This window comes from Vulpes lagopus, chromosome 8, assembly GCF_018345385.1.
Source record: "Vulpes lagopus strain Blue_001 chromosome 8, ASM1834538v1, whole genome shotgun sequence".
Classification (NCBI taxonomy): Eukaryota; Metazoa; Chordata; class Mammalia; order Carnivora; family Canidae; genus Vulpes; species Vulpes lagopus.
The window spans coordinates 109,450,775-109,594,953 of NC_054831.1; the positions used below are offsets into that span (position 1 = coordinate 109,450,775).

General features: G+C 45.0%; 3 protein-coding genes and 1 pseudogene across 4 annotated transcripts; 1 reads left to right on the plus strand and 3 right to left on the minus strand.

Annotated features, from left to right (window-relative positions):
• Window positions 1-3,458: 3,458 nt before the first annotated feature.
• Window positions 3,459-70,267, minus strand: LPCAT2 (lysophosphatidylcholine acyltransferase 2). Of its 2 annotated transcripts, XM_041767613.1 has the most exons (14): window positions 69,950-70,267; window positions 58,192-58,331; window positions 55,313-55,530; window positions 53,668-53,780; window positions 51,613-51,673; window positions 50,665-50,723; window positions 49,349-49,383; window positions 46,044-46,098; window positions 36,085-36,167; window positions 33,406-33,531; window positions 31,893-32,046; window positions 13,411-13,509; window positions 8,746-8,881; window positions 3,459-5,347 (listed from the first exon to the last, which is right to left on the minus strand). In XM_041767613.1, the coding sequence occupies exons 1-14, from the start codon at window positions 70,118-70,120 to the stop codon at window positions 5,163-5,165; spliced, it is 1,635 nt and encodes a 544-aa protein (XP_041623547.1). In that variant the 5' UTR covers window positions 70,121-70,267; the 3' UTR covers window positions 3,459-5,162. The 2 variants fall into 2 exon arrangements, with proteins under 2 accessions (XP_041623547.1, XP_041623548.1); XM_041767614.1 differs by lacking the exons at window positions 46,044-46,098; window positions 49,349-49,383; window positions 50,665-50,723; ... (2 more) ...; window positions 55,313-55,530; window positions 58,192-58,331 and having other exon boundaries at window positions 69,950-70,266.
• Window positions 20,278-21,989, minus strand: CAPNS2 (calpain small subunit 2). Its single transcript, XM_041767615.1, has one exon. It carries the CDS (start codon window positions 21,646-21,648, stop codon window positions 20,890-20,892), a length of 759 nt encoding a protein of 252 aa, XP_041623549.1. The 5' UTR covers window positions 21,649-21,989; the 3' UTR covers window positions 20,278-20,889.
• A 2,111-nt stretch (window positions 70,268-72,378) lies between the features above and the next one.
• Window positions 72,379-97,553, minus strand: MMP2 (matrix metallopeptidase 2). Its single transcript, XM_041768001.1, has 13 exons — window positions 97,079-97,553; window positions 93,899-94,125; window positions 92,834-92,982; window positions 91,599-91,727; window positions 91,192-91,365; window positions 88,106-88,279; window positions 87,036-87,209; window positions 85,116-85,271; window positions 83,821-83,956; window positions 80,182-80,318; window positions 78,997-79,156; window positions 74,944-75,053; window positions 72,379-73,287 (listed from the first exon to the last, which is right to left on the minus strand). The coding sequence occupies exons 1-13, from the start codon at window positions 97,232-97,234 to the stop codon at window positions 73,184-73,186; spliced, it is 1,986 nt and encodes a 661-aa protein (XP_041623935.1). The 5' UTR covers window positions 97,235-97,553; the 3' UTR covers window positions 72,379-73,183.
• A 7,906-nt stretch (window positions 97,554-105,459) lies between these two features.
• LOC121498062 lies at window positions 105,460-106,244 on the plus strand (annotated as a pseudogene).
• The last annotated feature ends 37,935 nt before the right edge of the window (window positions 106,245-144,179 follow it).

The following is a 144,179-nucleotide window of genomic DNA, read 5'->3' on the forward strand; positions in this document are numbered from 1 at the left end:
GATCTTGCCATTGGTTTACAGTAACTTGCTTTATTCATAAGAGAAGGCATCTGGATTTTCAGCTGACCTATCCTGGGCCTCCTTTACATCTTTTCCCACTTCAACCACTGCTTCGAACTATTTTGAACTCTCTTCCATTTAAGAACTCAGTCAAGGAACACCTAGGTGGATCAGTGGTGGAGTGTTTGTTTGCCTTTGGCTCAGGGCATGATCCTTGGGTCCCAGGGTCTTGGGGTCTTAGGATCAAGTCCCACATTGGTCTCCCCTCAAGGAACCTGCTTGTCCCCTGCCTATGTCTATGCCTCTCTCTCTCATGAACAAATAAATACAATCTTGAAAAAAAAAAAAAAGAACTCAGTCAAAATTTGATATCTAGAACCCACATGTAGGAAAATATTTAGCAGACATTAATATATAAACTCTATAAAGATCAGGCAATGCAGGCAGCCCGGGTGGCACAGCGGTTTAGCACCACCTTTGGCCCGGGAGACCCGGGATCGAGTCCCACATCGGGCTCCCTGCATGAAGCCTGCTTCTCCCTCTGCCGGTGTCTCTGCCTCTCTCTCTGTGCCTCTCATGAATAAATGAATAAAATCTTAAAAAAAAAAAAAAAAAGATCAGGCAATGGCGATGCTATATGTAAATAATTAGAAGGGTGGCCTTTGTAGGCAGACAAAATTAGTATTCATTCGAAGCTCTGCCATTTAATGAATAGATTTAAGGGTAATTCTAAACTTTGTTCAGTAAAACCAGGGACACCAGTACTTATGTTTCTAAGTCTTTAAATGAATTGATACCTAAGTCTTTAAATGAATTGATATTTGTAAATTATTTATCATAATACCTAATACATGTAAGCACTCCAGATTGTGGCCATTGTTGCTTTGTTATTACTTATTATAATAATTTGTCTCTTATTTTTACAAAGGGGAAAATAAATATTTTTTTTTAAATATTTTTTAAAAGATGACATATACTTACCTTTTTGGGGGAGGAGGGACAGAGGGAGAGAAAGAGAGAATCTTTAGAGACTCCATACCCCGTGCAGAACCCAGCTTGGGATTCGATTCCACAACCTTGAGATCATGACTTGAACCAAAATCAAGAGTTGGCTTCTTAACTGAGCCACCCAAATGCTCCAGAATGTACTTACCTTTCTCTCTCTCTCTCTCTTTCTTCTTTTTTTTTCTTTCTTTCTTTCTTTCTTTCTTTCTTTCTTTCTTTCTTTCTTTCTTTCTTTCTTCTTTCTCTTCCTTCCTTCCTTCTTTCTTTTTCTTTCTCTTTCTCTCTCTCCCTTCCGCTTTCTCTCTCTTCCTTCCTTTTCTTCTTTTTCTTTCTTTCTCTTTTCTTTCTTTCTTTCTTTCTTTCTTTCTTTCTTTCTTTCTTTCTTTCTTTCTTTCTTCTCTTTCTTTCGATTTTATTTATTTGAGACAGAGCACAAGCAAGAGGAGTGGCATAGGGAGAGTGAGAAGCAGACTCAGGAGCTCGATGCAGGACTTGATCCCAGGACCCTGGAATCATGACCTAAGTTGAAGGCAGATGTTTAACCAACTGAGCTACCTAGGTACCCTTGTATTTACCTTTAAAAGACATGAACTTGTGACCTTCTACATGATGTTAAAATGACCATACTCTATATAATTTGGGATAACAGTATCAATTTTTTTTGGAATTCAGAAAGCATAAATAAATTCCTTGGCAAACTATTCCTAATGATGAACCATTATGGGGTATTGAGTTATTTGTAATATATCACAAAATGAAAGCCAAACTCACATGTTCAGTAAGAGAAGAATATTAAATATAGTGCCTATAGCTACCTGAAGGAATACTAGGGACACTGAAAAATTTACATTTACAGGATATTTTAATGGCCTTGTAAAAGGCTACATTCCAAGTTAAAAGAGCAGAATGTAAAGTAACATATACATTGTTATCTTGAGACCATAAGAGTATCTAGAAAAAAGGATGAAATAAAACATGTCAGAAAATTAGTAATTGTGGAATTGGGGTGATGGAAGCAACCATATTTTTTTCTGTCCTTTTTTTTAAAAAATATTTTCTAATGTACATAGATTCTTTTATAAGCATGAAAAGAAAATGATACGGTTCACATGTTAGAAAAAATAGCAAACTGGTGTCCCAGTGTAGGAGAGCCAGCTTGTCAGAGCACGCTGCTCCTCACACACGCTTGAGAAGTTTATCGATTATCTAGAAACAAGTGCTACATTGAACAGACTAAAAGGAACACAAACTCTATTACCTTATTTCCTCAAGTTTGTGAGGTGTATATTGAATATATATCAAGCACTTTGTGCAGGCCTTCACCTCTATCAGACCACAAGTAGTACGGATTTAACACTCTGGCATAACAGATTAACAACACCAAAAACCCTGAAGTGTATCCAAGAGAACAGAAAAGGGGGAGAAAAAGATCCTAAGTATGTCTGCTTTCCTAGGGAATGGTTTCTTACTGGTGACTTTTTATCCCATTAAGTGATTGCTATATACAAACAAATACTCAAGGAAGTCTTACAATTTTTTTAATGTTTTATTTTTAATGTCTTACAATTTTTTTTATATTTTATTTTATTGAGAGCACCTGAGCAGGGAGAGGGGCAGAGGGAGAGGGAGAACCTCAAGCAGACTGTTTCAAGCACAGAACCCAACTTGGGCCTTCAGATCATGACCTGAACCCCAAAAATCAAGAGTGGGAAGTTGACCCAACTTAGCCATGCTGGCGCCCCACCTTGCGTTTGCAATAGCGTGATTGGGACAGCTCCCAAGTCTGGGAATCTGGTATTTGTACTGCTGTGCCCCATGCCGACAGCAGCCTACATGACACAGTCCATTTTACGTATCTGTGATAGGTACCACCACTAGCAATCACAGCCAGCCTTCTAAAATTCTAGAAGCAGTGGCAGAGGAATATGAAATTCACATAATGCTAACAGTTTGGTACATAAGCATGCAGCACCTCATTATCCTGCAACAGGGCTGGATAAAATTTCTGATTGAAATTTTTCTGATTTATAGGACTTAGGACCTAGTATTTCTCATTTCAAAGAGTAACCTATTTTTTTTTTCAAATGATTATAGGAAATCACAGTGCATTTAACTCACTTAATGAAATTTAATTCCTAACTTCAAGTTCTCAGAGGAGAACAGCCTCTCTGAAGGAAATCTTTGTTACCATGGCCTAAAGAAGAGGCCTAGGCTGTAGGGATACTGATGATCATGACTGTGTTATCACACACACCCCACCAGACAAAAGTCAACTTCCATGAGAGTACTAACTATTGCAACTTTGGCTAAAATTTGAGTTTTTCATTAGAGCAACATCATGCCTGACATTTCAGAAAGCTTAAATGCAAACAAGAATGATTAATCGCAGTCATAAATATGCAAACACATTCAAACCACAATATTAAAAAGGTAATATTACCTTGGAGACAAAATGGTAAAACCAGAATTTTTTAATTGCCAAGAATTTCATATAGCAAGTTTGTTTATTCAGTAACATAATAAAATAGGAATATTACATTGGCAGAAGTGGACTTAAGGAGCATAAAATATTATTTGAAAATGGGAAAACAAGGGAATCAGTTTCAAGAGCCTCATAGAAAACTTTCAATTTACAATGCTACTTTTTCATAATTAATGGGAGTAATATGTGGCTTTTCTATGATAAAAAGCAATCATGGAACCTGAGTAGTACATACATATGCAGACACTATTATAGAGGTAACTTTTCTAATTACTTAGGCAGTTGTTTTCAGTTCATTCAATACTCTGTCTAAACAGCTTTAAGACACACAAAAAGCAAACGATCCTATACATTTAAGGATAAAACATTTTAGTAAGCAATTATCCAAATCCACTCATTAAATTAGAACACTCACAGCTTAACGTGTACAACTAGTTTGAAATGCTGACTCCCCTCTCGTGACACTTCCCACATTCACAAATGGCTTTAAAAAAATGAATTTGGGGGTAATTCAGAAACACAACCAAAACAAAGAGATTGATTTCAAAGACAAAATTCAGAAATGAACCGATTATTTTTGTACACTGTATTATATAAATTGGTTCTTTGTTCAAAATTTCAAACACAGTGACATTAACAACAAATATGTATGCTGTGTGACATCCAATAAAAATAGCACTTGAGGGAATTATTGCCTGACCTAATGGAAAGAATGTTAAATTGCTGCCTCACCTTAATAAGGTTTTTGAGTTCTCTAGCTTTCAATACTTTGGGACCTTTTGTGTTTTCCCTGTAGATATCTCAGGCAAGCTCTAAAATTTGAGACGACACTTAACAAAATAAAACTCCCATTTGAATGGTAAAATGTATTAATTCTAATACTATATAAATGGATCAAATGTGACCCATTTGGTGGGCAAGCCCTGCCTTCTGAACTATCCAACTCAAACTAGACTCTGTGGCAAGTGATTCGTTTTCTCATTATGAAGTCAAGTTTACCTGCAATAAGGCAATTCCTACTCAGCCTTTAGCCATAGCCTTGGTCTTTAACACAAAGTTCTAAACTGTAGATCACACAAAATGATACAGTTTCCTTAGTAGGTGGGTAAGGAAATCTGCAATAAAAAGAATTTGAGTTCTAAGAAGTCTCATTGAATTAATGGGAACTCCCCCTTCCAATTCACATTAGTGATCCAAGAAACTGAACTGGAAATGAAATAATGCATCTGTGAAGTCAGAGGCAAAGAATCCTGCAATGTTCTTATTTTCAGAATGGGAAAGTAACACTATTACTTCATTTCTTTAAAGGGAAGTAGATTGAAAAGTGTTTGCATTTTTTACAACTCTTTACAGTGTTGATTAATGCTCATCAGTAAACAAGTGAGACCATTTCATTCACCATTATTTGCAAATTAAACAGAAAAATCCATAAAGACATATTTATCACCGGGAAACCAATCATACAGCACACAATATAACATAATAGAAAGGGAATATTACTTAATAATATACATAGGTGAATAAAAGCATTTTGATAAGGCAATCTATCATTTTTATTTTTAAAAAGCTTTCCATTTTGAACATCATAATTACTCAGAAATCACTTGAAGAATGCTATCAATGAATCCCTTTACAGTTTCAAGGAAATGGCTTTTCTGACTGTGAATATTAGACTTCAGTCATCTTTTTTGTCTGAGGTACTCTCATCATGATTTTCGGGGCTGACTTTATTACTGGCAACCGAGGGAGTTGGCTGGACTTCTTTTGGTAATGAGAACACATGGCACGTCTGGAGGTCTAAGTAGGTTGTAAATATTTTAGCATATTCTGGGTGCTTTAGGGCAAAACTTTTAAATTCCTCTAAAAGAGGGGAAAAAACACAAACAAAATTCAATAAGTTAAGGCAAATCTTCTTTCAGCATAATACAGATTCATCTATGACTTTAATAATATAATTATTGCCAAATCCTATTACTTGACTCTTATAAACTGTCCAGGCACTTTGCAGGAGAGTTTTTCCATTATCTAGTAAAGCTGAGGATTCACATACTCCATGACCCATTAATTCTATCCTAGAGTATATATCCTAGAGAAATGAGTGCATGCTGTCTTCTGGAGGACATGCCTGAGAATGTTCACAGCAACATTGGTTATGACAGGTGAAAAATGGAAACCACTCAAGCTTGGTCAACAGCAGAAATAGAGACTTGTAGCATTTTCATGAGACATAATGGCTCCACAGCCATGAAGATGAAGGAACTGCTGTGTTGTAACACTGTGGACAAATCTTAAAGCCATAATGTTGAATGAAAACAGCCAGATACAAAACAACACATACTGTGGGAGTCCAGTATATAAAGCTCAAAAACTCAAGCAAACCTAACATATAATATTTAAAGATTTTGTAGTGACATACTAAAAAGGAAATCAAAGTAGAGATTCCTTTTAAAATCAGGTCAGCCATGCCCCACTTTAGGAGAGAGGGAGTGGCTGTTGCTGGGAATGAGCACACAGATGTTTCCAGAGTTCTTAAAGAGTTCTATTTCTTGACCCAAGCAGTAGTTATGCAAAGTGCTCACTTTATGAAACCTCGTTACACTTCACGTTTATGTTTCACTCAGTTTTCTATATTGCTATAATTTTTTTTGTAATACAAAGTGTTTAAAAATGCTATTACCTGTGACATTCTATTACTGGTTTTTAAAACCATTTTAACCCTTAATTCTGGTATACAAAGACACAGCCTTGAAAAGCTAAGCCCTGACTAATGATCAACAAAGGCAAGTAGAGTGTACAATATATAATAATCGCATTACAAGACCTCGGAGTAGCGGGCCTCTTTCTATCTTGGGTATTTTAGAATTAGGAATGGAGGTAGAGGTATAGAAGGCTAACTAAGTTAACCAGCGGAGTTTGAACATCAAGCCTCCAACAACCTAGAGTTTCTGAAATGTGTGGCTACCTTCCATTCTGAAATCCCTATATCCTCTTCTGTTTGGACAGAGAAAAACTTTATTGAGCTGACACAGCATAAGGAGCCTAGACTTTGAATTAGCTACCTATTTGGCTCTATAGCAAAAGGATTTTTAACTGCATGTTCTATTTCTATTATTTTTTTAAATCATCTGATAACCCAGAGTCTACTTCACAGCACGTTAGACCAACTAACAAGTCTTGAAGACAGAAATAGGTCTCAGTGATGAGGAAGCCACTGGACTGAGCCCGAATCATTCTTTGCAACTGCAACATTATTTTACATTAATGGACCATTATATGTTTCCGAATCAGGCAAGCTATTAACATGGTCTTTGGATATTTTTTCTTAACATCCAAAATAAAGGTTCACCTGCATGAGCCTGTCTCAGGATGGAGGCACATAAGTGACTTCTATGGAAAGTAAACATGAGAGCTGATTTACTGAAACCAAGGTCTGTCTTTCAAGACTTGTGCTTTGTTCAAAAGATCAAGGTCTCTGTCTTCTTTGGAGAGGTTAGTGGCATTAAGAAGTGATTCATTTAAAAAAAAAAAAAAAGTAATTCATTTCTAGAAGAAGTTATGTGAACTGGCTACTCTGTGGAATTAATTTGGCTAACAGAAAACTGAGAAGGAAAACAACTTAGATGGTCACATTCTGATACATTTCAATGGTTATTCTTTTATAAAAATCATACTTAAATACCTCCAAATATTCCTGCAAAAAAAGAAACTGACATAATATTGGGGGAGAGGGAGATATTCTGTGTATTCTAAAAAGAAAAAGATTGAACTCCAAAAAAGCAAAGCAGATTTCCCTTAAAAAATTGTTAAAATCGATGGGTAAAGTTATGACTACATAACGAATCATTTCTGGTATAACTTCCAATGAAATGGTTACTCTAAATAGTTGTTCCAAATTTGGCAGCTCAGAGCAATAAAGAGTCTTGTGAAAGGAAAATGGTCAGAGAATTAGTACACAAAGGGTTTATGACTCATATATTTTTATCTTAGTATGTACTTCCCATTTTCCCTCCCTTACTCCTTCCTCTCTTCCTTCCCTTCTTTCTTTCCTTCCTTCTTTCCTTCCTCCCTCCCTCCCTCCCTCCTTCCTTCCCTTCCTCCTTCCCTCCCTTCCATGAACTCAATAGAGTAAGTGCTGTAGGCCCTTAATTACCTAAAATGGAATAAAGGGCAGCAGAATGATAGTAATTAAAAACAGACAGTGAGAGAAGTATGTGATCTCATTCCCCTATCCCATGGAAGTTAATAGCTGAAACTCTCTGAACACCATAAGGAAAGAGGCATTCCAGAGGAAACCCCCTATAGCCTGTGTGGGTGTGGGGGGGGGGGGGGAAGGCTGGGGAAGATAAGCCAACCTGACCTCAATGACCATATCAAAGCTAAGGCAGGGAAGCAGTCACCTAGGCCTCTCCACCCAAGTGGGTTTTTCTCAACAACTGTACTGAGAAATATGTGGAAACTGGTGTACCATCCTTCAGACGCGGGGGGGGGGGGGGGGGGGTCTTGTTTTGATGTGTGGACTCAAGGCATACGGAGACAGCTTGGTCCCTGATGGATGGACCTGCTGCAGTCTTCTTCCACCATGATGGTCCCGACCTCACTGGGTGCCATCCACAGGGCAGGAGAAAATGAGCCTATGTGACCTCACTAGGTGCCATCCATAGGGCAGGAGAAAACGAGCCTATATGAAAGCTTGCCTAAGCTGCTAATGGTAAATGTGATAATGGATGGTTTAGCTGCTGTAGTTATTGTTGGTACTTTACCTGTATCCCTCTATCCTTCAGAGTTACAACCACTTTAGTTACCTTGCTCAGTTTTGCTTGGCCACAGTGATAGCAGAAAGGAAAAGACTCTTCCAGGAGGGGCAGCAGATGAGAAATAAGGTGAGGAGGGCAGAGATCCAGGCTCTAGAACCAGACTCTTGGTTTTTGAATCCTGGCTCTGACATTCTCTAGCTGATGTGACCTTAGGTAAGTTAAATTCCATGCATCTCAATAAATTAATCATTAAGAGTACTGATTAAATAGGCTTGCTGTAAAGATGTATTAAAAAGTGTTTAGAAGAGTGCTTAGCATACAAGTGCTCAGTAAGTTGCTCTTCTTATTTCACTACTACTATTATTCCTGTCATCATCATCATCACTCCTGTTATTTCTATTGTTAATGCAATTAGTAGAGGGAAATCACATTCCTGCCTGAGGGTCTGTCTGTGGTCGGATGCCCTCCTGGCAAACTAAAGCCGAAACCCAACTGCCTACTCACCATAGGACACAGAATCCCCTTGGGCTATCTCCTTAAAGAGACCAGAAACATCCAGGTCGGGCACCCCAAGGGCCGCCTGTAAAATGGTGGAAAACTCTTCCTCTGTTATGTAGCCATCCTCATCAACATCAAAGAGCTGAAAGAAAGAGTAGATAAATATAAGAATGCATGTGGGCAGAGCAATAGTGGTACAGAGTAATCTCAGAAAATAAACTCTTAAATAATTCACACATCTAGGGATCCCTGGGTGGCTCAGCGGTTGAGCGTCTGCCTTCAGCCCAGGGCGTGATCCCAGAGTCCCAGGATCGAGTCCCACATCGGGCTCCCTGCAGGAAACCTGCTTCTCCCTCTGTCTATGTCTCTGCCTCTCTCTGTGTCTCTCATGAATAAATAAAATCTTAAAAAACAAAATTCACACCTCTATTGTGCCAGGGGCTAGGGAGATGAATCTAAAGGAAGATTGGTCTCTACCACCCTTGAGACATGTGGCTTGGTCGTGGGAAGAGAGAAAATGAAAATGGGGGCTGCAATAAGGGTAAGTCCAAAGGACATGGGAGTCCTGTAGAGAGCAAGATGAATCCTATGAGAGAGGTCAGGGAAAGCTATACTGAGTTGACAGGTTGAGTTGGGTCTTCGAACACAAAGAACACACGAGGACTGGCAGTGATTGCCAGGGGCTCAGACCAGGAGACTGACAGACAAGCAGGAATCACGCCATGATGGCTATATGACGTCTCACCTGACCCTGTGGGATTATGGCTGTAGGGAATGTGGTGTGATTATATGTGAACTGAGAGTGTGGAGGATGGATTAGACTCAATGTTGGAAAGATTAGAAGTAGGAAAAGCAATGAAGAGTATGAGGTGGAGGAGCAGGGAGCATGGGAGCAGAATTTGGGAGGAAGCAAAGGCAGGGTGTGGCCAGCAATCGGGGCCTGTGGGGATGGCAAGGAGGAGTGGGGGTGGGCTGCGGTGCTTGGGCACCTGCGGAGAGTGGGGTCTGTTCCCCAGAGCAATAGACCAAAAGCTGAACCTGGAGAGGTGAGACTTGAGTCAGAGGTGCCAGGGGAAGATACGAGCCTGTAGCACCTCAGCTCAGGAGGGTGGTTGAGGCTCAAGCCATGACTTCGGGTAAGAGCTGCCAAGTCTGGGGGCACTGGAGCTTCTCTGCAGAGAATGCACAAAGTGATGAGATGCCCTGGGAATGGCATGAATTGAAGTGTGTGCAGAGAAGAGGAGCTGGCAGAGAAAGACTCAGAAGAAGGCATCAGAGAGAATGGGAAATGAGTGCACCTCTTTCTGGAAAGAGGGAGACACCCTGAGAGTGGTAAGGGCCCAGGGAGTCAAACACCACAGAGAGGGCAGGCAAGAAGCAAAGAGCATTGCTGGGCTTGGTAACCAGGAGATCTGGATGCCTTCGGGAAACACGGTTTGAGGGAATTGGAGGCCAGGTGGTCATGGGACACTGGGAATGAAGAGAGGTGTGTGGCAGAGGCAACCAGCACGGGCTCTTTGAGAAACTGTGGAATAACAGGAAGGAGGTAAATAGGGCATTGGCTAAGCACAAAAGGAAGTCGTCGCTAGGAAGGGAGACTCTGAACATGTTTATAGGCCGAAAGGAAAAGGAGGTAGGTGGGACGGGTTGAAAGTCAAGTGGCAAAACAGTGATAATTGTTTTTTTTGTTTTTGTTTGTTTTTTTTTATAATTGTTAGATAATGAATATCTCATCTTCAAAATCTTCTCCTGGGCCTGGCATTAAGGTTTTTAAATGGATGCTGGCGCTGATTCCTTGCAGGCACTGATCCAGAGTGTTTGAATCACTTTCCTTGTGTTAACTGATTACTGTGCCCTCACCGTGGTCTTAGGCAGGGTAGGTGCTGTCACTAGGTCTGTCTTCTGGATGACAAACCTGAAGCATGAGATAGTTAGGTTCTTTTCCCAGGGCCACACAACTGGTTGGTGGTAGAGCCGGCATCTAAATCCAGGCAGGTGACATCTAGAGCTCCTGCCTCTAAGGCGTCACTTCTGACCAAACACATGACCAAAACCAGAAAACCAGAGGCAGTAGATAAGGTATGATAATCATGAGCAGAACCACAAGCATAGTCTGACCAGGGTGGGAGGAGAACACTAGCCCTAAAGGTGGTTGATGTGTTGCCTCAGCTGAGGAAGCAGGGACTTTCCTATTTTTGATCACTTAGCCCCCAAGTGAAGGAGAAGACAGCCCCTGAGGAAAAAGTGGGTTAGCATTTGTTCATTTGCACAAACTGCAGCCCAGAGCTTTCTAGGGGCCTTGGACTTCTGGCAGTAACTGTGAGGAGATCCCATCATACCCCACTCCTCACAAGTGTGAAGCTTTCTTGAGAGGCCTTCCATTCCCACACAATCCTCAGCAATTCATTGGTCATATTCGGTGCTCGGTGGCTCTCACTTCTGTGGAAATTCCCTTCACCAGGCCCAGGCTGGGTGTTTCTACTTCCTCTCTATCTGGCCTTTGTCACAACTAACCCAGGCTGTACCCCTCACTAAAACACTCACTTTCCCTCAATTACTCATCTCTCCCGATAATCTCTATGCTACAGAGTACCCAGACCTCAGGTAAATCCCACACTCTGGACTCTGGTAGGAAGATTAACACCCCAGTTGCTTTTGGAGGAACAATATCTGTCCACTACATGGAATATGGTGAGACCCTGAGCCCATACATCCAGTCCTTCCAGCAAGTACATGGCTCACGACCATCTGGACACTCCCTGGAATGTGACTGTGGGCAGAGCTGGGGGTGCTCCCACTAATACAGAGCAGTCCCTGCAGTAGGGTCCTCTGGAGTCCCTGTCACCAAGTCTATTCTGGAGCCATCTCCCTGGCCTTATGGTAGATTTCTCGGCCATAGCATATGCCCGTTGCTCACAGGTGAAGAACTCTACCTCTGCCAGTCTCTATGACAATGAAATGAGCTCAAGGATGGGGAGTTCACTGTGAAGTGCTTCCCAGATAAAAGGAAGCAACAGGATTCTGTGCATATAAAAGGATACGACTAAATGAAAAATAAAAGTGTGCCAAAGTATTTCCAAAAACATCAAACACTCCTGAAAAAGAATGTGGAAAAATAAGCAATGTAAAGCATGACCCCTGTCTTACTGGAAAAAGAGCTAATTATAGTTTTAGGTTCTCCTTGCTTCCCTCTTCTACACCAGACCAAGGTCTAGGCTAGAGAAAAATCTCACGACGTCTTTAAAAACAATAATTACTGTGACAGAGGGCCAAATTTTCTATCAGGTCTTTCATCGGTAAACCTAAAGTGACCATTTGCTCAGCTAAACTTATAATTAGGTATACAATCCCAAAACAGAAACAGAAATATCTGGATTGGAATAAGTTAGCTATGTGTATAATTTTAGGTTTTATGATGAATAAGTAAGTCTGTAAAAGCCAAACGTTTTAAACTTGGAAAAAGTTCTGGCCCTTGCCGTAGGACCATCTGCTAAGCATCAACCACTTAGGTTCTTTACAGGCCTCACAGTTAACTCAGTTTAAGCCAATCTGAAATTAAAAAAAAAAAAAAAGGTAAGCCTGGGGACTTCTCTGTAAATGACAAAATGCATGAGCATTCCTAAGGCTTGCCCTGGTGGCCTCTAAAACGTGAGAAAGGACTCTTGGAGAAACAGTCTGTCTAGATGACACAGGAGAGAGGAAACCTGTCAGAATCACAGTGGGATATTTTCAGAAACCAGGAAAAGAGAAGAGTAGGAAACAGGAATGGAGATGGTCCTCCGTCGTCATGGTGGATGGAAGCAGGGAGACCGCCAAGTGGCTGAAGGGTGAGTCAGTATATATAGAGAGCTTGATACAAAGACAAGCATGGAAATCAAGTTTTTGGTTCACTTGAGAGTAGATGACACAACCTTAGAACTGGAAGCGAACGTCCTACTTATTACTAATTAGATGAGGCACCTTTTATCTCTGAAAAATGAAAAACATACTTTAAGAATGGTTTCTTTCCCTCCTCTTGGGCATGTGTGTGATAAATGGAGTCTAAGTCCTAACAGTTCAGACCTGCGCTGAGTCCTGCTGGGGATGGGGCTATGCGTGTTATTCACCGGCCAACCCTCCCTCCCCCACCGCCCTTTGCCCCTATGTTACTGTGAAAATATATGCAATACTACAGGGAAAACAGACCTGGTGGGAACTTGGGACACGTATCATGATGCTCACCAGCCACCACCACAACAAAACAAATTCCATCCGGAAAAGAGCACTTAAAATATCTCTGGCACACAGAGAAAATAAGGGTAGATGGGAACTTTCCAGATGGTGAATTAGGATGGCTGGTGACAGGTGGTGTTTATTTATAAACTGTACTTTGGGGCTTCAAATGGAGAGGCTGGATAGAAATCACTTTTAAGACTAATTTGTTAAATCACCCGCTCTTCAATCTTGATGCCGTTAGCAGGGCGGCTCCCCAAGACATCCCCTGTGCTCAAATGGGTGCTTATGTTTTCTTTATTCTCAGTAGCAATTGCCTTAATCGTATTACCCCCATGTACACGTTACAGCAGATCTATAAATCCATGTAACAGATTTCACTGATTTTCAGATAATACACTTAGAGTTGACACTTGTTCATGAGACTGACTAGGAGGCTGTCAGTAGGGCTGACAGTACCTTAAATGCCACCTGGATGATGTCCTCTGTATTGGCAGGGTTGCACAAGACAGCCAGGCCGATCACATACTCTCGGAAGTCAATACTGCCATCGTGGTTCTGTGGAAGGAGGGGAGAAATCAATTAGCAGGCCCATTAATTACTATTAATTACAGCCCCAAAGGTGAAATCCAGGTACGTCACACGACTGAACATCATCATGCACTGAGCCTATTTAGAAGAAAGTTGGCACTGAGAGGGAATAGCAAACAAAGGGCCTGCCTACCTATTCCCATTCAGGAGGAAGTAAAATATATTTGTTTAGTAATGAATACAAACATTTAATCAACAGAGGCCATTTGGTGGCTCTGTGGCACTCAGCATGGGTTCTTGAGCTCAGCCCCAGAGGAAGCCCTTCTGCGAGGCAGGATCTAGAATCTTGGTGGTGGCCCCGCCATGATGGCCAACACCAGCAGGTCACCAAAGGGGGATCAGGGTCACTAAACAACCCTGCACATGTAGACAAGGGAAGGGAAGGGAAAGGGCAAACTGAGGCAGTGATTGCAGATATTCTCTTTGTTGCGGGCTCCCTCTGTAATCAACCAGGAGCAAGGGAGCGAGCCTGAGCCATTTTAGTGGCGACCTGGTGATGGGAGGCCCCAGGAGATCCTGAACTTCTAAGCTTCTAACTAGTGTGATAGGAGTATCTATATACCTCCCTACATATGAACTACTCGCCTAGACAGGAACACTAAGGACGAAGTGGGGAAAAGGAAAGAGAACTGTCAACAAGCCCAATGATGATGATCTCAGGTGTTAGAAGCAATTTGGCAGTAAAATCTGCAAGTGATGAATCCCCACATAAAGTGTGAACTAGGACCAACAAAGCTAGCGTGGTACTTGACAGATGAACAAACAATGTTTGGCATCAATAAGAGTGGAACTTTTAACTGTGACTAAGTATCTACATTTCAACCATTAGGAGTTCCTTTAGAGCAAGGACTGTTCTCTTTGTGTGGCGGTGTATTTCCATTGCTCAGCACACTTAGGTAGGCACTAAAAATAAATACTACCTTTTTCTCCTTGACCTTTACCTATGACACTGGGTTCACTTTAAAACTAAGGCAAGTGTTCTTCACTGGGGTTTTGTCGATGAGCCTGGGGAAAGGGGAGCCCCCTGATAGGGGGTGTGTACATTTTTGTGTGCAGTTTTGGTGTGTACATTTTTCTAGGGAAGAAAATTGCAGCTTTGATCTGCTTCTCAAAGCAACCAAGACTCCAAAGATCAAGTGTCCCTTTTACCTTACTGTTTTATCTTACCACAGGGAACTAAAAAGAGGAATAACTTCACTTCTTAACTTCAGTTTCCCACCAGAGAAGGTAGAAACAAAGATATTTTAAGATTTCCCTTTAAGGAACAAGGGTTTGTGCCTAAGGCAGAACTCAGGTCATGTGACTTCCATTTTTGTTTGGTTACTTATAAAGGAGCTGTATTTCTACCATGTCCCCCTTTAAAAAAAAGCTTTATTTATTAGAGAGAGAGAGTCAACACAGAAATGGGGGGAGCAGAGGGAGAGGGAGAGAGCCTCAAGCACACACCACACTGAGTACAGAGCCCAACCCAGAGCTGGATCCTATGACCTGAGATCATGACCTGAGCCGAAATCAAGAGTTGGACACTTAACCCACTGAGGCACCCAGGTGCCCCTTTTCCTTTTCTTGAACCAAATTTTTTTTAAAGAAACTGATCTTTAAAAAAAAAAAAAGTATCATTTACATCCAATGAAAAGATCCATTTTAAGTGTATAGTTAATGTGTTTTGACAAATGTATGCACCAGGGTAACCACTGCCACAAATAATAGCTACAAGATTTTCATCACCCTAGAAATTTCAAAGACAGTGGAGTTTTAAGTAACATGATTTCCTTCTTATGCCACCACCATTCATTTCCTTACACATCACAGAAGGCTGTTGTTCATTAGCCTTAGAGGCTGAGCAGCTTATTGAACGATAGACCTATTGCTCACTTAGGTGCAATTGTTCCTCAATTGGCATTCTCTATGAAGCAACACAGAAGTCTTGAATGGAAGGTCTGAAGAACAGATAGAAGAATGAGCAGTAGACAATGAACCTACAATCATAGATTGTACAATTGGGAATATTCTTTTGAATTTATGTTGTCTCTTCATTGTGAGGCTCTAATTTTTATTTATACCACTGAACCCTATGTATAGCAGAGGTCAAGCATTATTACTCATTCTGTAGATGGAGAAAGGGAAATGTAAAGGACCTTTCATATTACCACTACTCACAAAACAAAGTAATATTCTGAACCTCTAATATTCACTAGCAGTCTTTTTTTTTTTTTTTTCTCTTCTTTTTTCACTAGCAGTCTTATCTCTGAATGGTTTTGGCTGACAAAAAGAAGCAGACCCTTGGTAATCAATCACACAAGAAATTATAGGTAAGTTTTCATCTTAGTAATGTGAAGGGGGTAAAAAAGCAGTATGGAAATTATTCTCAGATATTTTATTATTGGATCAATAAAATAATATATTGTTAAGTTTCCAAATTCAGAATAATAAAACTTTGAACTGGAAGGAATCTTTGAAGTTACCAATTCGACTAACTCATTTTGACTAAAGAGAGAGAGAGAGAACCCTATGACCCAGCAATTGCACTTGTAGGCATTTATCCAAAGGATAAAAATGTAGTGATCTGAAGGAGCACCTGCACCATAATGTTTATAGCAGCAATGTTCAGAATAGCCAAACTATGGAAAGCCTAGATGTCCATTGACAGATGATTGGATAAAGATATATATACAATGGGATATTACTCAGCATCAAAAAAAAAATAAATCTTGCTATTAGCAACAATGTGGATGCAACTAGAGGGTATTATGCTAAGTGAAATAAGTCAATCAGAGGAAGTCAAATACATAACTTTTACTCATATGTGGAATTTAAGGAACAAAACACATGGACAAAGGAGAAGGGAGGGGAAAAATAAAATAAGACGAAATCAGAGGGAAGACAAACCATAAGAGACTCTTAACTCTGGGAAACACACTGAGGGTTGCTCGAGGGGAGGGAGGTGGTGGGACGGGGTACTGGCAGACGGGCATTAAAGAGGGAATGTGATGTAACGAGCACTGGGTATTATATACAACCGATGAGTCACTAAACTCTATTTCTGAAACTAATAACACACTATATGTTAATTGATTTTAAATAAAAAAATGAGACATAAACTTTATTTGAGGTCATAAAACTTGCTATTAACATTAATTACAATGAAAATTTAAGTGATCAGACTTCAAATCATTCAAATTAAAGCAAGTAGCTTAATAAAATACATTCAAAAACAGATAATAAAGTATACAACAAAATGCACTCCTTTAATTTTTTAATTTCAAACCAGTTCCATGATAAAAACTGTACTTCAAATCTGTGGGGTTTTTTTTCTTTAAAAATCTATTGATCTTCTCAGGAAGAATTATAAACTTAAAAATCTAGACTTGAAAATATTTCAAGGCCACATTTCAAAGGAGGAGCCCAGCTTTCTGGAAGGAGACTCTAATCCCTCCATCATCTGTCCTAATCTGGAGGCCAGGACAGTCCCAAGGAGGAACTATAGATTTGTATTGGGTTACTGCAAAAGACAGGGTGACTGAACCTGCCTGACACTCTAGATGGTGGGATCTAGTGGTGGTTGGCAGGATCAGAAAAGTGTGGAAGTTAAGGCTGGGGGTCACTGGGACCTCCTGGGGCCCGAGCACCTTGTTGTCCCCACAGTCACACAACACTGGCTTGTCAGACCAGTGGGAAGTTCCAGATCACATGTTCAAATGTGGTCCATTTAAAATTCCAGAAGGAGGGGCACCTGGGTGGCTCAGTGGTTGAGCATCTGACTTTGGCTCAGGTCATGATCCTGGGGTCCTGGGATCTAGTCCTGCAGCAGGCTCCCCACAGGGAGCCTGCTTCTTCCTCTGCCTATGTCTCTGCCTCTCTCTGTGTCTCTCATGAATAAATTAAACAAAATCTTAAAAAAAAAGAAAAATTGTCTAAAAAATAAATAAAATAAAAATCCAGAAGGAAATGAATGATGGTGTTCTTGTGTCTGATTCTCAGGTATCCATTCCCTAAGGCTTTTCCTAGTCCAATTTATTGAACATTTTTATTCCTACTGAGTTAAATACATTTTACAACCTTTAAAATTGTAAGGATACTTTAAAACTTTAAATCTTAAAGTTTTAAGGATACTGTTCTGAATATCTTTTGAGATGGTAAACTCCCAAGGATGAGGACTATATTGTCTTTGATGTGTTATAATTTGTATCATCCCTGCAAATAAGGGATAATCAATGCCATCAAAACAATTTAGAAATGTTTATATAAAACCAGAACCTATTACGCAGCAGCCAAAGGGGAAAAGGCTTTGAGTCTTTGAAGATGCTTCATAAATCCAAAGGAGTACTATTATTAAAATACAGGAAATTCTCAGTTTTCCAGAGGAGACTGGGAAGAGGCATTCTGTTTACTCAAATATTCTTATTAAGAGCATGTTTCTACCCACATACACAATTGTATTACCAATTTTCTCAGAATTAAATTGCTTTAATCCACTTAACATTAAACACAGGCACTTTAAAGAAGTAATTCTGAAAGCACCTCAAGATTGATAGACATGTTAAATATCAGGGCCCTGCAGGTGCATCTGTGAATATTTTTTTAAGGCCCCATGATGGGTTAGTCATGCAATATTACTGACAAAATTGCTAACTTAAAAAAAAGTTTTTAAAAATAAATGCACTAATACTCAAAAGATATTTAAAAAGTGACCTTTAAGATGATGTACCCATTCTGCATATTTTTGAGGTCTGCTTTTCTTAGGTGTACAGCATGCATGCAGACATACAGAACTACATTCTTTTTTCCTGCAGTCACAGTTTATGGAATCCAGGGGCTTGTATTAACATAAAGATGTTTTTCAAAGTCATATGGGATGTTTTGAAATTTAAAAATGTAGATGGTACAATTTCAAATGCTTTATAAAATCATTGAGTATTATTTTCAGCTTATTACATCGATTGTATTGCTTAATGTTAGAACTAAAAAATCATGGGATGGAATAGGAATCATATAAAGTCTTAGCCTATAAGCAAGCTTCCATGTAGAAATGGCAAAATTAAGAAAATTACCATGTAAATATTCCCTCACACATTGAAAATGTCCCCTTAAAACATCAACTGTTAGATAAAAACTAAGAAATTCAATCATTCATTAGGCTAATGGTTCCACACAATGCCAAAGTTTTGAATACTTAAAAAAAGTCCAGAGTTTAGACTGGATTTTCTAGTGTCTACTCTAGTGACTGGGGTTACCTGTACAAGTTTTATACAAATCCAGAAGAGAACAGAAGAGAAATGTACGTAATTTCAGGATGTTTGCCCTGTACAGGCAGGAAGTGAATCCTAAGAGCAGATAATCCCTTGACCCTAGGAGCAAGAAAAATACTTAATATCACCTCCAGCATGAGGTAACCGTCTTAACTTTCATAAAATATTTAGAATTAACTGAGGAAAAAAGGGTAAGGCTCTGCTGCCCTTTCTACAACTGTCATATGGAAAGGTTAAATAATAAACTTAATATTCTGAGACCTTAAAAGGCATCTTGGCAGCTTTCCCCTTTCTTGGCTATATTCCTACACTCATGTCTGATGTATGAATGGGTTGATTCTAAAATAAGGATCCTGATATTAATGTGTGGTTGCTGGCAGTGATCTCATTCTGATAGGACCATACCTGGTCTAAGTAGCACACCAGAGCAAACTTAAATTTACAAGTCCCTAGAGGAAGGCGGATGTGGTCTCTGTGCTTGGCTCAGTGCAGAATTATATGTGCGTGGTGTTGCATAAATATTATATGATGGTGATGATGGTGAGCGAGGAGGCCAAATGCCAACCTCTCCTGATTTCACTGGGGATTTCTCACATGCAGCTGTGGGCTGTTAACAGGAGAGTTACATCAGTTCCATAGTTAAACGCTCCTCTAAATGAGTCCAAAGAGGAAGGAAGAATTTATCTTCAAACTCAGGAGGACCCTCTAAAGTAGCCTGGGAGAGAGAAGGAATGCATTAAGAGCCAGAGAAGCAGGAGGGGTTACTTCAATAGCAGGTGGGGGAGCTGAGCACTTGCAGACGCATCCCCTCAGGCTGAATCTACTTGCTGGAGGATTCTGGATTATGCCCACCATAACCTCCTGATCAAAATGAGAGGGCCAAACCAAGGGCCATACACATGACAGAGACCACTGCTCTGGCATGGTGACCTTACCTGCTTATTGGATCACCTGGGGATAAAATACTCATCCCTGGGCCCCACCTCTCAAGATTCTCTGTTTACCAGTTTGGGGTGGGACTTAAGTGTCAGTATTCCTAAAGAGCTCTCCCTGTGATTCTGAATTGCAGTCAGCTGTGAGAAGCACTGTAACAGTCAACAATATTTATGTATCTTTATATATCTCTATATTCCTTTATAGACTACATAATTGGTTACAATTCATGCAACCCTTCCTTTTTTTTTTTTTCCCCCTCCTTTGCTTACATTTCTTCTGTCTGCAGTTTTTCAAGAGGAACAACAACAACAAAAAACCATTCCAAGCTCTGGGGCAGGGCAAGACATGACAAGAACCAGTCAGCCAACATGCGCCGGGCATGCCTGATTTTGTATGAAGCACATGTAAGAATGATTAAGAGTGACATTTTAGATTACGGATCCACCCTTTATTCTCGAATGCCCTAACCCTTTTTGCAAACAAATCAAAGCAATACAAGTTTGCTGCATGCTTATCTTACTAGAGAAACAGGACTAAAGTATTCTGGAATTTTAGACAGTTGCTCTACCATTAAAAATGTTTATCTACTTACCTTATGTGAAATTGCTTTTCTCATTTCTGAACCTGTTTCTATACGGTTAAATAGGTTTCCAGGAAAACACTTTTTATTTATTTATTTATTTATTTACATAATGGAAAGACCAGATGTGAGGAAAAACAGATTTTGAACTTCTCTCTTCCTCACCTTTTTAAAGGGGGAAAAAATAGATCTCTTGAGGCTTTCTTGATTTATTCCAAGATTTTTTCAAAATTTCATTCTCAGTAACAACAAATTTCCTGCTCCTTGGAATTCACTCACCAAATAAGCAATGCTCTATTAAAATCTACTCGACTGGGGCTCTGCCCCACGTTCCCCCGCCCCATCATATACATTCAGCATCTCAAAAACCTGACATACAAACCACCCGGAATATTTTTCATAAAAAAATATCTGTTTTAATTAAGCGGTAAAGGACAGCCCCAGTTCGAAGCATGCAAGCTGGTGTAGGAGCTCACTGGAAACGACAGCTCCAGGACAGGGTACGAGCCAACGTGCAGACAGCGTGGCTGGGCTTTCAGGAGTCCCGTCCTCGGGGTGGGCGCTGGCTTCTCGGCACCCACTTCAGGAGTACATGGTCAGCTGCAGCCATTCTTGGATGGACACTTGAACTAGGCCATCTGCATCTCTATCCAGGGATTTGAAGACACGGAACATGGCATCCAGGCGGACCAGGCAGCTGATGAAATTGTTGAAATCCATGCTTCCATCCTCATCAGCGAATCGGCGGATGATCATTTGGTAAAGTTGCTCATTCAGCTGGAACCCGGCTGCCTGCAGAGCCGCGCGCAGCTGAGAACTTCTTAGGGACCCAGAGCGGTCCCTGTCATACTGCTTATAAACGCACTGCCATTTCTTGATGTTGTTCCAGAGGTACTTAAATTCTTCGAAGCCCAGCTTGCCGGTCGTGTCACTGTCCATTACAGACACAATGCTCCGGCAGGTGTCAAGACTAAAGCCATCAGTCTTCAGATCCTTGTGTTTAGAAAGGACTTTGTTGAGAATATTCATCAGGTCAGTGGCGCCCACCTCCATGTCCGGTCCTGCCAGCTGTGCAAACTGTTGTCGAAACCGACGAACTTCCTCACTTTCGTTGGCCTCCACATTGGTGAAATGCTGCTGAGTGGGAGGTGGTTCCGGGGTGTACTGAGCTGCTGCAGCCTCACTGATGAAATTCACAATTCCTCCAACTATCCCTCCAATATTTCTTCCTCCTCCTCCTCCTCCTCCTCCTCTTCTCTGACCACCTCCTCCAAGAAGGCCTCCAAGGGCTTCTCCAAGGCCTCGATCTGCCCCTTCCAATAAAGCCTTTGCAAGAAACATGCTTTTGGTTTAAGGAGCAAGTGTAGAAGCTGCTGATGTTTTGGAGATGGTGTGGAGAGAGCTGAGATGGAGTCTCATTAGCTTACAGGTAGAAGAACTGGCTTTTCTGTACTTGCTTGCATGGTGCCACGCCCCATGGTGCAATGTCTTTCCTCCTACTAAAGGAGTAAGACTTCCATGAGGTCCTAGCACCTGCCAGCTTTTAGAGGGCCTCAATAAAATATTCATAAGCTACTGTGTGTATGATGAATTACAAGAAATAATATTTTAAAATGTAATTTATTAAAATACTCATTTCTATACATCACTGACTTCTCCATACCTGAAAGATGATATGCATTTTCCTAACAGGAGAAGCTAAATGACTCAAAGATATCAAGAATTTCTTTTCTAAGGAATATTTATTGTTAGAGCAGAATGGAATTCTTGGGCATTGGGAGACTATTTCCCTAGTCCCTCTCTTTTAGCAAAAATCCCCAAATCCAATGCTCTTACGAAAAACTTGGAAGGGAGGGTTTTAAGATGCAGGGTTCCCAGGTCCCATCCTCAGGGATTCTGATTCTGTAGTCTGCTGTCAGGCTGATGATCGACATTTTTGGAATCATTTTTTGGAGTGTAACAGGCACGGAGAAAACTGCACAAATCACAACTGTAGAGTGCAGAGAGGTTCACAAACTATACACACCCATGTCATAACAGCCAGATCAAGAGAGAGAATATTACCATATCCTAGAAGCTCTTCCTGCTTTCTAGTTACTCTTCCCTCCCAAGGGTAACCATTATCTTGACATCGAACACTATCAACTGATGGCTGTGCTGTAAATAAACGAAATCATACAGTATATATTTCTTTGTGTCTTGTTTTTAAAATTTGAATTGAATTTCTAAAAACTGTGGTAAAATACACATGATATAGAATTTACCATCATAACTATTTTTAAGAGTTCGGTTCAGTGGCATTAGATTCACTCACATTATCGTGCGATCATCACCACCATCTATGCCCAGAAACTTTTTCATCTTCCCAAATGGAAGCTCTGTCCCCATTAAACAGTAACTCCTCATTCCCTCCTCTTGCGAGGCCCTGGCAACCACCACTCCACTTTCCATCTCTGTGAATCTGACTGCTCCAGGGACATCACATAAGTGGAATCATGGAGGACTTGTCCTTTTGTGACCAGCTTATTTCACCTAGCATGATGTGTTCAAGGCTCAGTCGTGTTGTAGCAGGTGTCAGGATTTATTTCCTTTTTTAAAGCTGAATAATATTCCACTGCATGTATAAGACACATTTTGCTTATCGACTCATTGCTGGTGGATGCTTAGGTTGCTTCTGTCTCTCGGCTTCTGTGAATAATGCTATGAACATGGGCATACACATATTTCTTCACATCCCTACTTTCAATTCTTTTGGATGTATACCCAGATGCAGAACTATCCGATTAAATATTAATTTGGTTTTTAATTTTTTGAAGAACTACGATACTGTTTTCCACAGCAGATATACCATTTTATATTTGTACCAACAGTGCACAAGGGTTCCAATTTCTCCACAGTCTGGTCAACACTCCTTCTTTCCCACCTCCCCCTTTCCTCCCCTTCTCCTTCCTTTCTTCTTTTCTTCCTTCCTGACAGAGATCATCCTAATGAGCATGAGTTGGTAATAATCTCATCGTGGTTTTTATTTGCATTTCCCTAATGATTCATGATACATACAGTTGCTCATAGTACTCTCTTATATAATTTTACTTCTGTAAAATTATAAGTACTGTTCTCCATTTCTGATTTTGTGGGGTTTTTTTGGCTCAAAATTACATTTGTGAGGTTTGATTTTATATTTTTAAATAAGTGTCTGCAGAAGTCAGTTTATGACAAGTAGTCTCAAACAATACTTTGAGAAACCAACCCAACCTTTGATACTAGATAGAGAGACAAGATACCAGTCTTTCAGAGGTTTCTGGAAGTTCTGCTGGTGAACTCAGGAAAAGGCGGCCAAGACATAACCACTGAGTCATTATATCACTTAGCATTTTGGAAATCAACTTCAAATCTGCCAAATGATGGTAATACTATCTCTCTGCCTACTTCATAATGATTCAATCTCACTTGTTAGGTATCAGGACTTGGATTCAGTATTTAGGAGACAAAGGTGAATACATCAAGATTGCTGCACTTAAGGATCGAGGGAGGACACCCACCAAAAACTAATTGTAATTATAACCTGACATCTATATTCACATTTTTACTTAATACCAAATATGACATTTGTATGCAGCATTCTTTGGTATTTAGGTTTCATAGAATTCCTCTGAAAGACAAAGTATTTGTGATAAAGAAAGAAAAACTCAGGGAAGGCAAGCTACTGAGGAAAGGTAGTGTACTGCATTATTAAGCCCTGTGAGTGCCCAAAAGGGGAGTGTGATGAATTCTGCCAACGAGAAGATTTACCTACAGAAGATGATGTGCAGGCCAGAGTTCTCCAAAAGATGGAGGATGTGAAGGGACAACACAGTAAAAATACAGAGAAGCTAAAGGATGTGTGGTCTTTAAGCAACCATCCACTGTGATGATGGTCCACTGCTGGGCATGACAGCACAGAGGCCAATCTGCAGAATAGACTCGGACTGGAAGGGGCTTTGAACCGCCATGTGACAATCTGTCTCACAGTGGGAACTACCCAGGTCGAACAGGAAGTCAAAAGGAGATGAGATGTGAAATTACCTGGGAGTTGTATAATCTCTAGAAGTGAGTAATGATTGTTCTAGCTACTGTTAGGGAGAGAGCAGTAGCAGGGGACACTGTTCTGTTCAGGGCATGGGAGAAATGTCTCCTTCTGCCACACCCAGTGGTTTGGGTAGAACTCTCCAACCACTGGCTTTATGACACAATGACTCCAATAACTGGTCTCATGGGCACAATGAAATGGCCTCTGTGAACACCGAAGGCCAAATGTCTTTCTTCACCACATGGAAGAAAGAGCCACAAAAGGATTGTCTTCTTTTGAGGGGATCGCAGGGCCATCTGGCCTCAGACAGATGTAAACCCATTCATAAGAGCTTCTCTCAGAGGAAATTACATGGGCTTTGTTTTTATAATATTGCAAATTAACTTGATAGCAACCACTACCATATAAAACACGCCTCCTCATGCCCAGCTGAAGTGGTTTTCCCTGAGGTTTAAATCCGATTCCTCTCATTTATTTTCTGTGAAGATGGAGGGCATTTGGCTAACAGTTTCTCATAAACCATTCTCGAATAAAAGACTGTTATTAGATTAGCAAGCCTTTTCTTCTTTGGACTATTGGATCCCCAGAGGCTATTTATTAGAACATTAATAGCAACTTTGGTTGCCATCTGGGGGAATTGACTGTCCAGATCAGCAGGGAAAAAGAGTAGAGGAAGATGACACATCTGATGGAAAATTTAGCCTCCATTCGAGGGGGAAAAGTCACTGAATTTAAAAAGTAGAGAAACATGATTGCTATTAGCAACATTATTCATAATGGCCCCAAAGTAGAAACAACCTGAGCGTCTGCCAATTGTTGAAAAAAAAATGCAATATGTTCACATAATGGAGTACTTTTTGTCATTCAAAGAGGACAAAGTCCTGCTACAGCATGGATGAACTACAAAAACATTATGCTACGTTGACAGAAGCCAGACACACGAGACCATCTACTGTATGATTCCATTCCCTGAAACGTCCAGAAAAACCAAATCCACAGAGATAGCATGTCTTTCTTCTAGACCAGGCCTAGAGTCACACCAAAGGACTGACAACTCTGTCGTGGTTGCCTAGGGCTAGGAGACAGCTGGTGACAGGAGCTAACACTTAATGCTACCAGGAGACACAGTGGGGTGTCGGAAATGTTCGTAAGCTGCTCTGTGGTGATAGTTGCACGAACTTGGCAAATTTATTAAAAAAAAAAAAATCACTGAATTGTAGGCTTGAAATGGGTGAGTGATAGGATATGTAAAAGATGCCTCAAGACTCCCATATATATGTATATATATATATACAAAGTCAACAGTGACAGTTTGAAGTAAAAAGGATACTGACGAGCAGTTCTAGTCTCAGGACTGCAACTAACCAGCTATGTAGCTTTGAGCATGTCACTCCTTCTCTCCAGCTAGCTGCCTCTGTAAAATGATGAAGGTGGGCAGTTGGATGGGAAAGGTCCTTTTAGCTCTGGAATTCTGGGAGTCTAGATCCTCATGTGCCCTGAAATAGTGGCAGTGACATCATTCTTATCTTGCATTTCCTTTCCTTCTCAGGCCCAAGTGTTTTTATGCTATATGTTGATTTAATTTAATCTTCCTTTTTTTGGGGTCTGGTTCCACCACTTTTAAGGACATACTCACCCTTATCCCTGATTTGACATATCATCTGGTTTTGACAAGTATTCCTGGTGGCTCCCTATCAAGTATGGTGCTCCTCCAAACAGAATGCCAAGGTGGGGGCGCTGAATCCAGAAGGACATACAGCTCCTGCTTGCAGCAAACCCTTTCTTGTCAAGGGAGGCTTTCACCTAACTGCAGCATGATCTGGACCAGACCTTTCTCATTTATTGATGAGGATGTCATATTGGATGAACTCAAAAGCCTTTCTAGAGCCCATATAGATAATATCTATTTCTTCTTTGTTATCATCTTGGACTGTCACTCTGTCATAGGAGAAAATTAAATTGGTCTGACACAATTTGCTCTTTACAAAGCTCTGTTCTTTACTTCCTTATGCTCATGGGAGAGGCCCGTGATTGCTCACTTATGCTTATAAAGAAAGTTAAGCTTTAACTCATGCAGCCTCCTTTCTGTTCCTTCTAAGCATCTCCTAGGTATATTTGCACAGAGGAGCCAAAAATAAAGCTTATAATTCTCACACTTCAGTGGAGATTCCTAATGTAACAACACGCTGTGAGAGAAAATACCATCATGGATTAAGTGGAGGAGTTAAGACAATCTGAGACATGAACAGGGAAATGGTCAGGCATATAGGACCACCAAACACTTAGGCCAACTAGTACAACTGCATAGGAAAGTTATAGCCTTTTTCTGTTAATTGCATCATATAAGTTATGGGTACATTTCACATAACAAATCCTGATTAAATGAGACTGCAATCAATAGTTCTTTTCATGTGAACTATGAAATACTATATTACAAATCAAACCTGAACTGCAAATTTAAAGGATAGAAGGCTTCACTGTTGCTTAGTAGTTGCCTCTGCCATTGTAGACAAAGCAGCCACAGGCAATACATAGACCAATGGACACAGTTCGTTTCAATGAAACTTTATTAACAAAACAGGCAGCGGGCTGGATTGTGCCCACCAGCTGTTGTTTGCTGACTGTTGCTCTATTTCCTAAGCTGATGAAAACAGAGTATGTTGGTAAGGTTTAAGGACTGAGATGGGCTGCAGTTAGTGCTTCGAGTGGCCACTGTCGATTTGTAGGATACCCCACATCCGATTTACTAGTGATCACTCTGAATCTTTATTCTTGTCTGCTCTGTTTCTTAATGATAACTTCCCTCAGTTGTCCTAGTGTTGTACCATTTGTCTTTACAGATGAGAAAAACTGGTTTCTAACTCCTCAGTTATCTATCATCTAGCACGAACTCATTGCCTTTTTTTATCAACAACACTGCAAAACAGGCCATCACCCGACATAATTTAGATAGGTGGGGACACCTGGGTGTCTCAGCGGTTGAGCATCTGCCTTCGGCTCAGGGCATGATCCCAGGGTCCTGGGATTGAGTTTCACATCGGGCTCCCTGCATGGAGCCTGCTTCTCCCTCTGCCTATGTCTCTGCCTCTCTCTCTCTCATGAATAAATAAATAAAATCTTAAAAAAAGATTTAGATAGGTGGTTATTCTTTCCATCCTGTAAAATAATTTTGAAATTTGTCATGATTCTTCCCCTTTCGGCCTTCTAACTAGCACTTAGTTCTGACATTTACTATGTTCTTTGTTTAAATATTAGACAAGAAAAGTGTGTGTGTACTTTAGCACTTTGACAATCCAGCATTTGGGCTATTGTAAACTTCTATAGATCTTCTATTACTGCTTCACATTATGTGGAATGAATGCATCTCTTTATCCCGAGTTCTTTTCCTGTCTGCCTGGTTCTTGGTATTAGTTCCACTGTTAAATGAGGTCCAACAATAACAAGTATCTTTGCCTGCCCCTTCCTGTTGGAGAAGGTAGGGTGCTGCAGCATGCAGATTTTTTGCTCATGCTGACAGTCAGGACAGGGCACTTTTGTGGCTTAAGTGACGGCGAGTAACAGAGAAATCTTTCTGAGTGGGATAAGATGAATTTTTCTCTTTAGTTGTACAAGTTGCCCTGGAAGTTTGGGACCATACATGCTGCAAAGTAAAAAAAAAAAAAAAAAAAAATTACTATCTGGCTCTATCAGAAAAAGTCTGCTGACCCTGAAGTAAGGCTTTGCCACTGGTGCATGTACATACTGTTATGGGGATGGGGGGCTGATGAAATATTAGGCTGAGTATATCAGGATATTCAAGAGGAGGATCGGGAGTTAGAAGAGATAGGACTTGGAGCTAGTAAGAAGTTCAAGAGGCAGATAACATGGTGCTTTGTCAAGCCAGCAACAAAGGCAAGCTGTGTCCGGCAGTATCTGAGGACTTTGTCTTATTGATACATCAGATAGTGCTGGTGGGGCAGCATATGGTTCTGCTCGGTAACATAGCTCTGAGGAAGGATGCAATGAACAGGTATGCTGTTACGGACATTCTGAGATGTTGTTATAACCGTAGAAATGACTGTGCTATGACTTTGGGTTTAGCCAGCGTTGTTTCTTAATCCCATTAGGTATATTTCAATCCCTTCAGGAGTGCTGCAAAAAGTCTAGTATTTAAAACTGAATTAATGAATATCAACGATGTTGAGACGCCACTGTTTTTACCCTATCACCTCAGCCTTCAACTCTGACTCATCTGGACATGTGACCAATCTGATGCAGACAGTTCAGAATATGTTTAAAAATAAAGAAGCTAAACTCAACACAAAGATGAAAAAGTTCTTTGTTCTTTTTCAGAGAGATAGGACCCCTCCAAATGACATGATCTCAAACTAGTGAACTATGCCGCGCTTTGGATGGACCTTACTCGTCATCAGATACCAGAGAGTCTGAAAGGACAGGTCGGAATGTCCACAGGAGCTCAAGAGACAGTGCAATTTTTAGGGACAAACTGAGATAAGACCATTATGAAGTCTTTACAGACTAGCCAAGAATGTACATGGGAAGAAAGAGTAAGGGGATGTGAGGGAGGTCTTTCTCCCATCCCCCCAAATCCCAACACCACTTCATTAAACTTGAGGGGAGACAGAGAGGCTGAGGGCAGCTGTCTGCACTGCAAAAATGTACAGCTGCTGGAAGAACCACAGGAACACCCCCCGCCCTTTCTTGTTCCCACCCTTCCTCCTCCTACCCCCCACCCCTCATGAAGCATTGAGTTTAGCAAGATAAGCTACTCTGAGGGAAACAAACTATGGCATTACTGAACTTCTTGTCTTTCCCAAGGAACATTCCCCAGCTAAATCACTTAAAGAGGTTGAGAAAACAAGCCTAGCCTGGAAGTTAAGTGGGTATGTGCATGGGGCGTGGTAACAATTGCATAATTCGCCTTCTCAAAACAAAGCAAATCTTCACAGGCGCAGACATGCAGATACATTAAAGACAGAAGAGGAAAGAAAGACAGACAAAGAGGAAAGAGGGAAAAAGGAAGGAAGGAGAGAAAGGAAGGTCATGTGCGTTAGTCCCCAATTCTCCAGGCTCTTTTCTCTACCTTCCAGTATGTTGGAGAGCAGAAAGAAAAGTACTGGAAAGACCCTCTTATGATCTATAGTGAAAGCCAAGTCACGCTATACAAAGAAGTGACAAACACTCATGGTTGTAAGTGACGTGTGAACCAATGGAAGTGGTCCATGTGGATATGTGATTGGCCAACTTGGCTGCCAAGGCTCACTGTATCCTCTAGTTCAGAGTGAGTCAACCCCCCTAACTGGGGGTTATTTTAATCCTTGTACCCTCCCTTCCCCACTTCCAAATCTTCCCATACTTAAGAGTGCCAGAGAAACACTGGGGATTATCAGTCACCAACAGAATGGGTGTCCTAATAATCCTGGAACTGCTAGCGATGACAGTTTGACACCTGCAAGGGAGGGCAACCTCATAGATATTAGTGCTAATCTTGATTGAAAATCCTGATGAGCACAAAGTCTAAGATGTGCTCTAAGCTTCCTCCTTGGTTCCCATTCCATGTCACTCCCCATTTTCCCATCTCCTTTCCTTAATTGTATATTCCTGCCATATTCCTTCCTGTCACCACGTTCCTATTCATAGAATTTTCATTTAAAACTACTTGCCTGGTTCCTAGAGCCAAAGAGGGAGATGGTACATAAATCTCACAGAGAGATTGGTAATAGTACAAGTAAGAAGCTCTTCTGTTTTCCCAACTTGCACGGTTACAGCCAATAATTTACTTCTCCTTTCTCCTAAGTCTTCATTACATTTTCTAGTAGTATGACTGCAGTGACACAACATGTGATCATTTCACAGACAAAGGAAGATGATCTGTACACTGCAAGCAAGCCAAGGAAAGGGGACTGGGTACTACAGAGAGAAGAAGGTTGCTTTACTGCATCAGGTTAAAGGATGGTTCATCTTAAAGATCACAGAATGAGTCATTAGGAACATCAGAGTGCTCTGGGTAAAGAGAAAAAGAAGCCCTGTCCTGGTTTCTGTCATCAAGCTATAATTTCTTTGAAAAATATCTTTTCCCAGTGGTCAACAGAGAACCGGGACTTCTGGAGCCAGCCAGAATGGAATAAGCCCAATCGAGCCCATCTCTCCTTATGAGTACAAATTAGAAACTCTAATCGAAATATGAAAAGCAACTACCTCTGGACAAAATACCAGAGCAGGAGAATTGGTGAGGAGAGCCAAAATGAAAGAACAATCAGTAAAGCAGGATAATCATGGATGACTTCATTATTAAATTGTTGAAAGGAAGAACCCTCAACTCTCTTCTATTCACAACGATATATCCTAGGAATGAATGCAAAATAAAGTCATTCTCAGATAAGAAAATAACAAGAGCACAATCCTAAGTATGTACTTGAGTGAAATAAAAGCCTAGATTTACACAAAAACCAACACAGGAATATTCATAGTTTGTATTCATAATTGCCCCAAATTGTAAACAAGTCAAAATGCTCCTTAAATGGGGAATGGATATACACCAAGAATGGTACGTCCATTCAATGGAATACCACTCAGTAAGAAAAGGGGAAACTCTTATTGATACATGCAACAACATGGCTGAATCTCAGATGCATTATGCCAAGTGAAAGAAGCCAAACTCAAAATCAAATAGCTGATTCTATTTATATGGCAAGGGCATAGAGATGGAGTAATTGCTGGGGGTTAAGGGTAGGACAAGGATTTGACTCGCAAGGGATGGCTTGCAAGGACTTGCAAGGCAAGGGATGGTTAAAGGGGATGCTATTTTGCAACTGTTATGTGTCCTGAATGGAGTGGTAGTTCTAACCCTCAATGCATTATTACTCGTAAAACTGTAACCAAAAGAGTAAACTTTACTGTCAACGTTATATGTTAAAAAACACATTAAAATTGAGAATCTGAAATCTTGGTATATTTTTCCTAAGGGAACTTCCTGACAATTCAGTTATCTAACTACCTGTACTTACATGTTCATAAGCAGAAAATCCAATAGAATGGCCAACAGCCAAGCTTTAACTGGAATCTTTGTCTTAAAATGTTACTTGAAAATACAACCTACTTGGTTCTTATACATTTTGGGGGAAGTTGTGAACTCTTCAGGATAGAATAGTACCACCCTTGTCATCAGTGAATGAATTTTGACATAAAGATTTAGGTTCTTGATAGTTATGGCAACCTTTCCAATTCTATATTACAAACATGGTTTTATGACTACAATATTTATTTCTGACCTAGTGCTTAAAATAAGTAGATACCTTCATAACTGTTGTAATACACACAGGTGCACGCGTGCACACATACACAATTACATTACTACTACTACTTAAGGGGAAAAAACAAAATCATGAAATTAAGCCATGGGCTCTGTCTTGCTTCTTCTAATAGTTACCTGCCAAGTTTTTCTAATGCCATACTGATTTATGCTCTGTAGAGACCAGCAGAGTAAAGATGTTGGTGTGTTAAAGACGTTTTAACATACCCTGTCAAAAAGTGCGAAGAGTTGTCTCAAGACATCTGAAACAGGCAGCTTCAAATACTCTGCAAATTCTTCAATTCCGATTCTTCCTCCTTTTGAAGAACTTGCAATTGTTGCATATTCATCCAAATGCTTACGAATACCATCCCAATCTAACCTGAACCAACGAAGAATCATAAATATGTGTTGTTAGACCTTTACAATCTACACGGACGTTTTATGAATGGTGTTTTATTCATTTGTCTGAGGAAAAAATATGTTAAGTGTTACATTTGAAAATGATAATAAAATGGGTATTTTAGAGTACTTATGGAACATGTATATAGGCTTCTGAGTTTTTTAAAGGCTATTAGTAAGACTAATTTTCCCAAATTCCTGAGGGAGAGAAAAGTAGCTGAGAAGAAGAGCAATGTGATAGAATAAGAAATGATTCATGAAAATAAAATAAGAAATCATATTTTAATCTAAATTTTACTTAGTAAGTCAATAGTACTAATTGGGTTGTGAAAAAAATATGCAATTCTTGCTTTCAAAGGAGCTTTCAGGCTGATAATGAACTAACATTGCACAAAATGTTGTGACAGGGAGATTCAGTAGGCAATACACACTTCTTCCAATATTATAAATATTATAAAACACTGAAACACCAAAACACCCGAAATGTACCATAGCTCACATCATATCCTGTCTTTGTTTTATACAATTAAACAGGTGACCTAACACATACTGCTTTCTTCTGTATCCAATTTCAGTAACTATCCAAACTTTTCAAATTTATATGAATATTATGAATATAATATCAAAACACATTTAATTAAAAGATGAATCATATTTGCTTTATCAGTTATCAAAATATTATCTTTAAATATTGACCTTTAGTACAATAACTAGTTGTGCAGCTTTCTCCTATGGAGGATGCCAAAGCCTACTAAATCAATACATTCTGCAAATCCCCAATGGGGCTGAAAAAAGAATGAATGGTAATAAGAAGGGAATCGAAGTTTATACCTTTCATAGCAGATGGTTCAAAGCGATTGTTCATAAAAGCACAAAGGAGTGTTTTTGCCTTAAAAAAAATCTATGCACCCAGAAGAAAAAGGAGACCTAGGGTAAGCATTTAAAATTCAGTGGATGGTCAGAAGTGCTTCTCTACAAGTCAATTCATATTTCACATGAGAAGGTCTGACTACCACATGCCGGTACCATCAAATCATGCGATCCTTCTTGCAAGAGGGCAGCAGGAACACTAGCTGCTCTGAAAGCTCTGTGCTGCTCCACATTTACTGTCTCTCAGGCTCCTCCTGTGACCAATACACATGCTTCTGACTTGACAATCTTGAAAAAACACAACTAGATAAACTAAATGTGAGATAAATTCACAACTCTGGCTTCCTTAATAGACACCATGTAGATTCTAGAGCTGAGCATTAATGAAACCAGAGAAAATAAACATACAGGATTTTAGATCTCTTTGGGACGTCTTACTAAAAGTGGAGCAATTTAAAAATACACTTACTTCAATTTCCGGCTAATTTTGGTAAATTCCACCAACCCAGCTTCCATAGGCAATGTTAGCTGTCCTGCTGAAATCATCAATCTGCAGTCTTCATAGGTATGATCTGTTACTGGAATTCCCAAAGTTCTAAAGGCATTTGAAAGCAAACAAATTCCAATTTTTTTAAAGGTAATGAATTTTTCATCAGGCCTCAACTGGTCAACAAACAACAGTAAATGGGAAAGTATTTACTACTTTTTAAACCAGTAGCTTTGGCTTATTATTGCCAAAGAGACATATTTCTCCTCTGCACAGACTTCCTGTGGTTGAGTTAATCCCCTTATGTCTGCGTGCTTTGGTCAGGTGGTCATTTTGTTTTGTGTTTTAACTGTGACAGTGATACTAGCTGACTCCAATCTCCAGGAAAGCAGTATATTTATATTTCATTCCACTGGAGTTTCTTCCCAACCATGGACCTTTCAGCTCTTAACTAAGGCTCACTGCTGTCTGTACATAGGAATAATTACTTACTACACAGCATTCTTTATTGTAAAGGCAAACTAAAGAGGCCCGTGGAAGTGCCATTTGAACAGATAAATGGCATCTATTCATCATGTAAGGGAATAATCCAAATGGCTAGCTATCTATGTTTTTCATCTCTCAAAACTGGCTATCACTTCTTGCTAACAATCTTCTGAAAATACTAAAGAGAACTGAAAACAAGCTCATTATTTCTTCCAAATCTAAACATCCTCCATCCTCAAAGGAGTGCATGATGTCTACTGGCTCCCTCCTGCTCAGAGGTCTAGTAATGAACTAGACTTGACAAAAATATATTATCAGTAACAACTTGAAAAACCACTGAGTACTAAGAAAAAAAGCCTGTGTAGTACATAAAATAATTTCTTAAAGATTCTTCTTCACAAAACTTTTATTCACAGGTATTCAGTGAGAATCATAGTTCTGTCCTCAATTGTATCGGATTTTGTTGAATTCCGGCTGAGAATATTATATTTTCAATGGATGTGATGAGAATAAAATATTTTTTTCCTATCTACAGAGAGGCTATTTTTGAGTAACAAATATTTTAATGTAAGAATATTTTCATTTGGAAAATAAAATTTTTAAATATTTCAGGAATTTATTATTTATGATAGAGAATAGTAGAGCATGCCCATCAAGAGCTAGGACTCAGGTGGATTTGAGTGCCAGCCCAGACCCTCACTACCTGCCATGATCTTGGGCAAATGACTTCCTCTGAGTCTCAGTTTCCTCGCTTAGCTCCAAGAATTGCTGTGCAGATTATGTCAGATAACCCGAGTAAATCGGCCTGGCATGGTACTTGGTATATACTCATTATAAGTCACAGTAACACCACCAGCTTGAGTCTTTACCACTTTCAAATGCTCCTGTCATATTCTTTCCTCTGTGAGACTCATGATCACCAAAACCATGAGAAAGACAAGGCAAGGATGGTAACTACGACTTTACACACTAGGAGAAGGAGCCTCAGAGGGACTTGTCCATGGTTAGGCAGCCAATAGAGGTCTTTCTTACTCTTTATCCAAGGCCCTAATGCCTCCAAATTCAGATAAAGTCTGCCTCATCAAACCCCTGCTCTGCTTTTAGGCACATTTTGGGAAGTCAAACTATCTGGTATAAATTCCCTCAGTTCCTAAAATTTATATGAGTTTCTAGCTTCTGGTATGAAAACAGAAGGAGAAAGAGAAGAAAACTACCTCAGAGCAAATTCTGTAGCCAGTCTAGAAACTGGGAAAATCAAGTACGTGTACATACACATAGTAAAAGATTTTTTGAACTTTTCTTCTGTTGTGAAAATAAAGTTATTCTGCTGTGAAATATAAATGTATGTATATATAATATTGCTTCTAATACTAAATTCAGCTATGAAGCTGGATTCAGATTTCTCATCTGAATTTTTGCTAGGAATACATGTTGCTGGCCTATCAGCACCAAGCCCACTACCAGAACGAGACAGGAGGGTGGTGCCTGGTGTGGAGTACATACTAGGAAGGCTCTAGGGCTGCCTCGGTGGTAGGACAGCATAACACACATTCTTTCATTTATCCAATCAGAGATAATGATTGGCCAGTTAAAATGATAAAATAATAATGGCCAGTTAAAACTTTCTTAAGCACAGGAAAATATCTGCCTTATGTTTGTGATTTACAATTTCTAAATTTACAGCCATCCCTTAACGAGATGTACATCTATTGCATTCTCTTGCAAACTTCTCCTTTTTGTGGCTATAATCATCAATGCCTTTGAAACAACCAGCCTTGGCAGCTCTATGGAGGCTGGGGCACAGAAGGTGAGCCACGAATAACTTAGAGCATCACAAGGCTTTGTCTGACAGCGACAGGCCAGCTTAGGAGAATCCACCCTGTGGAATCCGCTGGCTGGCTGGTCTCTTCTGCATATTGAATCCTCTCTGCTCCCCTTCTGGCAAAAACATATTTCCATTAGTTTAGGGCTGCATCTGGGGAAAATATTTATAGATTATTTTACTGACCACATTTCCAGGCATATTATTTTACTTACCAAAAGGAGTTAGGGAACGAGGACCTCAGAATGAAAAAAACAAAAACAAAAACGCTTAAATTCCAAAACTATGAGAAATGTCATTGACCAATCCATTTAAAAACTATTTACTGAGTGTGATCACATAGAGATACTTACTCTGCCATTAAATTCCGGACTCTACCAGCAAAAAGGATGGGGTCGTTTTTTTCTTCATCATTTGGTACTTGAACAGGCATGAACTGAAAGACAAACATACCTTTCCATTACAACAGCTAGGCCTAAGACACGAAATGCTACATACATTAATTTATAAACTATCTATCTTTTTTTTAAAGATTTTATTTATTTATTCATGAGAGACACACACAGAGAGAGAGGCAGAGACACAGGCAGAGGGAGAAGCAGGCTCCATGCAGGAAGCCCCACATGGGACTCGATCCGGGGTCTCTAGGATCACACCCTGGGCTGCAGGAGGCGCTAAATCGCTGCACCACTGGGGCTGCCCTAAACTATCTATCTTTATATTAAATCCCCCACCACCTTTCCACCTTTCCAGCACTAGGTTACATGCTATAGTGGAAGGAATACAGCGATCTGCAACCAAGCCCTGAGTCTTCCTGTGTGTTCACTAGTATAACCCTCAAGTTTTATTCCCTGTCACCCAGACTCTGACAAGAGGCCTACCATCACCCAATCCCCTGCTTGTGATGAGGATGAACTGAGCCAGGGCTCGGAATTCTGGAAGCTGTAGAGCTATAGGTACGGAGATCTTATTCTCCATGCTGCATTTCCTATGGCTTACGATGCTTTGTGTGAAAATGTTAGCATCAGTAGTAACTGGTCTTTTATAGTTTATCTTCTCTTCCTGCTCCTGTATCAGCTGCATTTTTATCATTTGTTCAAATGTCACGTTTTGTCATTTTTCTGGCTTTCTTTTAACTCTTAGTGTTGGCTGTTTGGCTTTTGCTGAAGAAGACTGTGTTTTCCTTTATCATTTTAAATTTTACTGTTCTCCCCCCTTTGCTATTCGGTGGTGCCTCATTTGTGCTGTCCTGGTTTTATTTATAGTTTTTGAACACTAATGAGATTTTTGGTGCTATATTTAAGTCATTACATAGTTTTTGAGCACCTACTACATACCAGACCCAGATTAGCAGGGCTCTATTTCTGCTCCAAAAAAGATCCCTATTTTAATAGGATAGACCAACACAGCATGTACTAAGTATCATTGCCCTCAATGACAGGGCTTACAAGCTTCATTAGGTTAGCTTAGAGTCATACAGGTCACATGACCAGGACTCAGCCCAAGTTCTGTCAGATTCTAAAACCCTTGTTTTCCCCACTAAATCATCCTTCCTAGAGTATGAGAGTGAGGGAGAAGAAATGATTAATTTGGCCAGGGGGGGCAGGGGAAAGCAGCCAAAGAGGCTTTACAGAAGAGCTAATACTTGATCTTGGCTTTTTAAGGATAAACATGATCTTGCCAATAGCTACTATTCATTGAATTTTAACTATGAACCAGGCACCATGCTAGGTGCTTTATATGCATTATTTCATTTCACCAATCCTCCCAATTTTAGTCATTAGGACTGGGGTTCACAAAGATTAACGACATACTCAAGTATTCACGTACTCAATGAATTCATTCATTGAATTCACTTACATTCACACCCTGGGCTGCAGGCGGCGCTAAATCGCTGTATGCCTACTGTATGGCTCCTACTGTATGCCAGGCACATGACAAAGGAGCCCCTGCCCTCGGGAGCCCCCATGTGGACCTGTTTTCAAATCTTGTTAACCATGTTAAGAAGCCTTTGGGCAAGGGGATATAGAGATGAAGTCTGAGCAAGGGAGCATTGTAACCAAGTCCAAGCTTTTGAGTGGAAACCTCAGTGAATAGCTTAACCAAAGAGGAAAGGCTGAGAGCAAGGAGCAGCCCTGGAGGTTACTGCAATCACCCTGTGAGAGAAGGTAAGACCCCGAAGAGAGGGTGTGAGGATGCAGAGGACAGCAAGGATGCAAGAGGCATTTTAGGATAACACGGAGAGGAATCAGAGGAGAGCGTGCTGTGTGATATGCATTGTCATTAACATTCTCTCCCAGGGGAGCAGTGGCAGGTTGCAGAAAGAGCCCTCAACCTTGTTGTGGCCTTGGCTTTGCTGCGAGATCCTGGAAGAGTCATTTGGCCTCAGTGGGACTTAGTCCCCTCTCTTGTCAAATGAAAAAGTTGGACTCGATGATCTCCAAGGCCCTCTCCAATGGGGATTCTGCATCTAGCTTTTACTTAGTATCGTTATTCTTTAAGATGGAAAAATAAACTAAGCCACCAGAGGTCCCCACATCACTTATCTATCCAGAGCAACAGCCCTTCTTTGCAATTATTTCTCAAAATTCCCTCCATCCTATTCTAGATTTTAATCTCTTGTATTTGCTTGGTATGAAACCCAAGGTAGAAAACGGCATGTCAAAATGAGTGTTCACAAAATCTTTAACAAAATAAAATGGCAAGTTTTAAATTGCCATATAATTCTTCATTATTTAAGAAAGCCACATGATCATTTGTAACACACGTAATTTGTGGGTCATAAAAGCACATCCAGAAAACCTTGAAAAAGAAATTTCTACTATACTGTTAGACAAACATAATGCAATGAACTATGGGCTTAATTCCTTTTGGTGCAGGCAATATTTTCCACAAAATGATTTTTAATAACTCTCATGTTGGTACAGCCTTTTATTCTCAATGAAGAAAATTCCACTGAGAGTACAAAATAATTAAAAGCCTGTATTTGACCCTAACGGGCCTTTGAAGCCCCCCCACCATGCCTCCTGAGAAGAAATGCAATGGAAATTCTTATAAAAAGTTGTGTCTCCTTGCAGCAGACCTTGCCTTCTTTACCACATTTCTATTTTGTGTGCATTCATTCAAGACACAGCAAAAACACAGCCTCTCCTTGGGAAGGAAGATTGGCCCAAGACAGGGAAATGTGACTGCCATTGTCTGCTTATTACTGTCCCCTGACACACAGCTTGATACCCCAGTGACTTCAGAACACCAAATTTTCCTTTCCACATCCATCTTCTCTCATTATCTGGAGTAGCCACACGCATGGCTCATCTGACATGTTGAACTCACAGCCTCTTCACCTGGCCACAGGTGTTCTCATCTGTGCCTTGGCCACAGTGACACACATATGATGCTAATCTCCTGTGATGAGTTCTTGTTACTTCTCTGACCTGGTTCCTTGCAGACTGTGAGAACCTGCTGGTTTCTCTTAGGGCAAGCTGGTCTCCTTTCATCCACTCCCTCCCAGCAACAGCTGGCTGCCTGTCTCTATGGGACTTGAGGAGTCAGCTACTTCCATGTAGACTGCCACCTAGACTGTCTTCCTTTTGCCACACCCACGGTGCCAACTGCAGACCCGTGATCACCTCTCCTTCCCCTGCCTTCCCATGCCTGCCAGAGACTACGGAGGGATGCTAGAGAAAGGTACACAAGCTCATGGGTTGAGTCCACTACAAATTCATGGTAAGCTCCATGGGGTCTTCACAGCTGTTTAAAAATTATGTTATTTTCCCAAGGTCATCACACCACCTCCAGACACAAAATAGTCCTGTTTACTTTGTTGAGCATCTTCCTTTAGCCTTTCAATCATGCAGCTGTGCCCCAACGTGTGATCTTCATATGGAGTCTGTTTCCTTAATGTCTATGTGACAGGTGAGGATCAAGGTACTGAACCGGAGGGACCTCGCTGCTGCTCAGGTATACCTTCCGGACCTGCTGCCATTATATTTTAATGTTTCAGACATGGTTCATGCTTCTCAGGTTTCAATTCTACTTTCACCTCAATGGTACTTCACATTCAACTTTAGAAAGGAGACAGTGAAGGAGTCAAGGACAGGCTACCACATAGTGTACCACTTCAGTATGTTGATTATTTGGAGTTAGAGGCATTTGAAGAATAGCAAATGCACAGGGAGGCTTTCTCTCAATTCTCCTTATCCACCTAAAGGCAGATCTTCCAAAAGGAACTCAGTTGTCATAAATTCCCTCCTGTGGAGTCTCCTCAAACAGGGAAGATGGACCCTTATCAAAGGAGATGCACATGCAGGTTTGTATCACACCCATACAAATTTTATCACACGCTATCACAGCTCCCAGTCTATTCTTCCCAGGGTCCATTTGTCATTTCTAAAAATCACTGACTTGGGGCACCTAGTTTGCTCAGTGGTTGAGCGTCTGCCTTCAGCTCAGGGCGTGATCCTGGGGTCCTGGGATCAAGTTCCGCATCAGGCTCCCCGCAAGGAGCCTGCTTCTCCCTCTGCCTATGTCTCTGCTTCTGGGTCTCTCATGAATATAAATAAAATCTTTTTTAAAAAAATGACTGACTCTGCCCTGAGTGGCCAACACTGTCCCTCCCCTTCCTCATTTTTTTGGGTATTCACTTTTTGTTCACTAAGATGCTCTTGTACACATATTAAAAAGTTAATAGATCTGTATACCTTTGGTTCTATTAATTTGACCGTTGTGAGGTTATTTCACAGATCCAGCTATGAAACTTAAGTGGGTAGAGGGAAGGCTCTCCTCCCCCACAAAAGTCCATGTGAATCTCTCCAATGCTTTTCTGTTGCCCCTGAGACTGGCTCCCAGCACATTTGCCCTCCTCCCTTCCGTGTGCTCTGTTCCTTCACTTGCTGGCTCGGCACCATCCTGCCTCATATAAGAGGGCAGCTAACTGACATGCTTCCCATAGGAATGCTTCATTTGCCCTTCTGGTCCCAGAGTGCCCCACCATCTTTTGGGCCACAGGCAACATAGAAGAAAAAGTCAGAATTCTTCAGTCTATTTTGCAGGCGATCTGTTATCCAGAGCCAATCCTTCACATGAATACTTGGGACCAGTGAAACTGCTTTTATTCATTGTTTCCTAACCATATCGGGCACATTCCTTTCTACTAAATAAATGATTATAAAAAGGAGAAAGACTGATGAGTGACAGTACTATGATCAGCCCTTTCTTTTTCCAAGTAACAGAAAAGGATTTTGATGAGTCAGTCTCAACATATACACAGTTCTGGTTCTTCCCATGATTCTTCAGAAAGAGCAAATGTGAAAAAAGGAAGGTATTTATGAATTAACATTTGCTGCTTTCTTCCCAAATTCACAGAACAATTTAGATGGTAAGGGAAATGCAAGTGACTGTTTATTAAACACCTACCGTGTGCTAACACTGAAATCACCTTATTAAATGCTAGCCACCCTATAAGAGGTGTTAGTATACCATTTTACCAGTGAGAACACAGTCCAGGGGAGGCTTAAGTCATTTACCCAAGCACATACTGGTTGATGGTAGCAGAATTGGAACAAAATCCCAGCTAATACTCTTTTTTTTATATATATATAACACTCCATTTCTCAGGGCACCTGGGTGGCTCGGTTGGTTAAGCATCTGATCTTTAATTTCAGCTCAGGTCATGATCTCAGGGTCATGAAATTGAGCCCTAGGTCAGGCTCTGTACTGGGCATGGAGCCTCTTAAGATTCTCTCTCTCCTTCTTCCACCTGGATCATGTACTCTCTCTCTCTCTTTCAAAAATATATTTATAAATAAAAGTAGATATAACACTCCATTTCTCTACTACTACTACTACTACTTAGAAATTTCAGAATTCTACTGAGTTCCAGAAGAAATTAGTTTTGTTAGAATAAGCACATATATGGGTTTTGTGTGTGTGTGTGCATGTGTATTCATGTGACAGAGGTTTTTTAAAAGGTCTGTTCATTTTAGATTCAAAACTACAAATCATTTGAGTATATCTGGATATTTAAGTAAACTATATAAATATATTTGGACCTTCCCTAAATAATAAACTTTGGAGATTTAAAAAGTTGTATCTATCTACAGGTGTTGATCATAACACTCATTATGAAAATCCTTTCCTAAATCAGAATTGTTTTTTAATGAAAAACAATCCTTTCTACTACTTATAGGAATTAGACCCACCACAAAGTATTATAGGTCTAATGCTAGCCACTAGAAGTTCCTTTTAAGCTTTGCAAAGGAATTTTACTAAAACAAAATATGTCTGTATGCCCTCAGATAAATCATTTGTATGTGCCTGTATTATAATGGGTGGTTCTGAATAGAAACAGAGATCTAGCCTATGAAAGAGGAAACAGACTAACGGTCACTGTGAATGCCCTGCTTCCATTCATAAACCAGCTGCTGCCCACATAATGCCTTATAGTCTAGTTTTGTGTGGATTCTCTCTCATGAGATACAACTAGTAGGCTGTTGATTTATGTCACATTCTGGGATGTTTCCTACTAGCTATCTCTTTCCATATGCCCCTAAGCCACTTGCTTATAATGACATGCTTGTGAAGTAGCTGGCCAATAAAAGTAACCACTAAAAGACACTTTAAACACACCCACTATGCCACTATGATCCAGAGAATAACTTGCAGTAGAACCTCTTTGGACACACATAACATCATTGTTCAAGAATGCCAGAAGACCAATTACAGAGGGCACGTGGTTTGGGACAGATTTTTAAGATTCAAGAGTCAAGAAAATAATGGCCTTTTCAAAAATAAGTCTCTGTTGAGGAAGCAGAGAGGGATTGGGGAGAAGAGACAAGAAAACACCCCTCAATATTATACACCTAGATTTTAGCTATCCAAAGATTCTGGTAACTACGGAGTTGGAAAATCATCCTCAGCGAAGGATGACTTGTAAAAGATGAAAGAATACTATGGCCTTCAACATCCTGTGATGTCCTACGACTCACCAAGGCAGAATGTCTAAAAGACACCAAATGATCCATTCAAAGTTCATTTTAAAAAGCACAAAACTAAGACCATATACTTGAATAATACATCTTCAATTAGGCTTATCTAGTTAATATTTAAGACGTTCTAAAAACATATGTAAAAAAAATAATAACTAGGATTTCTATCAGTTTTTTGTTTTTAGGTAGGCTTCATGCACAGTGTGGAGCTCCATGAGGGGCTAGAACTCATGACTCCAAGTAAAAGACCTGAGCTGAGATCAAGAGTCAGATGCTTATCTGACTGAGCCACCCAAATGCCCAAGATTTCCATCAGTTTTAAAGAACACGAGGGTGAGGAGTGCAGGTGCTTCTGAACAACCAAGACACCTGATGTTGGTGCAACTAAGTACATGTGTGGCAGCTCAAGCCAAGCCTCCTCGGCCGTAGTAAAAAGCAAGAGTCTGTATGCAGTGCCCAGTTCTTGAGAGTCTTGACCCAGGGTGTGGATACACCTAGCACCTGATAGGCTGTGGGATACATTTTTCAGTTGCACCCAACTAGGGGGAATTAAAATATTCAAAAGTCATAGTAGTGAGGAGTGCCCTGGGTGAAAGGTAGCACCATAAATGTAAAATAAATATAAGAAAAATAAGAACACGAGGCTTGGCACAAATGCCCATCCTCTTGCCATAAGCCACAATTCTAATACACTGAATCTTACTGATTCAGCTCCTTTAAACAGGTTGTTAGCCATTTTGTTTGTGAAGTTATCAAAGGATATAGAGTCTTTGCTAGGAAATATTACCAAGACAGGTCTGGGAACTGGCTAGAGTTGTAATCAAAAGGAAAAAGAAAGAAGGAAAGAAGGAAAGAAGGAAAGAAGGAAAGAAGAAAGAAAGAAAGAAAGAAAGAAAGAAAGAAAGAAAGAAAGAAAGAAGAAAGAAAGAAAGAAAGAAAGAAAGAAAGAAAGAAAGAAAGAAAGAAAGAAAAAGAAGGAAAGGTAGGTAGGCAGGCAGTCATGCCGGCCATGACATAGAAAGGAAATGTGGTAATAATGTTCAGGGCAAAGAAAAGAGGACTTTGCCTACCTCTGTTGTAACAGTTTGACCATGGACACATGTGCTAGACAAAAAAAGTAGAGTTCTCCTGCATTTCCACATCTGTTGCTAGATCTTGTTTTAGCTGGGGAAGGCAGCATATATACTATATACATAGTAGCTTTCAAGTTTGCACAGAAGACAGAGTGGCTGTTTTTTTTGTTTTGTTTTGTTTTGTTTTGTTTTGTTTTTAAAGATTTTATTTATTTATTCTTGAGAGATAGAAGGAGAGACAGAGCCAAAGACACAGGCAGAGACAGAGCCAGAGACACAGGCAGAGGGAGAAGCAGGCTCCATGCACCGGGAGCCCGACGTGGGATTCGATCCCGGGTCTCCAGGATCGCGCCCTGGGCCAAAGGCAGGCGCCAAACAGCTGCGCCACCCAGGGATCCCGACAGAGTGGCTGTTTTAAGTAGGAGTTTCTTCTTTTCATTTTTGTTTTAGAAAAAGAACACAGGGCTAGTCTACCTGAATAGCTATCAAGGACGGAAGAACATGCTCAGAGTACTTAGAAATAATATAATATTTCTTCCTGACAGGGTTTCCCAAAACGTATTCTATGGAACACTGGCTCCAGAAGGAATCCAGAGAAAAAAAGAGTATTGTGGCCAAACCATCTCAAAGGCACTCACAGGTCTTCAGAAAAGAAATCTGATTAATTTTGTTTACCCTAGGATTTCTTAAAGTGATTATTAGGGCACAGATTAGTGTTTTTCTCTAGGAACATCTATGTATATCCCAAGAACTAGTGTTTTTTCATCACACTGAGTGATACTGAGCTGGTTTTAAACGTGGGGGAAGTGTGGCATATAATTAATAAAAAGATCTTTTCTTGGTAGGCAGACAACCTGCAAATCTCAAGAAAAATCTCAACCAAAGTGAAATTCATTTTGAAATATAATTTGCCTTCCTATGTCATTTGGAATTGCTGACAAGCTCTGCGTGGCTAAATGACTAAGCTATATAACAAAGTGAAAAACAGTATTCTCATTACTTAAATTCCCTGTCCTGTCACTTGGAGTATGGGCCCTCACTCAGGACTCTGAACTACATATGCAGACTTAAAGTTCTCTTTACACAATCTATGGATGCAATTGCAAAATGAAGTTGAGAGCCTGACTTACTATTCTGACCCTCTCTCTTTAGAGGCTACCTGAGAGTATCACTAAATCCAACTCGATTCTGCATATAGGGGTCCATTTCACATCACTCTAAGGTCTAAGAACGGTTCTGGAACCAACTTTCAGAGTCTTAAAAATCTCATCAGAATTTTCTGAAAGACCTAATCACTGCCCTACTCCCAGCCTGCTACTGCAATTCAAGCCGAAAGACTGCCCTATGAGTGACCTCCAGATACAATTTTCTCAGGCCTTCTGTGTGCAGAATGATTCCAAGAGGGAGGGCTTCTGGCCTCTGTGCCTCTCCACTTTGACAGAACATACTCTTTAAGGAGCTCTGGGGCTCCATCGCTCCTTTTGTTAGGATGTGAAGCATAACATCCAACTGGGCAGAGGTCAGCATTAAAAGGAATGAGATAGAAAGCAGTTACATAAATCTGGTCAGCCAGGGTGGTTACATATGGAAGTTCTCACAAGTTAGGGCTACTTCCTGGAATGATTGTAAGGGGGGGAACAGTGGGAATCTGAGAGCCAGGTGGACAATGTGTCAAAGACCAGGGCTTATTTTAAAGATGGTGGACTTGGGATGCCTGGGTGGCTCAGTGGTTGAGAGTCTGTCTTTGGCTCAGGTCTTGATCCCAAGTCTGGAGATCGAGTCCCATATTGGGCTCTCTGCAAGAAGCCTGCTTCTCCCTCTATGTCTCTGCCTCTCTGTGTCTCTCTTGAATAAATAAATAAAATATTTAATAAATAAAAATAAATAAATAAATAAATAAAATATATGTATATATATATATATAGTGGACTTAACTTCCAACCTTTGTACAGCTGGGTTCTCTAGATGAGAAGTTCAAATAAAAAGGAAAGGTCAAATCTCCAGTTCTAAGGCTGTGTTTTGTTTTTTTTTTTTTTTTTTTTTTTTTTTTTTAAATTTTTATTTATTTATGATAGGCACACAGTGAGAGAGAGAGAGGCAGAGACACAGGCAGAGGGAGAAGCAGGCTCCATGCACCGGGAGCCCGACGTGGGATTCGATCCCGGGTCTCCAGGATCGCGCCCTGGGCCAAAGGCAGGCGCCAAACCGCTGCGCCACCCAGGGATCCCTAAGGCTGTGTTTTGAATGACTTACCTCAACTTCCACTTTTGTGAAGGGCTGGCAGAAAGTAAGCATACAAAGCTGAATGCTGAAGAGAAAAAATAGAGCAGCACATCTTTATATAGTAATACAAGTATTATCTAATATTATTACTCAACAATCCTTTCTTTATGCACAAGCGCTGCCATGTCACACTTCATATATATTCTGCATTTATAAATGTCACACAGCAGCTACTACACTCCTTGAGCTTGAACAAGTATTTGTGATATTCAAAAGTTAAATCACCAAATGCAACACCAAATATGTATTTGTGAGTCAGAGCTGCAGCTCAGCACACTACCCCCCAAATGTGAAGTCCCCTGGACAACTCAGACTTGTAAGCCTAAGACCCTAGAGAAACAAGGCCACATTTTAAGGTACATAAATGTGTTTGTAGGAAAACTCTGGAGCAGAACATCACATTTTTAAACTTATTTCTGATATAAAAAAAAAATCAGTGGGCCTTTCCCTGAAAGCAGAAATTTTATCATAATTGTCTCAATTAATAATACATGTTTTAGTTATAGAGAAATTTTCTTTCATTGTAAAGCTAGGCAAAGAACAAAGGCTTTCTTTAAAGTGATTATAACCAACCCTCTCAAAGATAATTTTTGAAATAGTTGTTTCTATGTACAGCTTTCTAATACATATTTAGACCCTCTGGATAAGACTTCTATAGGATTTTTTATTTCACCTCATTTAGACAGATGACCCAGAATGCTGACAGAGTGGATTAATCTTTATGTTTAAAGAAACAACCAACCAGTTGCTATTAAGAAACTAAAATAGGATTTATCTATAAAAAATGAACTTAGTTTACACAAGAAACTTAGAAATTTAAAGAAGGAATTTAGTTAAAAGAAGGAATTTAGGAAGTGGATATACCAATTTAACATAAGTATCAGTTCTTAAATTTTCCATCTGAGAGGAAAAAATCTTTTACTATCAACCCCAAGCAAACAAAATCAATACACATTATTTACCATAAAATAAATTGTTCTTGAATTATTTAAATTGAGCTTTGGAACTTAGTGATTCAAATAGATAAATCTGTTCTGAAAATTCTGAATGAAGAAAGAAAGAAAGAAAGAAAGAAAGAAAGAAAGAAAGAAAGAAAGAAGAAAGAAAGAAAGAAAGAAAGAAAGAAGAAAGAAAGAAAGAAAGAAAGAAAGAAAACCAGGCGTAAGATCTCATTAAAATTATGTTGTCTTCACTACACACAAACCAAACACCACTTCTTGGACCCAAACAAAACAGCTTTTCTATAGCTGCCCCTTCTCTAAATGCATTTCCTAAGTTTATTATCCCTCTCCCTTAGGCTATCTGCCTTAGCATATAGACTCTCTTCCTTAGAATCTGTCTAGACTCAACCTTGGAGCAAGGGCAATTGAGAAAACAGACTTAAAAGTAACAGACATGGTGCTCAATATACCACGAAGCCCATGAGAAGATAAAAGCAGAAATGAGAGTTACCACAGGCAAGTGCAACGTGGCATCTGGACAAAACAAAGTTGTGCCTTTTGAAGTCTTCGTGTTTTTCAGCCCTAAGATATCTTTAACTCTGGGAAAAAAAATTTCTCTCTCTTTTCTGAATTGTCTCCTATTTTCTTTTTCCCTTTATCACACGCTTCCTGGGTTAGAAGCCTAGATTACCAAACCACTCCATTTTCTACCCTGATCATCCTCCTGGGAAGGCCTTCTCCTACTTGACCTTCATGCCCACCTGGACTGCCACATAAGTTTAAACAAGTCATACTGACTGCAGAGAGAGCCTGATGTCACTGTCTCTGCAAGGAGCTTAAATTGTAAAGGGCCCAAGGATGACACATCTTGGGACATCTAACGATGTTCTGTACCCAGTTTCTAGGCACTTCCTTTTCTAAAATTTCTCATAGTATTTGTTTCTCCTCACTTGCCCTTCTATGAAAAGCTGAAAACCAGGATCAGTAGTGACATGAAATGTATCCCAGGCAAGATCACATAACGCCCAGATACCCTTTTCAATTTATGGTCTTTATTTCCAGTGTCTTTGATTTGACTTCGGGTACGAAGGACCAAAGAGTAATAGGAATATATGTGTCTCACATGTTAATAAACAATAACATATGTCACTGGCCCATCAGTTACCCACTTTGATTTAAATTTATTATTTTGATGCAATTCACACACACAAAATAGAGAAAATCGGTATGCAGTATAAAAAACAATCTGACTTTCATATGTTGTTTGGATGATCTAAGGGGTATGTAAGGAAGTCACAAGGTACTTGAAGGCAAATGATCATTCCCTTTTAAACACGGCCAAGCGGCTGTCTATGCATCAACAACGTTATGTGAACTCTCTTCGCTCAGTATCAAAAGACACTGCTGGGTAAGCCCCCAGGCAAAGTCCTCAAATCCAGTCATTTTACATGGTTCTCTCCACAGTATAAACTGGCTCAGACCTATCCAGGAGGAACTGGACAAAAGATCTTGAGGGAAAGTAAGATTCTACATGTTCTGTTCTTTCTGAAGCCTGTTTCACTTCAGCTTGCTTACTGGTGAGCTGTATTCCTCTCTTAAATGTTTATAGAAACTGCTGATCCCTATGCTTTTACAATCCAAGAACGGAACTGAAAGCTTAGCCACTTTCTCAGCTCAGATCAGACACATCACTGCTATTTCAGGCCATATGACGCAATGGCTCTGGACTGCTTAAACTGATAGAGCAAAGCAATAATGGAGACACCAGCTAATATGCTAAAATCTGCAATAGAAATAAAACTATGAGATTAAAGCTATGAAGGCTGAAAACCAGGTCACTGGACTGGTCCTTGAGAATTGGTAGACACACACTTGAGACCCATAAGAACATGGCAGGCATCTAGAATTCTGCACATGGGAGGGGCCGGGGGCTATCAGGTAAGATAGCGATGCTCTCTCCAGAGACTTCTCAGTGACAAGATTTTAGAATCTGACTAGAAATCTTTACTTTTAGGGATGCCTGGGTGACTCAGTCAGTTAAACATCTGACTCTTGATTTCGGCTCAGGTCATGATCTCAGGGTCATGAGATGGAGCCTTGTGTGGGGCTCCGTGTTCAGTGGGCAGAGTATGCTTGTCCCTCTTCTTGCCGCCCACCCCCTGCCCCTGCTTGCACATATACACATTCTCTCTCAAATTAATAAATAAATAAAATCTTTTTAAAAAAGAAACCTTTACTTCTGCAAAAAAAGGCTTTTTTTAAAAAAAAGGAATAAATGATCTTTTTCTTCACCCTAGTAAAATTTAAATAAAACAGCAGAGAGAAGTGACTTACAATGTATATCCTTGCCACGTCCACGTCACAGTATCCTATAGTAACAAAAGTATTTAGACTCTTAGTTCAGAGAAAAAATGCCAAATAAAACCAAAACCTTATTTCAATATTGGTAGTCATATACTTTCCTTCTGAATTAAAAACAGTATGTTGAAAAGTAAAACGAACCTATTAAACAGCAGTGAGCTGCTCTATGAATTCTTGGATTATATATCTACACAGCAAAAATCTGTTTTCCATATGTTACCCCTATCTTTTTATGGAATTAAGCTGTTCTTAATTTTTAATAAAACTATATGCATGCATAGCTATTTTTCTCCTAATATGAACATATCTGGATAATTAATTTGCTTACAAAACCCAGAATATATCCATTCTCAAAAGGGGGCATGAGTATTTGGGAGAAAAGATTAAAGTAGTACATAGTGAAAGAATTTGAGTAATGCCAAATAGGCAGAAGTATAATAAGTATATTCTGATAGACTTTAATTTTTTTAACTACAGATGTCTAAAGTCAAGAAATCAAGATGTCTGAAGTCAGCCACTAATAGAAAGTTGAATTGAGCAAGAACTCTTGATCTCAAATAACATAGATAATTAATCATGACAGCCTGCCTTTTTATATAAAGTCTCTAGTACTGAAAGTTCCCCTCAAAACCAAAACAGATTCCAAAAAAAAAAAAAACAAAACAAAAACAAAAAACCACTTTCTTTAGGAAAATGGTGGCACAATGAATATCTAGGAGTCAGTGGTGTACCTGGCTAGAGCAGAGAGACTGTTTCCTAAGCCAAATGTGCACTTTCTATAGGATGACAGATTCTTTTCATATATCTCCTAAGTTAAGTAAGACAAGACTCACACAGCTAGTAAGTACTCAGCCAGTAACAAAACACCAGGTCAATCCCGAGTTTATCTTGCGATACCAGTTATCCTTCCAGTAAAAACCACTGAATCAGGAAAAGTCTCCTTGTAGGCTTAGTGAAAATCACAACTTTATGCAAGTTTTCTGCTACCCAATCTAATAAGACTCTGAATCTGAAGCTTAACTGTACCATTACCATGACAACAGAGTAGAAACTAAGGGAAATGCCTTCCTGGGGCTTAGGAATAACAGAGACAAAAATGTAATACTCCACAAATATGTGCCTATCTTGCAAACTTCTAAACACTAAATGTGTCAAGAGGAATGGGTTCTACCCATGTTCCTCTACCATTTGTCTATTCAGAGCTTTATTCAAAGATGAAAAGGGGTGCTAGAGAATCTGTGCCATTTGGAATGTCTGAGATTTTTCCCACAGTGAAATACTACGCTTACCAGCTTGTTTGGGTATCTGAGGAGGACAGGCTGTACTGGAACTCCTGGAATGAAGGCTCCTACAACCACATTGAAATATTAGAACATCTTCCTTATATGACTTTAAGGTTTACAATGAAGAAAGTTAATAATAAATAGCATACCTATCCTTACTGGTTTAAGAGTATACACAAACTATTTGCTAAATGTTGGTAAATCCCTAGCGCTTACCAAAACAAGAGTTCTAAAATTCAGAATGATAAAACCAAAATATTAAATGTTATGCCCAAGTCACTGAAAATATCTCCATGTGTTTTCATTTTCCAAATATTGATCATTCAAAAGGATTTGTTAGAAAAGGTAATGACAAAGTCAAGACCAAGAGAAACTGAGGGGAACAAAATCTATACAAAAGTGAAAACTTGTAGTAAGAACTACCCCACCTGCTAGATGTGAGTTCTAACTTTGGCTCTGAGCATTCTAGAAGCCGATACAAAAACACATTAAACCATTACGTTACTAGGAAATTCTGTATGAAATTACACATTACTATGAAATTCGTCACTTTATAATATTAAAAAAAAAAAAGAGTGAAGCATAGAAGGCATCTGAAAGCATCATGATCACTGAAATAGTTTTCTACTAACACAGGACTTGGGGTGTCTGTGAGGGTATCCTTGGAGGAAAAGAAAAATCTGCCAGTGGTTTCTGTGTGTGTGTGTGTGTGTGTATCAAATATGGTTCATACACACTCGCTCAAACACACACACACACAACAAACCAAGGAAGAAGGGGTTATGATACCATAAGAGAATGTAAAGGAGTGAGTTCTGTGGATTTACAATGTTAAAAACTTTTTATTGGAAAAGACACCCAGGACAAACTAACAAGTTGTTTTGTTGTATTAGTATTAAATCATTTGAGAAATCGTCCATACTTTGTTATAGTACATAATTTAATTGATCTCACCTGGTTTAAAAGTAATCAAACAGGAACGATTAGTACAAGTACCTTCTGGGAAAACTAGTATCTTGGGAGAAAAGGAATACGTACATTTAATATTTCAGTCTAATCAATAGATTATCTCTTTACTCACTTTCTTATGACTTCACAAATAGCTGCCAATTCTTATAAAACAAAAGTGAAATAAAAGGCTAATAACTCGATTCTACAGAAACCTAGAATCAGATTATCCGGTTTTCCTCAAAAAGAACTGTCACCTGACCGTTGAGATAATGAGAAAATGGATTAAAGTTCTGAATAGAAAATGCACTTAAGTAAATGTTTCTTAATGACAATGCTGATGATGTGAATAAACTTAAAAGAAAATGCAGACCCAAAGTCATAGTCAAAGAGCATATTAAATTCTTTCCTCTACTGCTATACATCCTTAACCAAAACATTCCTCCTTCCTTGTTTCTGTTTTCCCATTAAAGGATATTCACTTCTACAACATACAGCTTAGGGATATATGGTGGAGGGGCAAAGGAGGAAATACTTACAACATGCTTTATGCTTACTTGAGCTAGCAGACATATGGAATATGATTTAGTACCTTTATTTGAGAAAGTTATTTTAGCTTTTAACATAGTCTTTTACGTTCTTCATGTGAGAGACATGCAGCGCAGTTAGTTTCCCCATTAACTGAACAGGCTGGATTTTCTGAAGCTTGTAGAATCAGCAATGAGTAAATCGCTAAGTATGTAAAATAAAAACAGAAAATCCCTGCACCCACAGCGGTTAGTATGTGCACTTAGTTGGTAGTCGTATTTTATAATAATTAGAAAGGGGAAACGTTATTAGGTGAAAGTGCCACCACGATGGGTTATTTGTAAAATAAAAATGGTAAGTGTATGCAATTTCATCCCTCAACTAAAAAACAGAATGGGTTTCCTATCACAACTGGATATGATATCTAATAAGGTTCAATCAATGGAAACTCTATAGCTACTCTATTAACAATGAGTGGATACAGAGTAAATCATGAAATCTCAGATCTGGAAGGAGCATTAAAGGCCATCCAGCACTGCCAATGCTTGAATTCTTTCTACAATATCCCCCCCAAGTGGTTGCTTAGCCAGTGCCTGAAAATTCTAGACAAGGATTTCAGATCAAACCAATCTCCATCTGGCCAGAAAGTTCCTTGAGATAAGTGATATGGGTTGAAATCTTAAAAGTTTGTTAACTTTTGCCTACCAGTCCTAGATATAGTCCTAGATATAGTCCTAGATATAGTCCTTTGATCCAAAGAGAAAAACTGAATCCTTATTCCAAGTGCCATTTCTTCCTGGTCACCTTTTCAATCATTTCCTCACATGCCCTGGTTTCTAAAACCTCCTGGTGAGTCATACTCCTCTTGGTATTTTAACATCTACACATCACCATGGGTGGCCAGCTCACTGCAGGAGCATTAGTCCTGCTGGAGGTCACCTGCTTACACCTGGGCCAAGGTAGAGCGATACTTATCAGAATTACCCATGAGGCTCCCTTTATCCAATCAATGTTGCCCCTTCCTCACCTCCGAAAAACACCCTAGGGGATGGGGGTAGTGAGATGGTAAAGTCTGAAAAAGTTCTCTAGGTGATTCTGATATAATCCCCTGAACAGAAAAGCCCTGTCTAAATATACTTTGGATAAGATTAAGATCATAATCGCTTTTTTCTAATAAACCTACCATATTGTTGAATATAATTGAACTTTGATATTTTGTCTTTAAGATAATACATGAATTCAGTGGTAGAGAATGACTTTTTATGACACAAAGTAAAAATTGTTTCAAAGAGTTGGGAAAATAAGAAAGAATGACACATTTAATCCCATGGAGTATCTCACAGGGAAGAGGACTTAATACTCATACTGAGGACACCTAGCATAGGTATCCCCAGATGGTGCCATCTGTGGATCCAAATAATCTGCATGTATACAATAAGTAAACTCACAATATATCTAAATGAACAGCTCTTGTATTTTTTGTTTTTTTGGTTTTTTTTGGTGCCGTGACTCGGATCAGCTCTTGTGTTTTACCTGTGGCCACTGCCCTCTTGATGTTGCTCGCCTTACTATTTCATTTATTGTGTTTTTTCGAGAATCCGGATCTATACGGGACACCAGCACTGGCTGCAGAGCTCGTAATAGTCCTTTAAAACAAACAAAAGGTCAGAGCCAAGTCATTTTTTGTGTGTGTAAAGCTACCACAGCAATGATACTGGATAAATCATAAAACAAATTGTATGTAAAGTTAAAATATAGCAAATCAAAGAGAACCTAAAAAAAAAAAAACCCTCTAATTCACAGTTTATTAGAACTTAGCTTCTGGTTTCAAAAGGAAAGGAGATTCTTCATACAAAGATTTCATTGATATAAGCAAGAGTATAAGAGGAAGAAAATGCAATTTTCTCCCTAAAGTTCTTCTTCCTCAACTTACATTAAAGCTTTGGAAAATATACTGCAAGATGATCTTGTTTTATTTTAGAAATATGCTGAAAACTGATTATATGAATTCAGAGTACAGACGAATAGGGAGCCATTATTAATTCTACTAAAATTTTCAGTATGACAGTAGGTAGGTTCCTCACACATGCAAAAGAAACCTCAATATACCAAAAATCTATTGCTAAACAGCTTTTCAGAAAATGCCATGTTACACAAAGCAAGGCGGTTACACTGAAGAAAAAAAAAAAAGAGAAAGAGAGAGAGGGTGTGTGCGTGTGTTTTTCTTAAATGAGTGATAAAGTGGCAGGAACTACTGCTATTTCTCCAGAGTGCCAAGGCAACATCAGGCAACTTCCACACCCACTCTGCCACCACTAGATGCTTGCAATAACCTTGGGACTTGGGACGACTGAGAGTGGTTACTTAGAGACCCACACCCTAGGGAGAAACCAAAGCATCTGGTGGGATACATATCTCACTTGCTTCATTATTTTTTAAGACAGGAGGCACTTATTCGTTCCACATCATAATTTTCAGAGTTTCATGTTGGTCTCTCATGGAGATTCTGGGGCAATAATAAGAAAACAGAGTTAAGACGAAAGACTTCGTGTGTTTATCAGCATAATATCCTAAAGAGAAATTAGTGAAATAGCACGTAACCAGTGTTTTCACAAATTCTTCCATTAAAAATGCTCTCTTGGAAAAATCAAGCATGTTTGGTACTTGAAAGCTGGTCTTTCTAGCTACACCGAAGAATGAAAAGAAGTGACATTATAGCGATAAAGATAAGAATTTGAAAGAATTGTAAGGGTACAGATAGAAAAGTCTCTAACCTTTATGTAAATTCATTCTTTTGGTATAGTTCCTCATTAAAAGTAAGGAAATAGCTTTGAAGTGTTTCATTATTTTAAAGCTTTTTAAAAAGCCTATCAATAAACTATGGATGGTTTTTTAATATTTATTTATTTATTTATTTATTATTTATTTATTGAGAGAGAGAGAGAGAGAGAGGGCATTCACAAGCAGTGGGGAGGGGCAGAGGGACAAACAGACTCCCCACTGAGCAGGGATTTCCCCATTTGGGGCTCAATCCCAGGATCCTGGGATCATGATCTGAGCCAAGGCAGACACTTAACTGACTGAGCCACCCAGGTACCCTTAAAAGAAATAGATGATCTTTTTTTTAAAAGGTGAACCATAAGCATGAAAATATCTGTGTTGTCTTACAAGTACTTACTGCCAATCAGAGGGACCTGTACATTCTCCTTTCGAGATACCATAGAAGGCAATCCAGCTACGACACAGGCAATTCCATCAAAGAATGTTGAATGAGGGGCAGCAACAAAAATTGGGGCCTCCGCAGGACTTGCCACCTTTCCCTTCACAGTAACTATGAATCCCATTGAAAAGAACATGGCATGACCTAGAAACTTCAAAATTGGTTGAGTAATGTTCCTTTGGAAATTTAAAAAAAAAAGAAAGAAAGAAAGAAAGAAAGAGAGAAAAGAAAAGACACAATCAGCCTTGCTAATCTCAGCTAACAGCAGGGCTTTACTCTAAACACCAAACAAAAACCCAAACATGTCAGAACACTTCATTTTAAAACATTAACTAATAAGAATTGCTATCAGTTATATGTGGGGTTCTTTCCACCAGGCAGTATTTTAAATTCTTTACATATGTTAATTTCTTTAATCCTCAGCCCAATTTTATAAAATGTATATTATTTATTAGCACCTTCATTTTGCAGATGAGAAAACTGAGGTGCAGAGAACCAAATTTTCCAAGGACATATGGCTAATAAGTGGCTCTATTATTCTGTGACTATAAAGGGATAAAAATGAATTTTCAACATCCCCTACTGAGAAATCCAAATCAGTACTGTTCTTCAGAGGAGTCACCTTGGGAATGTACATTTGGGTAACAAAGATGCTATCTACCCCAAACACTTTTAGAACTCTCATGCTGAATCTACTCTCAGAGTTATTTTAGGAATCATTTTCTAAAGCCTTATTACCTATACCGTTATAGCTCTTAGACATCATCAAAAATCTTTTTTATTTTAAAAAATATTTTATTTATTTATTCTTGAGAGAGGCAGAGACAGACAGAGAGAGAAGCAGGCTCCTCCCAGGGAACCTGATGCAGAACTCGATCCCAGGACCCTGGGATCATGCCTGGAGCTGAAGGCAGATGCTTAACCACTGAGCCACCCAGGTGTCCCTCATCAAAAATCTTAAATGGTGAATTCTCCATCTCATGTCCCTGGAACATAAATGCACTTAAACAATTTCAGAAATCGAGCTGCTTACTTTTAAAAAAGAATTTGTCATTTAAGGTTAATCAATTCATCAAACTGTGCCAGGACCTGTGCTGGACACACAAGACACACACAGCCTCTGTCCTTGAGAAGCTCAACTGAGTAGAAAAACAGAAACACACTTGTAGAAACTCAAACACAGAAACTCAAACTCAGTGGATAACTAAGTATGTGAATAAACATACAGCTTTTCATGAAAAACAAAACGTGTATTTCCCATAGGATATCTAATGAGAGCTTTAAAAAATAGGCTTCCTGTCTAATTCTCTCAACAGTCTTGTCATAATACAGTGAGGGGCTGTGAAGCAACTAGCCACCGAGGAAGTTTCTCTGACTTTTATTAGATAGTGAGAAGAGAGAAACAGAAAGCCAAAGCACTTTTCCAGGGGGCACAGGGAAATGACTGTATCTCTCCTTGCTCTTTCGAGTTCAGATGTCTATTTACATAAGGATAAAAAACTCACCCCTTTACTAAATTTCCATACCACCTATTTTTGATTTACAGTGATATAGATTCTGACAACCACATTCTAAAATATCCCAAATTCAGAGCTGTTAAACACTTCTATTTAAATGATTTATAAAAAACTAAGTTTGGTGCTGCACAAATACCTGTTGGAGAGGAAGTAGAGATACTTGCTTAATTGACAGAAATAGAACATTTTTCCCCTAATATGTGTTACATCTGTTTTCTGGATTCTCAAAGAGTGTTCCCTCCATAATTACAGGACTCCATAAGCCATTAACAATAGAAACCAAAGAGGTAATTGAAAGAGATGGCATGTCATGAAAAAAATCTCTCATAAAGTATTTTTTAGTACCATGCAACCTTGAGTTATAATACAAAGGAGTATGATTTGCAAGGATTGAAGTGGTATTTGTTCTCTGGGGACACTGCCAGACTTGGATTCACTTCCACTTCAAACCAGCCTTGTGTTGAATATTGACATTTATTTACTAGAACATGAACTGAATAGCAAATTGCATATTTCTTTAAAAGTTCCTAGAACAGTGATTTTCAAAATTTTTGGAGGACATTTTCATTTGAGATTTGGATGAAAGGAATGGATCCTGTGTTCAAAGAAAAAAATGTGAACAATTTTAGAGAGTTCAATGGTGCTCTGAAACTCACCTATGTCTTCCTATTCCAAGGAGTCCACAGTGAAAGGCTTTACCCTCAGGACCTACATATGGCAACAAGTTGGCTCTGCCAAATGGGAGTGAACTTTTACCAATAACTTTGTTAATTTGTGATGAATCTGTCCTCTAATATCCTGCTAATTAGATAATGCTCAAGAAGCAATTCCATTCTGCCTCAATGCGAATGTTTTAAAAAGCTAGGCTATATTAAGAATTGTTATTAATAATAATCACTAAAGCATTAGTAAATACACTATAACTGATCTGCGTAATTATATCACTGCAGAAAGTATGTAGTTACTATGGAGGGACAAAAGCAAATGTCAAGAATGAGGGAGAGCAGAAGAAAGTCAGGTATTTTTTAGCTATAATGCTTTCAGGTATACTAATTGGGTCTTCTAGAATCATGGACCTATCACTTTTCGGCAATAACTCAGAAAACAATGTTTTAATATTAGGAAATTACAACTTCAACAGATTATCATAAGGTGCTTGGGCAGATTTCTACATATGATGAATTAGGAACCATTTCATCTGAGAAATAGAAATAAATGGTAAATACCAAGTAGGCAGCAGTAGAAAAAAACTATCAATCAATGACTAATGTTAAACTCTTATCTTGATATACCTAACATTTAGACATTATTATTTCTTACCTCTTCCAACCAGTTACTGGATGGGTCAGCTTTTCGGGACAGCAAGCTGTTGAAAGTGCAGCAAATGGCCATGCCAATAATATAATTAATGCGACTAATAAGGCACGGATTGGAAGCAGGATAATTCCAAGAAAGAAAATCTGAAAGTCAAAGTTGATTTAAAAAAATATATGAATGGAGAGTATTTTAATGTTCTAGCTATCAAACAGAACTCTCCTCTGTAAGAGGAGAGTTTTGTGTTACTCATGTGTTCATTAAAAGATGAATTGAACATTACCCTGCACCAGATATGAATCTAAGCACAAAGAAAAATAAAGTACTATATCTTGCGACACAACACCTACAATGTAGCAAAAACAACAGTGAAGAAATCCAGGTACTATAAGACAAGTCATCTATTTATCAAGGAAAGTGACTAGAAGATGCTGGGAAAACAAAGCGTCTGGACTTAGCAATCAGGGAAAGCTTCCTAGAGGAGCCAAAGGCTGAATGATCTTGAAAGACAAAGAGAAGCTAGCCAAGGGAAGAGGGGAAATCACTTTTTGAGAGATACCAGTAGAAGGAAGAGTGTTAATGAAGGAGTTAGGAGCGTGAAAGAATAAATGCCGTTATTTTATACACCTGCTGGTCCTTTATAACTAACAACAAGGAGATGGAGAAGGAAAAAAATGAAATAAAAAATCAGCAAGAATAAGAATGAAAACTAATAAGAATAGCCAATAATATATAAATGCTTACTATGCAGCTGCCACTAGAAGCACTTGGCATATAGCAAACTATTTGATTCCTACAACCTTAAGCTGCAAAGGAAAGGAATGGCACACAGGGAGTTACGTGATGCTGCCTAAGATCACTGTTACTAAGTGATAGGACCAGGGCTTGAACCCATCTTGGTGACAAAGCCCTTGCTCTTAATCCTATACCATTCTCACTTTTAAGCGAAATACACTGTCCTTATGCACACCAAATTATATTTCTTCTATTAGCCAATCACACTACTCAAACAGCACTGTCCTTCTGCCTCTCCTGGCCCTTACTGTGAATCTGAACATCATCAAATAATTTATGAGGAACACCAAAATGATTCTACCTTTCTGTCAAATGATTTAACATATAATTTGATCCTGTCAAATTACTTTATGCACGTGTGCATGTTTGAAGTCAAAATAACATATAAAGAAATGTACAGATCTTAAGTAGACAGTTCAGTGAGTTTTGATAAATGTCCATCTTGAACCTACCACCCCAACCAAGACACAGAACATCCAGTCATGTTGCACCTCTTCCAGTGAATCCCTACCCTCTTAGGCAACCAATGCCGGATTTCTATCACCACAGATTATTTGTCTGTTCTTGAACGTCATATAAATGAATCATACATTATGCATTCTTACGTGTCTAGCTTCTTCTGCTTAACATAATGTTTTTGGAATTCAGCTATGTGACTTTGTAAATGAGTAATTCATTCTTTTTGATTGCAGAATATGATTCCACTGTATGCCTATAAGACAATTTATCTATTCCCTCTTTGATGAATCTTTGGGTTGTTTCCAGTTGTAGGCTCTTATGACTGAAGCCCCTATGAACATTCTTATGCAAACCTTTTTGTGGATATGTGTTTTCATTTCTCATACTTGGGAATGGAATTGCTGGGTTACAGTTTAACTTGATAAGAAACTGCCAAACCAGTCTTCACAGTGGTTGTATCATTTTAAAGTGTCCCTCCCTGGCAATATATAAGAATTTAGGTCACTTAGACATCCCTGCCAACATTTGGTCTTAGTATTTTTTAAAAAATCAACCTTATCAAGGCATAATTTACATAAAATAAAATGCACCTACTTTAAGTGTACAGATTATGAGTTTTTCAAATATATATCCCTATGCAAACACCACCACAATCAAGATAGAAAATAGTTCTATCACCCGATAAAGTTCCTTTGTGCCACCCGGCAGTCAGTATAACTTTCCTGGCCCTCGGCAACTAGTGACAGGTTCCTTTTCACCCCAGTTTTGCCTGTTCTAGATTGTCACAAAGAAATCACACAGTATGTATTCTTTTATGCCTGGCTTACTTCCCTTCATGTTTTTGAGATTTTATCATGTCATTGTTATATATCAGGAATAAAACTTTTTCAATTAGAGTACTATTCCACTGTATGAATATATCATGATTCATTTATCCATTCATCTGTTCATGGGCATTTGGTCTATTTTAAGTTTTTAGCTATTATGAATATAGCTCTTATGGACATTAATGTTCAAAGTCTCTGTGTGGACATATATTTTTACTTCAGCAGGAGTGAAACTGTTGGGCCAGGGTATGGTTAACTTTATAAGAAACTGCTAAAATGTTTTCCACAGTGGTTGTATCATCTTACATCACCAACAAAATATGAAAGTCCCTTTTTTTTTTTTAAGATTTATTTGTCAGAGAGAGAGAGAGAGAGAGAGAGAGAGCGCATAAGCAGGGGGAACAGCAGGCAGAGGGAGAAGCAGGCTCTCTACCAAGCATGGAGCCCAATGCAGGGCTCAATCCCAGGACCTTGGAATCATGACCTGAGCCGAAGGTAGATGCTTAACCAACTGAGCCACCCAGGTTCCCCTAATTTATCAATTTTAATTTTTAGTTTTCTGGGTCTAAGAAATCTTTACTTACCTCAAGGTCATGATGATATTTTATATTCTCTTCTAGAAGCTGTATGGTGTTAGCTTTTGTTTCAGTCTATAATCCATCTTAAATTACTTTCTGTGGTGGTATGCATTAGGGATCAAGGTTTGTTTTTATCTATAGATCTATCTAGTTGCTCCTGATATTCCAGGAAAAGACCTGATATTCCATAATGAATTTTCTTAGCAACTTTGTCAAAAATCAATCAAACACATATGTGTGGGCTCTCTATTATGTTTCATTGATTGGTTCATCTATTCTTCTTTTGCTGATACCCCATTCTCTCAACTTCTGTAGCTTTATTATTATTTTTTTTTTAGTAAGTCTTGAAATCAGGTACTGTGTGTCCTACAGCTTTTTCTTCTTCAAATCTTTTTTGGGCTAATTTGGATCCTTTTCATTGCCACATACATTTCAGAATTAATTTGTCAGTTTCTATGCAAACAAAAAAGCCTATTGGGAATTTTATTAGGCTATCAATGAATCTATAGATCAATTTAGGAGGAATTATCACCATAACAATATTGATTTTTCCAATTTATAAACATGATATATCTCTCCACTTATGCAAAGCTTCATTAATTTCTCACAACAGTGTTTGTGGTTTTCAGTGTTTTGGCTAAATAAATTCCTAATTGTTTAATGCTATTTTATTGCTATTATAAATCAGATTATTTAATTTTATTTGGCAATTGTTTGCTACTAGTATTTAGACATGTAACTAATACTATGTTTTAATCTTATTTCCTCCAACCTAGCCAAGTTCACATATTAGTTTTAGTTGTTGGCCATTTTGTAGATTCTTTAGGATGTTCTGCATATAAACATGACATCTGTAAATAAATACAGTTACACTTTTCCTTATTTTTAACTTTTAAAATTTTATTTTAAAATCCAGTGTAGTAAACATACAGTGTCATATTAGTTTCAGATGTGCAATAGTGATTCAACAATTCCATACATCACCCAGTGCTTATCAAAACAAGTGTATTTCTTAATCCCCAGATCATCTCTCTTGCCCATCCTCCCACTCACTTCCCCTTTAGTAACTATCAGTTTGTTCTCTATGGTTATGAGTCTCTTTCTTGGTTTGTCTCTCTTTACCCCTTTGCTCATTTTGTTTGTTATTGGTTTGTTTCTTAAATTCCACATATAAGAAACATCATATGGTATTTAATTTTCTCTGACTGAGAAAACTCCCTTTCTAATCTTTATGTCTTTTGTTTCTTTCTCTTATTTTATCGCACTGGCTAGGATCCTCAGTTCAATGTTGAACAGAAGTGTTGAGCAAGATTATCTGTCTTGTTCCCAACCTTTGGGGGAACAGCTTCGATATTCACTATTATGATGCTAGCTATAGGTGTTTCATAGATGCCCATTATTAGATTGAGAGTTCCCTCTTTTTTCTATTTTACCAAGAATTTTTTTTAAACATCAGTGGATGTTGAATTTTGTCAAATGAGTAACAAAACTCCTGCATCTACTGAAATGATCATATGCTTCTTATCCTATGTTTGGCTAATATGATAAATTACATTGAAATATAAATGTTTGTATGTTAAACCAACATTATATTCCTGGGGATAAACCAAACTCAGACACGATTATCCTTTCCACATGTTGCTGTATTTGATGTGCTAATATTTTGTTAAGGGTTCTTATATCTGTGATCATGAGGAAAACTGGTCTATACTTTCCTTTCCCTATAACATTTTTTTCACATTTTGGTATCAAGGTAATGCTAGCCACATATGTTTTTGTATACTGTCTTCATTTTCATTCATCTCAAAGTATTTACTAATTTTTCTTATGATTTCTTCTTTGGCTCATTGATTATTTAGGAGTAATTTAATTTCCAAATATTTGTGAATTCCCCAAATTTCTTGTTTTTTTTTTTTTTATTGTAATCCATTGTGGTTGGATAACATACATTATATTATTGTAATCCTTTAAAATTTTTTGAAACCTGTTTTATGGCCTACTATAATTGTCTGTCTTAGAGAATGTTCCATGGCACTTGAGAAAAATGTGTTTTCTGCTGTTGCTGGATGGAGTTCTCTTTTTATATACTTCTTAGGTCTAGTTGAATGTTATTCAAGACTTTCCCTTGTTTATATTCTGTCTCTTTGTTCTAGCACTATTGATAGAAAAAGTGGGGAACTGAAGTCTCTAACTACTATTTTTGAATTGTCCACTTCAATCTGTTTTGCTTTGTGTATTTGGGGCTCTGTTGTTAGGTGCACATATGGTTCTAATTGTTATATTTTCTTGATGAAGCAACCCTTTTATCATTATAAAGTGTCTTCCTTTATCTCTAGTAACAATTTCTGTCTTAAAGTCTATTTTTTTAAAAGATTTTATTTATTTATTCATTAGAGACACACAACAGAGAGAGAGGCAGAGACATAGGCAGAGGGAGAAGAGGGAGAAGCAGGCTCCATGCAGGAGCCTGATGTGGGACTCGATCCCAGGACTCCAGGACCACGTCCTGGGCCAAAGGCAGATGCCCAACCGCTGAGCCATCCAGGGATACCCGTTTTAAAGTCTATTTTATTTGATATTAATATAGCCCCTCCAGTTCTCTCTTGATTACTGTTTGCATGGTATATCTTTTTCTATCCTTTCACTTATTTTTTTTTTTTAAAGATTTTATTTATTTGTTCATGAGATACACAGAGAGAGGGGCAGAGATATAGGCAGAGGGAGGAGCAGGCTCCATGCAGGGAGCCTGATGTGGGAATCCATCCCAGGACTCCAGAATCATGCCCTGAGCTAAAGGCAGATACTTATCCGCTGAGCCACTCAGGCATCCCTATCCTTTCACTTTCAACCTATTTGGGTCTTTGAATACAAAGTGTGTCTTAGATAGCATAGAGTTGGATTATATATTTTTATCCATTCTTCTAATCTCTGGCTTTTAATGTGTTTAATCCATTTATATTTATGTGATTATTGATAAGATTTACATTTGCTCTTTTGCTACTTGCTTTCTATATATCTATGTCATTTTTGTTTCTCTCTTTCCATGATTACCTTCTTTTATGTTAAATAGATATTTTCTAGTGAACCATTTTAATTCTCTTGTCACTTTTTAAAAACTTTATTTTCTTAGTGTTTGCCCTAAGTGTTCCCAAATTCATTTACAATAACCTAGTGTGGATTAATACCAACTTAATTATAATAGTAATTGTGCTCTTAGAGCTCTATTTCCTCCCTCCTCCTGTTTGCTATTATTGTCATATAAATTACATCTTTATACATTGTATGTCTATCAACACAGATTTCTAATCATTGCTTTATGTAGTATTTTTTAATAGATTTATTTATCATAGAGAGAGAGCTTATGTGCACACAAGCTGGGGAGAGGGAGAGAAGAAGACTCCCCACTGAGTGCTGAGCCCAATGCAGGGCTCAATCCTAGGACCCTGAGATCATGACCTGAGTTGAAATCAAGAGTTAGATGCTTAACTGACTAAGCCACTCAGGCACCCCCAGGGAATTTTGTTTTAAATTACTTAGAAGACAAAAAAAAAAAAATCACAAATAAAAATTATATTTATAGTCTTTTATATTTAACAGGTAGTTATCCTTAACAGTATTTTTATTTCTTCATGTGGACTGGAGTTACTCTCTAGTGTCCTTTCAACCAAAGGCCTCCCTGTAGTATCTCTTTCAGGGCATGTGTGCTAGTGACAAATTCTCTCAATGTTTGTTAATTTCTCTTTATTTGAAGGATAGTTTTTCTGACTCTATAATTCCTGGTTGACAATCTTCTACTTTCAACACTTTGAGTATATATCATCCTACTGCCTTCTAGCCTCCATGGTTCCTGATGAACAATCAGACATTTATCTTATTCAGGATCCCTTTGTATATGATGAGTTAGTTATCTCTTTCTGCTTTCAAGATTCTCTCTTTTTCTTTGTCTTTTAACAGTTTGATTATATGTCTAGGGACGAACATCTTTGGATTTATTACTGTCTTTTAACAGTTTGATTATATGTCTAGGGACGAACATCTTTGGATTTATTACATTTGGAAGTCATTAAGCTTCTTGAATGTATAAATTAATGTTTTTCACCAAATTTGGCAAGTTTTCAGCCACTTTTCCTTCAAATATTCTTTGCCTCCTTCTGTGACTCCTATTATGCTTATGTTGATACACGTGATCATGTTCTACAGGTCTCTGAGGTTCTGTTCACTTTTCTGCATCCTTTTTTCTTTCTGTTCCTCACACTAATTAATCCTAAATTGATCTATCTTTAAATTTACTGATTCTTCTGTTTGCTCAAGTCTTCTGTTGAGCCCCTCTAGTGAATTTTTCATCTCAGCTATCGTAGTTCTACTTGGTTCTTTTTTATAATTTCACTCTCCTGATAATTTCTATTTGGTGATTCACTATCTCATATTTTCCTTTGGTTCTTTTGACATGGTTTCCTTTAGTTATTTGAACATATTTCAAATATCTGACTTAAAGTTTTTAGATAGTAGGTCCAACATCTGGGCTTCCTTGAATATAGTTTGTATCAACTGCTATTTTTCTTATTTATGGGACACACTTTATTGTTTGTTGTATAGCTTACAATTTTTTAATTGAAAACCAAACATTTTAAATAATATAACAACTCTGAAAATCAGATTCTCTTCCATCACCAGGATTTACTGTTGTTGCTGTTTGTTGTTGTTATTTTGTTCAGTGACTATTATGAAGTAATCCTTTAAAGGCTGTGGTCTTTGTCATGTGTCAGGTGTGGTTACTTAAGTCTCTGACCAATTAGTTTGGTAGTCAGCTAATGATAAGATTTCCTTAAATGCCTGGAAGCAATAAGTTCCCCAGCATTATGTGAAGAGTCTCTGTGTGCATTCTGGAGCATACCTTCAATACACAGCCAAGTGGAAGTTCACAGTTATCCTTTAACTTTTACCTCCTGTTTGTATAAAGCCTGATGGTTAGCTAGAGGTGAGAGCTTAGAATATTCTCATTTTTTTGTTGTTGTTGGGTTTTTTTCAGGTCATGTGCATAGCCCTGGGTATACACAGAGACCTATACATGTGGATACCCTTTTAGATTCCCATAAATATGACAAAGCTTTTCAAAGTCCCCTATGGACATCTCATTCCCTAGCTTCTTCTTGCAAGATGTTTGGTTAAGTCTATTGTTTGCTTCAATCATCATTCACTGCCTCAGACAGTTGTCATGTTAAACAATCACCTCTGATTGTTTCTGACAAACATCCCTGGAGAAAAGACTGTTTGCAATGGGTGACCTTCAAGGCAGGTTAAATAAGGCTTGCAAACAGCCTTGCAAATTACCTAGAAATAATCTTTACTGCAAGAAAGGACCATAGCACAGACTCTGAAAATAGAGTTAGAATAAGGTTATAGTATATTCATAGAAGATTTACTCACATTCACAATGAGTAGCTAATATGGATTTTAATTCAGTTGTCAAATATTGGACAACTTTTCTTTCCTGTATCATTTCCAGGTTTGCAACAAATAACAGTACGTAACAGTAAATAAACAAATTTGGAGTAACTCTTAGACAAATTAAGACGATTCTCCCTTGTATTTCCATTTGGTAATACATCATCTCTGTAGGAAGGCCTTCCTTTCAACACTCTATCAGGATTATCTTCTCTGGATTTTCTTCATAGTACTACTAAAACAGAAAACTGCATATTTTTCTACTTGTCTGTTTAACTTTTTTCAGTGAAACTTAAGCTTTAGATAGACAGGGTTCTTATTCCTCTTGTTCACTGCTGTATCTCCAGAAATTAGCATTGTGCTTGGTATATAATAGACATTCAATAATTTCTTTTGGCCTGGTAAGTGACCCACAATTACTACCAAACACTTATTTCAATTCCATATTCTACTGAGGAAATGAAAGCTAGACTACTTGTTTCTACACCACTAAGTAGTAGACCTTTAAATTGTCAAAAAAAAAAAGGGGGGGGGGCAAAGCTAAGTTCGACAATGAGATACAAAATTGACAACAGTCCTTAAGCAAGATGATATTGATCATTATTCAAGGCTAAGTTTAGTCTGTATTGATCAGAGTAAGTCATACTTAAATGAAAGGATATACATCTTTTAAGCTTGATAATACAAGTTTAAAATACAAACAACATTGTTTTTCAATCATGTTTAGTTAAATCTTCCCTTTGCCCAGACTGTTCAAGCCATTGAAACCTCTTTGGTATCTCTAGTCTATATTTTTAATTAAAGAACAAACAACCTAGACCTATTCAATTCCATTCAATACAAGCAGTAAATTTTAAGGACAGTATAAAATTTGTAGACAACAAATATCTTAATCAATATTAAGATCAGCAAACAATCCAGATTCTTTCATGCATTATCTCATGTAATTTTAACCCTCCTTTGATGTAAGACTATTCCAATTTAATAAAGGAGGAAAGTGAACTTCAGACAGGTTAAGTGATTTGGCCAAAGTCATACTACTAATAAATGGCCTGAGCAGGGTTTCTGACTAAGACTGGTGATCTTTGCATTTTACTACAGCTCTTGTAGCGTTATTTGAAAGTGCTCTCCAAACAGTAACAGGCCATGCTAGGTGTGTATGCATAAAACCAACAATTCCCCCCCTTTCTCTATACACACACACACACACACACACACACACATGCCACTTTGACCATCTCTCCAAATATGAAGCCAAATAGACATACTTTCATTTAAGGATGACTAATTTGACCAAATCAAACTAAAATTAACCTTGAGTGATAGTCAATGCATTTAGAAGTGCTTCAGAAGTTTTAAGATACAAAAGGGATATCTATCTATTTAAAGACATGAAGGTCAAGTTTTTAAACATTTAGTTTCTTTGCAAAGAGGTATTACTACATTATCTCCCTCTTCCTCTCTCACACCCTTCTTCAACAGATGCACATTTACCGTTACTCTAACCTGCCTCCATTGTTCAGGACAATGGTCTCAGTGCACATAAGTGGGCTATGCAAAAAATAACACTATCCCATATCCAAGGTAAAGAAATGCATGAGATGGACAGGAAGACATCAAAACTTTTTTTTTGTCATGCAGAACACACAGGACAAATCCAGCTTGCACCCTCTATCTTGTTCTTTGATCGCTAATTTCACCAAAGAGGAAGTCCACAGAGCACGAAGTTGTAACTGCTAATGGTAAAAGCAGCGTTTTACAAGAAAAAGGAAAGAAAAGGAAACTTCCTTTATGTATTCAGCAGTTTTTAACAGTCGAAGAAAAGTTTAGAGAAGTGTTGCATCTAGCAGTGTTTGAGTGAAGACTGATTAGGGACTGATGCAGGGTGAGGACTTCTGAACACCTTACACTGACCATTGTCCCTTTCCTAGGTTCTGAATTCCTCCCCTCCATGCCCCTTCTCCCTAGCTCATCCCCCTAGTCTTGCTTGTTCTAATTCCAGACCTGGGTTCTATGCCTTTGCCCTCACATTTCATCCTAGACTGACTCCTCTCCTTCCCTGAGGCAAAAAAAAAAAAAAAGACTTCCCCAATTCCATTCTCCTATAGATTGCCCACCCCTCCAACCTAACAAACTCAAACTCAAACTGAAGCTCTGTCACAGATTCCTCTCCCTTCTCAACATGGCATGTTTCCTCTTCCACTGGTGTGCTCACCCCTCTCCTGTTTAGGACCTGCCTCTAAGGCCCACATGCTCTTTGCATTTTCTCTTCTCTTACACCCTCACACCATCCTCCGGGCCCTCAATTCTCATACCCACATCTCTTCCCTTTCCAGGGTCACGGTCCCTTCAAAAGCCCTCACCTCGCAGATCTGCATCTGTTTCTTCTACTAGGCCTTGCTTTTCAGACTCCCGCCCCACACCTCGGATACCTCCCCATCACAGGAGTACTCCCCTGAGACAAAAGCCCACAGCAGATGCAGGCTCCTTTGTTGGATCTGCCTCCTCTCTCAGACCCACATCCCTCCCCTAGATCTGCCTCCTCTCTCAGATCCACCTCCCTCCCCTAGATCTGCCTCCTCTCTCAGACCCACCTCCCTCCCCAGAATCTGCCTCCTCTCTCAGGCCCACCTCCCTCCCCTTGATCTGCCTCCTCCCTCAGACCCACCTTCCTCCCCTTGATCTGCCTCCTCCCTCAGACCCACCTCCCTCCCCAGAATCTGCCTCCTCTCTCAGACCCAGCTCCCTCCCCAGAATCTGCCTCCTCCCTCAGACCCACCTTCCTCCCCTTGATCTGCCTCCTCCCTCAGACCCACCTTCCTTCCCTTGATCTGCCTCCTCCCTCCCCGAGATCTGCCTCCTCTCTCAGACCCAGCTACCTCCCCTAGATCTGCCTCCTCCCTCAGACCCAACTCCCTCCCCAGAATCTGCCTCCTCCCTCAGACCCAACTCCCTCCCCAGAATCTGCCTCCTCTCTCAGACCCACCTCCCTCCCCAGAATCTGCCTCTTCTCTCAGACCCACCTCCCTCCCCAGAATCTGCCTCCTCCCTCAGACCCACCTTCCTCCCCAGAATCTGCCTCCTCTCTCAGACCCACCTCCCTCCCCAGAATCTGCCTCCTCTCTCAGACCCACCTCCCTCCCCAGAATCTGCCTCTTCTCAGACCCACCTCCCTCCCCAGAATCTGCCTCCTCCCTCAGACCCACCTCCCTCCCCAGAATCTGCCTCCTCTCTCAGACCCACCTCCCTCCCCAGAATCTGCCTCCTCTCTCAGACCCACCTCCCTCCCCAGAATCTGCCTCTTCTCTCAGACCCACCTCCCTCCCCAGAATCTGCCTCCTCCCTCAGACCCACCTCCCTCCCCAGAATCTGCCTCCTCTCTCAGACCCACCTCCCTCCCCAGAATCTGCCTCCTCCCTCAGACCCACCTCCCTCCCCAGAATCTGCCTCCTCCCTCAGACCCACCTTCCTCCCCTAGATCTGCCTCCTCCCTCAGACCCACCTCCCTCACCTGTCTCACCTGGCTCCGCCCCCCGTCAGATCCACGCCCCTCCCCGGATCTGCCTCCTCCCTCCGTCCCCATCCCTCCCGTGATCTGCCCCCCGTCAGCCCCACGCCCCTCCCGCGGTTGCGTCTCCTGCCCTCGGCCCACGCGCTCACCTGGAGGCGCCTCGCCGCGCCCATCCGCGTCTGCTGCACGAAGGGGTTGGGCACGGGCGGCGGGAAGAAGGACGCCTGGCGGGGCACCATGGGCGGCCGCAGCCCGGATTTCCCCATGCCCGCGCCGGGCACCGTGGCGGCCACCGCCGCCGCCTCCGCGCATTGGCTCATGGCCGGCGTCGGACCGGCCCCGGCGACCCAGGCGGAGCGCGGAGCCGGCGCCCGCGGAGACCCAGGGGGAGCGGCACCCGCGTCCCAGCGCGCGGCGCTGCTGCCGGGCGTCCGCGCAGGCGCGAGCCACCTCGCCCCGGCCGGCCCCGCCCCTCCGGCTCCGAACCCCTCCCCCAGCCTCCGCTCTGGCTCCACCCCCGAGCGCTAGCCACGCCCCCTTAGGTGTCAGGCTCTTCCTCCTGGGTCCTACAGCTCCGCCCCCTGGAGGTGTCTTTCTCTCTTGGAGCAGGGCACCCCAAGGACAGGGTGGGGCGCGTTCTCTGCTTGAGGGTCATGCCCACCGGGAGTACCATTCTCTTTTACGGGCTTTGTGACAGATGTTGGCTAAATTGGTGTCTCCATGAGCCTCAGTTGGCCTCTTCTGTAAAATGGGGATAAACAGAACTCAGATAAACAGAACCCAGGTCCAGCCACCCCCAGGCTGTTCCATTTAAGTGCGTTAGTATCTCCAGCATGGGTTTTATGTGTTTGATTTCTAGCATATGTTTTGGTTTCGCTTAAAGCAGTTTGAGGTGGATGTTTGTCAGTAACAGGTGGAAAGAAAAGTCCTGACAACGGAGATACTGGTACCTGGGATGGAATCTTGTCCTCAAAACACGACTGATGATGGAAGATACTGAGCTTTTCCAATGCAGAAACTATTGCCTTTCATACTTGATGGGGAGCCTGGCCCCCATGAGGGAAATGAGTTGGATTGAGGTTCCATTTCTCTCTGAGGAAGGTCTGGGACCTATCTGGACCAATGGGGGTGGTGGTGGGGTTGGGGAAAACAGGAAGGGAGGCCCTGAGGTCAGTTGGTCAAGCCCTGAGTGCTGAGAAGCAGAGGCTGGAGATGGGGAATATCTTACAATTACCGGTCAGCTGCTCACATCAGGCTGGAGGGCACGGCGAGATTCTGAATCTGGGCCCTTGGACAGCTGATGCTTCACACTTAGTTCCTGCAGAATCTGAAAATTTTCCAACCCCACCAGATAGATGTGTGGCTTTCTGCTCCTCACTTAACCTCTCTGAGCTTGTACTCTCATCTAAGAATGGGAAAAGATTAACTTCTACCTCATAGGGTGTAGTAACAATTAAAAGAATGTGTAGGGTTCATAGAAAAGCAGTCACGAAATGGCACCTTAGAGGTCTCATGTTGTGGAGCAGTTGAATATTCTCGGTGTAACAGAGCATGTTAATAATAGTGTATTATCCTCATGATATAAGCGTGGGGGTCTTCAAGTAGGGGCTGACAGTCCCTTGTGGCTCTTTAGCCAGAAACTTGCCCCAAAAGCAATCTCTTTAGGACCCTCAAGGATCTGAGCCATTGGGCAGGCCACAGGAGGAGAAAAGATGCCTCCTGGCCCACTAGGGTCACCTCCAGAGAGTCCTGTCTACTCATCCCGAGAGCCCAGCCATGAGAGGCCTGAAGCAGAAAGTCTAACAGAGCCAGATGGGGCCTCTGAAATAATCCCAGGCCTTAAATTTGTTTTCCAGCAGCTCCAGGATTTCTGTATCAAAGGGGCTGAGGAGAGGGCAATATGGTGGGAAGATGGGGATAAAGAGCTTAATCATTAACAGAAGCTTAATCATTAACACATGCCTTCTAAACACAGTGGAGGGTAATGCTGCTGATGGAGACTCAGGCTGAGGGCGGAAGCTCCTCCTGTAAGTCATCTTTGGCCTTGACTTGGGCTGTCACCTAACAGCTGCGGTACCCTGGGCACATTTTTTTTCTCTGAGCCTCAGTGTCTTCATCTGTAAGCACTGGGCGAATTGTAGCTTCCTCCTCTAAGCTTAGGTTGTTGGAAAGGTTACACCAGTGATGCATGTCAAGTGCCCGGCCCCCATCAGCACTCTGTTAATGGAGGGGGTGTTACTGTTGTTCACTGTTGGTGGTATTAGTGTTAGAACGGGTGTTATTGTCAATGAGAAAACTGAGAGTCAGGAAGGAAGGGAGCCTTGAATGAGACCCTGCCAGCAACATGAAAGAACCACTGCTATTGCAAGGCTCTTTCCACGGGACAGAGGGACTCCAGCTCACCCACTTGGAGGGTCTCTTGCTATTTATTTTGGCAGCTCTGACCTTTGCAGCAAAAGTCACCTGAGCCCTGGAGGGAATAGAGATTTAAACTTTTTGGTTTTTTTTCCTCTGCCTGGGGCTCAGGGGCCATTGCCCCTCCCCAGGCTCTGCAAAAAAAGCCCACAAACACCCGCCACTCAATTGGTGTCTTTATTCATACTCTGTTGACATTTCCCATGGGGAACTGTTGAAGGGGAGGGGGCAGGGCTGAGCAGAGAGCCGAGGCTGGCTTTTTCCTCCAGCCAGTGGAGGAATGGATGGGGGAGGGCTGTACTAAATAGAGGGAACAAGAGAACCATCCCTATGTGGGCTGAGATGCATCGCGGAGTGACTTCAGACAACCTGAGTCCTTCGGTCAAGAAATTCAATCACAAAGTGGAAAAATAAACATCGAAAGAAAAGAACAAAGTGCATACAAAGCAAACTGCTAATGTAGGAGAGGTCCTAAGGCAGCCAGCAGTGAGAAGCCAGGTGTGTGGGGCGGCCACATCCGCGCCCCTGTCCCACTGCCCCATGCCACGCCGGGCTGTCAGGCCACCAGTGCCCTCTTGAGACAGTTTCTGTCTGTTGGCTCCGAGGGTGCTGTGAGCCACAGAAAATCGTGGCAGGGGAAGAGCCTGAAGTGTGTGACAGCACCAAGGCAGCCCAAGGCAGGGCTGCATTGAGAATATCAAGGCATCTCTTTGGGGGTGGCTCTGGGGGGCTGGTGGGATACGGGGGGGGGAGGGTGAGGGCAGTTGGGAGGGGTACAATCAGCACCGTTCCTTGGGCACAGGGCAGAGCCACTCTCCAGAATCTTAAATTACCAGGTAGGGGTGAGCACGCCCATTTAACTACAGAGCTGAAGGCTGCCAGGCCCATCCGGGTCCTTCCCTGGCGCTCAGGGCCCGGTGTGCAGAAGGCAATGTGGGGGGGCAGGGCCTGGGGGAGCCAGAGCCTGCTCAGCAGCCCAGCCAGTCGGATTTGATGCTTCCAAATTTCACGCTTTTCAGACTTTGGTTCTCCAGCTTCAGGTAATACGCACCCTTGAAGAAGTAGCTATGACCTGGGATGAGAAAGAGGGGAGGCTGTCACCACCCCACCCTGAGACATGGAAGGTTCCTGGGAGCTTTGAGAGCCACCGGCCATAGGGCACAGGCTTTTCAACCAGAGAAGATCCCTCTGAGGCCAGAGGGAAGGGAATGGCTGGGAAAGTCCACTCCGAGTCCCTGTTTTTCATCTTGAATGGGAATTAAGATACCGACCTCTTAGAGCTTGTGGCAAGGACTACATCAGATAACATATGCTATTATGAGTATAAATAACAGCACTCCACTGAGCATGGGTACAAACTAAGCAAGTCCCAGAGACCAGAGGTAGCAAACTAGGAGGCTTCTCACTCCATCAGGCCTGCAGAGGGGTTTTATTTGGCTTGCACAAATATTTTGTTTTGTTTTGTTCTGAATTCTAAGTTGCCAACACATAAACATCTGGAAACTTCACACGAAAATATACATTTCTTGCTTCCTCTTAAAACAGCTAGGATAGGGACGACTGGGTGGCTCAGCGGTTGAGCGTCTGCCTTCTGCTCAGGGTGTGATCCTGGGGTCCCAGGATTGAGTCCCACATCAGGCTCCCCACAGGGAGCCTGCTTTCCCCTCTGTCTATATCTCTGCCTCTCTCTCTGGCTCTCATGAATAAATAAATAAAATCTTAGAAAAATAAAATAAAATAAAGCAGCTAGGATATCTAGCAGCACTGGGTCCCGTTCTTGCAGCAGCCTCAAGAAGCAGATCATTGTGAAGAAGCTATGCGCCTTCTGGTTCACCACAGACCCCACCCCTCCCTCCTGTCTGCCTTGTCTGCTTCACTCATTGGTGCTACTGGCCCAGCCCCTATGGGCTTTAAAATGTGTGACTCCTGACATCGATGATCTTGTTTGCCTCCTTTAAAAGCCCGGCACGTGAGAGGGACTCCATAGATGTTTATTCTTGAAGAGAACCCTTAACCAGGCCCCTGAATTATACTTTGCTCTTTCTTGGACACGTGAGACCTTTCGCCACAGGAGGTTTGGGCCGTGTGCTTCGCATATGATAGGGGCTCAATAGAAATCTTTGTGGAATTTAATTGCAACCTCCTCTGAAAAGCCAAACTGGACTCATTCCCAGGACCCTGCAGACCTCACAGAAGCCTCCTCAGGAATATGTTTTTCCAACCCCAAATCCTATCCCTTGCTGATACTTGGTTGTATTTTACTCAGCGAGGGATGGAGTTGAGTGGGGCATCTTTGCCACATCAGCAACAGGGCATGACAAAGTTTGTCCTGTCTCAAATGGAGCCATCCTTCTGCTAATGGGAGGCAGTCACAAGGCCTCCTGTGGAACCTGAAAGGGCCTGGACCAAACCCCAGAATGAATGCAGGGCACAGAGCCATGTTTCTTGTTCCAGCAGGCCTCCTGCCCTCCCCTTCCCTGGCTCCAGGCCCTGCAGCTGTGAGAGGCCTTTCTGGGTCTTACTGCCTGGAGCCGGCTGAGTGCGCAGAGGTCAGGGGTCTGGATGCCTTCCCAGTACTGGGCTGAAGGGGCTGGTTTGTTCCCCGCCCCTGCCCCAGCACCACTTGCCTCCCTACACAATGAGGGAGTGTGTGCTTGTGGGGAGCTGGGCCCTGGCTGGGGGTGGGGAGGCCTGTCCTAGAAAGCGGACAGGGCTATGGGCAGCTCACCACTGCCTTGCAGGTCCACCACGGCGTCCAGGTTATCCGGGATGGCGTTCCAGGCATCTGCGATGAGCTTGGGGAAGCCAGGATCCATCTTCTTCTTGACTTCATTGTATCTGCAAGCAAGCGGATCTGAGGGACCAGTGGGACCTCCAGGAGGCCAGCCCTCCTCCCACCTTGATGGGAGGGTCCAGCCCAGGGAAACCAGCCCTAGCCCTGCCTGGAGGCAGCCAGCTGGAGTGGAAGGCCAGGGAGTCAGACTGGGGTCTGGATCCCAACTCCACTACTCATTATTAATTACGTGACTTAAACAGTCCCATAAGAGCAATCTTGTGATTATTGCTAAAGTGTAACCAGTGTGTTAACCACTTTCCATATACTTTCTCAGTCAATCCTTGTGACAATCGCAAGGACACAGTTATTACCTTAATACCAATTTTACAGGCCAGAGGCTTAGAAAGGGCACCCAGCTTCCAAGGAGTAATCCAACCCAGGCCTCTCTGGCTCCAGGGCTGTAAATTGCTTTCCAAACCTCCACTTTACCAACTATAAAATGGGGTTGTAGTTAATGTTTTTAATTGACATATATAAGAATTGAAAGAACATATATGCAAAGTGCCTATCTCCATATCTGGTACTTAGTAGATATTTGGGAAATGTTAGTCCCTTTACAAACTTCTGATCCCTGCTGTGGTATGAAGAGCACTGGACTAGGAGCCTAGGGACAAATTCCAGCCTCAGCAACCTTTCACTGAGAGGCTTTGGACAAACTGCTGCTTCTTTATCCATCACGTGGAGGTAACAATCCACATCCTGGGAGATGATCTCATCTGGGATGGCCAGGTTAACAGTGCAGGTATGTGGGTGGAAGCTCTGTTAGTCAGGGGGCAGGCCTCCCGCCACTGGAGTCCCTGCTGCTGCTAACAGGGTGAGTAGTTATCCTGGGCTGTGCCTTTTATCCAGGTAGTTACCTGGGGTATTAGCTGGCATATTCTTCTTCCTGGCTAGCAATGTCTCCATCTTTTTCAATTTGGGGAGAATTTCTTAAATGCTAGGCTCACTTTGATTCCTTTGCTTCTCTATTTACACTCAACCTATTATTCCCTAAAGATTTAATGAGCTCCTCCTCGTCAGTGGATATTGCATTAATCAAGATAGTGCTTGCTTCGGCAGCATATACTAAAATCAAGATAAAGTCTTGCCCTTGTGGAGTTAACTTTCTAGACAGACCCATGGTTGAATGCCATTCTAGTGACAGCCAGGCTTTCCTCTGCTGTGCCTCAGAGTGGATCCTCTTCCCCACGGCCACCCCAACACCACAATAATTTCTCCTGTAAGTTCCCTTCTCCAGGGGGGTTCGCTTCCCCCTTTCTCCGTCACTCTGAGAAACTGCCAGAAAAGCCTTCCTTGATCCCAGCTGCATCATAAGACTGCTTGCAAAACCTAACATGCTTCCTCGTGACCTGGTGTACCAAAGCCAAGTCTGCAGCTCAAAATCCCAGCCCTCCATCCACATCATCCACATGGCCTTCACTGAAGCCCCACCCCCGACCCAGAGCTATGTGCCCTATGTTTGCATCCAGCCTAGCCACAGAGGGTGGGCAGGGCAGGAAGCCACCTCGTTTTATAGATGTGGGAACCGAGGCTCAGGGGAGAGAACCAATTTGGTTCCAAGTTCTTTTCCTTTGGGAAGGGCCCGACATCATGACATCAGAAGGTGCTGGCTCTGCAGGGGCTCGGAGCTCTTCATTCGGCTCTCTGTCCCCAGGCTCCTACAGTGTTTCCTGCTGGCTGTCTTAAAAGGTTTCTTTCTCTGCGACACCCTGTACTTCCCCACAGATGTGGAAACTGGCAGTGTTAAGAACGCAGACGCTTCCGTCCTAGCTTTTCTTCGGGTGTAACCTTGAGCCACTTCAGCCTCAGTTTCTACACCCGGAAAATGGGGCTAAAGATAGTATCTACCCTACGTGAAAAATAAAGGCGAAATGCACATATGTCTATTTCCCTCATTCTACCATAAACTTTGCAAGGAAAAGTGTGACTATTTCTTGACCACTGTCTTCCAGCACCTGGCTTTATACAGAAGATATCAAATATACGTTTAGAAGATAGAAGATATCGAATATACATTCGTGGGCTTAGTGGAAGCTTCCAGAAGCAGGGGCTGATTACTCCCTGGATTAAACTAGGGGATGTCAGGCTGAAGGCAGCAGCTTTGTCCTCTGTCATTGGGGGTGTCTGTCCTTCTCCTGCAAGGAGGCCTCCAAGTCCCCTGCACACTCAGCTCCAGTAACAGATATATCGGTCTCTTCAGGAAATCCAGCCCTGAGATTCTGATAAGGCCTTTGGCTCTGCTGCTTTTAAGTAAGTTTCACTGGCCTACAGCAGCGCATCCTGGACCCCAGCTTTGGAAGGCGGGCTTATTGCAGAGAAGGACTGGGAAGCAGGTAACCCTGCCCAAAACCCAGCCAGGCTCCACCACAGCCAAGCGTCCTCGTGTATGTGCACACATGTGCATGTGCTCACTCACATTCACATGTGGTCGCATCTGTCATATGTGTTTTTATCCACGGGGGTGGGGAACATTGGAGGGAGATTATAGAAGTCCTTTCAATACCCTGAATCGTCGACACCAGTGCTCCAAGATTCTAAGATTCACGTTTGTATGTGTCTGCGTCTCTCGCCGTCTAGGTTCTAAGATTTAGAGATTCAGGGCACCTACCAGGCTGAGAGGCCATTTGTAGTATGTGCTAGTGCTGAGGAGTGTTCCGGAGCCTCTGGGCAGAAAGCCGGCCCCAAGGTTTCCTGGCTGACTGTGTTCTTTCTTGAGGTTTGAGATATCCATCAGTTTGAGCTGCTAAGTATCTTAGAAATACGTCTGGAATTCCTCCCTGACACAGGCAAATAGCTTCCGCATGCAGAGCCTCTGGGGGCAGGGTGGTGGGGAGCAGGGCAAGGGGAGAAGAGAGTAGCCTGGGAGGGAAGCTGGAATGTTCCAGGGAAGGCAGACAAAGGGCCCCAGATGCAGTTGCAGCCACAGGAGGAATGCAGGAACCACCCCCTGCACCCCCCATGCCTCCCTACTGCCCAAATGACCCTCAGGGTCCCGTGGAGGGGTGTGGGGTTACGGGACTAGAGAAGCAGTTATCATCCCGGCTCTGTGGTCAGCACACTTGCACTTAAATAATGTAGACCAAGTTATTTCTTTTCTTTGGGCCACAGTTTCCTTGTCTGGGAAAAGTGAAGAATTATAATCAAACTCCAGAAGTCTGGATGGTCTTTCACTGACCATTCTTGGACACCGGGCTCCCTGACCCATAGCCCTGATCATGGCCTCTTGGAACTGAACCCTTCCCTTTTGATGACCAGGAGCAGGGAGCTACCTGCTTCCAAACTAGCCCCCTGCACCCAGAGACACTGGGCTGGTGGCAGACACGCCAGAGAGTGCCTGCTGCTTCCCATGGGACCTGATTTGGAAGTTCCTGCCGGGTCCTCAGCGCCACCCCCCCCCCTTCATCACCCCTATTTCTTCACACCCCGCTATCTAAGGTATAGTAGTGAATAGTGAGGAATAAATAGCATAGTCTCTGGGAGCCAGAATTCCAAAGTTCAAGTCCCAACCTGCCACGACCTGGCTGTGTGACTTTAAGCTAGATGCTTCCCCTCATCTGTAAAATGTGAATAGGAGTAACGACATTTATCTCGTAAAGTCCATGGAATAGTGTCTGGTGGAGAGTGTGAGTAGTAGCAGTAATTAGCTTTATTTTTATTAACCGCCTTCTTCAGCGAGGCACCCCCAAATGAGAGGTTCCAGACAGGCAGACAGGGGCCCCATCCAAAGACTTCAGAAAAGGAAAGGAGGTTCTGACCACCTTGCACCAGAAACGTGCCCAAGGATGGTTGATCCTTCGGGGACCTCTCAGAGGCCGGAGGGGGAACCCACGGCCCCAAACCACCGACTCTGCCCCAGGAAACAGGAAACCGCAGCACGTCTTCTCTACGCACACACAGCTGGCTGTGCTGTCCCCCTTTCTACCGCCCACACCGCCAAGCCCTTACCTCCAGAACTTGTCTCCGGCAAAGATGTAGGTCTTCTTGTTCTTGCTCCAATTAAAGGCAGCATCCACGCGCTGAACGTCAGGGGGCAGCCCCAGGCTGGTCAGCGGCTTGGGGTACCCTCGCTCCAGGGTGCTGGCTGAGTACACCCAGTACTCATTCCCTGGGGAGGGAGCAAAGCGGGCGTTGGTGGCTGGTGCTAAAGCCCCTCAGCCTGGCCTCTTCTGCCTATCGTCTGTCTGCCGGGGATGCCACCATGGCCACTCTCGATGGGGACACGAGGTCCTGCTCACTTCTGCTTCAGTGCCCAGGATCGGGACTCACATATATGGTTTTACAACCTGCCTCTAGAAGCAGCCCTTGCTATTCACACGCTAAGTGCCACACTTGCCATGAACACCTTCTCCTAATTGGTGCCACTGCCCAGGACCACTCTGGGATGGAGGGGGTGGGGAGCTGGCTCGTGGAACACGTACCTGTCTGATGCCCCAGGAAGCCGTCCCTGTGCCCACACCTCAGACCAGGGCAGGGTCCAGTTGGTCCTCCCTGCCCTGCCATAGCCCTACTGCATTTCCTCACAGCCTGATTTTCTGTCTCCCTCACCAACTTGGGAGCTCCACGAGGGCAGCGGCTGGATCCCTGGCACGTGGTAGATTCAGATGCTGAATGAGCAGGTTTCCCAAGTGTTAGCCACGTGACCCTACCCCTCGTAATTTTTACCATTTACAGAGACTTTCCGTCCTCTTATTGACCTCCTATTCTGTTTTCGAGGAATTCATCCTGAATTCATCTTGAAATCCACGGAGATAAATTTTTTTTTGGAAATCAATTTATTTTAAATGTTATAAGTGAGATCATCTTAGAAAAAGTTCTAGCTAAAATCGTTGTCTGCCAAAGGCTCCAGCATTAGAAAAGTGTTAGGGACACCAGCACACAGGCACTAAACTGTGATTTTCCTTCTAGAAGAGGATCAGGATTGGAAATTAAAAGGTAATGGAATGTTCACTCTGTGGGCTAGTGCTGTTTGATGCTGGGTGTCTGAGCCAATCCCCCAGAGGAATCCCACGCTTTTGGAACTGATGGTTGAAAGAACAGATCCTGAAAGGACAGGGAGTACCCACAGGTACACAGGAACCAAGGTGCAGAGCCCCAGGGATCTGAGGGCGAGGCAGAGACCTTCCCACGCACCTGCAAAGAATACAGCCTTCTCCTCCTGTGGAGCCTCGTACACAGCATCGATCTTTTCCGGGAGTTCAGGCCAGAATGTGGCTACCAGCAGGGGCCCCATGGGCTTGTTCTGTGGTGTCACTGTCCGCCAAATGAACCTGCGGTGGGGGCAGGGGACACAGGAAACCACACTCTGGGTCACTCTGCAGCTGTTACCACGTGTGCCTCCTCAAGCCCACCCAAAAACTTCCCATTGATGATGCCTTCAGACGGGAAGGCCAGGTCAAGGGCACGTGGGGGCAGGACTGGAGAATGAGCAGAGCTCTGCCCACCTGCTCTGCAAGATGCCAGGGCTGAGAAGCCACGTTGTTTGCCCCTGTCTTGCTCCTTCCTCCAGGAAGCCTTCCCTAACTACCTCCGTCATACCACATTCTTCCTCCTCAACACGAGTGTCTGGAATAGCAGTTTGATGATTTTTTAAGATGGTTTATCTCTCTTATTAGCTCAGATGTCCATTGAGGCAGGGGCTGATGGTACTCAAATCATCTCCTGAATTGAAATGGAATGGACTCGTGTACTTTGGCAGGGGCGAGAGCTCTTATTTACGGACTTATTTACTAAGCACCATGCCCTTTGTGTGTCTTGTAAAATGAAATCTTCACAATGTGACAAGATAATATGCACTCCTGGTGGTCTATGAGCATTCACGATACATTTATTTCCCTATCATCCTTCTTCACACAACTTCCATATTTATGATCCGAGCTTGCCCACCAGCAGACCCATCCCCATTCTGATGAGCTTAAGCCACTGGTCTCGAGGTACGATTCCCAGGCCAGTAGCATGAGCATCATCTGGGGACTTTGTTGGGGCCCACTCGAGACCTATGCACCAGACTCTGGGCTTGGGGCCCAGCAATCTGCTTTAACAAGCCTTCCAGATGATCCTAACGCATGCCAACATTTGAGAACCACTGGTCTAAGCCTATCAGAGCTTAGAGTTTCCTAGAAATTGGCATGGATTCAGCAGTTACTGTATGATTCATGTGGGCCCAATGAGATTGAACAGACAGACTTGTAATTCACAGCTGGGGAATCTCTCACTCTCTCCTGCTGGATATGGCCAAGGAAGCCTACAGCCCCCACGGCCCCTGGCAGTCATTGTCTGACCATGAGGGACCCAGCCTCAAGAGGATGGCAGTGGACAAAGATATCATTAAGTCACTGAGCTTCTTTCTGCCCTTAGAAGCAACCCTACCCCTGGAGTTCATACCACGTGACAGCAATTTCTGTCTGTTGTTTAAGCTGGTTTGAGCTGGGGTTCCCCGTTATCTGCAGCCCAAACATCCTGCTGCAGGAAGGTACCATCAACTTTATTGGGCAAATGAAGCTCAGAGAGATCACAATATTATCAGGATTTGAATCCAGGCCTGACTCCAAAGTTCTGGGTTTAATTATCTTGCAATATTACCTTTCTCCATCCCCCATTTTGCAACTGATCAGGGCTTAAATATTTGCTGGTTAATTCAACAAACCCATCAAACACTCATCACTTTCCTTCTGAAATTATGCTGTGTCAGGCCAGGGATGGCTTTAAACCTGGGCCTGGGCTCTGTACCCTTTTCTAGGTCTGCATTTCTCAGATCTAAATGTGTGGTCAGGGTTTCCTTACTGGGAGGTGCTCCAGGCTAAGGACAGTCCTGGGGAGTGGGGCCCCCTGACTCACCTCTTCCCCATCCCCATAACGGGGGCTGCTGGAAAGCACTGGCATCTTTTGTTACACTTCCAGGTTTGGGCATTCAAGGCCTGATGGTACCTGACTTCTCACTGCATTCTGGGTCTCCTAGCTCTCTCGGCATTTTGGCCATCTCCCTGTTGGCCAGAAGACTCTGCAAAAAGCAGGGCATCCTCCCTGTAGCACTAAGCCCAGTGCCTGGACCAGAGGAGGATGTGCTTCACAAAAGTTCATGGAACATCTTCCAGCCTCATCAGGCTCTTTCCATCCCTCCCCTCTGCAAGCCAGGAAGTCTCACATCTCTATGGCTCTTCTCTGATCTGCTCCTGTGGGGCCCCCTGCCCAAACACCCTTCCAACCTGTCAGCTTGTCACTCCCACATGATTTGGTTCTTCTTTAAAGGCCCGCTGAAGGGCTGCTTCCTTTTCAGAGCCTTCCCTGACTTGCAGGTGTCCAGGCAAGCATTTTCAAAATACTTCTGCAAGTCCATTCCTTTCATCCGGCTGTGGATTGCTGTCAGGTCTCCCTGCCTGTTTCCCAAATCAGACTGCTGCTGCTCACACTTCAATGAGTATAAGAATCATAGGGGAATTTGTGAAAATGCAGATGCCTGGGGCCCACTCCCAGAGATTTCAGAGGGCCTGGGGGTGGGCACAGAAACCCACACTCCTAATATTTACACCCTTGGGGGCTCTGGTGTAGGAGGCCCATGGACCTCTCTAGGCATTAGGCAGCCCATCTGCTCTCAGCAAGCCAACTCCCACAGCTCCTAAAGCAAAGTAGTTGGCACAATAGATGCCAAGTAATTGTTTATTGATAATACTAGCTAGTATGATCCAATACACTTGCCTTGTGTCAGGCATGAGTCTAAGCATCTAATCTTACAACATCTAATCTCTACAACAGCCCCATGATGCAGGTTAGAATACTATTCCCATCTTATAGATGAGAAAATGGAGGTACCAAAGACACACATGATTAACTTGCCTATAATCGTGCAACTATTAAGCACCAGATCCAGGATTCCAACCCAGGCAATCTGGCTCCAGAGCCCATTCTGTCAACTACCACACTTTCTGAATGGTTGGATGGATGAAAGGATGGAGGAATGATGACAGGCTAATGGATAATAGATAAAGAATAATGGATAGATGACGGACAAATAGATGAATGATGGATGGGTGTACGTATACATGAGTATATGTACAGTCAGATGATGGACAGACCCTTCAATGCGGTCCTAGATACTGTCTGCCATTCTCCGGGAGGGCTAGGGTAGCTGGGTGAGTTTCAGCTCTTGGTTGATTGAATGGGGGGCCTTTATCTATAGCATGAAGGATACCACCCTTCCCCTGTGGTTACTTGCTCCCCTTACAAAACACGATTTGGCTATCCGTGGTCAAGGCCATTCCAGGGGAAAGCCTGTGGGAACCTGGATTGTTGTTCCCAATTCTTCCCTCCACCCCTTTTTAGAATGACACATCCATGTGCATTTGCAATGTGACCTCACATATACTACCCTCTATAGCAGGTGTTGGGCTTGGCCACGTGATTTGCTTCAGTCAATGGAACATTCTCAGTCGTGTTGTGAGTGAAGGCTTTAAATGTTCTTGTGTGATTTGATTTGGCCTCTTATGCTTATCATCTGCCACGAGTAGCTGCTAACCCCAGGAGAATGAGTGACACACAGAACGTACCCGAACCCAAACCACAGCCTGAAGCCAAGACACCTAGCAGACCCACAGACTAGGACAGAGCAAAAGAAATGTCTGGTGTGGTAAGCCACTGACATCTGGAGGCTGCCCAATACACGGGACAAACTGTCTATACAGGCCATTCTGTGAAGCCTCCAGTGGGCTCCCAGACCATGGGAATAACAGAGGGAATGGGCAGAAGGCAGGACAAGAAGCAAGCTCCTGCACTCACCTGTCCTTGAAGAAGAAGATCTCCCCACGGATCTGAGAGATGCCATCAAAGACAATGTCCTGTTTGCAGATCTCAGGAGTGACAGGTCCCAGAGTTGGGGTGGGGCCAGTGCCCGTGCCAGCATCAGGGGAGGCCCCTGGAGGAGGACATGACCTCAGACTCTCCCCACCAGGCTGAGCCCCCGGGGCTGCCCACTCAACCTGCTAAGGGTCAGAAGAAATAGTATTCTGGCCTTGGATTGAGCCCAGGTGAGACACAGAAATGATGCCTGGATGTGATGGGTGGGGGACAGGAAAGAGAAACCAGAACCCCCAGCACCTGGTCCTTTACAAATGCTCTTCACCAACACCACCCGAACCAGTCCTCATCATAGTACTTCCATTTTACAGATGAGGAAACTGAGGCCCACCAAGGTTAAATGACTCACCCAATCATTCAACTCCAAGGCTTGGGTCCTTAAGCCCACAGGAGAGTCAGAGCCAGCAGCGGGCACTTTCTCAAGGACTCATCCCTTTGCTCCTCATGACAACCGGCCACAGTGCAAACTGAGTCCAGGGAGGTAAAGACCTGCTCCATCACTTGTTGTGAGTGAGTGGCAGAGGCCCTCAAACTCCGCGCCTCTACCTCGAGCCGGTGTTCCTTCCAAAATCTGTGTGCCCCCAGCTGTCACCCAGCACCACTTCCACTACTTTGACTTGGTCCAGGACCATCTTATAGCCACTTTTTTTTTTTTTAAATGGACCCATTCTAGCCTCATTGTAAGTATTAGTAAATAAATCACTTGTTTCAAGCTCTGGTTCCATTGTGCCCGTTACACATTAAAATAAAAGAACAGGTAGGAAAACTGGACATTTTTATCCCTCTGTATCATCAGGGTCTTTCCACATGCTGAGCAATTCTGTCCTGGGTTTTAGCTCATTCTCCTGAATTCTAAACCTAACTTGGTGGCTCAAACCTGGCAACCCTGTGCCAGAAGGGAACCTTGGTCAGGCCTCAGTGTACCCACCTTGAAAATGTGGAGCCAGTTTCTCCCTGCTGAGCTCACGGAGTGGCTCCGGGAAGCCAAGAGGGACATGAATATTGATATTATTTGGAAAAGAACAGGACCATCCAAAGGAAGGGGACTAACCCTTGAGGAGCTGCTCTGATATGCTCAGAACAGATCAACGCTCCTGCCTCCATCTCCTGCAGCTCTGGAAAGATGGGACCTTGCTGGTTCCCAAGCCCCAGGCCTCCACCCCAGGCTGCATAACCTCCCCAGACTCCCATCCCGAGACTCCCATGCTGCGGGTTACCATAGAGCTCTTGAATGCCCTTGATGTCATCATGGGACAGACGGAAGTTCTTGGTGTAGGTGTAAATGGGTGCCATCAGGGCTCCAGGGTCCTCAGAGTGCTCCAGTCCCATTGCATGGCCAAACTCATGGGCTGCGACCAGGAATAAGCTGTACCCTAAGGGCCACAGCGAGGGAGAGCGGTAGAGAGACAGGGAGAGAGATGAGAGAGGAGTGAGGCTCTGGCCCCAGCGATGCTGACTTTGAGGACATCCCCATGGTAGGGGGCAGAGAGCCCTGCAAGTGGCACATATTAATTCTCTCTTCTCCTGAGAATTCTGGGTCTGATAGACTATGCCCATTGCTTTCAAGGAGGGTCAGCCAAAGTTCCTTTGTTCCTTCCAGGCTGGGCTTCATGCAAGCTCTACAGGAGACCAGGAACAGCTGTAAATCCTCTACTTAAAGTCTCATTTGTTAAAAATCTGGTTTTCTGCCTTCATGTTTTTCTACAAAGAGTAGGGTCTCCAAGAGGTAAGAGAGTGGGTCCCCTGTTTCTTCCCCAGAGGAAGCCATAAAATCCAGTCTCACTTGGAGTAGCTGCCCAGGCTCAGTCACAGAGAGCAAACCCCATTTCATACTCTGTTGCAGGATGAATTGAGTCTCCCCAAAAGATAAGTTCATTCCTAACCCCAAGCACCTATGAATGCAACCTTATTTGGAAATAGCACCTTTGCAGATAAATTAAGTTAAAATGAGGTCGTACCAGGGTAGGGTGGGCCCTTAATCCACTGTGACCTATGTCGTTCTAAGAGAAGATACTTAGAAGGTCACGTAAGAACAGAGGCAGAGATTGGAGCAATGCAGTCTTCAGAGGGAATGTGGCCCTACGAATGCCTTGACTTTAGACTTATGGCCTCCAAAGTGCATGAAAATAATTTTCTGTTGTTTTAAGACACCCAGTTTGTGGCACTTGGTTATGGGCACCCCCAGGAAACTAATACATGCTATGAGTGTGCCACACGAGCTCTGGAGCCTTAAGCCCTCCCAGCAGATGGAGAATCCCACCTTTAGGCAGAAGCTGGAGCAGAGCACGTAATACCAGGGTATGTCCTAGCATGGCATTCGGTAGGGGTTAAGGAAAACTCTTTTGGCTGGCCTCTGGCAGTTAATGCAATCCAAACTCCATCTCATCGTGAGTAAACAAGAAGAAAAGTAACCTAGAAAGAGGCTGATCGAATTCTGGCCAGCCCTGCACCAACCCTCTCCCCTGTCCATCTGGGGCCACCAGGGAGCTTTGGGCCCAATGCCACCCAGCCCTGCAGACTAGACTGGGCATGGTGCCCCCAGGCACCCCTCTACTCCCTGCGTTGACCACATAGTAAGGTCATGGCCTATCTCCTGGTCACTCTCTTGCCCCAGCCTGTGTGCCCTGGAGGGCAAAGAGCTGTGTCAGGCAGCTGTCCTCAGCACTCAGCACTGTCAGAGACCCTCCCCACCATTAACAACTTGGCAAAGGGACAAGGAGGGCTGTGGGGGCTCTCTCGTGCTGCCTCGAGGGTGGCTTTGGATGATGAGGCTACTTCTGTTTTCTTCACGTCTCCTGCCCACCTAGCTCCTTGAAGGCAGCTCTCCATTGGAGCAGGAATGCCTCGTAGGGGAATCGTTCTCTGGTATAGGATACTCTGTGCCCAGCACTGAATGTTTTGGGCAGGAACCACCCCATCTAGAGGGGTAGTCAAGGTGGAGGGAAAATGCAGCGTCTCCAGGGATGGGCAGGACCTCAGTCAACATACTGTCTCTACCAGCACAGGTGGGTGTGTGGGGCTGGTGTCTGTGCCTGAGGTGGGTGGCCAGTGGGGCGATGGCGGGGAGGGCAGGAAGGTTTCCGGTGCAGGGGCGGGATGGGGTCTGGTGTTTCTGCCCAATGGTCAGAACCTTGTACCTTGGTCGGGGCAGAAGCCCCATTTGCGGTCATCATCATAGCTGGCTGTGGTGGCACACCACACCTTCCCATCGCTACGGCCCGCGCTGGTGCAGCTCTCATGCTTGTTGCCCAAGAAGGTGAAGGGGAAGACACAGGGGGCGCCTTCCGAGTTCCCACCAATAGTGGACATGGCTGTGGAGTGAGGGACATGGGTCAGAGGGCAGTGAGGAACCCGAGGCTACCACTAGGGAATGACACGATGCAGACAGTTAACAAACCATGATTACTGAGTACTCACTTGCTCAGGCCTGGGCACTGGAGCAAGCACTTTATACACATTTCTACAACCCTGTGCAGTAGGGAGCATAACCTACCCCCTACCCCCACCCCACCATTTCATGGATGGGAAACTGGAACTCAGAGAAATGAAAAAACTTGCCTGAGCAGCTACTGCTAGAAGTGTCAGGGAGAAGATTCACACCCACGCAGCCAGATCCCAGAGCTTTGATTAGCCTCCCATGGACGAGGCCAGAGGGACCAGAGGCAAAGGGGGCCGGGCAGAGCTAGAAGCACCCACATACTCCCTTAGACCAGGAGCTCCTTCACGCAGGGTCCTGCAAAGACCTACCCGTGTCTCCTGCAGAAAGCAGGTGCTCAGTAAAGATGGGCCAGGGAAGCAAGCAGGAAGCAAGGAAGGGAGGGAGGAGGAAAGGAGGCAGGGAGTCCTTACTGAAAAACAGACAATGAAGGCCAGAGATGCAGACAGGAGCAAAGAAAGGCAGGGAAGAGAGACTTCAAGAGGAGACAGAGAAAGAGAAATGATCGCAAAGGAAATCGACGGAAGGTGGGCCATTCAGACCGGTCCCGAGCTGGTGGGACATCAGGCATTTCCCAGACGGCTCAACTGGCTACGGGTGCCCGCCAACCGTTCTGATTTGGGTGCCCAACTGTCCCAGCTGCTAAGCACTCTGACTGCCACCCCTTGTCCTGGGAAAGGAGGTGGGAGGTGGGGAGGGCGCTCTGGGAGGTTCTGCGTGCAGGGCAGGCTGCTCGCCGAGGTGAGGGGCGGGGGGGGGGGCAACACCCACCGGTCTCGGGGCAGAAGCCATACTTCTTGTCGCGGTCATAGTCTTCCGTGGTCCCACACCAGCGGTAGCCGTCCGTGCGGCCCTCCGTGGTACAGCTGTCGTAGGAGGTGCCCTGGAAGCGGAACGGGAACTTGCAGGGCTGTCCGTCAGCGTTGCCACCCATGGTGAACAGGGCTGGGGGCGGGGGAGAGAGGGGAGGGTGCGAATGTGAGCGGCCACCGCCTGCCTGCCTGGGGTCAGCTGGCCGCCGCGTGGGCCCAGTCCTGGCTGGTCGCCAACCGCCGGGTCACGCCATTGAGGTCAGAGCATCGTTAAAATTAATTCAAAACCCATCTCTAGCCGTTGGTCAACTGCTGCTTCTCTGGGCTCCTGGAGAGTACTCCTGTCCCCCCTGGCCACCTCGGCCCCTCCCCTGGGACCTTATGGACACCTCTCTCAACCCACCCAAACTCCCTCCTCCCAACAAGGAGATGGTAAAACCTGAGGCGCGTGGGGCTTCCAGAGCCCCGCCCACACCCTAGGGTCTCTGTCCCCGCTGCTTGGTCCATGCCCACGCCACGTAGATCGTGGTTGGCAGGACCACAAGAGGCTTTCCATTCGAGAGATAGGAAAGCAGTTCTGCGAAGGCTCACTCTGGAACTGCTCGTGGTCATCTCTCTCTTGCTTACAGTCTGTCTCTCTCTCTCTCTCTCTCTCTCTCTCTCTCTCTCTCTCTCTCATACACACACACACACACACACACACAGAGGAAGCTTCACCTCCCTTTCAACCTCAGGCGCTTTCCTGGATGGCCCTGCTGTGGTCCCTGCAGGGGAGAGAGGAGGAGAGGGGGAAAGTATAACATACACTTTGTTCTCCCATTCTAACTTCCCCAAGATGTGAGGCTATGACTGGAGAATTTGGGGAGAGTGGGATTCGGAGTCTGGGTTTTGGTCTCTCTTAGGTTCTCCTCCTGCTCCCCCAATGCCTTCATCCTAAAGCTACAAAATGGTGTGTCTCTGGAATTGCCAACTAGCAAAACCACAAGTGCGTAACAAGGACCATCTGTGCGCAACGGCGCCAGAGGTGACCTCATCAACCCCCATTAACTCCACCATGACCAAAATGTGGGCCAGAGATGGCAGGATCAGGACCCCATAACCTCACTACTCTCCTCTTCCCAACCAAGAGACCTTCCCCCACAATGCCAGAAACAACAAGACTCAAAGAACCAAAACTGAAGCCACATGTCTTGGTGGCCTCAGAGAAGGAAAGGCACAGTGTTAACCTCTGTGGAGGCCAGCCTCTGCTTCTGGCCTCCCAACAGCTGCATTTTTACCACCCAGAAAGCCCCATCTCCTTTCATATCCTACCCCCAACAAGGATAAAGGGAAAAGGACACTGACTCAGCAGTCAGGAGGGGCTGAGTAACCAGAACCTCTATTCCAAGACCCAAACACGCGCGTGTTGTACGTACTTGCATCTGGCTAAAGATCAAGTATATGGCTAATGTCCAATGCAGGGAAAAACCAAACTTACAAATTACAGCTGTTTCCACTTCTACAATCAAGGCATTTTGTTCTAATCACAGGGACTGACACATGGCAGGGTTAACTCTGATTGAATCCCTATTGGGAAATGCAAGATACATAAAATATTTTTGTTTAAAAATTTCTGACTTATTAATGGTCAGTGTGGTTTGAGCTCTTACTTAATACAAAGTATTGTGTGAGCTTGGTATTAAAAGCATAAACAGGAACAGATTCACTAGATCTTTGTTCCTTTCCTTCTGTTAAGATGGCTGGTACTCAATGTCCAGTAGCTATGGGGTCAGAACAAACATGTAAAATTACAGCCGAAAAAACACAGGGATATATAGATCAAAGAGTCTTTATGGGGAGGGAAAAGAAACAAATATTTACAAAATGAATTTTTGGATTTTCTCCCATTTCCCTCCAGTTTTCTGGGCTTTTGACTTCTAGAATCATCCAGTATGATGATGTGACAAGTATAAAAACGTACATGCTGTCTTCTTATGATTTCCGGTTATGAAGTGTGTCTCCTGGTGAAGGATGTATTTAAAAAGGATTGAGTATGTCAATACCTTGACCCCTTTAAAAAACTTTTCCCTCTGTATGGTTTCAAAACATCTGAAAATGTTATGTCTCAAGCATTGGCAAAAACACATACAAAAATACTGAGTCAGGCCTAATGTCTTTGCCAAGACACAGAGATGCAGACACAAGCAGATACAAAAACCCAGAGAGGCAGATAAGGAAGAGGCCCCACACCCAGACATGTGTACACACCCAGGTGTGTGTGCAGGAGCATGGGAGTCCGTGTCCACACACACACACACACACACACACACACACACACACGGGAAAAGTCGGTCAGAACCGGGAACAATGGCTGAAATTCCCAGGGCCGGTGTCCCCAAACCAGGTTGGGTATCAGCCTCTGTGTCTGAGTCTTGCTTCCCAAGCTTGCTAAGCTTCCAAGCCATCCTCCACAGCCTCTTCTTCAGTCCTTGAAGCCCCCATCCTGGCCTGGGGCTAGAGACTGGTTCTAGAGAGAATCACTGGGCATTTTAGTAGTTCTAAATTCATTCTCATGCACATTAGAAAAAAAGTAATTAGTACAACAAGCCAGTGATTTGGGGCACCCAGGTGGCCCAATGGCTGAGCATCTGCCTTTGGTTCAGGGCATGATCCCTGGGTCCTGGGATCCAGTCCCTCATCGGGCTCCCTGCTCAGCCTGGGAACCTGCTTCTCCCTCTGCCTAAGTCTCTGCCTCTCTCTCTGTGTCTTTCATGAATAAATAAAACAGTTTTTTTTTTTAAAAAAGCCTGTGATTTCACAAATGCTATTGCTAATGACAAAACCAACAAACCGATTTAATGAAAGTATTGTGTAAATAATCGTGCAGATGAGAAGGACACAACCATGGCTCACACGAGGGTGGTGGGGCCTGAATGAATGGAGTGGGGGAATGCTGGCTGGCTGGCAGTGTCAGGCCTGTGGAGGAGTAGGGAGGGCAGGGGGAGAGCGGGGAGCCTGGCAAGGTAGAGGCTGAGGAGGAAAGCCTGGGGCCAGGTGGAAGCTCACCTTCGTGGGGGCAGAAGCCGTATTTGCCATCCTTTTCAAAGTTGTAGGTGGTGGAGCACCAGAGGAAGCCGTCACTGCGGCCAGTGTCTGTGCAGCTGGTGTACTCTCTGCCATTGAACAGGAAGGGGAACTTGCAGTACTCTCCGTCGGCATTCCCATACTTCACACGGACCACTGCGTACGGTAACACGAGGTGGACTGTCAGTGTCTCCAGACCCTTCTTTGGAGACCAGGATTCTGACTCAGTCAGGAATGTGACCTCCTTCCCATGGCCAGCTCTCTGATCCCATCGGAGCAGATGGAGGTGTCTGGGGTTGCCAGGGAAGCCACGGTCCTTGTTGCTAGGGACAGCAAGGCATGCAGAGGACCCGAGAGGAGACCTGGCATGCAGATGTTCGCTCTCTTACCTTGCCCTTCTCCCAGGGTCCACAGCTCATCGTCATCAAAGTGGGAGTCTCCCCCAACACCAGGGCCCGGGGCAAAGGCATGAGCCAGGAGCCCGTCCTTGCCATCAAAGGGGTATCCATCTCCATGCTCTGCAATACACAGGGTCTCAGCTTCTAGCTGCCCCAGCGGGGCCCTAACCCAGCCACATCCCTGTCCATGGTCCCTCAACCCTAACATCCATCCCTTTCCCTGTCCTGGTACGGTCATCCAGCCCTGGGAACACAGAGTCTCAGTAGAGTTCCTGACTTGATTATAACTATCCCCCCCCCCCCCAAGTCTATACAGTCCCCAGGATCTCTACCGCTGACTTTCATTGTCTATACTACCGCCAGTGATGTCATACCTATCCACATACTAATGTGCCACACCCTCATCCTCACCACTCTCTCATTGTCCCGTCTATACCATTGTCCAGATCACCTACCCCACATCCACACTGTCAATTTAACCCTATATCTGACCCTCAACTCATACCATTACCACTATCCGCAATGTTTTTTTTTTGTTTTGTTTTGTTTTTTTCACTATCCACAATGTTAACCCACAAGTCTACTTTGCCACCCAGGTGCATACCACCCACCCACATGTTAACACTGTTGCCTCTGCCATTCACCCACATCACAATACCACTCACAATCTCCACATTACCTACCTTCGTGTCTATACTACTGCCAGTGTTCATAATACCAACCCACATGGCATCCTTGATGCCAGGTTCTAGCCCATTTCCTCTCAAGTCTACACTACTCTGCTGTTTCTGACCCTCTCTCACATCTAGAATTCCTCAGTGTCCACCAGCTTTAGCCAACAGAACTTTCTGTGACGATGAGGAGATTCTTTGTGCCATTCAATTCAATAGCCATGAATCTCATGTGGCCACTCAGGAGCTGAAGTGTCGCTACTGTGACTGAATTTTAAGTTTAATTTAATTTTAACTAATTTAAATTAAAATGGCCCAATGTACCTAGTGACTACCATGTTGGGGGATGCAGGTGGACCACCTGCTTTCAGGATTACACTGCGTCCAGGATAAACCCACTGTCACATCATCTGCCCCCACATCAATGTGGCTTTCCAGGGTCTACACATCTTCTACTTTCCTAAGTAGAAGCTCTGCTCTAAGTCTAAGCTCTGCTCAGGACCCCGTGCCCCTCCAATGGCCAGACTGCCTTCTGCTGACCCCTCTTCTGCCTACCCCAGCGGCCAAAGTTGATCATGATATCAGCCTCTCCATCGTGGATACGAGAAAACCGCAGCGGAGTTACATCACTCCAGACTTGGAAGGCACGAGCAAAGGCATCATCCACTGTCTCAGGGTCCAGATCAGGTGTGTAGCCAATGATCCTGCAGGGGGTGGAGATGCATGTGAGTGTGTCTGGGTGTATAAGGGAACGGGAGTGTGCATATGCACACGAGCGTGCAAGTACATGTACAAGTGTGTGTGTGTGACCATGCATGAATGTGTGCAAATGTGCATGCATGTATGCAGGTATGTAAGTTTGTGCCTAAGCGTGTAAGGGGTGCATAGGTTTCTGCAGGCATGTATGAGTGTGCATGAGTGTGTATGCACAAGCAGGTATACGTGTGTGCATGTGGAGCAGAGCTAAGAGAACAGTCCACCCAGAATGCCTTGGGCTTCTGTGGAGTCCTAGACCAGCCCACATATCCACACCTGGCTCAAGTCTCCTTTCTCACCTCCGGCTGGTGGGGGGGGGGGGCATGAATAGCGCTTTGAGGGCTATGAGACAGAGATCTCACCCTTGGAATCCAACATGAATCATTCAGAGGGAGCTCTCAGCCCAATTAACAACCAATAATAACAACTCTATAATACCATATAAAACTCAATTAACAACCAATCATCAAATCCTTTCACCCACCCTATGAGCCCCTCTAATAAGGGCAGTGACTGGCATTCCTTACACTCTCACTGTATGCTGGGTGCTAGGATATCCCTTTATATCGGTGACCAAGCTTAGTTTCCAACAAACCTAAGAGGAGGTTGTGTTTTAGCCCCATTTTATAGACTGGAAAGCCAAGGCTCAGAGCACTGCAAGCCAAGCAGCCCACTGCCCCAAGGCTAGTGTGAGATTCAAGTTCTGGTCTCACTCCAGTTCCTAAGAACTTTGGACTCAACTTCTGAAGATGCCAGGCTGTCACTGGATACACCCTGGGTCCCCACGAAGGAGAAGGCAAGGCCCAAGGACACTCAGTGTCCCCCAGCTCTGGGGCCCCACTGCCTGCAGCCCTGCCTTGGCACCTGTATGTGATCTGGTTCTTGTCCCACTTGGGCTTTCGGGGGAAGAAGTTGTAGTTGGCCACATCAGGGTTGCCACAGCGTGGCTTCCGCATGGTTTCGATGGTGCTCTGGTCAAGCTCCCCAGTCTGGGGCAGCCCAAAGAACTTCTGCATTTTCTTCAGTGTGTCCTTTAGCACAAACAGGTTGCATCTCTCTTTGGGGCAGCCGTAGTAGGTGTTCAGGTATTGCTGGAAGAAACAAACAGCCCGAGGCAAGCAGCCATGTTAGGATAACATAATGTTGACCAAAACAGTCAGGAACCTAACGGCACTGGGAGAGAATCCCAGGTTCCCAAACCAGCTCTGTCACTCACTAACTGAGTGACCTGAAAGCTGTAACGACACATGGCTGGGGGCGCGTGTTGGGAGCTTACTAGATGCCCCTAGAGCAACTCTGTAATGCAGTTACTCTTGCTATCTCCCTCATACAGAGAAAGAAATTAAAGCACAGGGGAGGGGGCACCTGGGTGGCTCAGCAGTTGAGTGTCTGCCTTCGTTTGGCTCAGGTCATGATCCCGGGGTCCTGGGATCGAGTCCCACATCGGGCTCCCCTTAGGAAGCCTGCTTCTCCCTCTGCCTACGTCTCTGCCTCTCTCTGTGTGTCTCTCATGAATAAATAAATAACATCTTTAAATAAATAAGTAAAGCACAGAGAGGTTGGGAAATTTGCCTACGATCCCCCAGCTCGCAAATGGCAGAGGGTGGATTTGAACCCAAGCAATCTGGCTCTGGAGCCCAGGCTCGGAAGTATAACTCTCTGCCTCTCCTCTTTACCTCCACCATCTCTTTTAATTCACCTAACTGCTGAAGACAGAGGGATTTGGTTTTCTCACTTTCCTTAGGATATTCAAGGCTCATGTGCATGGATTCCTGTAGCAGACAGACCTGTGTTCAAATCCTAGAGCTGTAATTTCCAAAAAGAAGATCATCCTGTCCTCAGCTGGCTCCGTGCTCGCTGAGGCCTAAACTAAACAGGCCCCTAGGGAGTTTCAGGGACCAGCTCAGGTTTTTGTCTCCCTGCCATGTGCCAGGACCTGTGCCTCAGTACTCGGGAGAGACTGGTGAACATAACAGGTGTTACTAGTCTCCAGGGTGCAAATCCCAGCATGGGGAGGTGGATGGACCACAGTCTGTGCAAAATTGGATGTGTGAGGTATGTTATGTTGGAATGGTGAAAAGAGCCCGGAGACTTTATTACAGAGGCCCTAACCCTGTTTGGGTGGGGGTAGCTAGGAAAGGGAAAGAGAGAGTATAATAATAGTGACAATGAGAATAATGACCACGGTTATCTCCCGTTGAGGCTTTACCATGGGCCAGGGGCCCTTCAAGGTTTCTATGATGGCCTCACCCTTAACTCTGAGACCCACTCTCATGCTGTTTGCAGAAGCAGCTGAGACTGTGAAATGAAGTCACTTGCCCAAGGAGGCTGGCCACTCATGATGCCCTGATGAGAGGCCAGGCAGCCTAAGCCCAGAGGCTGCCCCTCAAGCCTCCTACTGCATGGCCTTGGGGCAACATGGACTTCCGTGTGCTGCAGGAGGTGTGGGGACCCAGGGAGCTCTGTCAGTGTTGCAAAGCCCAGCCCCAGGCAACAGCCACATCATCAGGCATGCCAGCTCCAGATCCTTGAAATGAGTAGCCCCCTAAAAATGTAAGGTCTCTCGGGGTGCCTGGGTGGCTCAGTGGTTGAGCGTCTGCCTTCAGCTCAGGGCATGATCCTGGGGTCCCGGGATCAAACCCCGCATCGGGGTCCCCAGAGGGAGCCTGCTTCTCCCTCTGCCCGTGTCTCTGCCTCTCTCTCTGTGTCTCTCATGAATAAATAAATAAAATCGTAAAAAGAAAAAAGACAAGTATGATCTCCCAACCTATTTATCCAGCAGGGACAGAAGCTTATATGCAGGGAGAGGGACTGGTGGTGTCACATTCTGAGAAGGGGTTCCTAGGGTGACCAGGGGGTACAAAAGTCCTGTCCTGGGCAGGTTGAGGGCCAGGATGAAGGAGAATAGATTTCTGGGGCGTCTGAAGCAGTAAAGAAGCAGATGGCTCGTGGGCTGGGAGGTACCCCTGGAGGCTCCAGGCGCCTACAGGGTGAGAGGAAGCGCCCCTCTGATGCCCCCAACCCCCTTGAGTAACGCTGCAGCCGGTCGGTCCAGGGAGCTCCTCGGCCAGGCGAGCGCGCTGGCGAGCGCGCTGGCAAAACAACCTCTGAGCCACAGCTCGGAGCGCCGCCAGGAGGGAGGACTGGCTGGCTGCGGTCCCACCAGCACGGGGCTCAGTCCGCCTCCGCCCCCGCCCCACGCGCCGGGGCCCCTCGTGCGCCAGCCCCTCCCTGCGCCTGGCCCGCCAGCTCCCTCCCCGGTTCTCCAAGCCTCTGGAGAAGTTCGAGGAAACTTTCCGAGGTGCAACGCTTGACCCTCCGGGCCAACTGTCCATTAAGCCAGGTGAAAAGGATGCGCTCTTTGCTTCCCTCCGGCCCACGAATACTTGCCCAAAGATCCCCTCCAAGGCCCCTCTCCAGATGTGTGCCCAAGGTTCCCTGGCGTTGGCCAAGCTCTGCTTTGCCCTGAGTTCCTGTCCCTATGTGTGCCAAAGTTAACCCAAATTGGGCGCCGAAGGACCCTCTTCTCAAAGTCTCACGCGGGACCCAAAGATCCTCCACTTTCAGGAGACCCCTTTCAGACCTCTGGCCAAAGGCCGAGCAAGACGCTTGCCAAGGGCCCGTGGCCAACCCCCCAGATGTGTCCAAAAGTTGTTTACAAAGCGGGCCCCCTTGCCAAATCCCCCCGTTACAAGACAATGCCCCTTTATTTACAAAGGAGGTCCCTTCCAGCTGTTGGCCAGAGCATCCCCGGCCCTGCCACCGCTGGCTCCTCGCCCACCCTGCGGGGCCTCAAAGTTGCCAAGTTGTTTACCCAAGGCCTTCTCCCATTACCAAGGGGCTGCAGAGATCCCGCCTCCCGCCCCCCGCCCGCCAAAGACCACCCCCCACCGAGCGGTTTCCAGCAGCTCCTCCCCACGCCGCGCGCCCACCGCGGGGGCGGCTGCTCCGGAGACCCCCACCCCACCCCCACCCCCACCCCGAGCCTCGGCCTCCGGAGTTGCTCCCAACTCGCCGCCCTCCCGGGGCCGGGCCGCAACTCACCACGGCCAGCTCTTTGTCCGTCTTGGGGGCGACATCTCCAGGGAACTTGATGATGGGCGACGGCGCGGCGGCGGCGCGGCCCAACAGGCAGCCCAGGACGCAGAGCGCCCGCAGCGGGCCGGCCAGCGCGCCCCGGGCCCCGCGCGCCGGGGTCATCGCGCTCCCGGGCCCCGCGCGTCGCCCGGGGGGTCGCTGGCTCGGTGCGTGCGGCCGCGGCGCCGCCTGCCTGGCCCCGCGCTGCGCTGCGCTGCGCTCCGAGGGGCCGCGCGACTGACTCGGTGGGCTCGGCTCGCCCGGCTCAGCGGCGCATGGTCCGGCCCGCGCCCCGGCCCGCGCCCCAGCCCGCGCCCCGGCCCGCGCCGCCGCCGCCGCCCGTTGCCGCTTTGTACGGCTCCAGCCCCAGATGCGCAGCCTCCAGCCGCCGCCTGGGGAAGTCTGGATGCAGCGGAAACACGGGATGGGGCGGCCGCCAGATGTGGCCTGCGGGGCTGGGAGGGCGCGGGCGGCGCAGGGAGGGGGCGCGCTCGGCCCGCCCCGCGCCGCCCCGGCCCGGCCCTCCCCGCCTCCCCTCCTCCCCGCCTCCCCTCCTCCCCGCCTCCCCTCCTCCCCCGCCCCGGAGCCCCGCGCCCGGCCCCGGGACCCCCGCCCCCCGCGGGAGACAGCGGGCGCGACCCCCCTGGACCGTGGGCGCCCGAGGTCGGGGAGCAGCGGGGCTGGGAGCGCCGCCCGCGGCGGGGGCGAGGGCGCGAGGGGCCGCGCGGAGACGGGGACGCCCGCTCAGAAACGGACGGTCAGCGGCGCCGACAGAACTTGAGAGATAAGGACGGAGCGGCGAGGACCGGGGCAGAAAAGGAAAGAGCAAGAGATGTGGCCACAGGGACGGTGGAGGGAGGGTCGCGCCCTCTCCTCCCCTCGTCCTTCCCGCTTCCTTTCCTTCCTTTCTTCCTCCTGCAGATATTGGAGCGTTTGCTTGGCGTCCGGCGTGATGCTGGGTGCGAGATGCACACTTGGAAACACAGGGGTTATGGTCCCTGCCCAAGGGGGATGTCCCCTCCCTCCCTCAGGAAAGACAATTAAGTGCTAAGGAGGAACTCTGGAGGGCTGTGAGAACATCTGTCCTCAGCCCCTAAGCTAGTGCAGATGGTCAGGGGAGGCTTCCTGGGAGAAGGGACTTCTGAGCTACCACCTACAGAGACACGGGAGTGTTGGGTGGGGGTTGCGGTGGGAAGGACGTTTCAGGCACAGTCTGGGGCACCCTGAGTGCAAAGGTCCAGAGAGGGAAGACCGCAAGCCGCCCTGGAGAAGGGAGTTTCCCTCTATCTAAAAAGGGTGGCGGTGTTGAAGGGCAGGGTCAAGAGATGGGACTGGGATCAGCAGGGACCAATTTGAGGACCAAAGTCATGGGCTCCAAGGGCCAGGAGTAAATCTTCCGGTGAGGGCCTTCAGGGCTCATGGTGACAAGTCTGGACTTTTCTCTTGAGAACCGGAAAAGCCTCGGAAGCTTGGGTCTCAGTGGGCTTCAGACATGCACAGGCTTGCCTGGCAGCAGTGTGCTACGTGCCTGCCAGCACTCAATCTGAAAGGAGGCCTGAGGGAGGGACTTAGCCCCACAGGAGGGAGCCAGACCCATGGGCCTGACCTGAGCAGAAGCCCTGGCTATCTGAGGGAGGGTGAGGCTGAGGTCAGTGGGGGAGAGGGATTGTTCCTGGCTCTGCCCCCTTGGACACATGTCCGTGTCCCGTGGGCAGCCAGATAGTCAAGCTGCAGAGTGGACAGCTGGGAAGATGGAAAAAGTTGTCTCACTAAAGCCGGGCTTGCAAACTCGTGGCCTGTGGGCTGAATCCAGCCTGGACAGCATTTTGAAACTTGGGAGACTTCATGTAGAAATCTGACTTTCTGGTTTTCTTTCAAAAATGCCCAAAGACCTGGCAATCCTGGGTGCCAATTTTCACATGGCAACTGGTAGCTGGCGATAAATCACAGCTGCCCCGTTTAGATGAGGCATGAGCTTTGGTTTGCCACAGTCTCCACTGTTCCCTGTTGCCTCGCATGGGGCTTGGCTCAGTTGTGCTCATAGATATTGCTGGCCCCATTCAGGGTTTAACCGTTTCCCAGAAGGCTTTGTAAGACACTGCAGCCTAAACAACATAGCTTTGGGGCTCCTCTGCAGAGGGCAGCTTTAGCTGAGCAACTTTCTTTTTTTTTAAGATTTTATTTGAGAGAGAGAATGTGCACACAAGTCAGGAGGAGAGGCAGAGGGAGAAGCGGGCTCCTGACTGAGCAGGAAGCTGATGCAAGGCTTGATCCCAGGACCCCAGGATCAGGACCTGAACCGAAGGCAGACGCTTAACCAACTGAGCCACCCAGGCGCCCTGACTGTGACTCTCTACAACATGCATGGCTTTGGCATCCCGGGGCGTCGGTGTCCGGTGTAGGTGCTTGGTGTGCATTTAGAAATGGCATCAGCTGCAGAAGTGAGGGAGGAGTGGCAGTGCCCAGCAGTGACTAGGGCCCAAGGTGCCTGGAGAGCACAGGCAGTCTAGTGGCAAAGGACTCGTGGGTGACCACATGAGATCCCTGTGTATCCCTTTCACCGCCTGCCATTAAGAGCCTGCCGTGGTAATCCCAGTAACCCCATGTGGATGTGGGGGAACCATTAAATGAAAGCAACCAGACAAACTCTTGCATAATGACCACCAAGATCAGGTATTATGTTTGAGACTGCAGCATCTTTTAGCCAGTCTTAATGCCGGTCGTGTAAAGGGGCTCTATAGTGGGGAGAACTGTGCCCCCCGCCCAAAGGATATGTTCAAATCCTACCCTCTAGTACCTGTAGTAAATGTGTGCTCCCTCGGATATATAGTTGGCTCATGAACAACATGACCCTTAAACTGTGTGGATCCACCATTGATATGCGGATTTTTTCCCAATAATACAGTGTAGGGCTGTAAATGTATCTTCTCTTCTTTATGATTTTCTTTTTGAAAAAAAGATTTTATTTATTTATCAGAGACACAGAGAGGCAGAGACATAGGCAGAGGGAGAAGCAGGTTCCCTGCAGGGAGCCCTGATGAGGGACTCGATCCCCAAACCCCAGGATCACGTCCTGAGCCCAAGGCAGACACTCAACTGCTGAGCCACCCAGGTGTCCCTCCTTTATGATTTTCTTAATGACATTTCCTTCCGTCGAGCTTACTTATTGTAAGAACATAGCACATAACACATAGAAGATGAGAATAGCTTTCATTTGTTGTCTATGACATCAGTAACGTATCTATATCTGTAGCATCTATGATGACGGTAGCGATTGAGTTCTGGGCGCGGGGGGGGGGGGGAGTCACAAGTTGTACTCAGGGTTTTGACTACACGTGCGGTCGTTGTCCCTGCCTGATCCCAGAGCTGTTCATGGGTCAGCTGTAGTCTTTGCAGATGTAATCAGGTTAAAAGTTTAGAATGCCTTGGTCGCATGATAAGGAATGCCAAGAATTGTCAGGAGCCACCAGAAACTGGAAGAGGCGAGGAAGGATTCTTTCTGGAGCCTGCAGAAGGAGCATAGCCCTTGCCAACACCTTGATTTTGGATTTCTAGCCTCCAGGACTGTGGGAGAATAAATTTTGGATGTCTTAAGCTTCCCAGTTTGTGCTGCCGTCTTACAGGAGCCCTAGAAAAGTGATACAGGCTACGCTTAAGAGTCACCAGGATGCGGCATGAATTTCTGTAAGCCCTTTATTCATTTAGGAAAACTTTCCTGAGCCCAATTCCAGATGCTGGGATACCAAGCACCAAGATAAAGGTGGTATTGAGAAAGAAGGAAAACAATGTGAGATTCCAAGCCTAGGATGGTCCTGGGGGAGGGGGTGGCCATCTGTGGAATGTGCCTTCCAAACACCCTAACCTCTCTTAGTTTTGGAAGCTGGCCCTTCATTTTTCCTTTGGGGAACTTCTACTCCTTGGCTCTAGGTCTGTGAGGTTCAGTGGACGAGACCTACCTTCTGGCTCCTGGGCCCAGTATCACTGGCCGGGTGATGGTTCAGAGATCGGTTTCTGAGTCCCTCGGAGCTGATGAAAATGAAATCTGAGACTTTCACTGGAGATGTTTGAGACACAGCCTACACTATGTACTATTAGGGAGGTTGGCGCGACATAAGGGTGGAGGTGCCCTTAAGGACAGAGGCTTCTTGAGATGAAGCTATATCAAAGAAAACAGAAATGGTGACCCTGAGCTCCTGCTGTCAGCAACTGAACTCCTAGATCCAGCTGTGCCTGCAGCCGGAGTATCCTAAGCTTTCTTTTTTTGTTTGAGCCAGTACGTCTTCTCCATCAAACTTTGTGTTTTGTTTTGCTTTGCTTAAGCCTGTCTGGGTTGAGTGTCCGTCCCTCACCACCGGAGAGTTGCTACTGATGCGGTGGAAGACTTAGCTGAGGTCCCAGGACCCGTGAGCCCCTCTGCTTGAGATCATGGGCTGTTCTCATTTTGTACTGAGTCCTGGTCCTGGGAACATCAGAGAAGCACTCTGGGGGGCACACGGGTGTGTCAGCATACATAGCCCTAGAGGGACCTTTCCTGGGGCCAGGAAATCCAGGTCCCTTTGGGTTTTCTGTCAGGACCCCCACCCCAGACTCAGGCCTATGGATTCCAGGTTCGGAGGCTCAGAAGGCTTTGCGCTCTTCTCTGCTTAAAACCCTTTGCCAACTAACCCACTTCCTTGCCACGGCCTGCAGAACCCCACGTGACCTGCTGTGGCCTGTCCCTGTAGTCAGGAACCCAGGAGGGAGCAGATGGCACCCCCGGGGGAGGATAATTCTAGGAAAGCTTATTGACAGAGGGATTAAAACCAAAGCATGTGGGTGGGGTGCTGGGGAAGCCAGCCTGTGGTGCAGGAACCAGACCAGATGCTCCAGCACTGAGACCACTGCAGGCCCCAGAGGGGTGACAGGAGATGGCTTGCAGGAGCCAAAAGGAGACAGACTGGCACAGAGCAGGTGCTTTGAACAACACAGCCAGCCCGAGAGCCCCTCTGGTGGTGGTGGGAGCAGGGATCCAGGAACTAGTTCCCTCATGGTGTTCTCCTCCCTCCAATACCTTGCTGGGCTCCCCCAGCCCAATGCCAGGGGCGCAGAGCTGGGCCGTGAATTCCGGGACGGGGGCGGAGCATGGCTGGGTGGCCTGCAAGCTTCTGTTCTGTTAGGTCTCAGCTCAAATGCAGCCTCCTCTGTGAAGCCTTCCTGGACTGACCAGAAGGATTCCCCCGCTTGCCGTTGTGACTTAATTTTTAAAAATTTTTAAGATCTTATTTTTATTTATTCATGAGAGACACAGAGGGAGAAGCAGGCCCCTGTGGGGAGTCTGATGCGGGACTCGATCCCAGGACCCCAGGTCACACCCTGAGCTGAAGGCAGATGCTCAACCACTGAGCCACCCAGGTGCCCCCGTTTTTGTGACTTTAATTTCTTATTTGTTTCTTGATTCCTGCACTAGAAGGTCAGCTGCTGTTCCGAGACCTAGAATAGGGTTTTTCACAAAGTAGGTACTCAATAAATATTTGTCAAATAAATGGTTGAATTAATTTATGAATTACTCCTAGATGCGGGGAGGTGGGAAGAAAGGCTTAGTAAGCAGGGGAGGCGGTGGTGGGGTGGCCCCCGGAATAGAAGGAAAGGCCAGAATGAACACCTGAGGGCTCCGAATTGGGTTATCTCAAAGTCGTTTTGGATGATTCAAAGCTCTGGGGCTTCCCTTGTCTTACAAAGGCCAGGACTCTGCCCTAGGTTCTCCTGCCACGTGGAGTGAGGCGAGGTGAGGACAGACCACCTGAGACTCCGGGGAATCTGTGGGCAGAGTTGTTAAATGGTGACCAGCAGCAGGAGACATTTAGGGCAGACCTCAGGTAGGACTTTGAAGCAATGAAAAACATGGAGCCAGGCCTTAAGGCGCCGGTGAGGGAGGCTGAGGCAGTTGCCTCCGCAAGAGGCAGAGACGGAGGAGAGGCTAAGCCATGTTTGGGTGAACACAAGGGCCTTCAGATGGACTTAAAGATCCCGACCCGGCAGGGGAGGACAAGTGGGCCGTTGGCTTCCTTCCCTGCTGCCCCTCGCTGCCCGCTGGCCCTTCCTTCTCTCCCCCCACGTTGAGGCCCACGTTGAGGTCTCTGAGGCCCTGAGTCACTGCCTCCTCCGGGGCGCCCTGCCCACCTCCCCCTCTCTCCCCCTGTGCTTTTAGCCACAGCCTCTGTTTTGGTCCAGATGTGTGGTCTCTGGCTGGGACGGTCGGGGCAGGACACATGCTCTTTCTGCTGCTCTGCATCATTTCCAGCCTTCTGCTCACGGCACAGCGAGCTCTGCTTGGGGCGCCCCAACCCCCCCCCCCCCCCCCCCCCCGTGGCCCAGGCCGGCCCTGGGGGCAGGGAACCTCTCCAGGCCAGGGACCGCCCGGCTGGCTCTATCCGAGGGGGTAAGGGCTGCCTCAGGGCGGAGGGGGCCCTGTTGGAGAGCCCAGATCTAGCTTTACCTGAAACCCATATCGCCTTGGGTTTCTCCCTTTGAGGAGTCCTTTTCCACGTAATCCGATTTGCGTAGCAGCTGATATTTGTACCTAAAATCGTGGGGGGGGGACGCTTGTGACGTCTGCAAACGGCCCCCACCGGGCTGCTCCCCGCCCCCCCAAGCGGCCCAGCGGGGGGGGCGTCCTCCGCGGGCGGCTTTGCTCGGTGCCCCCCTCCCCGCGCTCCCCCTCCCTCTCCCCCCGCCCCTCTCCCCTCCCGCAGCGGGCGGCCCGCGGACCGGGCGCTCCCAGTGCGCTCCCGGGGCGGGGCGGGACGTGTCCCGCGGCTGCGCTCCGGCGTCGCGGGGGCTGCGGGGGCTGCGGGGACCGCGAACCCCCCTGGGCCCGAGCACCCCCCGCGCGCCCTCCGCCCTCTGGGGCCCTCCCGGCTCTGGGGCGTCGCCCCCGCCCCCGCCCCCGGCCCCGCCCCGCCGCTGCCTCCGCTGGGCGCGGCTGCAGCTCACACCCCGACACCGGAGCCCTTGCACCCCGCCGCCAACCCCGGGGAGAGGTGGGGAAACTGAGGCACAGCGAAGGATTTGCTCCGGCCACGTTACAAGGGAAAGAAAATCAGCGACCCCGAGGGGCTCACTTTGAACCGGGAACCGTGGCGGTGCCTTCACGTAGGTCGCTGTGCTCAGGCCTCCCATGGACCTGGGACCACGAGGACTGACAGGGAAAGTGAGCCCAGAGAAGTTAAGAAACTCGACGGAGGACGCACAGCCTGTAGGCGGCACAGGAGCCTGAGTCCACTGACCCCCTCCTCGGCAGCAGGCTCTGCACCCCCTCCGGCACCCCTGCAGCCCAGCATCTCCTGCGTCTCCAGCACCCTCAGCACCCTGTTCCCCCGTTGCTCAGGGCTGTTCTCCAACGCCCTCCCTCTGCCAGGCCACGACTCTACCCCACTTTGCAGCCTGCGCAGAACTCACCTCCAGGAAGCCCTCCTTGGTTTCAGAGCCCTTGCTCTGCCACGGCGCTGCGGCGCTGCCTACGGCCTACGGCTTCCTGACCCCTGATGAACCCCATGGAGCCTCCTCCGCCTTGTGTGTCCAATAGTCACAATAACCATCTCAGGGCTGTGGCGGGTGGCGGAGGATCTGCTGGAGTGTAGCAGATACTTAACACAGTGCCTGGCATGCATGCAGTAGGCACTTAATAGTTAAGCGATGAAGGTCTTTATCACAGAGGTCACCCAGCAGGCCTGTGTGCATGTCTTCCCAAGTGATCAAGTCTTTTTTATTTTATTTTATTATATTATTTTATTTTATTTTATTATTATTTTATTTTATTTTATTTTATTTTATTTTATTTTATTTTATTTTATTTTATTTTATTTTATTTTATTTTTATTTTTAAAGTCTTTATTGAGCACCTACTGAGTGCAAAGCCTTTACCCTGGGAGCAAGGGCTAAGACCACCGCAGACGGGACGCTGTCGCACAGGGGGCCGGACCCCCCGCGGCCTGAGCTAAGCTGGGCCTCCCCGGGCTCAGGGCTGTCCGCGCGGCTGAACCCTCCTTGGCAGGGAGGGAGCGCGCCCACCCCCGACTCCCCTCCCGGCCCCGCGGACGGGCGGCTCCTTCCGAGGACGGCTTGCGCCACCTGCTGGCCACTCGTGGCGAAGCGGCCTCGGGGCTCGGCGGGCCCGGCTCGGACCAGTTCTCTGGGCGCGTGGCTCCATCTAGTGTCCATCATGCGCAATCACAGCTTATCCGTTGGGTCCTGAAACTCCGGGGAAGCTGTTCTTGGAACCTTCCAGGATTCCACGTTAGAGCTGCTGAATCAGAATTGGTGATGCGGGCGGTGGGGCCGCCGCCTCGCGCAGAGACGGAACCGCGGCCATGGAGCTGGGGCTCGCGGGCCGCCGGGCGCTCGTCCCGGGGGCGGGCGAAGGCATCGGGCGCAGCACGGTCCAGGCGCTGCACGCCGCGGGGGTGCAGGTGGTGGCGGTGAGCCGGAGCCAGGCCGACCTGGACAGGTCTGGACACACCCCAGCGAGTGTCCCGGGGTGGAGCCCGAGTGTGTGGACCTGGCTGACTGGGAGGCCACCGAGCGGGCACTGGGCAGCGTGGCCCCGTGGACCTGCTGGTGAACGCTGCGTGGCGCTGCTGCAGCCCTTCCTGGAGGTCACCAAGGAAGCATCCTTCGACGTGAACCTGCGGGCCGTCATCCAAGTGTCCCAGATTGTGGCCCGCGGCTGAATAGCCAGGGGAGCCCCAGGGTCCATCGTGAGCATCTCCAGCCAGGCCTCGCAGCGAGCAATAGCCAACCACAGCGTCTGCTGCTCCACCAAGGGTGCCATGGACATGCGGACCATGATGGCTCTGGAGCTTGGGCCACACAAGATCCGCGTGAACACGGTGAACCCTACAGTGGTGATGACCCCCATGGGCCAGGCCAATTGGAGCAACCCTCAGAGGGCCAAGACCATGCTAGATCAAATCCCACTTGGCAAGTTTGCAGAGGTGGAGAACGTGGTGGACACCATCCTCTTCCTGCTGAGTGAGGGGAGCAGCATGACCACGGGTTCCACTATGCCGGTCAATGGGGGCTTCCTGGCCACCTGAGTCTCTGTCTACCTGACACCCCTGCTCAATGCGGACCCCCCTCCCGGCCCAGTTTCTCCAATAAACATGAGTCTTCTGCTCAAAAAAAAAAAAAAAAAAAAAAAAAAAAAAAAAAAAAAAAAGAATTGGTGATGGGGGCAGGGCGGGGGAGGGAAATGCTTCCTTAGAACCTACCTTTTAGACGACATTTCCAGGTTATTATAACTGTGGGAAACGTGAAGTTGGAGAAGCATGACTTTACTTTTTTAAAAAAGATTTTATTTATTTATGAAAGACACACAGAGAGAGGCAGAGACACAGGCAGAGAGAGAAGCAGGCTCCCCGTGGGGAGTCCAATGTGGGATTTGATTCTGGGACTCCAGGATCACGCCCTGGGCCAAAGGCAGATGGGCCCAACCACTGAGGCACCCAGGCGTCCGGAGAAGCATGACTTTAAAGAGACTTCTGCAAATATATTTGTAGCCGCTCCCACCTGTTCAGTCATAAAATAGTCACTCACTTTAGATCTGGAGTTCTCTTTTCCAAGATGAGGAGACTGAGGCACAATTAGTGAGCGCTGACTCAGGCAACCTGCTATGGAGCCCATGCCCTTAGCCAGCTGACACTCAGTGCCCCAGAGCAGGCAAAGTTTGGCTTTTGCACCCTAAGTGCCATCATGGTCTTGTTTCCAGGCATCCTTGGCCAGACCACATGCTCCTTGTCTGGGATTCTTTGTTCCTATTTGCTTATTTAGCTGCTAAAGGCTTATTAAGCCCTGTGCCAGGCCCTGGATCTACAGCAATGACTAATTGCAGTTACTGCTTTCATGGTGCTTCCACCCTAGTGGAAGGAGACAGAGAACACAGAGCAGACACATTCATAGAAGAAGTCATCCCGGATGGTGGGAAGACCTGTGAAGGATGGTATCAAGATGATCGGATAGGGAGAACTTGAGAAAAGGTGGTGGGAGTGGGAGGCTTTGAGAGGAATTAATTTCTGAAGAAAGACAAGGAAGCAGACATGTGCAGAACTAAGACAAGAGTGTTTCCAGTAGAGAGAATGGCAGGTGCAAAGGCCCTGTGGCAGGTGCAAGCTTATTGTATTTGAGGAACAAAAGGGACAAAAAGAAGAGCGTCATGGCTGCCATAGAGTGAGTGAAGGGCACAGTGGACGTTTGTGGGTTTGACCACCAAGCATGTGTCTCCTCTTCCTCTGGAGGAGTTCTGTCCTTTCCATTGAGGACAGTGTTACTGGGAAGGTAAACTGGGGTACTTGCCTTCTGTCTTCAGCAGCCAGGTGGGTCCTTGAAGCCTTCTTGGGCCAGGGCTTTCCTCTGGCTACCCTATGGGTGGGCTTGTGATCTGGGCTCAGCCAATGGGATGCCCATGACATTTTGAATGACATAAACACAAAGGGCGCTGGCCACCCAAGTGTGCTGCTGCAGGGCCCATGGACTGGTATCCCTCCTCCCCTCTGTTGTCACCCCAATAACCCCCATTGCCCTTAAGTGAGTCAGGGTGTATTTCCGTTGCTTGCACCCAAATAACCCTAAGGGTTCAGTGTGGTAATACTGGAAGGTGAAGTTGGGGGAGTGGGTGGCGGTCAGTGGGGCCAGATCATGCTGTTTGGCTGAGCTAAGGAGTTGGGTTGTGCTCTGAGGACAATGAGATGCAGCTGGCTTGGCCCTTCTGAGACCCTAGGACTGGGTGTCGGTGGCTTCTTACCTGCCGGGATGGCCTTATCCCACCAGCCCCCAAGCAGAATGCTGTCCTTCCTCACCCAAGCCCAGGCCTGTCCCCACTCTACAGCTAGCAAGCCGTTGCCTTCAGCAGGTGCCCAGGGGCCTGCTGCGGGGTGTCTGCCTGGCTCCTGGAAGTGCCTCTAAGGCTTTATCCCCACCACACACCCCAGCAAAAGAAGAGCAAAGTGAGAAGGAAGGAGAAACAGGCAATCAGAACATCTTATACATTGTGGGACACGGGGGGGGGGGCTGGGGAGAGGGTTAGGGGGCCCGAGGGTCAGCCGGTGTCACCAAGTGCCTCCTGCCCTCGAATTCTGAAGCACCGGGAACCAATCACAGTACCAAAGAGCCAGCTGGTGACCCCAATCCTTCTGCCCCAGCAACAAGCCCTGGCTATTGTTTTTCTAGGAATTCAGAAAATCCCTTTCCTGTAAGCAGCACCCCCACCTCCGCCTCCCCAGGGCTGGCTGCAGATGCCACTTGCCTCCTCTGTGCTGCCCGGGGCTCCAGCTCCCTCCTGCCCCTCAGCTTGACTTCTATCCACTGTCCTCCCCGCCACAGCCCAGAGACACACAGACCCCATCCAGGCTCCTGGAGCCACGGTGATGCCCGAGTCAGTCTCCAAATCTGGAACGTTCTCCATGTCCTGTTCCTGCTCGTCAAACTCGCCTGGTCCTTGCCTCCCTTACTGATGGAGGCTCGCTGGAACAAGTGGCTCTGTGGCAGGATCCAAGAGGGACTTAGGGCGGAATCGCAGATGAGCAGGCCTCGGGGGGTGGCCACAGTGCACCTTACAAGCCACGCCTCATCCACTTGGGGAATATTCGCCAGGTATCACCCCCAGCGGGGCAATGTGGGAGTGAGGGAGGCCGCCTCCTTCTACGCCTTTAGGAACCAGCTTGATTTGAATTCCCAGAGGACCCTTGCACCTGCCACTTCTTCAGAGGCACCACCTCTCCTCCTTGACCCCTGTCACATAGCCTGTGGGCACCCACATGGGTGGCAGGTGAGCACCCCTCCTTGCTCACGTGGTATGGTGGGGAGTGACAGACAGGTGCCAAGGGACACTCAGGACAGGATAGAAGCTAAATAAGGGGGCTCCCAGGGCTTCAAGGGTTTCAGAAAGAATAATCTCAGTCAAGAGAGTGGATCCAGGAGGACTTGGCAGAGGAGGCATCACTAGAACGGAGCCTTGAAGGCCGAGGAAGGGGAAGGACATTCCAAACTGGCAGACAGGGGTCGATAACACCTAGGCTGATTCAAGTTCTGACGTATGTCACGCTTAGCCTTGAACCAAGGGCCCCGGCTGGGGTGTTGATGCGGCGCACATGCAGCTAAGACAAGCCCTGACGCTGCGCCTGCCCGCAGGGAGCTGTTTCTAACTCACACAGCAGCAAGGCCTGGTGACAAAGGGAGATGGAGCTGCAGGGTCCAGCTTGAGAGCCTGCCCGGAGCCCCGAGGCTCGCTGCCCTCTGAGGCAGGGATGCAGGCCTGGGGTAGGACGTACCGGGGGCTGGAGGACCGGGTGCCGCCTGCCCGAGCGCTCTGCTCCATCCGCAGAGGCTTCCAGCAACGCTGTATGCCCAGAGGAGAGGTTGCAGTTTCGAGCCTTGGGGCTCAGAGCTCTTGGGGGTCACAGACCCAGACACGGAGCTGGGGGTTGGGGCTGGGGAGAGACAGCTGGGTTGGAGCCTGCTGAACACACAGGCGGGCCCTGGTCGTGGGTGAGTAGGGGGACTGAGCACTGAGGCCACTGAGGCCACAGAGGCCCCTGCAGTCGGCCCCACCTGCTGCCCTCCTGCCCTCCTGCAGGAAGGTCAAGGTCCGAGCAGGTGGCAGGTGTGATGTGCTTAGGTGTCCTCTCCTCTCCCTGACCCAGCAGCTTAGAACTGCGCCCTCCTTGATGCCTGGTGAGCCAGAAACGTTTACTGAGCCTCAGGTCCCTCTATTTGCAGGTGTGGGGGGTAGGGGCGTTGTTTGACAAGAGGAGGGATGACAGCATAGAGTTGCTTTTTATTTTTATTTTATTATGTATGTATGTGTGTGTTTATTTATTTTAAAGATTTTATCTATTCATGAGAGACACACAGAGAGGCAGAGACACAGGCAGAGGGAGAAGAAGGTTCCCCACAGGGAGCCTGATGCGGGACTCGGTCCTAGGACCCCGGGATCACACCCTGAGCTGAAGCCAGATGTTCAGCCACTGAGCCACCCAGGTGCCCCTATTTTTATTTTTTAAAAGGTTTCATTTATTAGAGAGAGAGAAAGAGAGTGAGCACGAGCAGGGGAGGAGCAGACGGAGAAACAGACTCCCTGCTGAGCAGGGTGCCCAATGCGGGGCTCGATCCTGTGACTCCGGGACTGAGCCACCCAGATGCCCCTGAAGTTGTTTTTTAAAATAGGAGTTAATTATTGTGTCAGTTAGCTATCACCACCTAACCAGTGACTCCAGAACTCAGTGGCGTGGAACAAGAGACATTTCTTATTTCCTGTTAGTCTGCAGGCTGGCGGGCTGGCGGGTGGGGTCCGGGCTCCTTCTTGTTTCTGCAAAGCTGCAGGCCAGCCGGGTGGGCTGCACTGGTCTAGGTGGGCCAGGCTGGGACTGCACGTGGTCTTCCAGCAGGAAGGCCTGGGCTCGTCCTCAGGGCGGAGACAGACTCCCAGGGGTAGACGGTGGAAGCGTGCGAGGCCCCTGAAGGCCAGGCTCTGTCACAGTCCAGGAGATGTTGGTGAGCAGATACGGTGGTGGGGTGAGGACTCCCTACGTCACGGGAGGGGCTACCAAGTCACGTGTCAAGGGCATGACGACAGCAAAGGGTAGGACGATTTCTGCAATCAATCTACAAATTTCTAGCTTCTTCTAACAAGCTGGGGGGTCCGGAATCTCTGTCCACCGTGGGCTGGAGCCAAGTGGTGGCTACCCCTTTTGACAGGGCGTGCTTCCTCTGGCTTCTACAACCTCTCCGGGCCTGTGTTACCTGTCTGTAGGCAAAAGAGTTGCCTAGGTCTTTCTCCAAGACCACTGACTCATGTTCATGAACCATCCGTGGCTCCCCATTGACTTCAGGAGAAGGTCTAAGCCCCTCAGCTCGGCTTAATGGAGATAACACCTCGAATATACTTTTTTTTTTAATTTTTTTTTAAATTTTTATTTATTTATGATAGTCACAGAGATTGAGAGAGGCAGAGACACAGGCGGAGGGAGAAGCAGGCTCCATGCACCGGGAGCCTGATATGGGATTCGATCCCGGGTCTCCAGGATCGCGCCCTGGGCCAAAGGCAGGCGCCAAACCGCTGCGCCACCCAGGGATCCCCACACCTCGAATATACTTAGTACGATGTCTGGAACATAGTAGATGCTCAGCAAATATTTGTTGTGTGAACCAGCGAGGCTCAATCCCAGGTCCTTTGCAGCTCTGCTGCCTCCCCCCACGCCCTCCCCAGCGATACCCACAAAACCCTCTTCAGTTCCTCCTTGACAACAGCATTTCTGTTCGCGGGTCCATGTCAACTTTTTAATCACTTTGCGAGGATGGAGGGAGGGACGCAAAACATGCCTACAAAGTAATTTAAATTATTGCCATTCAGGGATCAGAAGACAAAGATTAGTTGTCTGTTTTTGTCTCACAAACAAATTAACGGAGTGGCAGCTTCTGGTGCAAAATATGATTCTTGTCGAAAGGATTAGGCATACTAAATCCAACTAGAATATGCTATGATGTGTGTGTGTGTGTGTGTGTGTGTGTGTGTGCGTGTGTTTCAGCAAAGCCGCAATAATCATAAATTTACAACTAATAAATTGGGTCTTTTAATTCCTCTGCAATAAGTCTTTGAAATATAATCTGTCATTTCAGTCTTACAGAACATGACTTTTCATAATTATAATTCTCCAGCACACATTACTACTTATAATTAAATTCACTTTTAAGAAATCCAAAATGCTTTTTTTTAAGATTATCTATTTGTACGATGTCCTGATGGTAAAATTAATGTATAACCTGCTGAATAAATGCAGCTAGTTCTTATATAAGGTATACGCGCTCTGCTATCGATCAAAAGCTGGAAAGCAGGTAAGATGAACAAAAAGTATGCTATTTCTTAGCAACAGGCTCACACAAAAGCAGAGCAAGTCCAAGCCTCCCTCCCCATCCCTGCCTCTCAAAAAGAGTGGCTAGCCCCACGAAAGGAGATTGTTTGACTGAATTGAAAGAGCACAAATGTTAAATTATGGCTGAGTTATCTGCTAAAGAAGAGGCAGAGCCACGAGTTTGGAAAAAACAGTGGAATAAAGACCTCAGGCTGGATGATCAGAAAACAGCCTCAGAGGCCCCAAATCCGTGAATACGGGCAGGAGTGTAGACCTACAATCTATGACACACAGAAAAAGATAAGCAGGTGTTTGTGGTGTAGTAGGAGCATCCTGAGCTCTTCATTCAGAATCACCTAGAAGCTATGTTGCAGTTTTACAACCCCAGACATAGTTGAGCCAGTGCTTTATTAGACAGCCCAAGGTCAAGGCTGGTGGCACCCACAAACGGATGTGCCCTGTCCTTACGCCTCAAGGGAAGTAAATGCTTTCTCAAACATCAGACTTCCGGAATGATAGGAATTGTCGGCGCAAATGTCTTTCCAGAGAGAGATCCTGCTAAACAGTGATGGTTTTTCCCAAGGGGCAGCTTGAATGACAGTCAAGTATTTAGCATGAACTGGGTTCCTTGGACAGAGGTGTGAGAGAAACAGCATCTCCTGCACCTGGAACAGCAAGTTTGAGTGGGAGGCCTGGGTGCATTGCTGTACGAGTGGCATCTAGGAACTGGAAGCTGAAGTGGGGGGGGGGGCATGTGTATGTGCGTGTCCATGTATGTGTGCATGTGTGCACTTGTGCCCGTTCTCCATGTGATTGTGCGTCTGCATGTGAATGTGGGTCCGTATGTATCTGTATCTGAGAATGTGTGTATGCATGCATCTGTGTGTCTCTCCGTGTATGTGTGTGTGTGTGTGTGTGTGTGTGTGTGTGTGTGTGTATAGATGGTAAGAGGGAGAAGAGAGCAACAGGCTTCAGATGAATCCCTTCTCTTCTCTGATTCTTAATTGCCCATCAGCAAAATGGTTTTTCCCCCATAGGCCAGTCACTCTGCAAATGTTCACTTACTATGAGCAGCCTCTGTGCTGGGTACTGGGAATGTAGAAGTGACAAGTCAAGGTCCCTGTCCTTGCAAGGTTGTCAGCAGCATCAGGTGAGGAACAAATAGGACTGGCATCTTCCCAAGGGCCTCGCCCCAACAACGAGGAAAACCACCACCTATAGCAGGGTCTGCCTTGCTTGTGCTGTTGGGGGCCCCACACCCCTGCACCCCCACCCCTGCCATACACAGGGACAGATGGGCATGCCAGGACATAGCAGGAGTGTCCCTCTTAGCAAAAAGCTCTTCTGACTGTAGTCCAGGGAGTCACTTATCTCTGAGGAGACGATGGATGCCACTTCCCCATGTTCTCCTTTGACTAAAAGCATAAAATGCAGCAATTCAACAATTACAGAGGCATTTCCTGTGGTTATGGTCCAGGCAGGACAGAGGCAGGAAGTCCTGACAGATTCAGACAGGTGAGCATCACCAGAGGTTATATTAACACAAAAGTTACCATGGGCCTGGGGACTCAAGTGAGGTCACTAACCAGAACAGAAATGGTCACTGTGACAATTTAGAGTCTCATAAAAGATTCTTCAGCTTGTGCTATGAGAAAGAAGAGAAGGTATTAATCCAAGGTCATATGCAACTTTGAAGCCAAGATAGATCCATTGAAAAGGGTTGCCTTTCAATTCCTGGACTGTACTTAACACACACACAATATAATTTAAATACTGTATCTGGCTACCTTGCTCTCTCAAGCCAAGAGAGGACCAGAATGGGACTGGAGATAAGACTGGACTTGCACTTAGAATCATTTGTTTCTCTCCTATTAGCTTGGCACCTGGAGGCATTAGTGAATATTCAATGGCTGGATGCATGGATGGATATAGAGATTAAGGAAGGGGCGTGCCTGGGACCTCATAGTCCCCTCCCAGGACTGAAATTTATCCACACATGTTTTATTTTGGTCATACGTTGATCCATGCAGAAGTTTTAAATATTTAATAAGTAGCCAATACGAAGTCATGAGACTTCACATTTGAAAAATGCAGATTTCTGGATTTTCTTTAAAAAAAAATCAGAAGGGGAGCACTTTGGTGGCTCAGTGGTTGACCGTCTGCCTTTGGCTCAGGTCATGATCCCGGGATCCTGGGATCAAGTCCCGCATCGGGCTCCCCACAGGAAGCCTGCTTCTCCCTCTGCCTGTGTCTCTACCTGTATCTCTGTGTCTCTCATGAATAAGTAAATAAAATCTTAAAAATAAATTGGAAGGCATAGTGATACCAGGTTTGCACTCCCACACGTAAACAATCTCCAAACTGAGTAGCAACTGTTCCTTTTGAAGGGAAAATGATTTCTAGCTCTTGGCAATCCCCACCACCCCCTCGTACTCTGCACCTCCCCCATTTCCTCAATAATGTCCTTTGTCTAGCCCCATAAGTATCTGCATTTTCAATTCCTGAGTTAAAATTTTCCTGGGTTCACTGATGCTGCACCCAACTGACCTGAAGCTGAGGTTTTCTCTCATTTCCCCCTACCTTTCCAGCCCACCCCTTGTTCTGCGGTTCTGGGTTATGCACCCAGGTAATGATCGTCCATGCCTTCAACTCAAGATACAGAGAAGCCTCAAGCAAGAATCTGCAGCCCACCTTCCTCCAGTCTCCCATGGGGATGGTTGGGGTCTGGACAAGGGCTCCCCCATGGCAGAGAGTAGAAGGGTGGCTTGAGTACCTGCACTGAGTGGCCAAGCTGGTGGGCTTGAGGGAAGGAGCAGCCAGCCAGCCGGAAGTTAAAAGGGAATGATTTCTGAGAATGTCCCCCATGCACTTTTGTATTTCATTGACATTTTAATTAAGACTGGAGCACTCTTTGGGGAGCTCAGCTCTGAAGTTGAAATCACTTTAATATGCTGCCCTAGCATAAAGCTAGAGATGAATGGAAGCCTGGGGTTCTCATATGTTTCATGGTACTTAGTGATTCTTTTTCACAATGCATTATGATGTTAAGACGGTTTATGAGTTTCTATTGGCTACGTGCAGCCATATCAAATTATAATTTTACCCAGTGGATTTTGCTCTAAGAAGATCAAAGGGCACCCAGGCCTTTCCCTGTGGGAAGGAGGTCCCAGGATCATCTGGAGCTCAAGGAAAGTCCCAGGAGTTCACATTCTGCTGGGGAGGGGAACTCCAATTGAGAAGGCAATTGTCTGGTTATGTCTATAGGGTCACAGTCTTAACAGGTGTTCTAGATGGTGTGAATCCACATGTCCTGGGACTTTAAGCTTCCATGAGAACCGCTTCGGTCCTTGGGTTACAAGTATTTGTTTACAGAACTATGCACTTTGATGTCTTGTTTTAGTATTCAAATGTTTCCACCTCCTGTCTAAAAGCTGAACACAACCAAAGGTTCATGATGGGAAGTATTCTCATCATGCTTTGTTGATAGCGTCGGTTTGGTGTAGCTCTCTAGTGGGTGCATCCTCACAGTGCTTCTTCCTTATCAAAAATGTTTTATCTGTATTGCTTCCATCGTGTGCAAGATGGTTCCCACAAGCATTGTGAATGACATTGGAATAATTATATAGCCTCTGAACAACGAGATAAATGTAGAATGTTGCAACAGTCCAAGGTTTGGGCATTTCAAAGCAGTAGGGGGAAAGATGGCTTTATTTAATAAATGTCTTTGGATTAATGAGTGGTCATCTAGAGAAAATGTAAAATTGGTCCCCTACCTCACAACATATATCCCAAAAGATTTCAGATGAATCCATGTTTGCATACATTCAATAATACATAAATGAACTGGAAGGAAATGTGGAAGAACTTCAAAAAAATATCAGAATGGTTAAGAGTTTTCAAAATATGGCCAAAATACCGGAAGCTATAATAAAATTGATCAGTTGGCCTACAAAGAAATATTTTTAAGGCTACATAACAAAAAACCAAAGAGTAAGGGTGATCTAGATATGTAAAAAATATTTGCATCTCATATCATACAGAGATGAATTTACTGAATATATGAGGAGTCCCTATAAGTCAATAAGAAAAATCATATGACTGAACAGAAAATATTTGAAGATTATGAACGTGCAATTCAAGAAAAATACTATTTTTCTTTTTTAAAGAAAGTTTTTATTTATTTATTTGAGAGAGAGAGAGAGAGAGAGGAAGAGAGAGAGAGAGAGAGAAAGGATGAGCAGAGGGAGAGGGAGAAGAAGATTCTCCACTAAGCAGGGACCCCAATGTGGGGCTCAATCCCAAAGATTATCCCAGAACCCTGGGATAATGACCTAAGCCAAAGGAAGATGCTTAAAGAACTGAGCCACCCAGGCACCTGAAAAATACTCCTTTTCATTGATCAGAGTGGCAAATATAATAAAGTTTGATAATATTTGTTTTGGGGAGGTTCTGGAGAAATAAGCAGTCTCTTGTTTTATGCTTCACATTTTCCAGATGGACTTATGAGAACATTAGGCCAATGTCTCTGAGGAGAGAAACTGGGTAGCTGGCTGAGACATACTTTTTATGACTTAGAAGTTTGGTGGGTTTTTTAAAACCTTATGTATGTATCACCTACTAAAATAGAAGATGGATGTCTACATCTAGACTTCCAGGTACATCTATATCCATGGTACTGCTGGCTTGATGCTTATTTTTCTTTTTTTTTAATTTTTATTATTATTTATTTTTTTAAATTATTATTTATTTTTATTATTGATACTTATTTTTCTAATAATGGTTGACAATAGAAGCTCTAGCTCAAGAAAAAACATTTTTGGATTCAGTTACACATTAATCCACACGGACTATTCTCCTTTTTCTTTTCCTCTCTGCACTTCCAACACCTCACAACCTCAGGCTGAAGAGAATAACACCACTTTCTTCCCACTTTTAATAAGGATCGGACCTGAACATCCAGCCTTCCCAGTTTCAAAATGAGAAAAATTGAGTAGACGCCAATGCCAGGCCACTTAGTCCAGAGATGGATAAGCAGAAATGGTGATCTCTAGCTCTACAACTTGGGACAAGTTACTCTCTCTCTTTTTTGAGATATAATTGACATACAACATTGTATTACTTTAAGGTGTTACAACATAATTGTTTGATATATGTTTATATTGGGAAAGGATGACCACCCAAGATCTTAGTTAATAACCATCACCCATCAACATACAGTTACACATTTTTTTCTTTTTTTAAAAAAAAGATTTTCTTTATTTATTCATGAGAGACACAGAGACAGGCAGAGACATAGGCAGAGGGAGAAGCAGGCTCCTCGCAGGGAGCTAGATGCAGGACACCATCCCTGGATCTGGGATCATAACCTGAGCTAAAGGGTGTGATCACTCAACCATTGAGCCACTCAGGCGTCCCACAATATTTTTTTTTCTTATGATGAGAACTTTTTTTTTTGAGAACTTTTAAGATCTCTTCTCTTAGCAACTTTCAAATGCACAGTGCAGTATTGTTAACCATAGTCACCATGCTGTGCATGATATCCCTAGGCCTTATTTACCTTATACCTGGAAGTTTGAATCTTTTGACCCCCTTTACCCATTTTTGCTTACTCCCATCCCCCATTACTGGCAAACACTATTTCTTTATGTTTGGGGATTTTTTTTTTAAGGTTCTCATGTAAGTGAGATCATAGAGTATTTGTCTCTCTGTTTGGGTTATAACATAAGGTCCTCAAAGTCCAACTATGTTGTTGCAAATGGAAAGATTTCCTTCTTTTTTATGGCTAAATAATATCCCAGTGTGTGTGTGTGTGTGTGTGTGTGTGTGTGTGTGCACTCCATTTGCTTTATCCATTTATCTGTCAGTGACCACAGGTGGTTTCCATGCCTTGGCTATTGTAAATAATGCTGCAATAAACGTGGGGATATATGTATCTTTTTGAGATTGTGATTTTATTTCTTTCAGATAAATACTCAGAAGAATTGCTGGAGCATGGGGTAGTTCTACTTTTAGCTTTTTGAGGTGCCTCCATACTGTTTGCCATTGAGGCTATACAAACTCTTCAAGTCCCTGTTTCCTAGTCAGTAAAATGGGGAAAGTGAACACTGTCTCTTAAGCATGAAATGTTGATCAAATTGAATAGAGTTCTTATCAGCAAAAGGAAGAGAAACCTCTTGGTCACCATGGAGATTATAAGGGATTATAAGGGTGGGAGGCAGGAAGGGTGTCAGTGTGGTGGTCTAGGATGGGCGACAAAAGAACAGCTGGGAGCAGACATGTTGGGGTGGGTGGGAATTGGGGTTTATTTCATAAGGGGCTTACAGATCTTCAGCCCCTGCCTTCATTCAGAAACCTCTACTCTCAAGTCTAAGCAGCTTGTGCCAAGATGAATCCATCCCTGCATTCAGGTGGGTGTGTAACCTTGGGCATTGTGATTGGTTTCATGATGGGCAAGTGACTCCATTGAGCCATAGAAATGTCCAATAGCTGTTGTTTAGGTTTCTGGGCAGAAGTTCATGATGTTTTTTCATAGGGCCCAACCTTAGAAGCATGTGTGGCTGTGGCTGGAGCTGCTGGCAACCATTTTGTCACCATGAAGGAAGCATCTGTTTGAGTTTGGAGCCAACACTATCAAAAGTGAAGCAGAGAGATAAGAGAAATAGAGTCCTAGGGACCTTGTCAGAGCACCTGGATCCACCACCTCTATACCCTCCTGTTGCATGAGCTAGTAATGGGATTATTGCCACCATTATTTGCTCAACCCTATTTGACTTGGGTTTCCATCACTTAGAGTCCAGTGACTTAGTCTTGACTTTACACCATGATCATTAGGAGCCTTTCAGCACAGGAATTCCAAAGCTTCATGGCTCTTGCAAGACTCTCTAAAGTAATTGGGGCTGGCTGTAGGAAACTGAGTTCTAAGACTTCCACCATAGATGCCCTCCTCTGCCAGAAGACATTCCCTACCTGCCAACGTGGTGAGGGCCTACAGATCCCAGTGCCCTATGGGGAGAAGGAAGTGGTAACCAGTTCTGTGATGCAGGGATATTAATGAGTTTGACTGTGTCACATTTCTCCAGAGCCTGCCCAGGGATGTCAGGTAATAGATGGCAGTTATGTTGTATAATCTCTTCAAACCTGAACATTTCTGAGTACTGAAATATGTCTGGAAGCAACAGTTTCAGATAAGGGTTTGTGGCCTAGTGGTGCCCTCTATTTGAAACATGGAAGCCTTGACATAAAAGCGTTCCACCATTTCTGGCTTCCTTGAAGAAGTGGAAGGTCTGGCATTGCCAGTGCCATTGGCATGCACACCTGTGGTGACAGACGCCCGACTCTGAGTTATCCTGCTTCCTAGATGAGGCCCATCCACTGCTCACAACCCAGTATCAGCCAAGAGTAGGGACAATTTGGATAATCCTCTTTGCATGGGGTGGGGAGTGGCAGTCTGCAGAGGCTCCTAAAGTCATTCCTGGCTACCTCTGCAGGACCATGGCTTGTCATTCTTCCAGGAGCTGTACAATACTAACAGGAGCTCAATTTGTGGAGAGCTGCCTTAGTGCCAAGCTCTCTCCATGCATCAGCTCATAGCATCATCATCACAACAGTCCTGGGTGGGAGTGATTCTGTCCCCTTTCAGATGAGGAGACAGAGGGTCCAACAAGCTCTGTGTCTTGCTCAATGCCACACACACCCTTAGGAAGTGCTGGGGCCGGTCACATCTCCTTCAAGCTTCTCTGGACCATCACCTTTGGGTCAGTCAGCAGAGGTGACTGGACTTTAGGATCCCCAACCTGGTCTAGGTGTGGAGGGAGGGAGGGCAAGAGGAGAAGTAAGAGGACAAGTATCAGGAAAGCCAATATTAGAGTAGATGGAGCATGCTAAAGGGAGAGGCTTTCAAATTATTTGGCTCAATGTTCTTGTTTTCCTTTGGGGAATGTGGGGAAGGTTCTAAGTCCACCCCCCACTGCTGGTTTGGAATAGAGAGAAGGGTTATCACAGCTGTTATGGGGAAAGGATTCTGGAACCTAATAGTTAACTCTGGGCTTTGCCATTTGACACCTCCCACCCCCTGCAAACCTCATTAACTTGCTTTGCCAGAGGGAGGGGAACTGCCTGGTGCCTGGGGGTCTCAGCTCTCTCTCTCTCACTTCCAGAACAACAGGCCCACAGGGGGGAAATTTCTATCACACTTATCCTCCTTGGACTTCGGGAAGTAAAAACCCAGCCCCCCTCCCGCTAGTGTGTGGACACACTTGAGCCCGGAGGAGTGTTAAAATTCAGCCGGAGAGGCACCCAGCACTACAGAAGCCTAGATAAAGGGAAAGGATTTCAGGCAAGAGGAAAAAATAAAATAAAGAGGCAAGACTTAAAATGTCCTGTGAAATGGAGAGCATTTGGCCCTCGGCACACATGTCTGCGGGAGATGACTCAACTCCTTTATAAAGTGGTGAGTTTTGTGTGAGCACAGATGCATTTTGTTTTCCTAGGAGGAATCAATGATTAAATTATCAGAAACCAAGCTAAAAACCAGGCTGCTTGCATATTTCCCACACCTCCCCAGTGTCTCTTGCTTATGAGGTACTGGCTTTATCTTGGAAGCTTTAGTTTAAATGTCCAACACATCTTATTAATGAAAGTAATAAGCTGTTGTTTATTATATGTCATAATGGGGAATATGACTATTTAATATAAATCTGACATTTAAATTCCACTTAGCTCTGCGATGTGGACGATATCAAGGCATAACTCTTTACCCCAGAGTAAAAACTCCCTGGGTCTGCATTTTAAAGCATTGAAGTTTTCAAAGTAATCAGGTTCCTTTTTTTTTTTTTTTCCAGAGGAACCAAATTGTGAAGACATCTGTTCTGTTATTAATTTCACATAAATCTTAAGCTCCTCAAGGCCAGAAATGAGGCTTCATTCACGTCGAATTAATGAAACATGATTGTAAGTCCCTTGCATGGAAATGCTGTCACACAATTCTGAGCCGCTTATAAGCACCCAGTAAGCTCAGAAACTGCCAGGGGACAGCCATGTGAAATCCGCCCTCCCCTCCCCCTGCCACCCGAAAACAATATCTGAAAATATCACAACACTAACTATATCCTGAAAGATTAATAGCAGATGAGCATTTCTGGGAAATGAATCAGACTTTCTCCGTAAAGGATACCGGGTAAAAGCAGATTGCACAATATAAGAGCTCTTTGGATACAGTTTAATAACTCTGCAGCCCTACGTGCACCTGACAGGAGTGGGGGGGTCCTGGGGTGTCTGGCAGAGATGTCTTTTGGGAGGATGTTGAAGGCATAGAATTGAAACAGGAAACCTGGACTGGCCAAAGCATGATACACATGTGTCATGCGTGTGAGAGAATGTGTGTGTGCACGCTTATGGGTGAATGAGTGTGTGTGTGAGTGGATGATGCACATGTGTATGTATGGATATGAGTGTGAGTTTGTGTGCATGTGTGAAGATGTGTTTGTCATGGATGTGTATGAGAATGTGTGCACGGAGCACCTGGGTGGCTCAGTGGTTGAGCGTTGGCCTTCAGCTCAGGGCTTGATCCCAGGGTCCTGGGATCGAGTCTCGCATCCAGCTCCCTGCATGGAGCCTGCTTCTCCCTCTGCCTGTGTCTCTGTCTCTCTCTGTGTCTCTCATGAATAAATAAATAAAATCTTTAAAAAAAAGAGAGAGAGAATGTGTGCGCGAGTTTGTGTGAGTCGTGTGTGATTTTGTGCATGTGTGTGAATGTGCATGAAAGTGTGTGTGTGAACGTATGCATTAATGTGTGGATGTGTGAAAGAGTGTGAATGTAGAGTGTGCGTTTGTATGGACTTGTGTGTGCATATGTCTGTGATGTGTGTGTTTGTGAGTGCATGTGTGTGTGAAAGATGTGCGTTTGTATGAGAGTGCCAGTTCGTGCATAGACACACACACATAGATAGAAACCTCTCAGGATAGACACTAGTCAGTCAGTTGGAGATGGATCTTCAGGAGCTCAGCACAGTCTTTTGCCCGTTTGAGCTCTTCTTGAAAGGAACTTGCTTCTGGGGTTTTGAGTGTGTGGGGCATGATTTTTTGTCAAATAACTGAAATTGCCAGCAGAAAGATTGTCTGGAGGGAGGCCTGGAAAGGGGAGCCTGAGATTTCTTAATCAAACTTCCAAGTGTTATTTTTGGTCTTCTGCTGAGCTGGGACCCAAAAAAGAATCTGCATATGATATTTACATCTCGAATCTTCAGAGCCTCATTAGCTTTGATATTTATTTATTTATTTATCTGCAAAAAGGAATTTAAATCAAACGGAGAGGCACAAAAGCAAAACCTTTGAATGCAGTGCAAAATTAATTAAAACAGGCAGCCGATGGGTAGAATGGAATACAATAGAACTCAGAGAGAAGACAATGAAACTAATTAGACTCTGATGGGAAAAATCTCACTGTGTTTAGTGATCATCCATTGGTAATTAATAAGTCACAAGTATTGGTGTTAGAAGGAATCGCCAGAATTTTCTCCCTCTTACTTTCTAGAAGTTTCTTCTGTTTCCTTTGATGCCGATCTTTCCAAACTGAGCCAATCAAATTATCGGAGGAGGTTGCGTTTATTTTGTTTTGGAGAAAACCGTCTGGTTGATACCAGCAACTGGTTAGCCCTCACCAACAGTCCCCAAAATAACACACAGGTGGGCTGAATTTAATTGACAGCAGATAAGGACACATCCAAACACCAGAGATGTTGAACTCCAACGGTGAGCAACTCACCCAAGTGGCGGAACCAATTTGTGTATATGAACAGATACAGTCCCAGATACATTTTTGCTCCTGGACATTTTGAGGCTTTGTTTTACCACCCACGCTTTGTAGATCTGTAAAAAACATTTCCATCCACCCAGTCAAAAAACCCTTGGCCAACAATCTAAGAGAGACTTTTAGCTTTGTTTAGCATAAGACAGCATCAAGGGGTCTGGCTTTCTCGTCGGAGTTCTTTTGAATGAAATGATCAGTTAGTATTTATGCTTTTTGTCCTCCTGTATTATGCAACAGCACAAACGTACAACTGTCACAGTTGAACAATTTAATGCCTAGCTCGCCTGTCACAAAGTTTTAAAGTCGGCCACATGTGTCTTTCAGCTTCTTTTAGAATCTCCTTCCTACCACCCCCTCTCTCCCCGTCCACCCAGCACTCAAGTCTCTCAGGATGACCCTGGGTCACTGCCAGCTTAAAGAGAGTGAGCTTTGAGAAATACCTTGTAAACCTGTTTGATTTTAAAAGATGGTTAAAATGCTAATGGTGGAATTTCAGGCTCTGTGGCAGTTCTTGGTAAAAGGGATATTTTTGAGCAAGAAAATCTTTCCGACGATTCCTCAAAAGCATTCTCCTCCAATGCATAGAGTTGGCTGTGTTGAGATAAGTAAGTAAATTAAGCCAGATCTCAGCTTTCCTTTGGGTAAAAGGGAAGGAACTGAACTAGAACTGGAATGATCCTTATGATTTCTTTTTTTTAAAGATTTTATTTATTTATGAGAGACACACACAGAGAGAGAGGCAGAGACACAGGCAGAGAGAGAAGCAGGCTCCCTGTGGGGAGCCCGATAAGGGACTCAATCCCAAGACTCCAGGATTCTGCTCTGGCCCAAAGGCAGACACTCAACCACTGAGCCACCCAGGTGTCCCATCTTCATGATTTCTTAAAGTTGATGTGATATTTGATTCTAAGACACACATGACATATGTGTGTGCCTATATATGTGTATATGTTGTGTATATGTGTATATATATGTATGTATATATATGTGTGTATATATATGTGTATATCTATATCTATATTTATATCTACATCTATATATATATATAGAGAGAGAGAGAGAGAGAGTGAGAGAGAGAGAAGAACTTTGCTATTTACAAAGAAAACAAAAAAATGAAAGCTCTTTCTAATAAGTAGAATATGGATTCATTCATTCTCTGTGTGTGTGTGAGATCTATAGTCCAGGTCCTGAATCAGTCAGTCTTCCACATCATTTCATTTAGCCCTTAAACAACCTTTCAAGATGGGTATTCCTAACCGGAGTGATAGTCAATCCAGGTAGCGATCCAGGAACCATGACACCTACCAACTGGAAAGGACCCCTGGCAGCACGCTGGGATGCCCTTGTCTGTGCCAGGTATTCGCCACAGCAAGATGAGAAGAGGCGGAGTCTGGGGGACATAGGGGAGGAGCCAGGGTGGTGGCAGGATGACAGTGTGTTTGTGTGTGTGTGTGTGTGTGTGTGTGTGTGTGAGGCTGTTGAACAACTGGCCTGGGAAGTGCTCTAATTTTTAAATAACAAGGATTTTTTTATCCAATGTCCCATCAGACTGATTTTCAGTCTTCCCCGTTCTGCAGAGGACAAACATGGGGAAGTGGGAGGCCAAGGAACCTCTCCAAGGTCAACCCTCAGTCACTGCCCTGAATTGGAAGCCACATTAAGACTTTAAGACTCCAAAGTTCACGTTCTTAACCACCGTGCTGACTCTGAGGATCCCTCTAAGCTGACCTCAAAGTGTCTCAGGCTAGCCCAGCATTTCTTTGTAGGGAGAGCTTCCAGAATCTTGTTTGAGGGGTGATAGAGCTGCCAGATTTAGCAAACAAATACAGGACACAGCATTACATTTGAATTCCAGATCAACAACGATAATGTTTTTTGTATCTTTTTATTTTTTATTATTATTATTTTTAAAGATTGTATTTATTTATTAAGTGAGAGACACAGAGAGAGAGAGGCAGAGACACAGGCAGAGGGAGAAGCAGGCTCCCTGCAGGGAGCCTGACATGGGACTTGATGCCGGGTCTCCAGGATCAGGCCCTCGGCTAAAGGCGGCGCTAAACTGCTGAGCCACTGGGACTGCCCTTTTTTTATTTTTTAAAGATTTTATTTATTTATTTATTGTATATTTTTAGTGTATTGCATGGGACACAGTTACACTGAAGAACTATTCATTATTCATCAGAAATTCGAATGTAACTGGACATCTTGGATTTTATCGGGCAGTTCTAAGGGGTGAGGGCATGGCCACGGGGATGCTAAGACATGTCTGTCTGCAGAAATATTTTCTTTTCTAGAAACTCCTTCCTCCAAAGCCGATGGGTCTCGCCTGCAGTCACCTCATTCCCTGAACCTTTCTGATTCTCAAGTCGAAATGCCAGGGCAGGGGCCATTTAAGCCAACGCCCTGCCTCTCTTTGTCCTCCTTTCCACTCGGGAAGGCAGCACCCCAGGCCCGGTGGCTTGGCTTTGAAGCGGGGAACATGGTCCACCAGGCGTGTCCTCCTCTCCGAAGCACATGGAAACTATTCCCTTCCAGAAGGCCTTCATGGTTTTTCAGCTACAGTTATAATTTCTGTGGCACCCCCGCCCCAGCTCAGATGGTATTTATTAGAACACATTGCTTTTGACAAGAAAACTGCATCTTAATTAAAGGTTGGCGATCCAAAGCCTGTTTGCAGATGAGAAAAATGAAACAACCCTATGAAGCAGGCAGTGCGTCTCCTCTGTCGGTGGGAACACGGTCGTCTACACTCGGGGAGGGTCTCCGGTGTCTCAGCCACCCATCTTCATCGGAGTGCGGGGTGCGTCGCTGCGCCACGAATGGAAATGAGCCTTTGAGGGGAAGGGCTTTCAGAGCAGGGATGCCGACGGGCTCCACGGGCTGTCTTGGATCTGAGTCACTTCCTTCTGCAGGCTGCGGCACAAACCCCACATCCCGGGGCGGGGGGTGGGGGTGGGGTGGTGGTGGTGAAGGATGGCTGCTCGGCGTCCAGAAACCACTGTCCATCCAGTGGGTCCGTGTCTGGGTTCAGGTGGAAGTGGGGAGAATCTGGCTCTGCCTCACCCCTGAGCCAAGACTGGAGTAAGCTGGCAGAGAGGGGCGCCTGGGTGGCTTGTCGGTGAAGTGTCTGCCTTCGGCTCAGGTCATGATCTCAGGGTGCTGAGATGGGGCTCCTCATGGAGGCCTGAGTGGGGCTCCCCCCTCAGCAGGGAGTCTGCTTGCCTCCCTCTCCTGCTGCCCCTTCCCCTGCTCCACATGGCTGGTGGAGGATAAAAATGCTCCTTCTTGGGGTGGGGCTCATTAACTTGGGATTCACAGAGGAGAAGACCCTCGAAAGATCCATGGAGAAAATTCAGGGAGTGCATGAGCTTGCACAGGAAAAATTTGCACACACCCACACACACATTTTTTGGGGTGCGAGTTTCTAACTGAAAGTTAGCATTTCCTTCAGTTCTGAATATAGGCAACACACTACAACTGTGTCAACACTACTTGTGTGTCTTTGTCATGAATAGAAATCACAGGGGACACCGGGGTGGCTCCGTGGTTGAGCGTCTGCCTTTGGCTCAGGGTGTGATCCCAGGGTACTGGGATCAAGTCCCACATCGGGGTCCCTGCATGGAGCCTGCATCTCCCTGGGCCTGTGTCTCTGCCTCTGTGTGTGTGTGTCTCGTGAATAAATCAATAAAATCTTTTTAAAAAAATAGAAATCACAGATATTAAATGCCACGTAATAGTTGTTATAGGATATCTTGAAACAGACTCATTATAATACTGAAATTATAACTACTAGACCCACCTCTATATCCCGTTACTTAAAGGTTAACAGGAGCACGTGGATTACTGTATCTTTTTAAATTATTTGGATAACTGTCATTCAATAGAATTTGTTTTCTTTGCAGTCCTATTTTTTATTGTATCCTTGTGAAAATGTTATTCTGTGATGAAACGTGAGGACATGAAGCTAAGTGGGATGAGCCATGCACAGAAGGACAAATACTGTGTGATTTCACTCAGATGAGGTACCGAGAGAGGTCAGATTCACGGAGGAAGAAAGCAGAATGGGGCTGGGCTGGGGGAGGAGGGACGAGGAAGTTAGTGTTCAATGGGAACAGAGTTTCAGCTTGGGAAGACGAGAAAAGTTCTGGAGATGGATGATGGTCATGGTTTACAACAATGCGTACTTAATGCCACTAACCCTATGCTTAACCCTATGCTTAACCCTAATGGCTGCAATGGTAAATGTTATATTACGTGCATTTTATCACAATTTTTAAAAATCCATGGGAACAATACAGATAATCTCATATCACATTTAAAATAAAAGATATACCCTGTAAAGGGGTTCATAGGCCTCACTGGAAGCATCCATATCACAAACTAGGCTAAGACCTGCCCCACCCCCCGCCAATTCTAAGGGAATTGCCCTTCCTCATGCCTGCACACTGTCCCATGCCTGTTTCACTCCAAGGAACATTCTTCCCTCCTCAGGGCATGGCTCAAATGGCGCTGTCCCCATGGCTTCTGTTCTGTTCCCAGGGCTCACGTGAGGACATATTCTTCATATCCCTCTAAGCATGCTACTAGGATCCAAGCTGGACCTCGCTCCATGGCAAGAGCTCAAGGCTTTGCTCTCTGCCTCAGGAAAGGGTTATTTGGCAAGTGTCAGAGAAGTGTTCAGGCTATGTTAGTACCAGACTGAGATTGCTCCTTGGTGCAACAGAGAAACTCGAGTGACTATTACTCAATGCTTTGTCCACACATCATTGATGTGCATCTCAGGAATCACGTTCCCACACTTGGTGAGACTTTCCATAATCTTAGTGAATCTATCATCCCTATGAGGTTGATATTATCAAGAACAGCATTTTGCAGATGAGGAACCAAGGATCAGAAAGGTGTACCTGGGAGCACCTGGGTGGCTCAGTGGTTGAACGTCTGCCTTTGGTTCAGGTCATGATCCCGGGTCTTGGGATCGAGGCCCACATTGGGCTCCCCATGGGGAGCCTGCTTCTCCCTCTGCCTATGTCTCTGCCTCTCTCTCTCTGTGTCTCTTATGAATAAATAAATAAATAAACTCTTAAAAAAAAAAAAAGGTGTACCTCCTGACCGCAGAGATTTTCTGCATCAAATATTTTTCTGTAGTGATGTTACTCAGGAGAAGCCCAGGGCTACACTACATAAAGGTCACATTTTATTGGAGAATCTGATTTTGGACCCATCAGAGAAAGATGACGGACTAAACACAGCAAGGATTGTCTGATCCTAGAATTGGAAAGGCCATCCAGCTGGTCCCACCTGTTTTGCAGGATTGCTGAGGCCATAGTTTTCTGGTGCCAGTGTGAGTGACTTTCGGTTTCTTTAGCCTGAATTCTGGTGATGGAGGGGACGAGAGAGGGGGTCTGGGTTTGGGACATGTCCTCCTTCTCAGGATCCATGGCACCTCCTGAATGGACACCAAAAACAGCAATCATAATCACTCTGCTAAACTCCTGATGTGGATTATGTCAATGATTTCAGAACTTCCATCACTTGTGGCTCTCTTTATAAATTTGGCCATATCTGAGTGTCACTGAAACTTACCTACTTAGTGATATCCCCCCTCTTTAAATGGACCTGCTTTGAAGACCTAGATCTATTTATCTACAAAGCAAATTCCGTATCACTCCTATAAATAGACGTGTAGTTAGGAACCATACAAATCGCTTTAATCAAAAGAAAATAGTTCTTAAATTCTACCTTTGTATTGCTACCTGGAATAGATTCAAGGCCAAAGTATACTCCCTTTTTTGTTAAAACAGGAAGGAAACAACAAAAATACTCAGTATCTGTTAGGTATTAAAGACACAGTGCCATCCAACAGATACTTGTGTGATGTAATTAAGAGGGTCCAAAGGGAGTTTAAAAAGACATAATGGGGGCTGGCCTGGGTGACTCAATTGGTTACGTATCCGACTCTTAATTTCAGCTCAGGTCATGATCTCAGGGTTGTGAGTTCAGGCCCTGCTTTGGGCTCTTAGCTGGGTGTGGAGCCTACTTAAAAAAAAAAAGACATAATGTATGCACTGTGTGAATCAATGCTATTTAATGACCTATCACCTAAAATCATTTCAGGTACCATGTGTGGTCTCTGTAAGCTTCCAAACACTCCATTACTCAGGTTAATCCTTGCACCAACCCTAAGCTGGTGTACTGGTTACTAGTTAGCACTACTCCACTTGATGGGTACAGAGAGGCTGCTCCACTAGCCTGAGGTGGCACAGCCAACCGGGGCTCTCTCCCCTAGGCTGCTGAACTCCAGAGTGGAGTTCTGTGTCGGGGTTACACCTGCCCCTGGGATTTTGTGGTGTTCTGTGAATCCCCAGGAGCTGCCAAGGCCAGGTGTCCATCCAGCCACAAAGTCCCCTTGGTGACACCAGCTCCAGGCTTGCAGCCTCACATTCCTGTGATAGCAGTGTGCACCCAGCAGCCCCGGGACTGCTCAGACATGGCACATGAAGATGACATTGATGCGGGAATGGAGGAGTGGACAGGAGGGGAAGGACACGAAGTCAGGGGATGGAGAAAAGGAGAGCGGCCTCAAGTCCCATCTGGAAAATGGGTATACTAAAAGCGACTTTGAGGGATAGGTGACTGTCGATTTGAGCACATAGTAGGGGCTTCCCTCCCGCTCCGCTCCTCTCTCTCCTGTCTCATATACCCCCCTGCCCACGTGTGTATTATTTAGAGTGAAGATAGGGAGTTTGTAGCCAGGGTCTGCACTGACATGAGAATCAACGGGACATGCAGGACAAGCAAGGCCCGGCCAGCCAGAGTCCCTTTGAGCTTCAAGGCAACTTTATCAGAAACTGGAGCAAGGGGTCCCTGGGGAGGTGTCCTCTGGCACGAACCAGGAATTCCTCCCAGCTGAATAGCCTGCCATCCCCCCATTAGAAGCCGAGTGTGGCATTGCCCCTTCTTCTGCGGGTTCCCGAGGGAGATGCAGGCACCCACCGGAAAGCAGAGATGCGGGTTTCAGGTGTTTTTTCCAACAGTTCCCCTGAGGAATGGGGGGACCCCCCAAAGAAAAGGAAGGAAGGGGAGAGGACAGGACCCAGCAAAGGTAGAGATGCGTCTCCCTCAACACGGGCTGAGCAGCACTCAGGCGTCACCGTGCCTAAGAGGGGGAGGACAGGCCAAAGGCGTCTGTCCCCTCCACACTGGCCTCTTGTCTGCTGTGGGCGGGAATGCCGGGCCTGACGAGAAGGCCGGGTTACACCCCAGCGAGGCCTGCTGCTCATCGCGGGCCCACCACTCCCTGGGCTCCCCGGAGCCCAGCACATCTGGCAACCTGGTGGGCTTTCCTTTTGGGACCAAGGAACCTCACATGCAGCGGTGCAGGGGTGCAGAGCCAGGGTAGAGCGAGGGGGGCCGGGAGCGGGGGTTCTAACTGGCTCTGGGGGCCTCGGAAGCCTGTCTCTCTCTGGGCCTCAGTTTCCCCAAACTGTAAAATTGTGGCGTAGAGTCCAACCTCTCTGAGGTTTCAGAGCGCTTCTCGTTCTTAAAATTAAAAGACAATGCTCTGGACGCTGCTCTCAGGTGAAACTACAGATGCACAAGGTATGCCCAGAGAAATACTCGTGAAGATTATTGCCTGCTGAAGCCCCATTTCCCGCAGAGCCAAATACCCCAATCTTAAGAAAAATCCAATTCAATGACAGAATCTTAATTCTCAGCCAAGGAGTAATGCGGACTTAAGGGTCATATTTATTTGGTCTGAATTAAATGCGCTTAGTCTGAGCCTGCACATCAGAGCTCAGACACTGGTGGCCTTCTTTGTTTTGTACCGTAGGATTAAAAAAAAAAAAAAACTGAGCAAACATTTTAATAACAAAAGATTTCACATGAAAATGCCAATATCTGACGCCTCTAGGAAAATCCGGATCTGGCTACCATCAGCTGGAGCTGAGCGGGAGAGTGCCAGCTGCGGTGGCCACAGTGTGCTCATCCTGTCCCTGCCAGGTGACATATTGGTGTTTGAGTTTGAGGCTCTGGTTTATAGGGAGAAGGTCTGGATGTTCAATGCACAAAGGGGGACCTTTGTCACCTCCTGCTGTGGGTGACAGAGACACAGCCATGGGCCTGCTCTGCCTTGAAATGATTAGCCTGCCAGTCGCAGCCCAGAGCCAGCCTTGCGTGCGCACCCCCCTCCGCACTAGTTGGCCAAGAAGGAGGCCCTGTGTGTGGCTGTCGGAGCCCTTCGGAAGCGAGTGTCAGCCTGCTGAGGGCTGGGGCCCATATGCGGCCCAGAAACAGCCCAACCTCCCATTCGATCTGGGTTTCCTGCTCAGCCTCTGTAGCACCTACTGCCAACTGGTGGCTTTTCATTTCTTCTGCCCTGGGCCTTTTTCCAACATGCGAAATTGCTTTCTCTTTCTCTCTGCAGGGTGGGTTCTGTGCTTGGTGGCAGAGTTCTCCAGGTTGAGGCTTTTGCAAAATGACTTTCTGGGTTGAGGCTTTTGCAAAAGTGACTTTTCGGAAAGGCTTTTCTCTGTTTAACTTTCAAAACCTCACCTGTCTTACAGTTTTAATTCTCTAGCCTTGTCTCCCCAGTTTGTTGTGTCCCAGGAGGGAGGGGGGCGTGACAGCCAGGTAAACCTTCCCCAGAGACTGCTTGAGCCTCGCCTTGGGTTCACAGCTAAATGCAGCAGGTAGATCACACAAGGAAGCTAGAGGGGCCTGTCCTGAGGCAGGACAGTGCCAGGCATGTTCAGGGCTGGGAAGGCAGGCAGCAGGAGCAGAAGGTGCCTGGGAGTGTCTGTTTTAGGGACGGTGAGAAATGAAGGGTAGGCAAGGCCAGAGCCAAGGGCCTAGGACACCCTGCTCTACTGTGGCCAGAGGTCCATGGGAGCCACTGCAGGTTTAAAGCCACAAACGATGCTGTGAGATCTAGGTTTTGGAAATAGCAATGTACTGACTGGAAGAGAGGCAGGAGGAACAGAGAGAAAGCAACAGCAAGGGTCCATGCAGCAGACAAAGGCTGAACGGAAGGGTGCTGGTGTGACTCCGGGTCTCCTGGGTGGGGAGTGGGGTGGGGCGGGAATTGAGGACAGGGGTGGGGGGAGGCTGTGAGGGATGCTTCTTGGGATGGGGAGATATTAGGCAGACCTAATCTGGGCTCCAGGGCATCAGTGACTCCAGGAAGACGAAGCTCAAGGTTGGGGGCTGGTGAGGGAGAGACCAATGAGTCTAGTTTTGTGGATAAGTGATTAATATGCAAAAGAGAGCTGCGTTCTTTGGAGTTTGTGATATCAATTTGCCCAGTCTACAACCTATTTATGGATATGCATGCGTGCTTTTTTTGAACTCATAAAAGATCTTGGGAATCAAGGGAAAGTCATTTGCTTTCTGCTTGCTCCCATGAGAATCACATTCAACCTGGTTAAAATGTGACCTCTTCCAGGCGGAGCTGCGGGCTTTCCCTTTGTGCCCCTGGGTTCTTATCTTATGGCGACGCTTATCTCGTGGACCTAGAGCTCACAGTTCTTGTCTCTATCTCGATGATAAGTGCATTGATTTCATCTTTGAGTTCACCATCTGGGGGGCACCTGGGAGGCTCAGTGGTTGAGGGTCTGCCTTTGGCTCAGGTCGTGATCCTGAGGTCCTGGGGGGACCAAGTCCCACATTGGGCTCCCCATGGGGAGGCTGCTTCTCTCTCTGCCTATGTCTCTGCCTCTCTCTCTGTGTCTCTCATGAATAGATAAATAAAGCCTTAAAAAAATTCACCATCTGGCACAGTGTTTAATATATAGAAAACACTCACTGAAACTTGAAGAAAGATTAAATGATGCTTTCTTATGTTCTTCTTATGGCTTTAGATTTAAGGCACAGAGAAACCCAAGTGTTTGTCCTAGGTCACACAATGGTCTTAGGCCAGATCCTGAGGGACTTTTTTTCTCCAGCTTTGCCTTTCACATTTTACAAAGCATATATTTGCCCTACACAGGTGTTTATAAGTTAGAACCCATATAGAAATTGAGAGACTTCATGCTAAGTTTGAATTTCTTGATTCTTTTGATAAATCAGATCTGGAGACATTGGACGGTCTCTTCTCTGTTTACCACACTCCCCACCATTCCCCAAGATGACCCCAGCATTAGGGTGGGAGGACCTGCATTCTTCTTTTGACATTATTATATAGTCATGGCTTTAATTACATGTGGAAGCAAAATGAAGCTAGAGCAGACCTGATGGTTTGGAGAAAGAGACAGGATATATTACTTTAGTGGAAGTAAAGACTATGTGCTAGCTTTAAGGTACAAATGACCTCCTCCTTCATTCACTTTCACTGTGACCCTTGTGCCCAAGGATCCAGGCACCAAGGCCATCCCACAGAGGCAATAGGGTGCAGTGGTTGGGAGCATGGCTTTTCCAGTGACCTGGGGCAAGTTCCTCAAACTCTCTCTGCCTCTGTTTCATCATCTGCAAAATGAGGTCACGATGGTAACCATACCTATTCTGTAGGTGGTTGCGAGATTATAAGGCAACAAGTGTAACAAGCTCAGAACAGCCCATGCTGTCGGATAAACACATATGAGAAAGGAGAAATCCTTGTCATGATGGTGAGTGGCAACTCACTGACTTATTCACTTATCAGTTAAATCGTTTGATCAGCATTGATCGATGCCCTTAGAAGATAGATGCCCTTGAAAAATGCCAGGCTGTGAAAATTAACTCTAACTCAGTGGTTCTCAATCATGATGGGCATGGAATGGTCTGGAAAACCATGGTAAAATTCTGATTCTGGGGTCCACCCAAGACCAAACACTAGACCCTCTGTAGGCAAAGTCTGTGGCCCCCATAATGATGAATTGTGTCAACTTGTGGTCAGGATGGGGCACAGTGCTCAAGCTAAGACTAGGTACACATGACCCTGACAGTGACTACCTTCTTAAATTTTGCACCCTGGTGTGCCTCATTGGCTTGACCTAGTTTCTGTCCCCTCTCAAACTTCTGGAATAGACATTCCACAAAAGCAAGGATTTTTTTGTTTATTTCCCCCCCCCCTTTCTGTGTCTCCAGTACCCAGAACAGCAGTGAACATATAGAATGCCCTTGATAAATGAATGATTGAATGAAGGGACCTATCCTCCTAAAGTTCAGGCTAGAGCTTCCTCCGCTGGACACAGCTGCTTCTGCTCTGCACAAACCAGAGGTGTGTAGTCCTAGATGTCACATGGTCAATGGTGCCAGAGGGGACCTTGGAGGTCAGCTGGGATGGTTTTTCCCGAGCCCAAGGCATTTGAGTCTCTCTATCAAGATGTTTGCCTTATCTACATCCCTCTTGAACTATTTATCATTTCTATTATCGAAGTATACTTTTGTCTGACAAGGAAACCTTTAAAAAAATGAGTCCTGTAAAGGAAAAACTATTATCACTTGCCATAAATAGGTAACTGTAAAAATAAATACAAAGGAAAGAAATCATGTTGTTACCTTTAGCTGAATGCCATGCCTGAGGAGGAATGGGAGCCTGAGGCCTCCCCTCTTATAATTATGAAAAGAGGTTTAGAAACAGAAGGGTGGTGTTAAAGTACCTTTGGACTGAGGCTTTCTCTTATAGGGACTCAGACAGCCCAAAGGATAGTTCAAACTGATCCCTTTCTCTCTCTGTGCATCAATATGATTTATTGCCATAGTCGTGTTTATCACCCAGTCCCATCCAGATGGTACCCAACCATCATCGTACCCATCCCACTGGGAAAACCCACAACTGGTCAAAGCCTCTCATGTTTGCAAGACTCATGCCCCAAAGGAGAAGGGTTTACCCAAGGTCACATTCACTTCTTCATCCATACATTTGTTTGATGTCTATCCATGGGACACCTCCTATATGCCCGGCGCTGTGAACCAGACGGGCCAAATCCTATCGTCATGGAGCTACCATCTTAGAGACTGTATTTCAGGTCCCCTGACTCCCCATCTAGTCTCCTTCCCTGCCCCTTCCCATCCAGTAGAAGGTGTTTTCGTGGTTCCTGTCCACTGCCTGCCTGCATAGGTGACTTGGGCCCTTGGTGTTATATTAACATCTTTTCATTTTAATCAAACAACTACATTTTCACCCCCTCCTGGGTTCCCCCTCCCTCCGGCACGCACTTCAAGAATGCTGCTAATTTCAGAGTCTGGCTTCCAGACCCAGACGTTAAAATGACTACCTTTCATCTCAAGTTCGTAACATAGAAAACCTCCAATATTGGGAACAGATAGCCTCGAAGGTGGGTTCATATCTCTCAGCAAGATTGCTGTAACTTTACTCTCCTGTGCCCGATCAAGGCTTTTCTCTCTGCCTCGTAGGTATTTTAATACAAATGTTCCTTTCATTTGACTGATTGAAGGTCTCCAACCTGCAATAAATGAAACATCTGATCCCCTTGAATCCAAATCACTTTTTCTTTGATTTTCTTTTACTTCTATTTCTTCATCCTTTGTTCTGCAGCTCGAGTCAAATTTCCCTTTAGAAATTGAAAGAATGTGTGTGGGTTTTTCCTGCCTTTTTTTTTTTTTTTTTTTTAAACCAGGCTCTAGTGCAATGCTGGCTTGTGGACTAGAATACTAAGGTCGAGTTCAATGGCTGACTGTCTCCAGCAATATGCTTTGCGTGTCATTGTCCTGCCCACCCCATCCAGCCCCCCAGTTTTAGGCAATGGGTATACAAATTAGCCTCTGTGTACAAGTCACAGACTCTGGCTTTCTGAGTCACCCTGGGGCTTGAGAGAAAATAAGGCTAAAGATTTTTTTCCCTCCCACTAAAGGAGTTAAGATATCCATGTACAAAGCCCTACATATTGGCATTTGGCCGTGGAGGTGAGCACTTAATTGCCTCTATAATGACTTATACCTTCTGGGGTCCCCAGTTTCAGGTAACGAGCTGCTGGAGACTGTCAGTCTCTGGAATGACTGGCTCATCCATATTCGCAACTTCAAATGGTGAGCAGTAGTCTTTCAGGAGCCAGCGGAGCCCTCTGTGTGTTCACTTCCCTGTTTGTGCCCTGTGTCTATACTTAGCTAGGATGTTTTTCCATGCAGTGGTCTTGCCTTTGCATCGGTGGAGACTTAAGGGGAAGGTATTGTGGGTACCAGTGCTGCTTCTTATGTCCTAGTAAATCTGCCTTTCTCCCGGAACTGGTAAAATAAAAAGGTTTATTCCATAGGGATGATCGATGGGTAACCAGGGGGCAATCCCAAGGAACATTCTGTTGAGCTCCTTACCCTTTGACCTGCTGCTGTCTGGGGCCAGTGAGCCTTCCTGAACCTGTGTAGTCTGTCAGGCTTCAAGAGACTCTCTGTGCTGATGATCTGTGTTTAATCCCTGCCTCTTGTTTACCTACCCACGGTTGGTAGGCATCAAGATGGCCCACAAAGATCCCAACTTCTGATATTCACACTCTTGCTTAGTCCTCTCCTGCTTTGAACCAAGGTAGGGCTGTATGACAAAAAAAAAAAAAAAAAAAAGGCAGAAGTAGTGGTGCATGTCATCTAAGAATGGGCCATAAAAGACTGGTTTCCATCTTGGGTGCTGTCTTTTGCTCTGGGGAAAGCAAGCTGCTAGGTTGCTAGAGGCCTTTGAAGAGACCCACCCTGCAAAGAACTGAAGCCTCCAACTGATAGGCAGTGAGACGCCAATAACCATGTGAATGAATCTTGAAGTGGGCACCCCATCCCCAGCTGAGACTTCAGATGACAGCAGCCCCAGCTGTGTGTGAGAGCCTTTTGAGAGACCCAGAGCCACTCAGCCTAGCTGCCTATGGATCCTGACCTCAGAAACCACGTGAGACAACACATGCATTGTTTCAGCTGCTAAGTTTGAGAATAAGTTGTTATGCAGTGACAGATCATGGATACACCAGTGAACTGGTCCCAAGGCTCTCTGGAGGGTGTTCTAGGTCAGTGGGTGTGGTGGAACTCCCTTACTGTCCTCTAATATGCATTTTCTGTTCTCTCTCCATAAGAGACACCCTGGATTTAAATGGCTGCTTGGCTGCCTGGAAGGTGCATTGTTCAGCTTCCCTTGCAGCTAGGTGTGATTAAATGACTACCTTCTGGTTACTGGGCATATGTGGAGGTGGTGAGTGCAACTTTTGAAGAGTGCTGTCACTGTCTTACATCTTCCTTTTTTATAGCTTCCTCCTTCCTGCAGGCTGGAACTGTTCCTAAAGGCTGGAACTCCAGCAGCCACCTCTGATGATGACTTCATAGGGGTCCCCAACAAGGAGGAGTGACAAATCAAATCCTGACCACCAGCCCTAGAAGTTTTATTTATTTATTTATTTTTAAAAAGATTTCATCCATTTATTCATGACAGACACAGAGAGAGAGGCAGAGACATAGGCAGAGGGAGAAACAGGCTCCCCACAGGGAGCCTTAGCAGGACTCAATCTCAGTACCCTGGGATCACAACCTGAGCCAAAGGCAGATGCTCAAGCACTGAGCCACCCAGGTGCCCCCACTCCTGGAAGTTTTAGACGGGAGAGAAAAAAACCCTTTCCCCTCCCTGTGTTACTGTGAGGACTAAATGAGTTAATGATGTACAGTGGTTAGAACACAGAGGCAGGGCCACGAACATAGAAAGTGCCATGCAAGTTTAGACTCTAGAGCTCCCACAAAGTCCTTGCTTTGATGGAGAGGCCCAAATGGTTCCTTGGAAGCTTTCTTCTCATCTAGAAGTTCAGTGCTCCTACTGAGGCATTCTCTCTTAGAGGCCAACATTCTGCTCTCCTATGCAATCTCTGCTCTGTATGATTAGTCTCAGGAGGCCCATTCCACTCACTCATTCTTTCCAGTTGCTCACTCTACACCCATGAGTTCAGATCCATTGGTCCCTTTGGGCAAGATCTGGTCTTACATTTCTGGACTTGTCAAAAAGATACCTTCAAAGCATTTGGCTGGATTGACCAGATGAGTGGTAGTGTCATTGTTGGGATAAGAAAGACCTGGGGGTTGGTCTGGGAGAAGGCTTGGAGAGGAAATGTCAAAATCATAGATCTGGCTGTGTTGAGTTTGTGATCTATTGACCATTTAAGCCAAACTGTTGAGTAGTGAGGTGGAAATACAAGTCTAGGGAGTTGAGGGTTGAGGTCAAGGATGGGGAAATAAATGTGAGTATAGACCATGCTGGTACTTATATGTATGTCAACTCCGGAAGACCTTCACCTTGCAACTTTGCTGGCAGAGTGGACAATGTTGACAAATTCAAGCCCAGGCAGGTACCAGGTCCAAGTTACTTTAATATCATTTTCAAGGAACATCAACTGGACAATGCTTTCACAAATGCACAGGCTGTCAGGGAGGGGGTCACATGGCTATTTAAAAAAAACATTTATTTATTTATTTGAGAGAGAGAGAGAGAGAGGAGAGGAGAAGAGAGGCAGGGTAGGAGGGGGAGATAATCCCAAGCTGATGCCTTTGCTGAGCACAGAGCCCTACACAGGGCTCAATCTCATGACCCTGAGATCATGACCTGAACCAAAATCAAGAGCTGGATGCTTAACCCACTGAGCCACCCAGGCACCCCTATTAAAAAGGCACATGGCCATTTTAAGATGAATATGAATGGATATTTCTGAAGGACCTCAGGTTTTAAAGTTAGAGAGCTCTAGGCTGGAGGTCTGGCCCCATCACTAATAACCTATTATCTCTGGGGGCACCTGGGTGGCTCAGTGGTTGAGCATCTGCCTTTGGCTCAGGGCATAATCCCAGGGTCCTGGGATCAAGTCCTGCATTGGGCTTCCCACAGGAAGCCTGCTTCTCCCTCTGCCTATGTCTCTGCCTCTCTCTGTGTCTCTCATGAATAAGTAAATAAAATCTTAAAAAAATATCTATGTGTTCTGGGCAACTCGATTACCTTTGCTGAGACTTAGTTCTGCCAGCTATAAAATAAGGACAATAGAGTTGTTGGGATTTTGAGATTTAAAAAAATCAAGCCACAAATGATTCAACTAAGAAAAGAGACTAATGCATCTTACTCAATCCCCTCACCTCCTAGAAGGAAAAATCTATTGCTATTTCTTGCCCATATATGTTTCTTCTATAATTCCTATATAATGTTTTTGGCCAATGCAGTGAATGAAGGCAGGAAGGTGTTGTAATGGTACAAGAGCTTGATCTCCAGTTGGCACCTTAGAAGGCTCCAGTACTTCTAATGCTAAAGAATAAGCTTGAGGTGATTTGGGAGCCACACATTACCCTTCCACCTCACTGCAATAAAAATTTGGGGAGAATGAGAGAGAGATTAATCGACTGGTCCTTTCCCTTAGCACCTAAACGCAGCCATGATTTGTGGCCATGTCACACACTGAACCATAAATACCAGAGTCTAGCATGAGAGTTTCCAGATATTTATATTTATAGACCAGGTGCCCTCACTGGTGAAAGGGAGTATGGAAGCCGGAGGGTGGCAGCGTCCTGAGCAGGGTCTCAGAAATTCCAGCTCAGGTGTGTAGAGGAGGGCCTAGTGTCCCCCAACTGGAACCGCCCCAGCTCAGGCCCATGTTATTGCTGATGTGCCCCCAGGAGCTCAGCCCAGCGCTTGTTGGGGGTGTTTGTAAGCTCTTTAACATGTCCTGTAGTCAGTTTTAAAGGGTCTCGTCGTCCTGAAAGCTCTCTAAGCAACAATCGTCTCTTTCCTCCTCCTTGGCTTCCCTTTTTTTTTTTCATCTCTGGATTTGTTTCAAGCATGATTGGAAACCTGCTGTTGTGAGTTTGCATGGAGGAGGTGGAGGAAGCCCCATGTCCTTCTGCTTGTTACTTGCAGGAAGGGAAACATCAAAAGGCCCCGCGCCCACTCCCCACGTGGCCCAGATCTTCCTGTATAACGTGGAGAGGAAACTGGGGCCTTTGTGCTTCCCTCGCTCAGATCATATCAATTCAGCTTTCCCCTTCACTTAATTTGTAGTTGGAGTCGTCCTGGCAGGCATGCAGAGGTGGGTGAGGAGGAAGGTCAGGATGGGAGAGGAAGCCGGCTGGATGCGGGCTGGTGAAGACGCCCCAGGATTTGGAAACGATGGGGAGGGAATGGCCAACATAACCAGGGTAAATCTATGGTCAAAGGATTGCAATAGGACTGCGGCACTAGCCTGGATGCTCCCAGCCTCCTTGGGCCCCCCCGGGCCTCCCCAGAACTTGGCCACTTTCTGTTTTGAATCCATAAAACAAGGCGCTGGTAAGCTGATGAGCCTTAGAAACCTCTCCAGACATTAGTTTGTGATTCCACATCCAGTTCTGTCTCTTAACATCTGGCCTTGTCCATATCACTTCATCTCCAGAACTCTGTTCCCTCCTCTCTACAGCGGAACTGTGAGGGGATGCGATAAGGGAATTATCACAAAAGGGTTTGGCAGGTGCCTGAAGCCTGAGAGGGGCCCAATAAATGCTACTCACATATACACCCCTTCTCTACACCTCCCGTGTATGCATGGGGGTACCTAGGGGACTCGTAATTTTTAAAAAAGATTTTATTTATTTATTCATGAGAGACACACAGAGAGATGCAGAGACACAGGCGGAGAGAGAAGCAGGCTCCCTATGGGGAGCCTGATGCGGGACTCGATCCCAGGACCCCGGGATCACGACCTGAGCTGAAGGCAGATGCTCAAACACTGAGCCACCCAGGTGCCCTGGGACTCATAATTTGACATATTTATTCTAGTAAATATTTTATATTTTGTGAGCCAGGTATGGTCCTGTCACATATCTTTCCCCCAACTATTTAAAAATGTAAAACCATTCTCAGTTCCCAGGCTGTACAAGAATACGTAGTGGGCTGGAGTTGGCCTATGGACCATTGTTTGCCAGCCACTCTACTCTTGAAATCCATGGTTTGTATCCAAATCCTAGCTGTGTGACATTGGGCAAGTCATTTGATCCCTCTGATTATCATTTTCTTTAGCTACCAAGTGGGGCTTGTAACTACCCTGTCCACAGTGGCACTATGGGAATTATGCACACAGATACGACATTTAGCAGAAAACATCTGGGATACAGTTAGCACCTAGTGATTATATTTAATGTTATTAGTCAGCAGCTGGGAATTTGCGGCTGGATTCAAGAGTTCAGCTGGGGATAGAGTTTCATTTTTCTTGCCACAGGATCAAGGGAAAGGAGTCTTTGAAAATAGGGTGCAAGGTATCTCTGGACCAAAGACTGACTGATTGATTGATGCATTCATTGCTTCATTCACTTACTCACACACATTTACTGAGAGCCTACAGCATGCCAGGCACTATATAAAAATTGGGGATACAGCAGAGTACAAAGCAGACCAAATCCCTGCCCACAAGGAGTTCACACTCTAGTGGGGGGAGATGGATGATACACATCTAAATACACTTCAGAAAGTGATAAGGGCTATCAGAAAAAAATAAAGCAGAAGAAAGAGGGTTAGGAAGTGCTGCATGGGGTGATTATTTGTTTGTGCTGAGGTCAGAGAAGGCCTCAGTGGGAAGGTGTTACAGGAGCAGAGATTGGAATGAAGACAGGGAATCGACCACATGGATGTTGGAGAAAGAGAATCCCAGGCACAAGGAGTAGCATGTGCAAAGGTCCTGTGGCTGGAACATACTTGGTCTGTTGCAGGAACACTGCGGAAGCCAGAATCCTAGGAAGGACAGTGAAGCCAGAGCTAAGTGTTCCAGAAGGAGATGGCAAATGGATGTCAGTGAAGGAGGGAGGCCGGGGAAGGGTGCAGACCATGCATGTCAGGTCTCACAGGCTGTTGTGAGCTCTTTCATGTACAGGGATGCTGGGGGTGCAGCCAGCTTCTCTGCTCCTTCCATTTGCAGATACTCCTTTTTTCATTCAACTCACACCCATGTAGCACTCACTCTATCATGGTTACACACCATCATCTAGTTGTCTAAGGGTTCAAAATCAAGCATGGGAGGGGGAGACAGCTATTAATTCAATAAAGATACAAAAATAAGACCATTGCCCAGGCTATAAGGAAAATTGAGTCTGGAAACCAGGGAAGACTGCTCTGAGGAAGGAACAGTGGAGGGGAGAGTGGGCATCTGGTGGGTGGCAGTAGGGTCCCTTCCCGGAGCTCGGAGAAGGCTGGTGTGGCTGGGAGGTGGCGAGCAATGGGGAGTGTGGCCGTTGCATGAAGTTGGAGCAGGGACATCTGCTGGGTCTTCCCAAGCCTTATGGGCCTGGTAGGGACCCTCATTTCTCCTGAGAGCAAGGAAGCCTCTCAAGTGAGCAAAGCAGAGAATGTGACATTGACATGATCAAATATGCAGCTGGACAAGGTCACTTTGGCTGTCGCCATGGAAGGGAAATCGGACTGGATTTGGGGTCACCTATTAAGAGGTTATGACAGTTATCAAGCTGAATACTTATAGTTTGATAAGACTGGAGGCAGAGGGGACAGAGGGAAAGACCCTGGAAACGTTTTGCAGGTAGTATTGGGAAGACTCAGGGGAAGATTAGTCTTGAGGTGTAGACAGAAGGCACCAAAATGGCTTTGAGGCTTGGGTTCGTGTCCCCAGATGAAGGGTGGGCAGGGTGCTGGCTGGAGGGAGGAAGCCTTGACTCTTCTCACTTCTGTGATCCACCCGTATGGGCTCCTTGAAGGTAAGGACCATAGTTAGTTCCCTCCTGAGCACCTGGCTCCCAACCTGGTTACAACAGGTGCTAGGTCAGGGTGACATCAAGGTCCCTTCAAGCCAGGCTTCCTCCAGGGAGTTAGGATAGAACCTGGAAACACACCAAACTGGCCAAAGTGGAGTGACATTGAAGTTCAGTTTGGAAGTGAACTGAATAGGGCTAAAAAATCTGTGCAGGGGGCGCCTGGGTGGCTCAGTTCGTTGAGTGTCTGCCTTCAGCTCAGATCATGATCCCAGGGTTCTGGGATCAAGCCCCACATTGGGCTCCCTGCTCAGCAGGGAGCCTGCTTCTCCTCTACCCCTGCTCATGCTCTCTCTCTCTCTTTCAAATAAACAAATAAGATCTTTTTAAAAAAAAAGTCTGTGGGGTTTTGACAATCAACTAGGAAAGTGGCCCCTGATCTTACCTGGCAATTTCACAAGGTGACTTTGGACTGCCTCAGTTTCCGTCCACTCTGGCCCCTTTTCCTCAACCTCTCTTCTCTGCCTTCCTCTCCATTCCCAATATAGCCTATTTCTGGAGGCCACACTGGAGGGGACACTCTAAGCTCCTCCCTACCTCGGGGCCTCTGCACAGTCGGCGCCTGCTCTATTGGGAGTGCCTCTCCTGTCCACCCCATCTCATCTCCATGAGTCTTTCTCATCTTGATGTGCCACCTGTCACTTGCTCAGGTCATCTTCTCAGATCCCCTAAGCTCTTCATTCCCGGAGCATCCTGTACTTTCCACAGGTGGCCCTGCTCAGAGCTGTCATTAGTTACTGTCCTTGTCCTTTTATATCCCTCTGGGTGGTCTGTGACCCCTGGTGCCTAGGCCTGTGCTGGCCAGGTGCTGAATGAATAGATGGATGAATGGACGGATGCCAAGGCTTATGCAGTCTCAGGTTTGGGTAAGCCAACAGCAAGCTCATATTGTCCAATAGTGTTTTAGAAAGAAGGATTTTTGCTTTCCATCTTCTGGGCATATCTACATTTTATGAGCCGAAATAAACCTTAGGCTAAAGGAATGCACCTCTTGTGATGGAGAAAATATTTTAAAAATATTAAATGCCTGTGGTTTTCATCCAAGTCCTCTATAAATCACATTGTCCACAACCATTCCACCACACTTGCTCCAGTGAAGGATGAATGCCACCTTGGGAAGGAGTGTGCTAGAAGGTAGGAGAAGTCCCTGCGGATGAGAAGAGGAAGTGGAAAGCCCTTTCCTGGCAGGATGAGAAGAGGAAGTGGAAAGCCCTTTCCTGGCAGGGGAGCTGTGAGAGGAAAATGCAAGGTAGGGACAGGTAGGGGAGCAGGCCAAGTGCTGCTGGAGTTCTGACCGCCGCCCTCAGCAGGAAATGCTGGGGTCACATTCTCTACATAAGCAGCATCCTGAATGTCCAGGTGGGATAGATCGCCGGGAGGCTCTGGTCCTACGGGCAGAACTGACTCCAGCAGGTGCGAGTGAGGACTCAGAGGGCATAGTAGGGTAAGAGGTCCCTTCCCTCCAGTCATAAACATGAGAACCAGATGAGAAGATTTGAATTGAGAGGAGATGCTTCAAACTATATCTTTAATGAGCAAGCTGACACTATCCATCCCTGAACCTCCTGCCTAACACATGCAACCAGTGGCAAGAGGTTGGGGGGAGCTGATAAGACCAAGAGCCTTAAAGAAAACAGTGGCATTGTCTCTGTACATCTGAGTGGTAGTTGGATTGAAGTCGTGACACCAACTCCCCTCCACACTCTGTAGGGTAGCACCC

Coding starts and splice junctions, on each gene's coding strand:
- CAPNS2 (XM_041767615.1), bottom strand. CDS start 21,648: ATGTTTCTTGCAAAGGCTTTATTGGAAGGGGCAGATCGAGGCCTTGGA.
- LPCAT2 (XM_041767613.1), bottom strand. CDS start 70,120: ATGAGCCAATGCGCGGAGGCGGCGGCGGTGGCCGCCACGGTGCCCGGC. Junction 53,781..55,312: donor ACAGGTCCCTCTGATTGGCA/GTAAGTACTTGT, acceptor TTTGTTTTAAAG/GACTATTACGAGCTCTGCAG. Junction 32,047..33,405: donor AAAATTAGCCGGAAATTGAA/GTAAGTGTATTT, acceptor TCGTTGGTTCAG/GTTAGATTGGGATGGTATTC.
- MMP2 (XM_041768001.1), bottom strand. CDS start 97,234: ATGACCCCGGCGCGCGGGGCCCGGGGCGCGCTGGCCGGCCCGCTGCGG. Junction 91,366..91,598: donor GACCCTGGGAGAAGGGCAAG/GTAAGAGAGCGA, acceptor TACCGTACGCAG/TGGTCCGTGTGAAGTATGGG. Junction 75,054..78,996: donor GCCGGAGACAAGTTCTGGAG/GTAAGGGCTTGG, acceptor GCTTGCTTGCAG/ATACAATGAAGTCAAGAAGA.